At 43.0% G+C, this 144,179-nt stretch overlaps 5 protein-coding genes across 15 annotated transcripts; 3 read left to right on the top strand and 2 right to left on the bottom strand.

The window, feature by feature from the left end:
- Positions 1–81,281: 81,281 nt before the first annotated feature.
- LOC139543857 (serine/arginine-rich splicing factor 9-like) lies at positions 81,282–84,929 on the top strand. 9 transcript variants are annotated; one of them, XM_071350347.1, is made up of 5 exons: positions 81,282–81,506; positions 82,757–82,936; positions 83,123–83,316; positions 83,884–84,056; positions 84,176–84,929. In XM_071350347.1, the coding sequence occupies exons 2-5, from the start codon at positions 82,779–82,781 to the stop codon at positions 84,407–84,409; spliced, it is 759 nt and encodes a 252-aa protein (XP_071206448.1). In that variant the 5' UTR covers positions 81,282–81,506; positions 82,757–82,778; the 3' UTR covers positions 84,410–84,929. The 9 variants fall into 9 exon arrangements, with proteins under 9 accessions (XP_071206448.1, XP_071206445.1, XP_071206442.1 ...); XM_071350344.1 differs by having other exon boundaries at positions 81,402–81,506; positions 82,460–82,936; XM_071350341.1 differs by having other exon boundaries at positions 81,434–81,722; positions 82,460–82,936.
- A 183-nt stretch (positions 84,930–85,112) lies between these two features.
- On the bottom strand, positions 85,113–86,209 carry LOC139543859 (TP53-regulated inhibitor of apoptosis 1-B-like). The gene is made up of 2 exons (XM_071350351.1): positions 86,063–86,209; positions 85,113–85,755 (listed from the first exon to the last, which is right to left on the bottom strand). The coding sequence occupies exons 1-2, from the start codon at positions 86,207–86,209 to the stop codon at positions 85,678–85,680; spliced, it is 225 nt and encodes a 74-aa protein (XP_071206452.1). The 3' UTR covers positions 85,113–85,677.
- Positions 86,210–86,496: 287 nt separating this feature from the next.
- On the bottom strand, positions 86,497–106,318 carry LOC139543856 (small G protein signaling modulator 1-like). 2 transcript variants are annotated; one of them, XM_071350340.1, is made up of 23 exons: positions 106,067–106,318; positions 105,919–105,962; positions 103,837–103,912; positions 101,282–101,444; positions 101,014–101,160; positions 96,798–96,865; positions 96,215–96,357; positions 95,983–96,114; positions 95,734–95,855; positions 95,539–95,606; positions 95,278–95,441; positions 94,174–94,303; positions 92,116–92,307; positions 91,862–92,007; positions 91,519–91,647; positions 91,228–91,395; positions 91,017–91,079; positions 89,404–90,870; positions 88,637–88,844; positions 88,433–88,542; positions 88,246–88,342; positions 87,795–87,962; positions 86,497–87,542 (listed from the first exon to the last, which is right to left on the bottom strand). In XM_071350340.1, the coding sequence occupies exons 1-23, from the start codon at positions 106,071–106,073 to the stop codon at positions 87,454–87,456; spliced, it is 4,101 nt and encodes a 1,366-aa protein (XP_071206441.1). In that variant the 5' UTR covers positions 106,074–106,318; the 3' UTR covers positions 86,497–87,453. The 2 variants fall into 2 exon arrangements, with proteins under 2 accessions (XP_071206441.1, XP_071206440.1); XM_071350339.1 differs by having other exon boundaries at positions 101,014–101,163; positions 106,067–106,317.
- A 448-nt stretch (positions 106,319–106,766) lies between these two features.
- Positions 106,767–129,141, top strand: LOC139543854 (ARF GTPase-activating protein GIT2-like). Of its 2 annotated transcripts, XM_071350336.1 has the most exons (20): positions 106,767–106,994; positions 108,419–108,552; positions 109,113–109,225; positions 109,428–109,533; positions 109,648–109,734; positions 109,865–109,995; positions 110,305–110,399; positions 110,488–110,533; positions 111,152–111,203; positions 111,286–111,358; positions 112,365–112,462; positions 112,598–112,709; positions 112,836–112,990; positions 116,808–116,960; positions 117,466–117,675; positions 117,892–117,981; positions 118,751–118,833; positions 118,990–119,163; positions 126,455–126,518; positions 126,802–129,141. In XM_071350336.1, the coding sequence occupies exons 1-20, from the start codon at positions 106,934–106,936 to the stop codon at positions 127,009–127,011; spliced, it is 2,247 nt and encodes a 748-aa protein (XP_071206437.1). In that variant the 5' UTR covers positions 106,767–106,933; the 3' UTR covers positions 127,012–129,141. The 2 variants fall into 2 exon arrangements, with proteins under 2 accessions (XP_071206437.1, XP_071206438.1); XM_071350337.1 differs by lacking the exon at positions 117,892–117,981.
- Positions 129,142–129,455: 314 nt separating this feature from the next.
- Positions 129,456–137,216, top strand: LOC139543855 (glycolipid transfer protein-like). The gene is made up of 4 exons (XM_071350338.1): positions 129,456–129,645; positions 131,221–131,354; positions 131,512–131,662; positions 134,773–137,216. The coding sequence occupies exons 1-4, from the start codon at positions 129,544–129,546 to the stop codon at positions 134,953–134,955; spliced, it is 570 nt and encodes a 189-aa protein (XP_071206439.1). The 5' UTR covers positions 129,456–129,543; the 3' UTR covers positions 134,956–137,216.
- Positions 137,217–144,179: the final 6,963 nt, after the last annotated feature.

The following is a 144,179-nucleotide window of genomic DNA, read 5'->3' as shown; positions in this document are numbered from 1 at the left end:
CTTCTACCGAACAGCAGCACTGTAGAAACTTACATTACAACGGAACGACTTGATTAGCGTAGTGTTAGCTAGTTGTCTTTACTGTCCTTGTATCCATGATAATTGTGTAGTTTAGAGAAATTTAGAGAAATTGTCGAGGTCACCTAGCCAGCTTCACTTTCAACAACGCAGCCACTGCTAGCCAGGCTACTTCACCAGCCAGCAGTACTATATCATTTTAGTCAATTAGATCTTTTATTTTATTTATTTATTTTTTTGCAACGTAAGCTTAACTTTCTGAACATTCGAGTCGTGTAGCCCACTTGTCATTCTAATCTCCTTTGCCTTAGCGTAGCCTCTTCTGTAGCCTGTCAACTATGTGTCTGTCTATCCCTGTTCTCTCCTCTCTGCACAGACCATACAAACGCTTCACACCGCGTGGCCGCGCCCACCCTAACCTGGTGGTCCCAGCCCGCACGACCCACGTGGAGTTCCAGGTCTCCGGTAGCCTCTGGAACTGCCGATCCGCGGCCAACAAGGCAGAGCTCATCTCAGCCTATGCGTCCCTCCAGTCCCTCGACTTCTTGGCACTGACGGAAACATGGCTCACCACAGATAACACTGCTACTCCTACTGCTCTCTCTTCGTCTGCCCACGTGTTCTCGCACACCCCGAGAGCTTCTGGTCAGCGGGGTGGTGGCACCGGGATCCTCATCTCTCCCAAGTGGTCATTCTCTCTTTCTCCCCTTACCCATCTGTCTATCGCCTCCTTTGAATTCCATGCTGTCACAGTTACCAGCCCTTTCAAGCTTAACATCCTTATCATTTATCGCCCTCCAGGTTCCCTTGGAGAGTTCATCAATGAGCTTGATGCCTTGATAAGCTCCTTTCCTGAGGACGGCTCACCTCTCACAGTTCTGGGTGACTTTAACCTCCCCATGTCTACCTTTGACTCATTCCTCTCTGCCTCCTTCTTTCCACTCCTCTCCTCTTTTGACCTCACCCTCTCACCTTCCCCCCCTACTCACAAGGCAGGCAATACGCTTGACCTCATCTTTACTAGATGCTGTTCTTCCACTAACCTCATTGCAACTCCCCTCCAAGTCTCCGACCACTACCTTGTATCCTTTTCCCTCTCGCTCTCATCCAACACTTCCCACACTGCCCCTACTCGGATGGTATCGCGCCGTCCCAACCTTCGCTCTCTCTCCCCCGCTACTCTCTCCTCTTCCATCCTATCATCTCTTCCCTCTGCCCAAACCTTCTCCAACCTATCTCCTGATTCTGCCTCCTCAACCCTCCTCTCCTCCCTTTCTGCATCCTTTGACTCTCTATGTCCCCTATCCTCCAGGCCGGCTCGGTCCTCCCCTCCCGCTCCGTGGCTCGACGACTCATTGCGAGCTCACAGAACAGGGCTCCGGGCAGCCGAGCGGAAATGGAGGAAAACTCGCCTCCCTGCGGACCTGGCATCCTTCCACTCCCTCCTCTCTACATTTTCCTCTTCTGTCTCTGCTGCTAAAGCCACTTTCTACCACTCTAAATTCCAAGCATCTGCCTCTAACCCTAGGAAGCTCTTTGCCACCTTCTCCTCCCTCCTGAATCCTCCTCCCCCTCCCCCCCCTCCTCCCTCTCTGCAGACGACTTCGTCAACCATTTTGAAAAGAAGGTCGACGACATCCGATCCTCGTTTGCTAAGTCAAACGACACCGCTGGTTCTGCTCACACTGCCCTACCCTGTGCTTTGACCTCTTTCTCCCCTCTCTCTCCAGATGAAATCTCGCGTCTTGTGACGGCCGGCCGCCCAACAACCTGCCCGCTTGACCCTATCCCCTCCTCTCTTCTCCAGACCATTTCCGGAGACCTTCTCCCTTACCTCACCTCGCTCATCAACTCATCCTTGACCGCTGGCTACGTCCCTTCCGTCTTCAAGAGAGCGAGAGTTGCACCCCTTCTGAAAAAACCTACACTCGATCCCTCCGATGTCAACAACTACAGACCAGTATCCCTTCTTTCTTTTCTCTCCAAAACTCTTGAACGTGCCGTCCTTGGCCAGCTCTCCTGCTATCTCTCTCAGAATGACCTTCTTGATCCAAATCAGTCAGGTTTCAAGACTAGTCACTCAACTGAGACTGCTCTTCTCTGTATCACGGAGGCGCTCCGCACTGCTAAAGCTAACTCTCTCTCCTCTGCTCTCATCCTTCTAGACCTATCGGCTGCCTTCGATACTGTGAACCATCAGATCCTCCTCTCCACCCTCTCCGAGTTGGGCATCTCCGGCGCGGCCCACGCTTGGATTGCGTCCTACCTGACAGGTCGCTCCTACCAGGTGGCGTGGCGAGAATCTGTCTCCTCACCACGCGCTCTCACCACTGGTGTCCCCCAGGGCTCTGTTCTAGGCCCTCTCCTATTCTCGCTATACACCAAGTCACTTGGCTCTGTCATAACCTCACATGGTCTCTCCTATCACTGCTATGCAGACGACACACAATTAATCTTCTCCTTTCCCCCTTCTGATGACCAGGTGGCGAATCGCATCTCTGCATGTCTGGCAGACATATCAGTGTGGATGACGGATCACCACCTCAAGCTGAACCTCGGCAAGACGGAGCTGCTCTTCCTGCCGGGGAAGGACTGCCCGTTCCATGATCTCGCCATCACGGTTGACAACTCCATTGTGTCCTCCTCCCTGAGCGCTAAGAACCTTGGCGTGATCCTGGACAACACCCTGTCGTTCTCAACTAACATCAAGGCGGTGGCCCGTTCCTGTAGGTTCATGCTCTACAACATCCGCAGAGTACGACCCTGCCTCACACAGGATGCGGCGCAGGTCCTAATCCAGGCACTTGTCATCTCCCGTCTGGATTACTGCAACTCGCTGTTGGCCGGGCTCCCTGCCTGTGCCATCAAACCCCTACAACTCATCCAGAACGCCGCAGCCCGTCTGGTGTTCAACCTTCCCAAGTTCTCTCACGTCACCCCGCTCCTCCGCTCTCTCCACTGGCTTCCAGTTGAAGCTCGCATCCGCTACAAGACCATGGTGCTTGCCTACGGAGCTGTGAGGGGAACGGCACCTCAGTACCTTCAGGCTCTGATCAGGCCCTACACCCAAACAAGGGCTCTGCGTTCATCCACCTCTGGCCTGCTCGCCTCCCTACCACTGAGGAAGTACAGTTCCCGCTCAGCCCAGTCAAAACTGTTCGCTGCTCTGGCACCCCAATGGTGGAACAAACTCCCTCACGACGCCAGGACAGCGGAGTCAATCACCACCTTCCGGAGACACCTGAAACCCCACCTCTTCAAGGAATACCTAGGATAAAGCAATCCTTCTGCCCCCCCCCCCCCCCCCCCCCCCCCCCCCCCTTAAAAGATTTAGATGCACTATTGTAAAGTGGCTGTTCCACTGGATGTCATTAGGTGAATGCACCAATTTGTAAGTCGCTCTGGATAAGAGCGTCTGCTAAATGACTTAAATGTAAATGTAAATGTATGGGACAGATGACAGACAGCATGTTTTGTGTTGTGTGAGCAAGCGGTTCGCTGATGTCAACGTTGTGAACAGAGTGCCCCATGGTTGCGGTGGGGTTATATTATGGGCAGGCATAAGCTACGGATAACGAACACAATTTAATTTTATCGATGGCAATTTGAATGCACAAAGCTACCGTGACGAGATCCTGAGGTCCATTGTCGTGCCATCCATCCGCCGCCATCACCTCATGTTTCAGCATGATAATGCACGGCCCAATGTCGCAAGGTTCTGTACACAATTCCTGGAAGCTGAAAATGTCCCAGTTCTTCCCTGGTCTGCATACTCAGAAATGTCACCCATTGAGCATGTTTGGGATGCTCTGGATCGACATGTACTACAGTGTGTTCCAGTTCCCACCAATATTCAGCAACTTCGCACAGCCATTGAAGATGAGTGGGACAACATTCCACAGGCCACAATCAACAGCCTGATCAACTCTATATGAAGGAGATGTGTCGAACAGCATGAGGCAAATGGTGGTCACACCAGATACTGACTGGTTTTCTGATCCACGCCCCTACCTTTTTTTTAAAGGTATCTGTGACAAAAAGATGCCTATCTGTATTGCCAGTCATGTGAAATCCATAGAGTCGGGCCTAATGAATTTATTAACATCGGCTGATTTCCTTTTTTGAACTGAAATTGTTGAAATTGTTGCGTTTCTATTTTTGTTCAGTGTATTATTACCACCTAAATACAGTATGTTACCTGTTAAAAAACAACAACATTTGAGCTCCATTCTTACCATCTGTACTGAAGCTATGTGCTACTATTTTTTTTTTTTCTGAATGTGCATGTTAATCATTCATACAAAGGAAAGGCTTTGTTTTTCACAGAGAGCAACAATGGAGTATAACAGCTCATTGGGAATGCCCAAGAGCACACAAGTCGTTATGATGCCGACAGTAAAAGGGAAGGGTAACCTTTCCATCCCATACAACTGACACTATCCTTGTGGGAGCTCCAAGTCATCCTGACTGGAATTCACAATGAGACACCATTCCAATCCAATGACCTCTGCAACTTTACAAAAAGGGGATTGATTTATGGAAAGGCCTTCCATGCACAGCCTCTCCTCCCACTGGGCCATCAGATCTACATAAAAACTGTGATTAGAGAGAGCAGGAGGAAGAAATAATCTAACTATGAGGAGGAGAGACTGGAACTGAAGCAAATTTAGTGAGTACATTTTGGTCTTGGTCAAAATAGGGGTGGTACGAATGTATTATTCTAGCAGTTCTGTGCCACGATACTAAGAGCAGGAAATATTTGATATGGATTAACTCTTTTGAAAAGGCAAATTGGTTAGTACTGAAATGGAAACCTGTTCCCCAAGAGAAGTATCTGGTTCCAGAATGATTGAACTGTTATTAATATATACTGAACAAAAATATTAACACAACATGTGAAGTGTTGATGTACCGTCTACCGAATAGCAGCACTGTAGAAACTATTACATTACAACGGAACGACTTGATTAGTGTAGTGTTAGCTAGCTACATAGTTGTCTTTGCTGTCTTTGTATCCAAGATAATTGTGTAGTTTAGAGTAATTGTCAAGGTTACCTAGCCAGTTATCGAGGCTACCTAGCCAGCTACACTTTCAAACTAAGTCAACAACGCAGCCACTGCTAGCTAGCCTACTTCACCAGCCAGCAGCACTGTATCATTTTAGTCAATAAGATTTTTTGCAACGTAAGCTTAACTCTCTGAACATTCGAGACGTGTAGTCCACTTGTCATTCCAATCTCCTTTGCATTAGCGTAGCCTCTTCTGTAGCCTGTCAACTATGTGTCTGTCTATCCCTCTTCTCTCCTCTCTGCACAGACCATACAAACGCTTCACACCGCGTGGCCGCTGCCACTCTAACCTGGTGGTCCCAGCGCGCACGACCCACGTGGAGTTCCAGGTCTCCGGCAGCCTCTGGAACTGCCGATCTGCGGCCAACAAGGCAGAGTTCATCTCAGCCTATGCTTCCCTCCAGTCCCTCGACTTCTTGGCACTGACGGAAACATGGATTACCACAGATAACACTGCTACTCCTACTGCTCTCTCCTCGTCTGCCCACGTGTTCTCGCACACCCCGAGAGCTTCTGGTCAGCGGGGTGGTGGCACTGGGATCCTCATCTCTCCCAAGTGGACATTCTCTCTTTCTCCCCTGACCCATCTGTCTATCGCCTCCTTTGAATTCCATGCTGTCACAGTTACCAGCCCTTTCAAGTTTAACATCCTTATCATTTATCGCCCCCCAGGTTCCCTTGGAGAGTTCATCAATGAGCTTGACGCCTTGATAAGTTCCTTTCCTGAGGATGGCTCACCTCTCACAGTTCTGGGTGACTTTAACCCCCCCACGTCTACTTTTGACTCATTCCTCTCTGCCTCCTTCTTTCCACTCCTCTCCTCTTTTGACCTCACCCTCTCACCTTCCCCCCCTACTCACAAGGCAGGCAATACGCTTGACCTCATCTTTACTAGATGCTGTTCTTCCACTAATCTCATTGCAACTCCCCTCCAAGTCTCCGACCACTACCTTGTATCCTTTTCCCTCTCGCTCTCATCCAACACTTCCCACACTGCCCCTACTCGGATGGTATCGCGCCGTCCCAACCTTCGCTCTCTCTCCCCCGCTACTCTCTCCTCTTCCATCCTATCATCTCTTCCCTCTGCTCAAACCTTCTCCAACCTATCTCCTGATTCTGCCTCCTCAACCCTCCTCTCCTCCCTTTCTGCATCCTTTAACTCTCTATGTCCCCTATCCTCCAGGCCGGCTCGGTCCTCCCCTCCTGCTCCGTGGCTCGACGACTCATTGCGAGCTCACAGAACAGGGCTCCGGGCAGCCGAGCGGAAATGGAGGAAAACTCGCCTCCCTGCGAACCTGGCATCCTTTCACTACCTCCTCTCTACATTCTCCTCTTCTGTCTCTGCTGCTAAAGCCACTTTCTACCACTCTAAATTCCAAGCATCTGCCTCTAACCCTAGGAAGCTCTTTGCCACCTTCTCCTCCCTCCTGAATCCTCCTCCCCCCCCCCTCCTCCCTCTCTGCGGATGACTTCGTCAACCATTTTGAAAAGAAGGTCGACGACATCCGATCCTCGTTTGCTAAGTCAAACAACACCGCTGGTTCTGCTCACACTGCCCTACCCTGTGCTTTGACCTCTTTCTCCCCTCTCTCTCCAGATGAAATCTCGCGTCTTGTGACGGCCGGCCGCCCAACAACCTGCCCGCTTGACCCTATCCCCTCCTCTCTTCTCCAGACCATTTCCGGAGACCTTCTCCCTTACCTCACCTCGCTCATCAACTCATCCTTGACCGCTGGCTACGTCCCTTCCGCCTTCAAGAGAGCGAGAGTTGCACCCCTTCTGAAAAAACCTACACTCGATCCCTCCGATGTCAACAACTACAGACCAGTATCCCTTCTTTCTTTTCTCTCCAAAACTCTTGAACGTGCCGTCCTTGGCCAGCTCTCCTGCTATCTCTCTCAGAATGACCTTCTTGATCCAAATCAGTCAGGTTTCAAGACTAGTCATTCAACTGAGACTGCTCTTCTCTGTGTCACGGAGGCGCTCCGCACTGCTAAAGCTAACTCTCTCTCCTCTGCTCTCATCCTTCTAGACCTATCGGCTGCCTTTGATACTGTGAACCATCAGATCCTCCTCTCCACCCTCTCCGAGTTCGGCATCTCCGGCGCGGCCCACGCTTGGATTGCGTCCTACCTGACAGGTCGCTCCTACCAGGTGGCGTGGCGAGAATCTGTCTCCGCACCACGTGCTCTCACCACTGGTGTCCCCCAGGGCTCTGTTCTAGGCCCTCTCCTATTCTCGCTATACACCAAGTCACTTGGCTCTGTCATATCCTCACATGGTCTCTCCTATCATTGCTATGCAGACGACACACAATTAATCTTCTCCTTTCCCCCTTCTGATAACCAGGTGGCGAATCGCATCTCTGCATGTCTGGCAGACATATCAGTGTGGATGACGGATCACCACCTCAAGCTGAACCTCGGCAAGACGGAGCTGCTCTTCCTCCCTGGGAAGGACTGCCCGTTCCATGATCTCGCCATCACGGTTGACAACTCCATTGTGTCCTCCTCCCAGAGTGCTAAGAACCTTGGCGTGATCCTGGACAACACCCTGTCGTTCTCAACTAACATCAAGGCGGTGACCCGTTCCTGTAGGTTCATGCTCTACAACATTCGCAGAGTACGACCCTGCCTCACACAGGAAGCGGCGCAGGTCCTAATCCAGGCACTTGTCATCTCCCGTCTGGATTACTGCAACTCGCTGTTGGCTGGGCTCCCTGCCTGTGCCATTAAACCCCTACAACTCATCCAGAACGCCGCAGCCCGTCTGGTGTTCAACCTTCCCAAGTTCTCTCACGTCACCCCGCTCCTCCGCTCTCTCCACTGGCTTCCAGTTGAAGCTCGCATCCGCTACAAGACCATGGTGCTTGCCTACGGAGCTATGAGGGGAACGGCACCTCCGTACCTTCAGGCTCTGATCAGGCCCTACACCCAAACAAGGGCACTGCGTTCATCCACCTCTGGCCTGCTCGCCTCCCTACCTCTGAGGAAGTACAACTCCCGCTCAGCCCAGTCAAAACTGTTCGCTGCTCTGGCACCCCAATGGTGGAACAAACTCCCCCACGACGCCAGGTCAGCGGTGTCAATCACCACCTTCCGGAAACACCTGAAACCCCACCTCTTTAAGGAATACCTAGGATAGGATAAAGTAATCCTTCTAACCCCCCCCCCCCTTAAAAGAGTTAGATGCACTATTGTAAAGTGGTTGTTCCACTGGATATCATAAGGTGAATGCACCAACTTGTAAGTCGCTCTGGATAAGAGCGTCTGCTAAATGACTTAAATGTAAATGTAAATGTTTCATGAGCTTAAATAAAAGATCCCATTTTTTTATCTCATTGTTTGCACAGATGTGTTTACATCTCTCTTAGTGAGCATTTCTCCCTAACCAAGATAATCCATCCACCTGATAGGTGTGGCATATCAACAAGCTGATTTAAACCGCATGATCACACAGGTGCACCTTGCGCTGGGGACAATAAAAGGCCACTCTAAAATGTGCAGTTTTGTCACACAACATAATGCCACAGATATCTCAAGTTTTGAGGGCGCATGCAATTGGCATGCTGACAGTAGGAATGTCCATCAGAGCTGTTGCCAGAGAATTTAATGATTATTTCTCTACCATAAGCCGCCTTTAAAGTCATTTTAGAGAATTTGGCAGTATGTCCAACCGGCATCACAACCGCAGACCACATGTAACCACGCCAGCCCAAGACATCCACATCTGGCTTCTTCACCTGTGGGACTGTCTGAGACCAGCCACCCGGACAGTTGATGAAACTGAGGAGTATTTCTGTCTGTAATATAGCCCTTTTGTGGTGAAAAACATATTCTGATTGGCTGGGCCTTGGCTCCCCAGTGGGTGAACCTATGCCCTCCCAGGGCCACCCATGGCTGCGCCCCTACCCAGTCATGTGAAATCCATAGATTAGGACCGAATGAATTTATTTCAATTGACTGATTTCCTTATATGAACTGTAACTCAGTAAAATTGTATACGATGATGTTGCTATACCGTTCTTGTTGCTGCTGTTGTTGATTATGATTATTTTATTTATCCTTTCTTTTTTTAGGATATCACATTGATATTACAGAATATATTTTTCAAATAAGACCATGATGATGATGACTATGATATTTACATCTGAATATGTATATTCCACCCTTGAATTCAAGGGTTAGAGGCATCTGGCTAATCAATAATAAGCAGGCACTTTAGCAACTCTGAGGAAGCAGGGCTCTCTCTCTCCCTCTGTCTGTCTGTCTGTGTGTGTGTGTGTGTGTGTGTGTGTGTGTGTGTGTGTGTGTGTGTGTGTGTGTGTGTGTGTGTGTGTGTGTGTGTGTGTGTGTGTGTGTGTGTGTGTGTGTGTGTGTGTGTGTGTGTGTGTGTGTGTGTGTGTGTATTTGTGTGACAGGCCATTACAGTCAACGTGTCACTGCAGACCAACACATGCTCAGTATTCTGGACAATGCTCAGGACCTCTTCAAAGCATCAGGAGCCAGAAGAAAACACAGAGGTAGGACTGAGATTCCCAAGCATCGACCGGCTGAAGAACAGAGAACTAGCAGCCAGCATTCTCAGACAGACAGAGACAGACACACTTCTGTTCCTCTGGACACAACACAACCAACCACCCCCTCTACACAGCACATCCTGCACACACTTTCACATGTATTCCCTTTACATATTATGTAAAGTTGACATCCAGTTTCACATATTGATATTCAGTATAAGCAGAAAACACATTATCCACATGCATAATTGAGACATTTTCTATTATGTAATTCACATTCACGGATGTGGTAGTTAAATATTCTCTTTTATTTCACCACATATTCTAACAGGCAGAACTTTATCATAAGGCAACTCCAACACATGATGGATCAGGGACCATCCTATGGGACAGAAATCTCTTAACCCCTCTTTTTCTCACGTGTGAATGCAAAAGTCAGCTAGCGCTAGTGAAAGCACTCCAGGACATGTATTATAGTCTTTTATGTGAGCTGGGCCAGTTCGGTGCCATTAAATGCACAGTGGGATTCTCCTTTTGTTCTCCTTACTTCCAGACACAGGCTATTCTATCCACAATTATGGGATTTCTCACAAATTCTCGAGAATGACCCTCCATTCAATAGCTGAGAGCAATATGCAGAATATGAACATTGAGACTATTGTATAAACATTGAGACCATTATATCTGTTCACTACTTAGTCTAGATTGTAGCACCATGTCAATATGTCAACAAAAGGATACTGCTGATAATGACTTCTGAGGAGCATTTTTACATTATTCGTTTTGTTTCCCTTAGCCATTAGCCCTGTTGAAGGTCCTCTATGGGTTTCCTTCATTTACTCTAGCAGCTCCTCCGAACCTTTTTACTCTTTCAAGGAAACATCAATGTTGATGGCAGCACACAGGGAGTAAGCTACATGTGATTCTTTATCAAAGAACCATCTCTGTGGAAAGCAATCGTGTTAAAATAGTTACAGAACTGAGAGGGTGAAAGCAGAGGGCTAAACCAACTATTCAAGTCGTAAAAGTGTAAGTATTGTTTTAGACAGGTCTGCACGTTCATTGATCTTTCAATACTAATCAAAGTCTCACTAGTACAACATAGAATACTAATATAACTCAGACATTGCAGACGTTCAAAGTTGGGATCTTTAATTCTTGCTTTTGTGTCTTTTCTGTACACACGATATGTACTGTACTCTGTTTATAGGTTCAGGGAGTGAAGGTCATTCCACAAAGTCAACTGGAGGCATACATTAAATTGCATGAACACTTGAATGGAAGTGTTTTGAACACAAAGTAAGAAATCACCCCACTGGGAACATACTGGTTGAATCAACGTTGTTTCAACGTAATTTGTCAATGTATTGTGTGACGTGGACCTACGTGGAAAATAAATAGGATTTGAATAAAGTCATCATAGCAAACTGTTGTTCTGAGGGTGGAATTTCAACAACAGGATTATGTCATCATGGTAACCAAATTTCAGCATAAGCAAACCAAAGGGCACAACTTCGGTTTAAAAAGTGGGGGGGGTGTCATTTTTATTATTTTTTATATCCTCTATGGGATTGTTGCTCAATATGCGATAATGTGACTAGAATGACATTGTAAACAACAGCCAATTCCAGGACATAGACATGTCTTATATGGGCAGAAACCTTCAATTCTTGTTAATCTAACTGCAGTGTCCAATTTACAGTAGCTATTACGTCAAAAAAATATCATGCTATTGTTTGAGGATAGTGCACAACAACAAAACACTTTTATCATGGCAACTGGTTCGATACATTCACCTCTGAAGGTAAATAATGTACTTACTTTCAGTAATCTTGCTCTGATTTGTCATCCTGAGGGTCCCCGAAATAAAATGTAGTGTAGTTTTGTTTGAAAAAAATGTAGGAACTGGGCTCTACAGTTTGAACCCACTGCTGTCCAACTCAAAGATAAAAGTTAAAGAATGTGATTAAGCCAGTGGCTCAGATGGAACTATCCAAGCAGTAAATATCAACATTTAAAGGAGATAGGCTATCTACTGCTTGGATACAAATCAGAGCAAGATTACTGAAAGTAAGTACATTTGATTGCGTTGTCAACTAAACACAACTCAATGTACTTTTCAATATTACTTTTGTAATACAGTAAATAGCCTAACACGGAACCCAAACCGGCTGTGTGCGTGCACCATCGTGCATAAATTTATTTTGTCCCCCTACACCAAACGCGATCACGACACGCAGGTTAAAATATCAAAACAAACTCTGAACCAATGACATTAATTTGGGTACAGGTCGAAAAGCATTAAATATTTATGGCAATTTAGCTAGTTAGCTTGCACTTGCTAGCTAATTTCTCCTATTTAGCTAGGTTGCTGTTGCTAGCTAATTTGTCCTGGGATATAAACATTAGGTTGTTATTTTACCTGAAATGCACAAGGTCCTCTACACCGACAATTAATACACACGTAAAAATGGTCAACCAAATAATTTCTAGTCATCTTTCTTCCATCCAGGCTTTTTCATTGTTTAACTTATATGGTGATTGGCATCTAAACTTTCATAGTATTACCACGACTACCGGCAAAACAGTTCGTCTTTTGATCACCCACGTGGGTATAACCAATGAGGAGATGGCACGTGGGTACCTGCTTCTATAAACCAATGAGGAGATGGGAGAGGCAGGACTTGCAGCGCGATCTGCGTCAGAAATAGGAATGAGTTCTATTTTAGCCCTTGGCAATGCAGATGCTCGTTGGCGTGCGCGAGCAGTGTGGGTGCAATAATTGAATAACAGATTCCTAAATGTATTTTGCGACGCGAGCGGTGTAGTCAGGGTATAAGGCTATCTCACAAACTGATGAAACATTCAACCTTAAAAGGAGTAACACATCCATGGCCACATTTTGATGTTACTGTAAATATAAATGTCTTCTTATGTAATCATATAAAGCGTACATGTTCAAGGTAGCATGTATAGGTCATCGCAGGTCTGTGGAGATCTTCACAATTGCTGTAATGATCTGCACAGAATCTCAAATGGCATTGATCCCTTGCACTATGTAATCTCAACTGCAATCCAGGTAATTTGGTTACACTAATAGATAAAGCATAGTAATAATACACATTCATCTGTTGAATAAATAAATAAAAAATCTGACATTTTATTCCCATTTGAACTTTGCTGTGCTTAAATCCCCTGCTTAAGGGACCTGTATGGTTCTGATACTGGTTCCGACCAACATTTTTGCTTATTAACGAAGTCACAAATTCAAAATTGGCTATATCGTTAAAAAAAAATGAAAACAAGAAATGTGCTTTTTGGTCTTCATTTAAGGTTAGGGTTAAGCATAATGTTAGCCGTGTGGTGAAGATTAGGGTTGACGTTATGGTTAGGTTTAAAATCAGAGAAATGGTGGAAATAGGTGGGGTTTATGACTTTGTGGCTGTGGTAACTGGTGATGACCCCCTAAATGGCTTGCATTGAGCGGTATCTTTTCCACCTGTGTGACGTTGGATGTAAAATCTGACACCACTTGAAGCTGGGCTGTCCCTCCTACCATTTTATTAGCTTTTCCGACTGTCCATGTCACGCCTTCCACCAAAGGTGGCTCCTCTCCCTGTTCGGGCAGTGCTCGGCGGTCGTCGTCGCCGGTCTACTAGCTACCACCGATCCTTTTTCCTTTTGGTTATGTCTGTTTTGTGTTTTCACCTGGTTTCATTTTGGTTAATTAGGGGGGGTAATTATCTCGACATTTCCTTTGGGTTTTTGTGCGGGATGTTTTCGTTTACTGTCAGTTTGGGTTGCGTTTTTCGCTAGTTCATGATTTACAGGTGTTTTTCCCTGGACTGTGTCTTAGTGGGTTTCATGGCTACTGCTGTAGTCAGGTGTCCTGTGATTTTTGAGCTGGTTGATTAAACGCCCTTTTCATCCTGAACTTGTTTCTCCTGCGCCTGACTCCACACCCACATCTCCTTGGGGAGTTCTGACAGTCCATCAACTCCTGGCTGATCCAAATGTCACAGCCCCTGACACATGGTGCTTTGAAGAGAACTGGGAACTCTAGGAAAAAGTCAAATCATGACGTCAGTGATCTTAAGGTTGGAAAGTTGGAGCTCTAGAAAGAGGCTCGAGTTCCCGACTTGGAATTTCGAGTTGGATGACCGTTCAAATTTTTTTTTCCCATTTAGAGCTTGTCTTTTTCACAGTTCCCAGTTGTCTTCGTTCCCCAGGGCGCCGATGACGTGGATGTCGATTAAAAACTTCTTATGGCTGCAGGGGCAGTATTGAGTAACTTGGAAAAAGGTGCCCATTTCAAACGGCCTCGTACTCAATTCTTGCTCGTACAATATGCATATTATTATTACTATTGGATAGAAAACACTCTCTAGTTTCTAAAACCGTTTGAATTATATCTGTGAGTAAAACAGAACTCATTTTGCAGCGAACTTCCTGACAGGAAGTGGAAAATCTGAAATCCATGCTCTGTTCTAGGGCCTGCCTATAAATGGCATTCATATATATCAGTATACATGCACTTCATACACCTTCCACTAGATGTCAACAGGGAGTGAGAGAAGAAATGGAGTGTATTACTTGATCTGGGGTCGAATAAAAGCTCTTGGCATGACGTGACCCCAATTTCCTGTTTCCTGGAACGCGCGAGAAGGGACCTGGTATTGCCTTCTGTAAAGCTGTCGTTATAGACGACTAATATCTCCGGCTTTGATTTTATTTGATACATGTGACAATATCATCGTAAAGTATGTTTTTTCAATATAGTTTTATTAGATTATTGAAATTTTTTCGGGACGTTTGGCGTGTTGCTTTGTCTGCGTATGTTCAGGAAGGAGAGCTTCGCGCCACTTTGCTAGCTTTCCGTGCTAATTGACTGGAGAAGAGGACATTCTAAATCCAAACAACGATTGTTCTGGACAAAGGACCCCTTGTACAACATTCTGATGGAAGATCATCAAAAGTAGGACCCATTTTATGATGCTATTTCATATATCTGTCGAACATGTTGTACTAGTAGTTTGCGCCCAGATTTTGGGCACTCTCTCGCTATAACTAAGCTGGATGTCATAATGAAGTTATTTTTAGAATTCTAACACGGCGATTGCATTAAGATCTAGTGTATCTATCATTTCCTATACAACATGTATTTTTTAGTAATGTTTATGAATAGTTATTTGGTCAGAATATGTGAGTGTCAGAAAAATATCCGGACGTTGTGGGAAAAAGATGCTACGTTAGCACAATGTATAACCACTGATTTCAGCTCTAAATATGCACATTTTCGAACAAAACATAAGTGTATGTATAACCTGATGTTATAGGACTGTCATCTGATGAAGCTTATCAAGGTTAGTCAAAAATTATATATATTTTGCTGGTTTGTTACGATCGCTAACTTTCGCTGCTGGTAAATGGCTTGTGTTTCTGGCTATTGTGGTAAGCTAATATAATGCTATATTGTGTTTTCGCTGTAAAACACTTAATAAATCGGAAATATTGGCTGGAATCACAAGATGCCTGTCTTTCATTTGCTGTACACCATGTATTTTTCAGAAATGTTTTATGATGAGTATTTAGTTATTTGACGTTGGTGTCTGTAATTACTCTGGCTGCTTCGGTGCTATTTCTGACGGTAGCTGTGATGGTAGCTGCAATGTAAAACTGATTTATAGCTCAAATATGCACATTTTTCGAACAAAACATAGATTTATTGAATAACATGTTATAAGACTGTCATTTGATGAAGTTGTTTCTTGGTTAGTTTGGTTGGTTCTTGGTTAGTTAGGTTGGTTTTGTGCATGCTACCTGTGCTGTGAAAAATGTCTGTCCTTTTTTTGTATTTGGTGGTGAGCTAACATAAATATACGTGGTGTTTTCGCTGTAAAACATTTTAAAAATCGGACATGTTGGCTGGATTCACAAGATGTTTATCTTTCATATGCTGTATTGGACTTGTTAATGTGTGAAAGTTAAATATTTCTAAAAAATATATTTTGAATTTCGCGCCCTGCACATGAAGTGGCTGTTCTCATATTGTGCCCGGCTTCGGGCTTGCAGCCCAAAGAAGTTTTAAGGCAGCCACCCGCACCTCTCTGATTCAGAGGAAGACACATTTCAGTTGAATACATTCAATTGTACAACTGACTAGGTATCCCGCTTTCCCTTTCTTGAACGCACTGAAGTCGGAAGTCAGAGATTTTGGAGTGATCAATTCAACTTGGTTCTGGCAAGGCTAATCTGGTGAATCATCAGGCAAGACAAGGCAGGAATGGGATTGGGGGACGATAAACCCAACAAGGACAACAACAAGAATTAGGATATACAGTTGAAGTCGGAAGTTTACATACACTTAGGTTGGCGTCATTAAAACCCATTTTTCAACCACTCCACAAATTTCTTGTTAACAAACTATAGTGTTGGCAAGTCGGTTAGGACATTTACTTTGTGCATGACACAAGTCATTTTTCCAACAATTGTTTACAGACAGATGATTTCACTTAAAATTCACTGTATCACAATTCCAGTGGGTCAGAAGTTTGCATACACTAAGTTGACTGTGCCTTTAAACAGCTTGGAAAATTCCAGAAAATTATGTCATGGCTTCAGAATCTTCTGATAGGCTAATTGACATAATTTGAGTCAATTGGAGGTGTACCTGTGGATGTATGTCAAGGCCTACCTTCAAACTCAGTGCCTCTTTGATTGACATCATGGGAAAATCAAAAGAAATCAGCCAAGACCTCAGAAAAAGAATTGTAGACCTCCACAAGTCTGGTTCATCTTTGGGAGCAGTTTCCAAACGCCTGAAGGTACCACGTTCATCTGTACAAACAATAGTACGCAAGTATAAACACCATGGGACCACGCAGCCGTCATACCGCTCAGAAAGGAGACGCATTCTGTCTCCTAGAGATACTTTGGGGCGAAAAGTGCAAATCAATCCCAGAGCAACAGCAAAGGACCTTGTGAAGATGCCGGAGGAAACAGGTAAAAAAGTATCTATATCCACAGTAAAACGAGTCCTATGTCGAAATAACCTGAAAGGCCGCTCAGCAAGGAAGAAGCCACTGCTCCAAAACCGCCATAAAAAAAGCCAGACTACGGTGTGGAAGAATTTCTGAGGGATTTCTGAAGAATTCAGGCCTTGATAGGGAAACAAGCATTCAGGGAAACAAGCATTCAGGGGAACAAGCATTCAGGGGAACAAACAAACAAGCAAATTACCACATGGAATGGAGGTGTGAACATTCAGAACGTTGACAGAGTATCTTTAAAAAAATGACTGCCTTTAAAAAGTAAAGAAATCCCTTTGAAAACAGCCTATGTGGCATATGAGTCAGAAATAGTTATTCTACTGTCAAAATTTACTACAAAGTGTAAGCAGGATTATTTTGGTAATTAAGTCAGTTTCATCTAAAATGGAGTTTGGAATATCCTTGTGTCACAATGGGTAAATATGAAGGTTGGGTTTTGATTTGACGATGTACTAACATACACTCCACTAACATGGAGAGAACAGCTGCGGTGATTGCTCTCAATCCAATAGCACAGATAGCGAAACAGACCTGCCCAGCAACTCCAACTGTTTACATAAGACAACACATAGTGCATGTTTTTATTTGAGAAATACTGCAACAAACACCACAGTTAGATGTAAAATTGTGCAACTAAAATATCCTCGGCAAAAACATAAAAATTAACTACAGATTTATTGAGTTATCTTAGATTCATTCAGGGGATTTTGAGGAAGTGACTTAGGCTTCCACGTAGGGTTGGCCAGTATCCAGATGTTCATATTGTCATACTGTTCTTCTCTCATCCCAGGATTTACAGTATTACCGGTTTAGTACACAAGTGGGCACTAAAAATGCAACAAAAAGCCCATTGCGTGTCTATTACCAGAATTCTAATAACATTTGCACAACTAATAGCGAATTGCCATGGTGGCTGCTAGCTAAATATGCTAACGAGCACAACAACAAAAAATACAAAATTGCAAAGACAGGCAGTCCAGCTCATAAAATTAAATATATCTATATATATTGGTAGTAGCTATTGAATGTCATTTTGGGTGAGTTCGGACATTTAAAAGTGAATGCGAACAAGAGACATTGTGCAAATGAACAGTACTGGCTCTGGAGCAGCATGTGTACACGTTGTGTCTGTGTGGGGTCTCGAGTCTCTAGGGCAATAGGCCTGCCTGCTCTGCTCCTAGAAGATAGGGGAGGAACAGAACTGGCGGATGAACTGAGACGAGAAAAAACGCAAGGAAATCAAGAGATAGCAGTGGCACCTGTACAGATAACTCATCCAAAGGGCTTTGACTTCTCAAACACAGCAGAAAGCCGTGATAATGCCCCATCACCTTGTAAATGCAGCCACGTGCTTAGATAACTGGCAAGTTAAACTTAGGGGTCGCATTAACACAGAATTATTTGTTTTTCACGCACACAAAAAATATAAAAGGCATTGGATGAGAATTCGGGAAAGGACATTCTATCAGCAGACAGCACTGATGTATAGCTACTTTTCTCTGGTACCTTTCTGAGTGTAGCCAGCCTACTTTTCTGCAATAAAATACAAGATTAACTTTAAGGAAACATTAGGAAATGTAGCTGGCTATATTCTTTCTATGAAAACAGAAATATGATGGCCATGCATAGTTTTTGCAAAAAATACCTTGCTTTTTCATGGTATATACGGTATACCACTTCCACATCTACAGTTTGTCATGGGGGACAAACATAATTAACTAAACGCGGAATCGGTCAGGATACAAACCTCTAAGACTGAAATCTTGTTTTTCGAATGAGTAACAGAAAAACACAAGTGCCAATCAGTGTGGTCAGTGGCTCTTTAAAAGTGTAACTGACAGCATTTTAACTACTTTGAAGATACGAAAGAGACAATCATAATATCAGTCAAAAATATGAAATTCCCAGTTTATGCTTCAAAACAAATTTTATAAGAGGTTTTAAAAGTAAGTTATGTACATTAAGGCATTGTTGGCAGAATAGATGGATGCAGTTCAATGCATGATTAATATAACTAATTCACCAATACATTTCTTTGTAGTCCAACAAATATTGCTAACAGGTTGTATATCACAGCTGGCCTGGTACATCGTTTGGTTTCTTGATTTAGTTGTGTGCTATGAATATGGGACCAAATACTTAACGTTTGACTACTTTAATACACATGTAAGTAAATTTGTCCCAATGTATTTTTTAAATAAGTGCTTTCATCAAGATGCACATGCACATCATTCTAGAGCAGAGTGCATTGTTTAAAGAGGTCACCATGGAGATGAAGATGGATGCATTCTCTAAGCATTGTTTCCACATGCCATCACTTATCCTGAGAATATGACAAGTGAGTCAGGAAAAAATCTACTCAAAATAAATTGCTAAGAGAAACCCCAGAGACTTATAGGGCAGACTTCATCCTAAAAGCAAACAAAGAAATAAAAGGAGACCTTTTGTTCTACACGGATGATCCTAATGCTGGGCACACAGCTTTCCACAAGCCCAACAATGAACTTAACATGTCAGAAAACAGAACAAATGAGGCAATTGTACATTGATTCCACCCAAAAATGTAAAATGAATATTTATAATAATGGCACTGTGATGGTTCAGGGTTTGGAGGCCAGTTTGGATACATTTGTCCAGTACTTTAATCCAATTAAACCTCTTGTTGCCAAATTCAAAACCTCTCCACCAGAATTGCCTACAACAGCCTCCATTTCCTTTGGAGGCTCCATTTCCTTTGTATCCCAGGATGTAGTCCCCAGTGCCCTTCTCCTTCCCCCGCCTGCAGCACATATAGTCCTCTGCATGCCACTCTCACATGTGACACCTGCAGTATCACAGCATCTCAGAGAGGAAGAGATCAGCCTGGTGAGTCAGCATAGGGATAAAATCCGGGAGTTGCCGTCTGCTATCAGGTGCTTTGAGGAGTACAACTAGTCCCTCAGGTTGTAAGTGCGCAGAGTACGAGAGTACAGTCAATATAAGCTATCTCCAGGATCTGCAGAAGCTAAGGCAGGAATTGGTCAGCCACCACCCGTAAAAACCCATCAACCAAGCCAACCAACCAATCCACCAACCCTGCTGACCCCCTCCACCCCAGTCTCACGCTCACTGCCTGTGATTTCTCCCACTCCAGCCATCCTCCACAGGCCTGATAAGACGCCTGACATTGTTTAGATGATGGACTCCAATGGAAAATATATTAATTAGTATGAACTTTAAAAAAAATAGAGTGGTGGCAAAGTTGTGGTGGCCCACATCTGAGAGAGCCTTACAGCTTCTGACCGTGGCCCAGCTTGGCTCACCGAGCCTTAGCATTGTACATAACTGGAACCAATGACTTGCATGTTCAACGGGAAAAGGTGGCCACATCACTTGGGAGGGTGATGGAGAGGACCTTCCCAGATGCTAAAATTGTATTTTCCACCCTGCTTCGGAGGAGGCCACCAGCGAGAGGCTAAATCAAATCAAATTTTATTTGTCACATGCGCTGAATACAACAAGTGTAGACCTTACCGTGAAATGCTTACTTACAAGCCCTTAGCCAACAGTGCAGTTCAACAAGATTTAAGAAAATATGTACCAAATAAACTAAAGTAAAAAATAATAACAAATAATAGGTCATTTGTACATGTAGGTAGGGGTGAAGTGACTATGCATAGATAATAAACAGTGAGTAGCAGCAGTGTACAAAACAAATGGAGGGGGGTCAATGTAACAGTCCAGTGGCCATTTGATTAATTGTTCAGCAGTCTTATGGCTTGGGGGTAGAAGCTGTTAAGAAGCATTTTGGTCCAAGACTTGGCGCTCCGGTACCGCTTGCTGTGCGGTAGCAGAGAAAACAGTCTATGACTTAGGTGACTGGAGTCCCTGAAAATTTTATGGGCTTTCCTCTGACACTGCCTATTATATAGGTCCTGGATGGCAGGAAGCTTGGCCCCAGTGATGTACTGGGCCGTACGCACTACCCTCTGTAGCGCCTTACGGTCAGATGCCGAGCAGTTGCCATACCAGGGGATGATGCAACTGGTCAGGATGCTCTTGATGGTGCAGCTGTATAACTTATTTTTTTACTTTTAATTTATTTGGTAGTAATATAAAACACATCAAAGACAGCAATACAGCAAAACAAAGAGTGAGACAGAAATATAACCAAAAAAAACAGACAAAAAAAAAGATATTTTGAAGGTGCTAAATGTATTGTTAATATAGAGATCTCTAAATATTTTAATACCAAGACTAGACCATGTTGAGAAAGCACCATTAACCATAGATGGGGAAAAGCTGGGTTTGAGGCTACCGGAGCGAAAGAAGAGGTTGTCTGAAACCCAAAGTGGCGTCTAAATTGATTCCAGATCTTCAATGTTGTTTTGACACATATATTTTTGGTGAAGGAGGAGTAAGGGCCTGTAACGGAGGAGTGAGCGAGGGAAGATAATGACGCCGTTATAGATGAGGCGGCCTCCTGGTTTGGGCCTCTGCAAAATCTGTTTTCGGATTCTAGGGGGCTTTTTGTCCCATATAAAAAAGGTAGAATTAGGCCGTCGATCATTTTGAAAACGTATTGGGAAGAAAATTCAGTAGGCACTGATAGAGAGAAGAATTTATGGAGAGTATTCATTTTAATAGAATTAATTATTGCGACTAAGGAGAGGTGTAGCAAAGACCAGCGTTCCAAATTGTCCTCAGTACGGGTTAAAAGAGGAGCAAAGTTGGTCTGTTTGTGACGTGTACCCAGAGATAAATAAAACTACTGTGAGCAATTTTAAATGTCAAGTTATGTAAAGGGAATTTTTTTGCGGCCACATTAAGTGGCATCAATTCGCTTTTACTGAGATTCAGTTTATACCCTGATAAGTGACCAAGGATGTGAAAGTGGCAAGGGCAGCAGGAACAGAAACAGAAAGGTTGGATGTGTAAAATAATAAATCATCTACATATAAAGACAGTTTGTGTTCGTGTCCGTATCTGACTATACCTTTGATGAGGGGTTGGAGCGGAGTACTATTGCAAGGAGGTCTATGGTGAGGGCAAACAGTAAGGGACTTAAAGGGCAACCCTGGCGTGTCGATCATTGCAAAGGGAAGCTATCTGATTGTCAGGACTAATAACACTCAGAGGCTTGAGGGGATGAGTACAGAAGTCTTATCCAAGTAATGAATTTGGAGCCAAAGCCACATTTATTTAGAGTGTAAAAAAGGTATTTCCATTCCATCCGGTCAAACGCTCTCTCCGCATCCAGGGATATAATGGCTTCAGGGGCATTGGTGACAGAGGGATTATAAATAATCAAAGATTGATGAATGGGTGTCTATTTTTTATAAATGCTATTTTGATCCGGTGAGATAATTGATGGGAGGATTGTTTCCAGACACGTTGCCAGAAGTTTGGCTAGTATTTTATAGTCAACATTTAGCAGGCTAATTGGATGGTATGATACAGTCAAGGGTCTTTGTTTTTTTTAAAGAATAAGACATATGGTTGCCTGAGTGAGAGTCTGTGGGATAGCACCATTTACAATGGTACACATTTTAGGAATCTGGTGTGGTGATAGTTGACGTAACTTGTGAGTGTCACACAGCCAGGAGTGGTGGGTGCGGAGTCAAGCGCAGAGAGCAGAGGATAAATGGGGGAAACCAAACTTTATTGCGGTATCCACAATTAACGCCAAAAAAAACAGGCGAAACAAAAGTGTCCAACCCAAAACTGGGCACAAACAGACAGGGAACACAACACGCAACCAACCTAGACTAACAGAAAACAAGCCCGCACAAAAGCAGGCGGGCCTAACCGGCTTAAATAGTTCTGAACCAAAACTCAAACAATAAACAGGTGCAACCAATAAGACATAACAAACAGAAAAGGAAAAGGGGATCGGTGGCAGCTAGTAGACTGGCGACTACGACCGCCGAGCGCCGCCCGAACAGGCAGGGGAGCCACCTTCGGTGGAAGTCGTGACAGTGAGCTAATAATTTACTGACTTTATCTCCTTGTTCATAGTAAGTGCTCCTAGACTTGACAAGCAATTCAGTAACCTGGTCTGTTAATAATGTGTCAAATTCTGCTTGCACAGTTAAATGTTCCTTATAAATATCTGGAGATGGTGAAACGGCATAAATGTAATCTAATTGGGCAATACAGAGTGTTAACATAAATAGTGTAGCAGGCTCAAGGGTGTGGGGTTTCCACATCGCCAAGTTCAATACCAAAACATGCACCAGTAGCACAAATAGAAAGCAAATGGCGGGTTTATTAGGGATTTCGGTACACAAGGAATGAAGCGGGAATTCACCATTCACCTTACAGTCCACAAGCCGTTCTCGTTGTACATTTCTTTTTCCAGGGATAATCCTCACAATTAGGTCCTCAGCCAATCCGGTCCAGTACACAAGGGGGTAGTCCGACAGTCCAGGTCACAACAGGTAATCACACAGATCTTGCTCTCGCTTCTCCCACTCTTCATGAAGCTCTTGTTTCTCTCCTACTCTGCCCCTTTGTGCAGGATGCTTCCTCCTTTATCCCCACTCCCTGGCTTAACGAAACACAGCCTTGGCTCTTTGGGGCAGGAAGTCGATATAAGCCCCGGAAGTGGAGCCAACAGGCTGCCAGATATCTCCCCTGAATAACCACTCCCCTCACCTCACCTCTCCCTGCCCCCCCCCCTGCAGTTCAGCTCCCTGGAGCATCCCTCCTGGAGAGAGCATCGGCATTTCCATGGGCTGCACCTGATCTGGGAATGACAGAGAAAGCAAAGGCTGCAAGGAAAGGAACCAGCAGGTGACCCGGGCGTTACTGTCCTTATTCCGTGACATCCAAACCAGTGGTGCATGGTCCGTTACGAGGGTGAAGTGCCATTCCAATAAGTATTACTTCAGCGTTTCTAGCACCCACTTGATCGCTAGACATTCTTTCTCCACCGTGGAACATCTTAGCTTCCAGCTAATGTACATGACTGGGTGTTCCTCACCTTCTTGGAGCTGTGATAGGACGGCACCCACCCCTGTTTCGGACGCATCGGTCTGAACCACCAGTGGTTTGGAGAAGTTCGGTGTCACCAGCACGGGTCCAGAACAAAGTGCTCCCTTTAGGGCCTGGAAGTCTTTCTCTGTCTCCTTGGTTCACTCCACCTGGCCTGGCAAACAGCTCCTGGTCAGATCTGTCAGGGGGCTGGCTAGGAAGGCAAAGTGGGGAATAAGTCTCCGGTAGTAACTAGTCAACCCCACAAACGTGCGTAGCTGCTTGGTTAGGGGGTGGGGACAGTCCCGAATCTCCTCCACTTTCTTCACCTGGGGTTTGACACATCCCCTCCCAATCATGTACCCCAGGTACTCAGCCTCCCAAGCTGACATTTCTTTGGGTTTGCTGTTAGCCCCGCCACCCATAAGGCCTGCACTATCGCGCTAACCTGGTTTAGATGGGTCTCCCACTCACTCCCATGGATCACAATATCATCGATGTATGGCGCTGCGTACTTCTAATGTGGTCGGAGAACCCGGTCCATCAACCTTTGGAAGGTGGCCGGGGCCCTGTGCAGCTTCTTGTAATGGAACAGACCATCCGGGGTGGCGAAAGCAGTTTTATCCTGTGCCTCGGGAGCTAAGGGCACCTGCCAATAACCCTTTGTCAGGTCGAGCGTGCTGATAAATCGGGCGGTCCCTAGCCGTTCGATTAATCCATCAATTCGGGGCATGGGATAGGTGTCGAACTTTGAGATTTAATTTACCTTCCTAAAATCATTACAGAATCGGATTGTGCCGTCTGGTTTCGACACCAACACTATGTTGCTGCACCACTTACTATTCGACTCTTCGATTATATCAGCTTCCAACATTGTTTTTACCTTGGTCCTGACAGCTTCTCTCCTTGCTTCCAGTATGCGGTAGGGTCTCAACTTCACCTTTTTCCCTGGTTCGGTGATGATGCGGTGCTGTACCAGATCGGTGTGTCCTGGTTCACTGGTGAACACATCCTGGTTTCGGCCTGCCAACTCCCTCAGCTCCTGCTTCTGGGCTTGGCTCATCTGCTCCCCCATTGGCACCTCCGCCGGCTCGGCCTCTATGGTACCTTTCTTCGGGCAAATAGAGTAGAGTACATCACGTGCATTCCATTTCTTTAGTAGATTCCCATGGTAAATATGGGTCAGATGCCTACGTCCCGGCTGTCTGACCCTATAGTTAACTTCACCCACCTTCTCAATGACTTCGTATGGCCCGTTCCATCGGGCCAAAAACGTACATTCTGAGGTGGGGACCAACACCAACACTTTGTCTCCGGGCTGAAAGTCCCTTCGTTGTGCCCCTCTGTTGTACACCCTCGCTTGTGCCTCGTGGGCCTCCAGCATGTGTTCCCATACCAGGGGCCACAGGTTGGGCGACGGTTGCTGTTCCCAGGCTTCTTTAGCCATGTCCAGCAGTCCTCGGGGTCATCTCCCGTACAGGAGTTCGAAGGGAGAGAACCCTGTTGAAACTTGGGGCACTTCTCAGATCGAGAACATCAGGTAGGGTAGCAGCTGGTCCCAATTCTTTCCGTCAGCTTCCATCACCTTCTTTAACATCTGCTACAGGGTTTGATTGAATCTTTCCACCAATTCATCAGTCTGAGGGTGATAGACTGAGGTGCTCAACTGGGTTATTTTCATTAGCTTGCATAAATCCTTCATGATTCGTGACATGAATGGGGTGCCCTGGTCGGTCAATATCTCGTCGGGAATGTCCACTTGGGAAAACAGCATAACCAACTCATGTGCGATTCCCTTGGTGGTCATGGTGTGCAGGGGAATGGCTTCTGGGTACCTGGTGGCATAATCCAGAATCACTAGAATGTATTGGTGCCCTCTGTTGCTCTTGGGTAGAGGGCCAACCAGGTCCATTGCAACCAGCTGAAAGGAACTGAAATAATGGGTAGGGGAATTAATGGACTGCGAAAATGGGGTCTTGGCGCCACCTGCTGGTACTCTGGGCAACTGCGGCAATATTCCTCCACTGCTTTTGTCACTCCTGGCCAGTAAAAACATGCCTTGATCCTGTCTAAGGTCTTCTCCACTCCTAGGTGAGCCCAAGAAGGATGAAGTGCGCCAGCTGCAGGACAGATGGAACAAAGGGACGGGGAACCAACAACAACTCCAGATATTCGTAATTCTTCTTCACGACCTGATATAGCAACTTGTTCTTTATAGCAAAATGAGGGTAGGTTATTTGTCTTACCCCCTCCATGGGCTTTCGGTCCACCACGGTCACCTGCTGGAGAGCGCTGGCCAAGTTGGGATCCTCCAGTTGGGCCGTGCCGAACCGGCCCACTAGAGAGGCGGGCTCTGGTGCCACCTCATGGTCTGTTGGGAACATGTCTTCCAGACTCACCACCTCGTCCTCAAGTCTGGCTTCAGAGTCCCCCTCCGAGAGGGGATCGATTGATGCCTGGGGGTCCACTTCCTGGAATCCACACATCCGGGCATCACTCCTTCTGGTGTCCCTCAAACTTCTCTGGCTTCCTCCTCCCTTCTGGTTCCCTCAGATCCCCACGTCTCCGGACATACTGGTCCCCAGTTGGCGGAACATTGGGAAATCCCTTCCGATAAAGGCAGGTACAGGCAGGTTTGGAACGACTCCCACTGGTCCTGTGTGTTGTCCCTTTGTGGCTGTAGGTGGAGGAGTGTGGTAGGGTAGTCCTTGGTCTCACCGTGTATGCATGTAATGGCCACGGTGTCAATCAGGTTCTGGGACTGGGCAAAGTGAGGTCGGATTGGGGTCACCATACTCCCGGAGTCCAAAAGTGCCGGGGTGTCCTTTCCGTTAGCTCTTACTGGGGTGACAGGGGAAGGACCACTCTCCTCAGCCCAGCATGCCATCAGTAAGCCGCAGGGATGCCCGGTGGCTAACTCACTGGCTGAGGCCGAAGGCATCGGGACATCGCGGTCTGGACAGTTCCATGCGATGTGTCCCGGCTCACCACACTAGTAGCACTTCCTGCTGTCCAAGTTCAGGAAGGGGTGTCATCTCGGGGAGCTGGCTGTTGGTTTCCCCCCATTTTTGGCTGGGGTCCCGGCGTGGTCCTCCTTCCTTTTTCGCTCCCTCGGGCGAGTGGAGGGTTCCGCCTTCCGTGGTTGTTCGCTGCGCAGGACCTCCAAAGCCACCTGTTGTCCTGCCAGAAGTTCCACCAGCTGATCTGCACCCTGTGGGTTACCTTGGCTGGCTAACTTTTTAGCTTTGAACGGGAGAGAGCGTATAAATGTATCTATAACCACATTCAGTAGTTAGCAAGCTCTTGGCCAGCCTAATTATATCATGCATTTGTGATCGGGGGGATTCTATAAGACCATACGCCCAATCATGGAATCTTTGTGCACTGTTAATCAGGGTGTAACCATACCGGCGCAGGATCTCCTTTTTCAGCACCTCGTAATGCGTCGCCTGGTCAACCGTCAGATCCTGATAGATCTTCTGTGCCACGCCTGATAGGAAGGGTGCTAGCAGGCTGGCCCATTGCTCATGGGGCCATTTCTCCCTAGCCGCCATCCTTTCCGAAGGCTTGTAGGTAAGCCTCGTTGTCGTCAGCCTTTGTCAGCTTCAATATAAACCTACTAGGTTTGGGACGAGAGACTGCTGCGCCTGCCGCTATGCCGGCCTGAGCGGATGTCAGCTGGCTGAGTTCTTCCAGCAGCTCCCGATGCCTAGCCTGCTGTGCTATATTCGCCTGAAATGAGGAATTGAACACCTGACCCAACCATCTGCACCTAAGACTTGAGTGTTGTGATACCTTCAGATGAGTTTCTTGGAGAAAGATGATGTGAGCTTTCAATTAATGAAGGTGGTGTAGCGCCTACTATGTTTAACTGGGTTATTGATGCCCCTGCAATTCCAAGTAAGAAAATTAAAACCATTCCCTCCAGCTGGATGGGCTACACTAGGCTAGTCACTAGTCATGTCTTAAGAGAGAGAGGACGTGTAACGGACAAGGTACAATGTAAACTAAAGATCTTAGTTGGCCCTTATAGCGCAAATTTAAAAAACATAGACAAGCGACGAAGCGCAAAAAACATATAAAAACTATATACAAATAAAGAGGGAAAACCCCTTCCCTCAAAACCTCCCTTGCCAAGCATCTCCCCAACTGAGATGCAAGCAAAACCCTAAATACAAAAAAGGTTTAGAGCAAAGCATTATAACTCTTACTCTGTGCTTGCTGAGATTTGTGACCATTTAACCAGAGTAAACCAAACATGCATAGATTGGTCCACAGTAGAGTCTAAGGAAAACTAACCTCGGTTAAGAGAGGTTTAAAAGCAATAAAAGTTGTAAAACTGCAACTAAACCATGAAAACAGCCAGATATTGGCATTAGAGGCGGCTTAGATCAAAACAGAATAGTAATGATACAAATAAAAAGCAATAATGCGAGTGGAATAAAGAATATATATATATGCATATCTGCATTGTATCACATTATAGTCGGGAGTCAACTGTATACTCACCAACATGGGTTGGAAATGAAATTTTTTAAAAGAACGACATTCAAGTGTCAATGAACCCAGCAAAGGTGGCTTTGCTAGCCAACCAGTCTGCCAGCAGGCCTGCTAACTAGCCTGCTAACAAGACCAGCTAGCCAACCATTTGTTCCACACCATGCGGTACAACAGCCGTTTTCACGTTCTTGTTGATGAAATCGGCTGCTAGAGCCGCGTCCTCGAATCTGTGCGTGGACCCGTCCGGTAAAGTCAGTCTCAGAACCGCAGGGTAGATGAGGCCGAACTTCACTCCCGGGCAGGCGCGTAGCTGCCGCTTCACAGCTCCGAAGCTAGCCCGCTTTATAGACACAGCCGTGGTGTAGTTCACAAATATCAAGACTCTTTTACCCTTGTAGAGGAGAGGAGATGTTTCTCCCAATCTCTTCAGTATGTCATTGCGGATGTGAAAGAAATGTACCCTGATGACAAATGGTCGCAGGGGTTCTCCATCCCGGGGTTGGCTACGCAGGGTGCGGGGGCCCAGTCAAGCAGGGGCTTCACCTCCAGGCCCAGCAGCTCCTGAAGCAGCTGGGCCATGAACTCCGTGGGTCTTGGGCCCTCCATTCCCTCCGGTATTCCCAGAAGACGAATGTTGCTCCTCCGCATTCTACTTTCCATATCTTCGCATCTATTGTCGAGGTATGCCACCCTAGTTGTTAATGAGCCAACGTTAGCCTCTAGCTCGCTAATGGAAGTGCTGTGGTCTATAGCATTGCGCTCCAGCTCCGATAAGGCCGCTCCGTGTGCATCGAGCTTAATTCTGTATAATCTCGATAGATGTTTTAAGCTTGTCTTTGACCATTGATATCTCTGACCTGAGATTGGTAGAGAGAGAGTCAATTTTATCAATCACGGATTGTAGCAGCTCCACAGTCAGTGTTCCCGTGGGGCCGACACTATCCGGTGGCAGGGGTGAATCAGGAGAGGGCGTGGGCTTGCTATGCCTGCTCTTGCAGACTTTTTCAGATGCCTGACCAAGGTTAAATATATACATTTGGTCACTAACTCAGGAGCGATAGGGAAATGCATTCTATATCCTTGGCTTCCAACAGCGCCCCCCAGCTGTATAACTTTTTGAGGATCTGGGGACCCATGCCAAATCTTTTCAGTCTCCTGAGATAGAAAAGGTTTTGTCGTGCCCTCTTCACTACTGTCTAGGTGTGTTTGGGCCATGATAGTTTGTTGGTGATGTGGGCATCAAGGAACTTGAAACTCTCGACCCACTCCACTACAGCCCTGTTGATGATAATGGGGGCCTGTTCGGCCCACCTTTTCCTGTAGTCCATGATCAGCTCCTTTGTCTTGCTCACATTGAGGGAGAGGTTGTTGTTCTGGCACCACACTGCCAGTTCTCTGACATCCTCCCTATAGGCTGCCTCATCGTTGTTGGTGATCAGGCCTACCACTGTTGTGTCGCTAGGAAAAAATGCCGGCCTCTCCCGGTACTGTGCTAAATGGCCAAATGTAAAATTGGCCCACCATCCCACCTTTAGACTGGACTGTCTGTATGATAATGTACATTTGACCAAACGGCTTTTCCCACCTTTGCCAGGACGTTGCTCTGGGTGGCCAGTCGTCCTCACCCCACAGGAGCAGCAGACCAGCCACCAACTCCCTTAGACAAATCAGATGCTCATTTAGACCTACATCCGGTCGCACCTCACAGAGACTGGAGAACAGACAGAAACACTGCCCCCCACACCATGCTCCACCACTTCTCTCCCAGGAACTGCATGCAGATACACTGAGCTTAGCCCAAGCCATACGCAGTCACAGAGGCCCCACTCAGAGTTTGTAGCGTCGCTGGCAACACTGCCCTCCACACCACCCACTTAAATTCCCCCACAACCTCCCTCCCATGTTACCAGACTAGGCCCAACTCAGCACAGCACAACCAAACCCAGCCCATCACAGCACAGCTCTACTAGATCCGGCCCATCACAGCACATCTCTATCAGACCAGACCCACCTCAACTCAGCCCAGCTCTACACAGCACCAACTACTACCCTAGGGTCCCACAACCTCCCTCCCAGGCTAGTTTTGGTTGCCCTCTCTACTCCAGTCCCTAAGACAGGCCTGTGACCCTCCTGCCCCTCATGGTAGCCCCAACCCTGCAACAGGAGCTACACCAAGTAGTTGGTTATTTTAGGGGATTTAAATATGGATTAGCTATCCCCGGTCTCAGATCAGTTTAAGAGTATATGCATTGATTTTAATCTGACTCAATTGATCTCAAAACCCACATGGATAAATGTGAAAAACCCTGTTAATTCCTTGTTGATTGATTTAATTCTTACTAATGACCCCCATAAATACTTGTCTAGTGGAATATTTGCACATGATCTCAGTGATCATTGTTCCATATTTTGTATTAGAGATTCCAAGCAGCAAAATACTAATTGTTGTTTAACAAGAAAAGCTTTTTTAAAGGCTTTCTCCTCAAGGGTTTTTACATGACCTGTTCTACTCTGATTTAGCCACTGTCTCCTGTATTACTGACTCTGAGTTGGCTCTAGAAAATGTGTCCCCCATACAGTATAATAACTCTGATTTAAACATATGTACTTTGGATGATGTCCATATTGATCGTGTCCCTGATTACACATATCCGGGCATCTGGATAGATGAAAAGCTGTCTTTTAAAAAGCATATTGATGAGTTAGTTAAGAAGCTGAGAATAAAAATGGGCTTCTTCTATAGGTCATGCCTCTCGCTAAATAATAGAAAGCAGATTATTAAGTTGATGTTCCCATCAGTCCTAGACTATGTGTCACGCCCTGACCATAGAGAGACTTTTTATTCTCTATGTTGGTTAGGTCGGGGTGTGACTAGGGTGGATAATCTAGGTTGTTTTTTTCTATGTTGGCCTGGTATGGTTCCCAATCAGAATCAGCTGTTTATCGTTGTCTCTGATTGGGGATCATATTTAGGCAGCCATTTCCCCACTGTGTTTTGTGGGATGTTGTTTTTGTGTTGTTGCCTGTGAGCATTCCAGAACGTCACGTTTCGTTTGTTCGTTATTGTTTTGTGCGTTTCACTACAATAAATATGTGTAACCCAGATCACGCTGCGCTTTGGTACGAGTATGCTTCCAACGACGATCGTGACACTATGACGTCATCATCTACACTGAACAAAAATATAAACACAACATGTAATGTGTTGGTCCCATTTTTCATGAGTTGAAATAAAATATACCAGACATTTTCCATTGTACAAAAAGCTTATTTCTCTAAAATGTTGTGCACAAATTTGTTTACATCCCTGTTAGTGAGCATTTATCCTTTGCCAAGATAATCCATCCACCTGACAGGTGTGACATATCAAGAAGCTAATTAAACAGCATGATCATTACACAGATGCACCTTGTGCTGGGGACAATAAAAGAACACTCTAAAATGTGCAGTTCACACAGCAAAATGTCACAGATGTTTTGAGGGAGTGTGCAATTGGCATGCTGACTGTAGGAATGTCCACCAGACCTGTTGCCAGATAATTTAATGTTAATTTCTCTACCATAAGCCGCCTCCAACATTGTTTTAGAGAATTTGTCCAACTGGCCTCACAACCGCAGACCATGTGTATGGCGTTGTGTTGGCAAGCGGTTTGCTGATGTCAACGTTGTGAACAGAGTGCCCCATGGTGGCGGTTATATTATGGACAGGCATAAGCTGCAGACAACACAATTGCATTTTTTTCATGGCAATTTTAATGCACAGAGTTAACGTGACGAGATCCTGAAGCCCATGGTCGTGACATTCATCTGCCGCTATCACCTCATGTTCCAGCATGATAATGCACGGTACCATGTCGCAAGGAGCTGAAAATGTCTTCCATCGCCTGCATAGTCACCAGACATGTCATTGAGCACGTTTGGGATGCTCTCAACATCTACGACAGCGTGTTCCAGTTCCCGCCAATATCCAGTAACTTCGTACATCCATTGAAGAGAAGTGGGACAACATTCCACAGGCCACAATCAACAGCCTGATCAACTCTATGCGAAGGAGATGTGTCGCGCTGAATGAGGCAAATGGTGGTCACACCAGATACTGACTGGTTTTCTAATCTACGACCCTACCTTTTTTTTAAGGTATCTGTGACCTATAGATGCATATCTGTATTCCCAGTCATGTGAAATCCATAGAGCAGGGCCTAATGAATTTATCAATTTGACAGATTTCCTTATATCGACTGTAACTCAGTAAAATCTTTGAAATTGTTGCATGTTGCATTTATAATTTTGTTCAGTAAATATGAAAGCAGCTGCCACTTCCTTAAAGCTGTTAGATGTAGTTAATCATAGCGCACTGCGCTTTAAGTACTGCATTCTCAACCAGAAAGTTGGTTGACCCTCTTTGATGTCATGTAGGTTGATACATTGTGTCAATAGTCTAGGTGATGTGGGTAAGGCGGAGTCAGGCGCAGGACACAGAAATTAGTAATAATCGTAACTTTACTCAATAAACAAGACAACTTAGCACATAAACGAGACAACTTGACAACAATAAACACGCACAAAACCATGATGGAACCAGAGGGTTAAATAGGGAATAAATTATAACGTAATGGAAACCAGGTGTGTACAATCAAGACCAAACAAAAGGAAAAAGAAATGTAGATCGGTGGAGACTAGAAAGCCGGTGACGTTGACCGCCGAACGCCGCCAGAACAAGTAGAGGCACCAACTTCGGCGGAAGTCGTGACACATTGCTATGTTTCATGTATAAAGCCCTTTTACAAAGACTTCCACTGTACTTAACATCATTACTAAACTTTAGACTTATGAGTTACCACACCCGGTCTCAGGGATGGTTAACTCTGGAAATGCCTTTGGTCTCTACTGAGTTAACTTAAAGCTGAATTACCTTGCACCTTATTTGTTGAACAATCTTTAAAATATTATGGTGCCTCTGGGGCAAGCTGATTGAGGACCTTATTGTGTAACCTTTATTTAACTAGGCAAGTCAGTTAACACATTCTTATTTACAATACACCGGCCAAACCCAAACGACGCTGGGCCAATTGTGCACTACCCTATGGGACTCCCAATCACTGGCAGTTGTGATACAGCCTGGATTCGAACCAGGGTGTCTGTAGTGACGCCTCTAGCACTGAGATGCAGTGCCTCAGACAGCTGTGCCACTCGGGATCCCTATAGATATTGCTGAAGAATGTGTTTGTTTTTTATGACAGTGTTTTTCTTTGCTTACATTTTGTATTCATAATTTCTGTACCACATCTGTAAAATAGACCTTGGTCTCAGTATGACTTCCCGATAAAGTAAAGGTTAAATAAAAATACAATGAGATGAAAGGTTAAAGCTCTGTGTGACGTTCACAGCGGTGGGGGCAGATGTTTTGATTAAGAGAGACCTTTAGAAAATATGCAAATGTTCTCTAACACTAAACATATAAATATTTATTTTACAGTTATAAGGAATGTGAAATTTTATAGTTAGTAGTTTTATAATTGGATTATACTATATTTAGAAAGCAGTGGCATCAGTGGCATCAAAGCCTCTCATTGGCCAAGAGAGAAAGAGGTCGAGGCAGGCCCAACTCAACTGAAAATCTGTCTCCCTCCAGCAGGTAGCGTTTTTATTCTTCGTTTTCTCACCCACCAAGCAATGAGTTTTTGAATGGTGGTCAATGAGAGTGTCGAATTTGGTCAACAACAAAAAAATGTATGGCTTATTTGCTACGTGAGGTTTATTTCATCTACGTAACATTGCAAAAATCAGAAACTTTCCGTCTAAAAATTATGCAGAAAAATTCATGCATGCTTTTTTAACTTCTAGGTTAGACTACTGCAATGCTCTACTTTCCGGCTACCCGGATAAAGCACTAAATAAACTTCAGTTAGTGCTAAATACGGCTGCTAAAATCCTGACTAGAACCAAAAAAAAATATCATATTACTCCAGTGCTAGCCGGCTGGCTTCCTGGCTTCCTGTTAAGGCAAGGGCTGATTTCAAGGTTTTACTGCTAACCTACAAAGCATCACATGGGCTTGCTCCTACCTATCTTTCCGATTTGGTCCTGCCGTACATACCTACACGTACGCTACGGTCACAAGACGCAGGCCTCCTAATTGTCCCTAGAATTTCTAAGCAAACAGCTGGAGGCAGGGCTTTCTCCTATAGAGCTCCATTTTTATGGAATGGTCTGCCTACCCATGTGAGAGACGCAGACTCGGTCTCAACCTTTAAGTCTTTACTGAAGACTCATCTCTTCAGTGGGTCATATGATTAAGTGTAGTCTGGCCCAGGAGTGTGAAGGTGAACGGCAAGGCTCTGGAGCAACGAACCGCCCTTGCTGTCTCTGCCTGGCCGGTTCCCCTCTCTCCACTGGGATTCTCTGACTCTAACCCTATTACAGGGGTTGAGTCACTGGCTTACTGGTGCTCTTCCATGCCATCCCTAGGAGGGGTGCGTCACTTGAGTTGGTTGAGTCACTGACCTGATCTTCCTGTCTTGGTTGGCGCCCCCACTTGGGTTGTGCCGTGGCGGAGATCTTTGTGGGCTATACTCGGCCTTGTCTCAGGATGGTAAGTTGGTGGTTGAAGATATCCCTCTAGTGGTGTGGGGGCTGTGCTTCGGCAAAGTGGGTGGGGTTATATCCTTCCTGTTTGGCCCTGTCTGGGGTATCATCGGATGGGGCCACAGTGTCTCCTGACCCCTCCTGTCTCAGCCTCCAGTATTTATGCTGCAGTAGTTTGTGTGTCGGGGGGCTAGGGTCAGTTTGTTATATCTGGAGTACTTCTCCTGTCTTATCCGGTGTCCTGTGTGAATTTAAGTATGCTCTCTCTAATTCTCTCTTTCTCTCTTTCTTTCTCTCTCTCGGAGGACCTGAGCCCTAGGACCATGCCTCAGGACTACCTGGCATGATGACTCCTTGCTGTCCCCAGTCCACCTGGCCGTGCTGCTGCTCCAGTTTCAACTGTTCTGCCTGCAGCTATGGAACCCTGACCTGTTCACCGGACGTGCTACCTGTCCCAGACCTGCTGTTTTCAACTCTCTAGAGACAGCAGGAGCGGTAGAGATACTCTTAATGATCGGCTATGAAAAGCCAACTGACATTTACTCCTGAGGTGCTGACTTGCTGCACCTTCGACAACTACTGTGATTATTATTATTTGACCATGCTGGTCATTTATGAACATCTGAACATCTTGGCCAAGTTCTGTTATAATCTCCACCCGGCACAGCCAGAAGAGGACTGGCCACCCTTCATAGCCTGGTTCCTCTCTAGGTTTCTTCCTAGGTTTTGGCCTTTCTAGGGAGTTTTTCCTAGCCACCGTGCTTCTACACCTGCATTGCTTGCTGTTTGGGGTTTTAGGCTGGGTTTCTGTACAGCACTTTGAGATATCAGCTGATGTAAGAAGGGCTATATAAATAAATTTGATTTGAATTTGATTGAATAGAAGTTTCGTAATGCTTAGGTTGTTACGAGTGTACTGATATAAGTAGGGCACATGACATCCACACAACTCTGAGAAAAAACACTTTATATCGGAGTTGTCCTGTGATGACTATGCATATTCATGGTTGGAGGCTAGTAGAATAGCATCTCTCTATTGAGTACATGTGGTTGACGTCAACAATCCTCATCGAATATTCAAATAATTAAATGTATCCACCAATCCAAAGAAAGGATAGGCGGGAGCTGGACAGCCCGTCGTGCTCCATTGTGGACAACGACTCCGATTGTTAGGGTGGAGAGACAAGTATCTTGTCAGTAAATCCATAATCTTTGCCAAAACATAGCATCAGCAATCCAGGGTTTATATACATCATTGGTCGTAAGGGGGTCATAACTCAACATCCGACGAAAATGCGTTCTACGCTGGACCTAAAAATGATACCTGTTGCATTATACCTAGTAGAGAGCAGGCGTAGGGATTCAAATTGGGACTATATTCATCATGATACACACAGAAAATAATATCAATCTATATATATATATGTACGTCTTGTGTTCATATTTCACAACCTCCAGACTTTTTGAGTTGCCTATGCACGAGTCAATAGCAAAATTATACACTTGATTTATGATACGTTATAAACTGGGTGGTTCGAGCCCTGAATGCTGATTGGCTGACAGCTGTGGTATATGAGACTGTATACCACGGGTATGTCAAAACATTTATTTTTACTGCTCTAGTTACGTTGGTAACCAGTTTATAATAGCCGTAAATTACCTCAAGGGTTTGTGGTATATGGCCAATACACCACGGCTAAGGGCTGTATCCAGGCACTCCGTGTCACGTCATGCATAAGAACAGCCCTTAGCTGTGGCCATATTTTTTGTCCGCGATCTACACAAAATAGTATGTAATGTCAAAGTGAAAAAAAAATTGAACATTTATAAAACATTTATGAAAAATAAAACACAAATATATCTTGATTAGAATAGTATTCAAACTCCTGAGTCAATACATGTTAGAATCACCTTTGTCAGCGATTACAGCTGTGAGTCTTTCTGGGTAAGTCTCTAAGAGCTTTGCACACCTGGATTGTACAATATTTGCACATAATTATTTTTGAAATTCTTCACGCTCTGTCACGTTGGTTGTTGATCATTGCTAGACAGCCATTTCCAAGTCTTGCCATAGATTTTCAGGAACATTCAATGTTGTCTTTGTAAGCAACCCCAGTGTATATTTGAACTTGTGTTTTAGGTTATTGGCCTGCTGAAAGGTGAATTTGTCTCCCAGTGTTTGTGGGAAAGCAGACTGAACCAGGTTTTCCTCCTGGATTTTGCCTGTGATGAGCTCTATTCCATTTCTTTTTATCCTAAAAATCTCCTTTGCCAATGACAAGCATACCCATATCATGATGCAGCCACCACCATACTTGAAAATATTTGTATTTGTATTGTATTCAGCTTTGTATTCAGGACAAAGTTAATTTCTTTGCCACTGTCACACCCTGATCTGTTTCACCTGTCTTGTGCTTGTCTCCACCCCCTCCAGGTGTCACTTATTATCCCTGGTGTATTTATCTCGGTGTTTCCTGTCTCTCTGTGCCAGTTCGTCTTGTATGTTTTTCAAGTCAACCAGTGTTTTTTCCCGTAATCCTGCTTCTATTCTCTTTTGCTAGTCCTCCCGGTTTTGATCCTTGCGTGTTTTCTGGACTCTGTACCCGCCTGCCTGCCCATTCTACCTGCCCTGACCTCGAGCCTGCCTGCCACTCTGTACCTCCTGGACTCTGAACTGGTTTTGAGCTTTTGCCTGTCCACGACCATTCTCTTGCCTACCCCTTTTGGATTGTTTAAAAAATATCAAGACTCAAATCATCTGCCTCCCGTGTCTGCATCTGGGTCTCGCCTTCTTTACAGTTTTAATTTAGTGCCTTATTGCAAACAGGATGCAGGTACTGGAATATTTTTATTCTGTACAGACTTCCTTCTTTTCACTCTATCAATTGGGTTAGTATTGTGGAGTAACTACACTGTTGTTAAAATATCCTCCGTTTTCTCCTATTGCAGCCATTAAACCATTGAACTCTGTGAATGTTTTAAGTCACCATTGGCCTCATGATGAAATCCCTGAGCAGTTTCCTTCCTCTTGGCAACTGAGTTAGGAAGGACGCCTGTATCTTTGTTATGATTGGGTGTGTCGATATACTATCCAAAGTGTAATTAATAACTTCACCACGCTCAAATGCATATTAAATGCCAGATGTGTTTTATTTTACCAATAGGTGCCCTTTTTTGCAAGGCATTGTAAAACCTGCCTGTTCGTTGTGGTTGAATCTGTGTTTGAAATTCACTGCTTGAGTGAGGGACCTTACAGATCATTAAGGGGTAATGCATGTAGTAATGGGTTCCTGCTTGGAGAATGGTAAGGAGGATGAGATGGCCATGGTAGTCCTACCACATTTCATCCTGAATGCCTTCCAAGGGCGCAGCAGGACACACCTTCAGGAATGTGAGATTCTGTCCGCCCTTCTCTCTGTTTCTCACAACCAGCAGGAGTCCCTGACTGTGCTGTCATATCCAAACATTGATGCATGGTAAAAAAAACAAAAAACACTGAGAATACATTACATAGGATGAAGATAAAGAAACAAGTAGTATGGCCGCAGCTCAAAACTACTTGTCAGACATAGAGAATTAATACTATAATCTGGTTGTTGGGGTGAGTTTGGCGTGGGGGGGGTCCGTGGGTGGCTTTTGACTATTTCTTTGGATTCCTCATTGTTGGAAAGAAAGTTTGGTTCAATCTGATGTTAGGTAGGCCTACGATATTTACTGAATATTATATGAATCCTATAAATTAAAATGGCCAAATGGAGTGCAATCAACAAGTAGCTTAATTTCTCAGAGATCAAACTATATACGGAACAAATTGAACGCAACATGCAACAATTTCTAAGATTTTACTAGTTACAGTTCATATTAGTAAATTTAAATAAAATCATTAGGCCTAATCTATGGATTTCAGATGACTGGGGATACAGATATGCATCTGTTGGTCACAGATACCTTGAAAAAAAAGGTTGGGGTATGGATCAGAAAACCAGTCAGTATCTGGTGTGACCACCATTTGCCTCATGCAGCGCGTCACATCTCCTTTGCATAGAGCTGATGAGCCTATTGATTGTGGCCTGTGGAATGTTGTCCCACTCCACTTCAATGGCTGTGCGAAGTGGCTTGATATTAGCGGGAACTAAAACACGCTGTCGTACACGTCAATCCAGAACATCCCAAACAATCTTAATGGGTGACATGCCTTGTGAGTACGCAGGTCATTGAAGAACTGGGACATTTTCAGCTTCCAGGAATTGTGTACAGATCCTTGCGATATGGGGCCGTACATTATCCTGCTAAAACATGAGGCGATGGCAGCAGATGAATGGCACGACAATTTGCCTTAGGATCTCCTCACGGTATCTCTGTGCATTCAAATTGCCATCAATAAAATGCAATTGTATTTGTTGTCCATAGATTATGCCTGCCCATACCATAACCTCACCACCATCATGTGGCACTCTGTTCACAACATTGACATCAGCAAACTGCTCGCCCACATGTCACCATACACGTGGTCTGAGGCCGGTTGGATTCTTTAAAACAACGTTGGAGGCGGTTTATTGTTGAGAAATTAACATTCAATTCTCTGGCAACAGCTCTGGTGGACATTCCTGCAGTCAGCATGCCAATTGCACGCTCCCTCAAAACTTGAGACATCTGTGGCATTGTGTTGTGTGACAAAACTGCACATTTTAAAGTGGCCTTTTATTGTCCTCAGCACAAAGTGCACCTGTGTAATGATCATGCTGTTTAATCAGCTTCTTTATATGCCACACCTGTCAGGTGGATGGATTATCTTGGCAAAGGAGAAATGCTCACTAGCAGGGATGTAAACAAATTTGTGCACAACATTTGAGAGAAATAAAAATTTTGTGAATATAGAACGTTTCTTTTAGCTCATGAAACATTGGACCAACACTTTACATGTTGCATTTATATTTTTTTCAAGTGTATTTCAACAAAATAATGTTGCAGGAATACTACTCTTATCTCTTTCTAACGACAAACAATTTGAGAACAATCTGATGGTGGGTGTTTAAATCCTCTTTCTTCTGCTTTTTGAGGTGAAACGACCCTGTCATGAGTTAACATCATGCCATAAGCTTGCTGGGTGTCGTAGGGTGTTGTTGGACTTGCTCTCTTGCATTCATATCAGATTTTCATTAATCAATTGTAGTTCATAGTTCAATTAATTGAAGGAAGGTAACAGAAAGGTCAAAATTTAATTAATGATTGTATTGTAATTTTTAGTTCCTGATTTAAGAATAATTTTGGTCTCATATCTTGGGCACGTATGTGGACTCTGTGTTGTTTGATTGGCTGATAAGCATGTGTAGATGGTTGCATAAGCTCATTATTTGTTTGTGAGGTAGGAACAATGAATCTCTTGAAAATCACTTAAGAATAATGGCCTGATGTAGATCAAATTGTTTTCATTACCAGCATCATGTCTATTTAACAGCCCCTTTGTGCTGGCTTTTATATCTTAATGTTCAAATAACTCAATTAGTCATATCGATCTTCAGATTGCACAGTAAATCCTTATGCATTGCAACATGATTTACATGGTTAAATTTGTCTCCATCTGTGCCCAGTGCTTAACCATTAGCCTACATGAGTATCTGAGTAGAACGGGTCCTGTTTTGCCTCTCTGAGGAGATTAGGTGATATAACAGAGTCAATATTTCCAAAGGTTACACCACATTCCTTAGCTCACTCAGTCCTTGGATGTGGACAAGGATTCTGTCCAAATATAAAGGATTTGTTGTCAGTAACAAATGCTCTGCCTAACGACTGCCATTTCAAACTAATTAAATGGCTACCAGAAAGACAAGACCAGCTTGTCAAAGACATATTCATTGTTGCAACAAATAAACCGCTGGTCAGGGTAAGGGAAGAAAGAATATATTTTCCCCACTATTAGATTTTTCTTTAGTGTAGATAAGCAGTTGTAACGGCGTTCCTCCTCCTCTTCATCCGAAGAGGAAGAGCAGGGATTGAACCAAGGCGCAGCGTTGTGATAATACATTATTTATTTAAACAAGGAACGAAAACACAAAGAACACTTGATAACTAACAAAATAACAAAACGGAGTAGACAGACCTGGACATGCGAACTTACATACAACGAAGAACTCACGAACAGGAAAATGACTACACAAAACGACGAACGAACGAAACAGTCCCGTATGGTGCAAACAAACACAGACACAGGAGACAATCACCCACCAACAAACAATGTGACCCCACCTACCTTAATATGATTCTCAATCAGAGGAGATGAAAACCACCTGCCTCTAATTGAGAACCATATTAGGTACCCAAACCAACATAGAAACAGAAAACATAGACTGCCCACCCACACTCACGTCCTGACCAACTAACACATACAAAAACTAACAGAAAACAGGTCAGGAACGTGACATAACCCCCCCCTTAAGGTGCAAACTCCGTGCGCACAAGCACAAAGTCTAGGGGAGGGTCTGGGTGGGCATCTGACCACGGTGGTGGCTCAGGCTCTGGGCGAGGTCCCCACCCCACCATAGTCAATCCCAGCTTACGTTTCCCCCTTAGAATGACCACCCTCCTATTACACCCACTTACTTTAACGAGTAACCTCAAGATAAGGGGCAGCACCGGGATAAGGTAGCTCATGACAGAGAGGTAGCTCAGGACAGAGAGGTAAGTCAGGACAGAGAGGTAGGTCAGGACAGAGAGGTAGGTCAGGACAGAGAGGTAGGTCAGGACAGAGAGGCAACTCCGGACTGAAGGGCAGCTCCGGACAGAGAGACAGCTCTGGACTGAGGGGCAGTTCTGGATAAATAGCAGCTCTGGGCTGAGGGGCAGCTCATGGCTGGCTGACGGCTCTGGACGCTCATGGCTGGCTGACGGCTCTGGACGCTCATGGCTGGCTGACGGCTCTGGACGCTCATGGCTGGCTGACGGCTCTGGACGCTCATGGCTGGCTGACGGCTCTGGACGCTCATGGCTCGCTGACGGCTCTGGACGCTCATGGCTCGCTGACGGCTCTAGCTGCTCATGGCTCTCTGGCGGCTCTGGCAGATCCTGTCTGGTTGGTGGCTCTGGCAGATCCTGTCTGGTTGGCGGCTCTGGCAGATCCTGTCTGGTTGGCGGCTCTGGCAGATCCTGTCTGGTTGGCGGCTCTGGCAGATCCTGTCTGGTTGGCGGCTCTGGCAGATCCTGTCTGGTTGGCGGCTCTGGCAGATCCTGACTGACGAATGGCTCTAGCGGCTCCTGACTGACGAACGGCTCTGACGGCTCGGGACAGACGGGCGGCTCTAATGGCTCGGGACAGACGGATGGCTCAGACGGCACTGGGCAGACGGATGGCTCAGATGGCGCTGGGGAGACAGATGGCTCAGATGGCGCTGGGGAGACGGATGGCTCAGACGGCGTTGGGCAGACTACAGACTCTAGCCGACTGAGGCGCACTGTAGGCCTGGTGCGTGGTGCCGGAACTGGAGGCACCGGACTGGAGACACGCACTTCAAGGCTAGTGCGGGGAGCAGGGACAGGGCACACTGACCTCTCGAAGCGCACTATAGGCCTGGTGCGTGGTACCGGCACTGGTGGCACCGGGCTGAGGGCACGCACATCAGGAAGAGTACGGGGAGAAGGAACAGTGCATACAGGGCTCTGGAGACGCACAGGAGGCTTAGTGCGTGTTGCCGGAACTGGAGGCACCGAACTGGATACACGCACCATAGGAAGAGTGCGTGGAGGAAGAACAGGGCTCTGGAAACGCACTGGAAGCCTGGTGCGTGGTGTAGGCACTGGTGGTACTGGGCTGGGGCGGGAAGGTGGCGCCGGAAATACCGGACCGTGCAGGCGTACTGGCTCCCTTGAGCATTGAGCCTGCCCAACCTTACCTGGTTGAATGCTCCCCGTGGCCCGACCAGTGCGGGGAGGTGGAATAACCCGCACCGGGCTATGTAGGCGAACCGGGGACACCATGCGTAAGGCTGGTGCCATGAATGCCGGCCCGAGAAGACGCACTGGAGACCAGACGCGTTGAGCCGGCCTCATGACACCTGGCTCAATGCCCAATCTAGCCCTACCAGTACGGGGAGGTGGAATAACCCGCACCGGGCTATGCACACGTACAGGAGACACCGTGCGCTCTACTGCGTAACACGGTGTCTGCCCGTACTCCCGCTCTCCACGGTTAGCCTGGGAAGTAGGCGCAGGTCTCCTACCTGCCCTTGGCCCACTACCTCTTAGCCTCCCCCCCAATCAATTTTTGGGGTTTCTTCTCGGGCTTCCTTGCTAGCCGCGTACCTTCATAGCTTCGGTTCCTTTCTCCGGTAGCCTCTGCTCTCCTCAATGCCTCCAGCTGTTCCCATGGGAGGCGATCCCTTCCAGCCCGGATCTCCTCCCATGTGTAGCAACCCTTTCCGTTTAATACGTCCTCCCAATTCCACGAGTCCTGATTACTCGGCCGCTGCTCGAACTTACGCTGCTTGGTTCTGTTGGGGTGGGTGATTCTGTAATGGCGTTCCTCCTCCTCTTCATCCGAAGAGGAAGAGCAGGGATTGAACCAAGGCGCAGCGTTGTGATAATACATTATTTATTTAAACAAGGAACGAAAACACGAAGAACACTTGATAACTAACAAAATAACAAAACGGAGTAGACAGACCTGGACATGCGAACTTTCATACAACGAAGAACTCACGAACAGGAAAATGACTACACAAAATGACGAACGAACGAAACAGTCCCGTATGGTGAAAACAAACACAGACACAGGAGACAATCACCCACCAACAAACAATGTGACCCCACCTACCTTAATATGATTCTCAATCAGAGGAGATGAAAACCACCTGCCTCTAATTGAGAACCATATTAGGTACCCAAACCAACATAGAAACAGAAAACATAGACTGCCCACCCACACTCACGTCCTGACCAACTAACACATACAAAAACTAACAGAAAACAGGTCAGGAACGTGACAGCAGTTAACGTATTCCTGGCATAACTTGAGTAATGAGTGATAGATTGGCGCCGGAGGGAATGGCATCCGTTTTCCTGACCAAGTGTGATATTTTGTGTATTTATTTGCACTAATCTTAACTTTTTTTGTACATAATGTTTTAGTCATTGTTTCCAATGACCCAAAACAAATTCTGGACATCAGAACAGCTATCACTAACCTCGATTTGGACGAGGACTTCTACTTCATTGAGGAGGCGAAAGACATATTGATTATGCTGGATAAGGCCCTAATCCACGACACTCATAGAAGGCGAAGATGGCGCTATAGAGGTGAGTGCCTCTATATTAATAACAGTGGTGCGCAATCTCTAATGTTATGAAGTCTCGGGGTTCTGCTCGCCCGAGTTAGACTATCTCATGATAAGCTGTACACTATACTATTTACCAAGAGAGTTTTCATCTGTATTTTCCGCAGGTATCTATTTATCACCACAAACAAATGCTGGCACTAGGACCGCACTCAACGAGCTGTATAGGACCATAAGCAAACAAGAAAATGCTCATCCAGAGGCGGCGCTCCTAGTGGTCGGTGATTTTAATGTAGGAAAACTGAAATCCATTTCTACCAGCATGTCAACTGTGCAACTAGAGGGATAAAGAATCTAGATCACTCCACACACAGAGACGCATACAAAGCTTTCCCCCGCCCTCCGTGTGGCAAATTGGACCATAACTATCTTCAGGATTCATGCTTACAAGCAAAAACTCAAACAGGAAATACCATTGACGCGCTCAATACGGAAGTGATCCAATGAAGCAGATGCTAAGCTTCAGGACTGTTTAGTTAGCACAGACTGGAATATGTCCCTGGATTCATCCAATAACATTGAGGAGTTTACCACATCAATCAAATGTATTTATAAAGCCCTTCTTACATCAGCTGATGTCACAAAATGCTGTACAGAAACCCAGCCTAAAACTCCAAACAGCAAGCAATGCAGGTGTAGAAGCACGGTGGCTAGGAAAAACTCTCTAGAAAGGCCAGAACCTAGGAAGAAACCTAGAGAAGAACCAGGCTATGAGGGGTGGCAAGTCCTCTTCTGGCTGTGCCGAGTGGAGATTATAACAGAACATGGCCAAGATGTTCAAATGTTCATAGATGACCAGCAGGGTCAAATAATAATAATCACAGTAGTTGTCGAGGTCTGCACCTCAGGAGTAAATGTCTGTTGGCTTTTCATAGCCGATCATTCAGAGTATCTCTACCGCTCCTGCTGTCTCTAGAGAGTTGAAAACAGCGGGTCTGAGACAGGTAGCACGTCCGGTGAACAGGTCAGGGTTCCATAGCCGCAGGCAGAACAGTTGAAACTGGAGCAGCAGCATGGCCAGGTGGACTGGGGACAACAAGGAGTCATCAGGCCAGGTAGTCCTGGGGCATGGTCCTAGGGCTCAGGTCCTCCGAGAGAGAGAAAGAGAGAAAGAAAGAGAGAAAAAGAGAGAGAGAGAATTAGAGAGAGCATACTTAAATTCACACAGGACACCGGATAAGACAGGAGAAGTACTCCAGATATAACAGGCTGACCCTAGCCCCCCGACACATAAACTACTGCAGCATAAATACTGGAGGCTGTGACAGGAGGGGTCGGGAGACACTGTGGCCCCATCAGACGATACCCCCGGACAGGGCCAAACAGGCAGGATATAACCCCACCCACTTTGCCAAAGCACAGCCCCCACACCACTAGAGGGATATCTTCAACCACCAACTTACCATCCTGAGACAAGGCCGAGTATAGCCCACAAAGATCTCCGCCACGGCACAACCCAAGGGGGGCGCCAACCCGGACAGGAAGATCACGTCATTGACTCAACCCACTCAAGTGACGCACCCCTCCTAGGGACGGCATGGAAGAGCACCAGTAAGCCAGTGACTCAGCCCCTGTAATAGGGTTAGAGGCCGAGAATCCCAGTGGAGAGAGGGGAACCGGCCAGGCAGCGACAGCAAGGGTGGTTCGTTGCTCCAGTGCCTTTCCATTCACCTTCACACTACTGGGCCAGACTACACTTAATCATAGGACCTACTGAAGAGATGAGTCTTCAATAAAGACTTATAGGTTGAGACAGAGTCTGCGTCTCTCACATGGGTAGGCAGACCATTCCATCAAAATGGAGCTCTATGGGACAAAAGCCCTGCCTCCAGCTGTTTGTTTAGTAATTCTAGGAACAGTAAGGAAGCCTGCGTCTTGTGACCGTAGCGTACGTGTAGGTATGTACGGCAGGACCAAATTGGAAAGATTGGTAGGAGCAAGCCCATGTAATGCTTTGTAGGTTAGCAGTAAAACCTTGAAATCAGCCCTTGCCTTAACAGGAAGCCAGTGTAGAGAGGCTAGCACTGGAGTAATATGATCAAATATTTTGGTTCTAGTCAAGATTCTAGCAGCCATGTTTAGCACTAACTGAAGTTTATTTAGTGCTTTATCCGGGTAGCCGGAAAGTAGAGCATTGCAGTAACCTAGAAGTGACAAAAGCATGGATTAATTTTTCTGCATAATTTTTGGACAGAAAGTTTCTGATTTTTGCAATGTTACGTAGATGAATAAAAGCTGTCCTTGAAACAGTCTTGATATGTCCGTCAAAAGAGAGATCAGGGTCCAGAGTAACGCTGAGGTCCTTCACAATTTTATTTGAGACGACTGTACAACCATCAAGATTAACTGTCAGATTCAACAGAAGATATCTTTGTTTCTTGGGACCTAGAACAACCATCTCTGTTTTGTCCGAGTTTAAAAGTAGAACATTTGCAGCTATCCACTTCCTTATGTCTGAAACACAGGCTTCCGGGGAGGGCAATTTTGGGGCTTCACCATGTTTCATCGAAATGTACAGCTGTGTGTCATCCGCATAGCAGTGAAAGTTAACATTATGGTTCCAAATTACATATATATATATAGTGAAGACAAAAGTGGTCCTAAAACGGAACCTTGAGAGACACCGAAATTTACAGTTGATTTGTCAGAGGACAAACCATCCACAGAGACAAACTGATATCTTTCCGACAGATAAGACCTAAACCAGGCCAGAATTGTCCATGTAGACCAATTTTTCCAATCTCTCCAAAAGAATGTGGTGATCGATGGTATCAAAAGAAGCACTAAGGTCTAGGAGCATGTGGACAGATGCAGAGCCTCGGTCTGACGCCACTAAAAGGTAATTTACCACCTTCACAAGTGCACTCTCAGTGCTATGACAGGGTCTAAAACCAGACTGAAGCGTTTCGTATACATTGTTTGTCTTCAGGAAGGCAGTGAGTTGCTGCGCAACAGCTTTTTCTAACATGTTTGAGAGGAATGGGAGATTCGATATAGGCCGATATTATTTTATTTTTTTCGGGGTCAAGGTTTGGCTTTTTCAAGAGAGGCTTTATTACTGCCACTTTTAGTGAGTTTGCTACACATCCGGTGGATATAGAGACGTTTATTATGTTCAACATAGGAAGGCCAAGCACAGGAAGCAGCTCTTTCAGGAGTTTAGTTGGAATAGGGTCCAGTATGCAGCTTGAAGTTTTAGAGGCTATGATTATTTTCATCAATGTGTCAAGACTGTCACATTAGTCACAAGCTTCATTAATACAGTAATCAATCAACAACTTTGTCACCACAGTGACCGTAAGTACATATCCCAACCAGAAGCCATGGATTACAGGCAACATCCGCCAAAAGCTGCACAACGACGCGAGCCTACCAGATAAATGAAATGCCTTCTATGTTCGCTTCAAGGCAAGCAACACGGAACCATGCATGTGAGCAACAGCTGTTCGGGAGGACTGTGTGATCACGCTCTCCTTAGCCGATGTGAGTAAGATCTTTAAACAGGTTAACATTCACAAGTCCGCAGGGCCAGACGGATTACCAGGACGCGTACTCAAAGCATGCGCTGACCAGCCAGCAAGTGTCTTTACTGACATTTTCAACCTCTCCCTGACCCAGTCTGTAATACCTACATGTTTCAAGCAAACCACCATAGTCCCTGTGCCAAGGTAACATGTCTAAATGACTACCGCCCCGTAGCGCTCACATCTGTAGCAATGAAATGCTTTGAAAGGTTGGTCTTGGCTCACATCAACACCATCATCCCAGAAACCCTGGACCATTGTCTGTGATTTGATTTGATTTGATTTGACCCACTCCAATTCGTATACTACCCCAACACATCCACAGATGACACAATCTCTATTGCACTCCACACTGCCATTTCCCACTTTGACAAAAGGAACACCTACGTGAGAATGCTGTTCATTGACTACAACTCAGCGTTCAACACCATAGTGCCCTCCAAGCTCCATCTGCAACTGGATGCTGGACTTCCTGACGGGCTGCCCCCAGGTGGTGAGGGTAGGCAATAACACATCCGCCACGCTGACCCTCAACACAGGGGCCCCTCAAGGTTGCATGCTCAGTCCTCTCCTGTACTCCCTGTTCACCCTTGATCACCGATAATGGTGAGACAGCCTACAGTTGAAGTGTACCTATGATAAAAATTACAGACCTCTACATGCTTTGTAAGTAGGAAAACCTGCAAAATCGGCAGTGTATCAAATACTTGTTCTCCCCACTGTATAGGGAGGAGGTCAGAGACCTGGCAGTGTGGTGCCAGGACAACAACCTCTTCCTCAACGTGGAAAAGACAAAGGAGCTTTTCGCGGAAAATGCCCCCATTCACATCGACGGATCTGTAGAAGAGAGGGTCGAGAGCTTCAAGTTCCCCGGTGTCCACATCACTAAGGAACTGTCATAGTCCAAAAACACCACCACAGTTGTGAAGAGGACATGACAACGCCTCTTCCCCCTCAGGAGGCTGAAAAGATTTGTCCTCAAAAAGTTCTACAGCTGCACCATTGAGAGCATCTTGACTGGCTGCATCACCGTTTGGTATGGCAAATGCTCGGGGTCCGACCGCAAGGCGCTACAGAGGGTAATGCGTATGGCCCAGTACATCACTGGGGCCGAACTCCCTGTCATCCAGGACTTCTATACCAGGTGGTGACAGAGTAAGGCCCTAAAATTGTAAAAGACTCCAGCCACCCAAGTCATAAACATTTCTCTCTGCTACCACACGGCACCTGAACAGCTTCTACCCCCAAGCCATAGGACTGCTGAACAGTTAATCAAATGGCCACCCGCCAATTTACATATGACCCCCTTTATTATTTATTTCTTCATCTTAATTGTTTTGCACTGACTCCCTTGCACTGGATCTATGCACACTCACTAGACTCTACCCACACACTCACACATACTCCAACTCACACGCAGACACACACAAACACACACACTACATATGCTCACACACACATATGCTCACACACATGCATATTGACGCCACACACACACACTCGCACATAGACACACTTTACATACGCTACTGCTACTCTGTTTATTATCTATCCTGATTGCCTATTCACTTTTACCCCTACCTACATGTACTACCTCTATTACCTCAACTACATTGTACCTCTGCACATTGACTCGGTACTGTTACTCCTTGTAGTTGAGGTAATACAGTATGTACATGTAGGTATGGGTAAAATATTCATGTTTTTATGCAAATATTTGTCTTACTTTTTAACTCTGCACTGTTGGGAATGGGCTCGTAAATTAGCATTTCACTCTAAAGCCTATACCTGTTGTATTCAGCACATGTGACCAATACAATTTGATTTGATTTTAATAACTTGCCAAACAACTGCATTGTGTATAGAAACCATTGGGAAAATATTAAGTTAGTCTCAGTTTTTCATAGCACTGTGCACTGTTCCATAACTACAACGTTATTGGAAAATACTCAACATTGCAATTGTTCAGCTCTTAAGTTCTCCATTATGAGAATGTTTCCCATACCTGTTGTTTTGTGGGATATCATGGACTGAAGTTCCTGCGTGAGAAAACATATAGTAATTACTAATGTGTCTTACTGTATCAACAATCCTGCTTTGATGCTTCTATCCCCTCCGGTGTCCCCCATGATTGATACTATATATGCTCCATTCATCAAACAAGGCATTTGCACATGTTGCAGTTCACAAGGAGGACAACTGGGACTCCTTCCTCTGAACAGAACCCTGGAAGAAGAAGCACTGCAGTGATTGGTACATCGTTCCATAGGAGAGCTCTACTCCCACTCATAATAAAACCTTTCTTAGCTGCCTGCAATACCTACAAGGGCATCTGCAGGTTGTTATAAATACCTGCCCAAATTATTCTCCAGTCCATAGCAACACAACCCCAAGCAGCTTAGGACTCCGAGTATAGGGGACCCAAGTCCCCACCCCATCACTTTTAAATATCGAATGGGGATTCTTGAATCCCTATAAATCACGCCGCAGATAATATAACCGGAAGGCTGCTGCATCTAAGATGCTTTGAAACACGGCCAAGAATAGACTGCCTACTCTGCCCACAGTTTTCAAGATGCTGGATCGACACCTAGAACATGCAGTAAGGTGTCAGGGGAATCAGATTAGACCAACATTGATAGGCAGTGATTATGAAAGATACTACATAGATTGAATGGATATGCAGATCTTATAATATGTGACTGTCACAAGACACGCTTCCACATGCAGTATACAGTATCTCATCTTCATGCGATTGTTTTCAGCATGTTGAGTTCTGAATGCATACTACATAGTTTTTTTTTTATTCAGCTATAATGTTTCTGACTCGCACGATTCAGTAGGTAAGACTTCATTTAGAATACGAGGTATTCTACTCAATAGACAAACAAGCCGTCTCACAGGCAAGATGTTAGCACTGAGTCTCAGTGGAACTGAGCCAGTCCTGCACGTCTCACCTCAACCGTACAGACTGTATATATTTACTCTGTCTGCTCAGATGCAGTAAATAGCCACTAAACTGTCTGGCTGGGTAGAGTTTAGAAAATAAATAGTGTTCTTGGTTCAGAAGTATTTCTTGTTGTAGTCAGTAACACCCACACAGTCTGATATGTTATGGTTATCTAACCCATCGTTACAACTTGCACTTTGCCACCTTGGAAAAAAACAACAACAAAACACCATTGAAATAAAGGCAGAGATAAATTGAAGGCACTATATCTGTACATTTCCACTGAATCTTGTGCAGCACCTAGAGGTCAATGAGGCGTTACATCACCTGCCTTCAACCAGACATGTGAATTACATGTGGTGTGTGTTAGTAATGAGGATTTGTCTTTGACTATGCGAGAGGTCAAACACCCTTTATAATTGGCCTCTAGCAAACTGGAAGAGCGAGAAAGCGTTTCCTTGTAATGGGTGGACAGGAAATGGTACATTTCTATTCTGTAGGCTACCAACCTCTCTCACAAACTCACTGCAAAACTGTGTGTGTGCAGTGTGCCTGGTTGCACCTCTACAACCTCTGCCTGGCTGCCCACCTCCATCTAAACCGATGGGGAACCCATTTGCCTTTTAGCTTCCATTACTCCTCCCTCCGTTCTATCTCCTGAATCTTTCACAATCCCTGAATAGTTTTATATGCTGCCAGTGTTTTTCTGGTCACTATTATTATACTATTTTTGAATGGGTACTACTGTTGTCCGCTGATTCAGTGGGCATTATTGATCGTGAGGGAGAACACAAAATACTGTGCATTTGTGCCGCTGTCATCCTCAATCAAATCAAATCAAATGGTATTTGTCACATGTAACGAATACAACAGGTGTGGACCTTACAGTGAAATTCTTACTAACAAGCCCTTAACCAACAATGCACTTTTACGAAAAAGTGTTTAGTAAAAAATAGACAAGATAAAAATTAAATGGTTAAAGAGCAGCAGTAAAATAAAAGTAGCGAGGCTATATACACTATACAGGGGGTACCGGTACAGAACAATGCAAATAGTCTGGGTAGCTATTTGATTGGCTGTTCAGGAGTTTTATGGCTTTATTTTTATTTATTTTTTTTATTTCACCTTTATTTAACCAGGTAGGCAAATTGAGAACACGTTCTCATTTACAATTGCGACCTGGCCAAGATAAAGCAAAGCAGTTCGACACATACAACAACACATAGTTACACATGGAGTAAAACAAACATACAGTCAATAATACAGTGAAAAATAAGTCTATATACAATATGAGCAAGTGTGGTGAGATAAGGGAGGTGAAGGCAAACAAAATATATATATAAATAAATAAAAATATAAAAAGGCCATGGTGGCGAAGTAAATACAATATAGCAAGTAAAAAAAAAAAAGTAGAGTAGAGATAGTAGAGATAGAAAAAGTAGAGATAGAAATAATGGGGTGCAAAGGAGCAAAATAAATAAATAAATACAGTAGGTAAAGAGGTAGTTGTTTGGGCTAAATTATAGATGGGCTATGTACAGGTGCAGTAATCTATGAGCTGCTCTGACAGCTGGTGCTTAAAGCTAGTGAGGGAGATAAGTGTTTCCAGTTTCAGAGATTTTTGTAGTTCGTTCCAGTCATTGGCAGCAGAGAACTGGAAGGAGAGGCGGCCAAAGGAAGAATTGGTTTTGGGGGTGACCAGAGAGATATACCTGCTGGAGCGCGTGCTACAGGTAGGTGCTGCTATGGTGACCAGCGAGCTGAGATAAGGGGGGACTTTACCTAGCAGGGTCTTGTAGATGACCTGGAGCCAGTGGGTTTGGCGACGAGTATGAAGCGAGGGCCAGCCAACGAGAGTGTACAGGTCGCAGTGGTGGGTAGTATATGGGGCTTTGGTGACAAAACGGATGGCACTGTGATAGACTGCATCCAATTTATTGAGTAGGGTTTTGGAGGCTATTTTGTAAATGACATCACCGAAGTCGAGGATTGGTAGGATGGTCAGTTTTACAAGGGTATGGCTGTTAAGAAGCCTTTTGGACCTCGACTTGGCGCTCTGGTACCACTTGCTGTGCGGTAGAAGAGTGAACAGTCTATGACTAGGGTGACTGGAGTCTTTGACAATTTTTAGGGCCTTCCTCTGACACCGCCTGGTATAGAGGCCCTGGACGGCAGGAAGCTTGGCCCCAGTGATGTACTGGGCCGTACACACTACCCTCTATAGTGCCTCACGGTCGGAGGCCGAGCAGTTTCCATACCAGGCTGTGATGCAACCAGTCAGGATGCTCTCGATGGTACAGCTGTAGAACTTTTTGAGGATCTGAGGACCCATGCCAAATCTTTTCAGTCTCCTGGGGGAGAATAGGCTTTGACGTGCCCTCTTCACGACTGTCTTGGTGTGTTTGGAGGAACTTGAAGCTCTCAATCTGCTCCACTCCAAACCCATCGATGTGAATGGGGGTGTGCTCGGTCCTCCTTTTCCTGTAGTCCAAAATCATCTCCTTTGTCTTGATCACGTTGATGGAGAGGTTGTTATCCTGGCACCACACTGCCTGGTCTCTGACCTCCTCCCTATAGGCTGTCTCATCATTGTCGGTGATCAGACCTACCACTGTTGTGTCATCGGCCAACTTAATGATGGTGTTGGAGTCGTGCCTGGCCATACAGTCATGGGTGAACAGAGAGTACAGGAGGGGACTGAGCACGCACCTCTGAGGGGCCCCCGTGTTGAGGATCAGCGTGGCGAATGTGTTGTTACCTACCCTCACCACCTTGGAGGGTAGGTAACAACACATCCGGCCCGTCAGGAAGTCCAGGATCCAGGTGCAGAGGTGTTCAGTCCCAGGGTCCTTAGCTTAGTGATGAGCTTTGAGGGCACTATGGTGTTGAACGCTGAGCTGTAGTCAATGAATAGCATTCTCACGTAGGTGTTCCTTTTGTCCAGGTGGTAAAGGGCAGTGTGGAGTGCAAAGCACTTCATGGCTACAGTCGTGAGTGCTACGGTTCGGTAGTCATTTAGGCAGGTTACCTTAGTGTTCTTGGGCACAGGGACTATGGTGGTCTGCTTGAAACATGTAGGTATTAAAGACTGGGTCAGGGAGAGGTTTAAAATGTCAGTGAAGACATTTGCCAGTTGGTCAGCGCATGCTGGGAGTACACGTCCTGGTAATCTGTCTGGTAATCTGTCTGGCCCCGCGGCCTTGTGAATGTTGACCTGCTTAAAGGTCTTACTCACATCGGCTACGGAGAGCGTGATCACACAGTCGTTCAGAACAGCTGATGCTCTCATGCATGCTTCAGTGTTGCTTGCCTCGAAGTGAGCATATTAGTAATTTAGCTCATCTGGTAAGCTCGTGTCACTGGGCAGCTTGTGGCTGTGCTTCTATTTGTAATCTGTAATAGTTTGCAAGCCCTGCTACATCCGACGAGCGTCGGAGCCGGTGTAGTACGATTCAATCTTAGTCCTGTATTGATGCTTTGCCTGTTTGATGGTTCGTCGGAGAGCATAGATTTCTTATAAGGTTCCGGGTTAGAGTCCCGCTCCTTGAAAGCGGCAGCTCTACCCTTTAGCTCAGTGTGGATGTTGCCTGTAATCCATGGCTTCTGGTTGGGATATGTACGTACAGTCACTGTGGGGGCGACGTCATCGATGCACTTGTTGATTAAGGCAGTGATGTGGTGTATTTCTCAATGCCATCGGAGGAATCCCGAACATATTCCAGTCTGTGCTAGCTTAGCATCTGCGTCATCTGACCACTTCTTTATTGACCGAGTCACTGTTGCGTCCTGCATTAGTTTTTGCTTATAAGCAGGAAGCTGAAGAATACAATTATGGTCAGATTTGCCAAATGGACGGCGAGGGAGAGCTTTGTATGAGTCTCTGTGTGTGGAGTAAAGCTGGTCTAGAGTTTTTTTTCTGGTTGCACATTTAACATGCTGGTAGAAGTTAGGTAAAACGGATTTAAGTTTCCCTGCATTAAAGTCCCCGGCCACTAGGAGCGGCGCTTCTAGATGAGCGTTTTCCTGTTTGCTTATGGCCTTATACAGTTCATTGAGTACGGACTTAGTACCAGCATTGGTTTGTGGTAGTAAATAGACAGCTACGAAAAATATAGATGAAAACTCTCTTGGTAAATAACAGCTTATCATGAGATACTCTGCCTCAGGCGAGCAAAACCTTGAGAATTCCTTAATATTAGATTTCGTTCACCAGCTGTTGTTTACAAATATACACAAACCGCCACCCCTTGTCTTACCTGAGGCAGCTGTTCTATCTTGCCAATGCAGCGTAAAGCCCGCCAGCTGTATTTGATCAATGTCGTTGTTCAGCCACGACTCGGTGAAACATAAGATATTACAGTTTTTAATGTCCCGTTGGTAGACTATTCATGATCGTAGCTCAACTATTTTGTTATCCAATGATTGTACGTTGGCTAATAGGACTGATGGTAGAGGCAGATTACCCACTCGCCGTCGGATTCTTACAAGGCACCACGACCTACGTCCTCGATATCTCCTTCTCTTTCTCCTGCGAATGACGGGGATGAGGGCCTTGTCGGGTATCTGAAGTAAATCCTTTGCGTCCGCCTCGTTAAATAAAAAATCTTTGTCCAGTACTAGGTGAGTATTCACTGTTCTGATATTCAGAAGCTCTTTTCGGTCATAAGAGGCAGTGGCAGAAACATTATGCACAAAATAAGTTACAAATAATGAGAAAAAAACACACACAATAGCACAAATGGTTAAGAGGCCGTAAAACGGCAGCCATCTCCTCCGGCGCCATTCAAAGGTAATTTTAATCCTGGAATGTAGTTTATTCATCATCATCAAGTATCATGGCATACATTATTAAATTACTGTACTTAGATTAACCTTCTCTGCAGTAACTACAACATAAGAGACATTCTCAATGTTTGCTCTTTATTCTAGTTAGATCAGGGTATTTTGACTTAACTGTTTCATCGTCATTCCTTGCAATCATCTTCATTTAACCAGGTGAATGGAATATCAAAACTTGCTGATATTGTATTAAGACCAAACTTCAGTAACACTGAAATTGATATAAACTGGAACATTACTGCTAGAAGTAGGCCTACTGTACATCGACTGAAAGAAACCAACCTTGGTTCTAAACTGGCACCCTGACTGGACCACTGAGGCCATGAGACAACACAACAAGGTCACACACCAACATTATTCCCTCACTGAAACCTATAGTAATGTAATGACATGTCCACTAAGCCATATGCAATATGACAGGCCAATTGAAATACTGCTGTAAAACCACAGTCTGATAATCCATGAGAATTAGATATGGCACCAGGGCATTCTCTCCTCTCTCCGTTTTTCACTCCAGCTCTCCTCAGTGCAGTCAGCCAAATATAGAATGTAAAGGGTGAAGAACAAAGGGGATTGCATTCCCCAAGGTCCATGAGAGTTGAGAGTTTGCCTGTATTTTGGTCTGGCTCTTGATTTGTGGACAATCCCTTGGTAATGGTGTCATCCTCTAATAGCCCAAAGCAGCAGCGATTTGCATTGGCCTACTGGTACATTTCCAAAAAACAAAAACTGTGGAAAATCTAAGATTATTGTCAAATATAACTTCTGAGATTTGATCTCCTCGGCCTATCTACACACAGGGCACAGACGTAATTTCAGTCGTAATTTACGTTTGGTTAAGTTGTCAACTAACTTGAATTCAACTTGAAATCAATAAAAAATGTGTGCTAATGTATGTTCATGTTACTATTTCAAGCTGATATTCCTACTGCTACACGTTATACACAATATCATATGCGAGTTCAAAGTTTAACAAAGTTTTTTGTTGTTGTTATAATTGACATTGTATCATATCGCCGACCTATAGGCAAGGCCTACACTCACCACTGCTGTTTTGTGGACTCTGGACTCGATTGGAAAGCACACATACAGGTCACGATAGTATAGCAGGTGCGTGTGCTCACTAATTAGAATGTTCTATGTTGAGGGATATTTAATTTCGTCAGGCTATTCTTTGAATCTCTGTCATATTATGTCCTCAGATGTTGAAATATATTATCTATTGTCCATTGAAATGACAACTAGCTTATTGACTATAACGTGATTGACTAAATACCTAAATAATTGCATGTTGGATTATCCCATTGGTAGGGTTTGGGCGTTCAACCGGTTGCTCGTTTTAGGCAAGACACTATATATGCTCGAAATCAGTCAATTTAAATGAATTCATTAGGCCCTAATCTATGGATTTCACATGACTGGGAATACAGATATGCATGTTAGTTACAGAAAAAAGGTAGGAGTGAGAATCAGAAAACCAGTCAGTATCTGGTGTGACCCCCATTTGCCTCATGCAGTGCGACACATCTACTTCGCATAGAGTTGATCAGGCTGTTGATTGTGGCTTGTGGAATGTTGTCCCACTCTTCTTCAATGGCTGTGCCATTGGCGGGAACTGGAACATGCTGTCGTACACGTCAATCCAGAGCATCCCAAACAATCTCAATGGATGATATGTCTTGTGAGTATGCAGGCCATGGAAGAACATTTTCAGCTTCCAGGAATTGTGTACAGATGCTTACGACATGGGGCTGTGCATTATCATGCTGAAACATGAGGTGACGGCTGCGAATGAATTGTACGACAATGGGCCTCAGGATCTCGGCACGTTATCTCTGTGCATTCAAATTGACATGGATAAAATACCATTGTGTTCACTGTCCGTAGCTTATGCCTGCCCATACCATAACCCCACCGCCACCATGAGGCACTCTGTTCACAACGTTGACATAAGCAAACCGCTTGCCCACACGACGCCATACACGTGGTCTGCGGTTATAAGGCTTATAGTAGAGAAATTAACATTAAACTCTCTGGCAACAGATATGGTGGACATTCCTGCAGTCAGCATGCCAATTGCACGCTCTCTCAAAACTAGATACGTCTTTGGCATTGTGTTGTGTAACAAAACTGTACATTTTAGTGTGGCCTTTTATTGTCCCCAGCACAAGGTGCACCTGTGTGATGATCATGCAGTTTAATCAGCGTCTTGATATGCCACACATGTCAGGTGGATGGATTATCTTAGCAAAGTAGAAATGCTCACTAACAGGGATGTAAACAAATTTGTGCACAAAATGTGAGAGAAATAAGATGGAAAATTACTGTGATCTTTTATTTAATCTCATGAAACATGGGACCAACACTTTACATGTTGCGTTTATATTTTTCTTCAGTTACAAATCAATTCAAATTGTATTTGTCACATGCGCCAAATACAACAGTGAAATGCTTACTTACAAGCCCTTAACCAAGAGCGCAGTTCAAGAAATAGAGTTAGGAAATATTTACTAAATCAGCTAAAGTGAGAAAAAATATCAAAAATATCAAAAAGTAACACAAGAAAATGACATAACAATAACGAGGCTATATACAGGGGGTACCGGTAGCAGCTAATAACATGAGTTTGTCTTTGGCCAAATTGTCATGCAAAAAGGACCTAGACGGGGTAATAAAAAATGTTGCTGAAAAGGTTTTAGTTCTTGTGTGGGTGTACAGGTAAGTCGAGGCCATTTGTAAAGTGACTATCCATAGATAATACACAGTGAGTAGCAGCAGTGTAAAAACAAAGGGGGGAGGGGGTCAATATAAATAGTCCAGATAGCCATTTGATTAATTGTTCAGCAGTCATGCCTTGGGGGTAGAAGCTGTTAAGGTGCCTTTTGATCCTAGACTTGGTGCTCCGGTACCATTTGCCGTGCGGTAGCAGAGAGAACAGTCTATGACTTGAGTGACTAGAGTCTTTGACCATTTTTTAGGCCACCTTCTGACACCACCTAGTATACAGGTCCTGGATGTCAGGAAGCTTGATCACAGTGGTGTACTGGGCCGTACGCACTACCCTCTGTAGTGCATTATGTTCAGATGCTGAATTGGGGGTCTCTGCTTTAAGGTCCCTCAATAGGTTACATTTCTGTGTACATTTTCCAATGTTAATCACTTGACATGTTTCTTGGGTGTTGCATGTTTTACATCCATTCTGGCCTGATGAAAATTGTATCCTGCAGTATGTCATTCATTTATACTTCGTGTGCTCAGGAGAGCAGTTTCACTGCCTGGTTGTGCCAAGATAGTCTTTGCACTGCCAAACACCTAGGCAGGTGAGGAAATGCCTTGGTAACATCTGCTTAAATGCTAGAGCATCTCAACTTCTTGGTGTTTCTATTGTAACCTTTGACAATCTCACTGAATTTCGGGTTTTTCACTTGCTCTCAAGCAAATCAAATCAAATCAAATCAATAATTTATGGCCAAACAATATGACAATTAAGCAAGTTGCATAAGCACACCCATTGCTGCTATACAGTATAACATTCTGATACTTTTTTACAAATGATGCACTTCAGACAATAAAATGGACGTACATCAGTAAATCAGTACATCAGTAAATGTAGTACATCAGTAAATGTAGTAACATGCTCATTAAGGAAATATAAATCAAAGACAGTATTAGGAGGTCTAAAACACTGTCCACTTCCCCCCAGACATCCTCTGGATCTTCCTTCAGATAGAGATTTCATGGCCAGCATCACAGAACCTGCGGCTCTGCTGCCTAGAAACAACAGAAGCCATTCCTCTATTCTCTCATCTTAACTAGCCTTGGGGGACTGGGGAAAACAAAGGCTCAGTGGAAAAGCGAGGTGACAAATATGAAAACCCTTAAATCTCACTCTTATGTTTATCAGGCTGTAAAAGTCCACTGGATAGGTTGCTGTTGGCTGGAACTGTCACAAGATTGAGAGCAAAGAAAATATTTAAAGCCAGAGAGAATAGGGGGGAGAGAGAGAGAGCACGCGAGAGAGAGAATGATTGGAACTTTTGTGAATGTAATGTTTACTGTTCATTTTTAATTTTTGTTTATTATCTATTTCACTTGCTTTGGCAATGTAAACATATGTTTCACATGCCAATAAAGCCCCTTGAATTGAAATTGAGAGAGAGAGAGGAAGGGAAGGAAGATAAAGAGGGGAGAGCGCGTGAATGAGTGTCACGCCCTGATCTGTTTCACCTGTCCCTGTGATTGTCTCCATCCCCTCCAGGTGTCGCTTATTTTCCCCAGTGTATTTATCCCTGTTTCCTGTCTCTCTGTGCCAGTTTGTCTTGTATGTTTAGTCAAGTCAACCAGTGTGTTTTTCCCTGTACTCCTTTTCTATTCTCTTTTGCTAGTCTTCCCGGTTTTGACCACTGCCTGACTCTGGACTACTTTCCCGCCTGCCTGATCATCCTACCTGCCCTGACTGGTTTTGACCTTTTCCCTGTACACGACCATTCTCTTGCCTACCCCTTTTTGGATTAATAAACATTGTAAAACTCCAACCATCTGCATCTGGGTCTCGCCTTGTGCCTTGGAGAGAGAAAGAGGAGGGAGAGGCAGAAGTTAACTGAAGAGCATCGACAGCAGTGAATTATAGAATGAGATGGGCGCTGGGGGTTTGTTTATCTAGAGTGAAAGTCAGAATATGTGTTTGTGAGTGGAATAGCAAGCAGCGTGAGGTGGTGTGTCCTAATCACTGATGCAAAGGGGGGTGGGGTGGGATGTAGGGCAGAGCGTGGGTAAGAGACACAAATATTTAATTACCCCTCCTAACCATTAGCAAGACATGAATCAAATAGATCAAGCTTTAATAGGTCAGGTATAGAAATCAAGCCTTCATTCACTCAATAATCCTTATAACGCGAGTTGTGCACCACAGGTTGGTGGCACCTTCATTGGGGAGGACAGGCTCATGGTAATGGCTGGAGTGGAATGAGTGGCATGGTATCAAATACATCAAACTCATGATTTCCAGCTGTTTAATGCCATTCCATTCGCTCCGTTCGAGCCATTATTATGAGCCGTCCTCCCCTCAGCAGCCTCCTGTGATGTGCACAGTAGGTTGATGACGTTGCTCGTTCGTGACATGAAGCAGGTTCTGGGTATTGATTGTCTGGGTGTTGTTTTTCATGTTATCAGATGTGCTAGGCTCTCTTTGATCCGTCATTCAGAGCACTACAGCACATATGTGTAATGTGGTGCGTGCTGGTGGCAGGGAAGTTAGACGCAGGAGAATGAACTTGGTAAAAACTGAGCTGTTTAATAAACATCAAAACCTCCGAAAACCAAAGTATACAAAATAACAAACAGAGGGTGCAAAACCCGTCGCACACCAGAATAACAATAAACACCTACATACAACAGACAATCTCCGACAAGGACATGAGGGGAAACAGAGGGTTAAATAAACAACATTTAATTGATGGGATTGGAACCAGGTGTGTAGGAAGACAAGACAAAACCAATGGAAAATGAAAAATGGATCAATGATGGCTAGAAGGTTGGTGACATCGACCGCCGAACACCGCCCGAACAAGAAGAGGGACAGACTTCGGCGGAAGTCGTGACAATCTGTCCCAACCACACAGACCCATTGCGTCGCAAGAAAACTCTTTATTATGAGGGGAGCTGCAGAAACATGATCTATAGACAATGGAAATTCACAGCCAACTTGTCAGTTATGTGCCCAAAATATTACTAGACTACAGAAAAAGTTAATATTCATGGGCAAAATAAACAAATGCTGAATTGGTTTGTTTCACTTATTGCCTGCACACAAATAATTGCTCATCTCCTTCAGAGGTGTGAAGAGGAGCCTCTGCTTAGGTAATGTGTGGGAACTGCAAGAGAAATGTGTGAGAGCAGGTTTTCCATGGTAACAACACTCAATGACCCCCCCAAACCAAGTCAGCACAGATTTCCATCTAATAACCTTTGATAAGAGGTTGAGACTGCCCTGGAAGTTCTCAGAAATCTGGTCCACTGTAGCTTTTATAGAAATTCATCCTGGTGGCCTATAGAATGGCAAACAGCAGTGGTCCTGCCATTTCATGGAGTTTAATTAGACAGCAAGTGATGTTAAAAGACTGCGGCAATGGTGCTCCCACAGGGATAAAAAGGCATAGGCAGAGTTTTCCATTCTATCTCAATGGGGATCGTTGTAAGATTTTCTATTCATCTACATTCTGAATTCTTTTTTTTGTTCAATGATTATGTGACAAAATACAGTATGTTTCACAGAGCTGGGCGAGAAAATCTGGCATAAGGAGATGTTCCGTTCTACAAGATAGTAACAAACAGTATTTTGTCCACCCGGGATTCAAACTGGCAACAAATGTCATCTTCTCCATGGCAGACCGGATGGCTGTGTTGGCAAACATGAGAAAGTTAATAATTGCAAAGCACTTAAACTGCAGTGCCACCAACCAACAAAGACAATGCTTATTGGAGCCCTAGCATGATTTCTTTATTACCACCAATAAAATAATCCTGCAGAAATACAATATAGCACTAATAGTGTTCGATTTAATTATGCGAACACCTCATCAACACATCCCTGTTGATCTTTGGCCAAAGAGTGTCTATCTCTACAGTGAACACCTAGCATCAGCATACATTTCACTATGGCTTGGCATATACATTTTTTCCCCAGGTTTTATTTAGACTTGTAAGGGACTCTGTCAGGGAATCTTCTTGTCTGTGTCACTCAACCTGCATGCGTTCCCTGTCTCTCTTCTCTGAGCGAAGGATCACAGCCACCCATCAACAACTCTGTTTTACCTGCATGTTCCAACTGAAGGTCAGGAGTGGAATATGCTTCTCCTGATGTGATAAGATTCATATTTACCTAACTGCCATAACAAAATGGGATTTGCTTATAGTGTTTGACATCTGTTGGGAGGCAGAAGAACTTCCACTCTTCAAACAGAAAGAGGTGTATGAATATCAAGCTCCATGGATGCAGGATACACACAATAACACAGAGATAGATATTGACAGAGATTTTATAATTAGATATGAATGCAGGGGAATAGATATGAGCACTAGAGACTAGAGGGAAAGGGTATGAATACAGGAATGAGGTGGGATATGAGTGCAAACGGAATTGATATGAGTTCCAGGGTTCTGTAATAGATCTGAACCCAGAGATGCAGGAGTGATATCTGACACTAGAATGCCATGCTGAATATTACACAGAGTAAACATTGTGGGCTCTCGCTCTCTCACCCCCTCAACAGCCTCACCCTGACAACCTCACTGAATGCATCAAATTATGTTTTATCCACCTCCCCAGCTTGATCCACTAAGTTCAGCTTCACAGCTCTTTAAGGAGCATCTATTAACCAAAAGAAAATGAATCCGTGAGTCATGTCATCCAGGGAAAACATGGGAATAGTAATTTGTTGCAAAGCCGAGAATCCAGATGATTTCCTGCAGGAAAAAAAAATCTGATGCACAACGAATGCAGGCAGAAAAGGAAGCTACAGAGACATATTTGAAACAAATAACTCTTAATAAATTTAAAATGAGTGCAATTATTTGAGTGTCCCCTTTTAGATTTGATTATTTGCAGCAAATTGTGCACTGTGCGTAACTGATCGATGTGGGCAATTAGGAAGGTCTTTCCAGGGCTGTCTGTTGATCCATGTCCTCCATTAGTTTTCTTCCTGATATAATCCAACAACAAAGGAAGTTGGCCGGAGGTCAGCCTTTGTTCAGGTAACATGTTAAGAGTGGAAGCAGGTAACATGTTAAGAGTGGAAGCAGGTAACATGTTAAGAGTGGAAGCAGGTAACATGTTAAGAGTGGAAGCAGGTAGAATGTTAAGAGTGGAAGAAGGTAACATGTTAAGAGTGGAAGCAGGTAACATGTTAAGAGTAGAAGCAGGTAACATGTTAAGAGTGGAAGCAGGTAGCATGTTAAGAGTGGAAGCAGGTAGCATGTTAAGAGTGGAAGCAGGTAACATGTTAAGAGTGGAAGCAGATAGCATGTTAAGAGTGGAAGCAGGTAACATGTTAAGAGTGGAAGCAGGTAACATGTTAAGAGTGGAAGCATGTAACATGTTAAGAGTGGAAGCAGGTAACATGTTAAGAGTGGAAGCAGGTAGCATGTTAAGAGTGGAAGCAGGTAGCATGTTAAGAGTGGAAGCAGGTAGCATGTTAAGAGTGGAGGCACTGCCTGACAGTGACAGATGTAGTCAAATTCATGCATAATCCACATTTTAAAGTGTATTAACTATTAAGATGTTATGGTCACAAATTATATGTCAAACAAAATAAAAGCATTATCAGACCATGTTGGTTTCAAATGTACTGTATATCCTAATCCATTATCCATGGTCATTCATTTGTTTTAAATTCTTTCAGATATTTAACGCCCCTTTTGAAGAGGTCTTTAGGGACCTCTTTTGTGTTGGCTATGTAGAAGCACATTACTAACACTCAATGCCCACCATGGTAATTTAGACACAGCTGCTTCATGGCTTAAGGCGTTAATGCACACCCATGCAGTCATGATTATTACCTTGTCTGTGTTTTGAGCATGTATGAATCCCAGTTAACAAGCAATATACATTTTGATCATAAAATAACTATGCTAGGCTGGCCACTGTGCAAGTTTCCATGGTAACCAGCTCACAAAAAAGGTTATCTTCTCCCAACTTCCTTGTGGCAGTACCATAGACTCCAGGAGATTTTATTTTTTTTATTTACAGTTGATGTCGGAAGTTTACATACACCTAAGTTGGAGTCATTAAAACTCGTGTTTCAACCACTCCACAAATTCGGTTAGGACATCTACTTTGTCGGTTAGGACATCTACTTTGTGCATGACACAAGTAATTTTTCCAACAATTGTTTACAGACAGATTATTTCACTTATAATTCACTCTATCACAATTCCAGTGGGTCAGAAGTTTACATACACTAAGTTGACTGTGCATTTAACAGCTTGGAAAATTCCAGAAAATTATGTCATGGCTTTAGAAGCTTCTGATATGCTAATTGACATAATTTGAGTCAATTTGAGGTGTACCTGTGGATGTATGTCAAGGCCTACCTTCAAACTCAGTGCCTCTTTGCTTGACATCATGGGAAAATCAAAAGAAATCAGCCAAGACCTCAGAAAAAAAATTGTAGACCTCCACAAGTCTGGTTCATCCTTGGGAGCAATTTCCAAACCCCTGAAGGTACCACGTTCAGCTGTACAAACAATAGTACGCAAGTATAAACACCATGTGACCACGCAGACGTCATCCAACATCTCAAGACATCAGTCAGGAAGTTAAAGCTTGGTCGCAAATGGGTCTTCCAAATGAACAATGACCCCAAACATACTTCCAAAGTTGTGGCAAAATGGCTTAAGGACAACAAAGTCAAGGTATTGGAGTGGCCATCACAAAGCCCTGACCTCAATCCCATAGAAAATGTGTGGGCAGAACTGAAAAAGCGTGTGCGAGCAAGGACTCCTAAAAATTGACTCAGTTGCACCAGCTCTGTCAGGAGGAATGGGCCAAAATTCACCCAACTTATTGTGGGAAGCTTGTGGAAGGCTACCCATAACATTTGACCCAAGTTAAACAATTTAAAGGCAATGATATCAAATACTAATTGAGTATATGTAAACTTCTGACCAACTGGGAATGTGATGAAAGAAATAAAAGCTGAAATAAATAATTCTCTCTACTATTATTCTGACATTTCCCATTCTTAAAATAAAGTGGTGATCCTAACTGGCCTAAGACAGGAAATTTCTACTAGGATTAAATGTCAGGAATTGTGAATTGCCGGGTGGCGCAGTGGTCTAGGGCACTGCATCGCAGTGCTAGCTGCGCCACCAGAGTCTCTGGGTTTGCGCCCAGGCTGGGCTGGGTTCGCGCCCAGGCTCTGTCGCAGCCGGCCGCAACCGGGAGATCCGTGGGGCGACGCACAATTGGCATAGCGTGGTTAGGGAGGGTTTGGCCGGTAGGGAGGGTTTGGCCGGTAGGGATATCCTTGTCTCAGTATGTAAAAATGTATGCACTCTACTGTAAGTCGCTCTGGATAAGAGCGTCTGCTAAATGACTAAAATGTAAATGTAATTTGGCTAAGGTGTATGTAAACTACCGACTTCAACTGGGCAAGTCAGTTAAGAACAAATTCTTATTTACAATGACAGCCTACCGAGGAACAGTGGGTTAACTGCCTTGTTCAGGGGCAGAATGACAGATTTTCTTTTACCTTGTCAACTCAGGGATTCGATCCAGCAACCTTTCGGTTACTGGCCTAACACTAACCACTAGGGTACCTGGAGTCTCACTACAGAAGTCACTACAGAGGCCAGGGTCTACTGCCCTTCACAACATTCCATAGAATTTTATCAGACTATTCACTTAGGATTATCAGACTGCACCCGTGGGTTTGTTGTACAGATAAGTGCAACCTAGTGTCAGAGCATTTCGTATTATTCTGTACGTAAATCAGTTCAATTTAGTAGGATATGTTACATTTTGTATGGTATGTATTATTTGGTATGATATGTTATGAATTACAATTGCCAGCTATCTAGAATTCGTAACATATCATAAATTTTGCAAATTTAACATATAGTACATTTTGCAAATTTGTAACATATAATAGCAATTGTAATTCATAACATATCATACAAAATAATACATACCATACAAAATATAACATATCCTACTAAATTGAACTGATTTACGTACAGAATAATACGAAATGCTCTGACACTAGGAGCTAGCTGGTTAATGTTAGCTAGGCTAGGGGTTAGGGTTAAGTTTAGGAGTTAGGTTAAAGGGTTAAGTTTAGGCTTAGGGGAAGGGTTAGCTAACATGCTAAATAGTTGCAAAGTAGCTAATTATCTATAATGCTAAAGTTGTCCATGATGAGATTTGAATTCGCAAACTTTGGGTTGCTAGACGTTCATGTTATGAGCATACCCATCCACCCTAACCAACCACCCTACTTTTGTAACCATCTGTCTTATGTAACCATACCTAACGGAACATATCATACTAATTTGAGTGTCCCGGATTTACATTTGTGTATGAGACAAGGCTGATAAGTGGGATAAGAGACCCTCTTTTAGTGGAGATTCACCATGCATGTCATGGTTGCACATTTTCCCCACCCGCTAATATGAACTTAAATTTTACAATTTGTGTGTATTGTTTTATTATGCAATAAAACAGTTGGAACTTGTTTTACTGATACAGATTCTGTATGGTGTTTAAGAAGCTTCATTGTGAAGGTGCTATACTGCCCCCTAGCAGCCAACAAATACACTGCTCCTTTATACAGCATCTGATATCATGATGACAACCAAACCACTAACGGAATTGTCCCATAATTTGATTTTATACCTAATTTCCAGCCACAGCTCTCTATCAGTATGAACAGCTGCAGTGAGATTGGAAATTTGTCAGACAAAGTGACTTTCAATTACTCTAGTTCAGCATGACACTGCAATATGTGCAGAACTTCTGTCTGTCATTGCTCATTAGACAGTTCTGTGGGCTTTGTGTCCTTTCTCTCATTAGTGGGATAAAATAGTGTATTGCAAAAGCACTGAATCTCTACATCATTAACTACAGCACTCTAGCTACTATGCTGGCTGGCTCAGTGGCTCGGGGAAGCGTGACTCGTTTTGAAAATAATGCTGATCAATGTCTAACTGTCATGGAGAGAAAAGTGGATTATCAGACCAAAGCACTTGAACCATGCCCTGTTTTAATGAACATCGACCTTCATTTGGACTGTGAATGACGATTTGCACACTCATTCATATGCCTTAATCTACTGAATAACACACATTTGGCATCTTCACTATGAGAGGAGGGGATAAAGGATGTCATGCAGGCTTCAAGAGTCAAACTCAGAGTAGTTTTCAGATTTTGAAAAAATATAAAAAATTCTGAGAATAAATTAAACATCTTAGATGTCTGTAATCAGCTCATGGCTGTTATACATACATCGATGCAATAAGACAACATTGCATTAGGAGTAAGTCATATATGTTTATGTGCTCAGCCAAGTTGTTTAATCCAAGCTGTTCCATGAATCAGTTTGTAGCTAGGATATAGTATGCTTTAAGCAACCCCATAATCGTGTGAGCCACAGATTGACCCCTAGCTCTGACAGGCACTGTATTTCAGGTGTGAGCATTTTCCGACAGAGCTCCCTGTATTTGGAGCCAATATTTTTCCTCAAGTTGTAACCCAGGATGGAGTTCTCTCAGACTGGTTGCCAGGGAAGCAGATCGCTGTCCCGAATCATCCCAGCCTCCACAGCTCTGACTACCACCCTCATTCCTCATCCTCAGCTCTCTCACATCCTGCTCCATCCGTATCTGCCCGTACGCCTCCACCTTGGCTCAGAATGTAGAGTTAAAGTGCTGGCAGAGCCTCCTGTCAGCCTCGTTCCACTCCAGGGCCTTGGCCCTCAGCTCAAATCCAAAGTCAAAGAAGAGCAGGTTCTTGAGGTAGAATTATTTGTAGCTCCCTAGGGTGTAGCTCCCTGGGCTCCCGAGTGGCACAGCGGTCTAAGGCACTGCATCTCAGTGCTAGAGGCATCACTACAGACCCTGGTTCGATTCCAGGCTGTATCACAACCGGACGTGATTGGGAGTCCCATAGGGTGGTGCACAATTGGCCCAGTGTCGTCCGGGTTAGGGTTTGGCCGGGGTAGGCTGTGATTGTAAATAAGAATTGGTTCTTAACTGACTTGCCTAGTTAAATAGGAAGGATGACTCAAACAGCTCTGATGGGTCTTGTAGGATGGTGACATTGGCAGTGTCTACTAAGAGAAGCTTTGCCACCTCATGCCCATCAAAGCGCATGTGGTTACATATGATATTGAAACATGCCCCAGGCTGGTAGTCTTTGACCTGGGAGCAAAGGAAAGGGGATGGGTAGAAGAAGTAATTGTGTCCATCAGGAAAGGCACTTTCTAATCTGTAGTTCTCACCGAAGCGGAAGAGGATGTGAGGATGTTGAGAAATGTATTGCTGGCAGTCTTGTGGGGCTTCATGAACATGATGTTCATCGTGGGCACTGTGGTGGATGAATCAGAATTAGTTGAGTAACATAGATAAGTTAAGATGTTGTATCTGCATAATATGTTTATGTAATATACTTGTTATTAGAATGTATCCCTTTGGATAATGGTGTTGGCAGTTGCACTTTTCCCTCAGCTGGGGCTCAGTCACTTGGGGCCCAGAGAGGTCAGGCTTGTCTTTTACATGTCTCTGGTGCTATATGCAGAATATAAGAAAGGGAAGAGGACAGGATGGAACATTGTCTTCATATGTGAATGTGTCTTTACCTATTCTTAAACCATGTGAAGGGATGGCGTGATTAATGGGGAACCAATTACTTGTCTCCACAATGTCTGTGCGCAAGTCACTCCCTCCTTTCTCATTGGGAGGAGGTGTATGGCAGTGTCTGGAACCATTGTATGTCCTCTTTGATGTTGCACTTATCCTGGGATAGTGTATGACCTAGAGGCTCACTCCCCTCAGTGAGCTTGTCCAGGAGAGGGGTCAAGAAGGGGTTCTACTTGAGATGGGCGTATCTAGAGTTGACAATTGATTTATGCCATTGGATGAGTTTGTGTTTTTGTGCTATGAAGTACCAGGAACGAGATTAGAACCTCGTCTCAGGGACCAAACTGAACGATAATTTATAGCGAATGCTATCTGGCTAAGGGATACTCCTTTCTCATTATAAAGTCTTCCTTTGTGGACTGTTCCTAAGATCTGTGGTTCGTCATGTAGGTTGAGAGGGGTGTATCTTGGCTATAAAAGATCTTTGTACTTTTGTGTTGTCACTTTCAATGGTTCATTAGAAATGACGCATCATTGAGAGTCAAGTGCTATTGCAAAGCTCTTATTATTAAAGATGTAGTTTAAGTATAACTCTGACTGGTGTGTGAAGTTTGTAACTCTCCTCATTTGGTAATGCAGAAATTAGCCACCACAGCAGCCACTCCCCTGACAGACTTGTTCAGATGTCAATTCAATATCTATTCCACATTAAAATGATGTGGAAACAACATTGATTCAACCAATGTGTGACCAGTGGGATGTTTGCGACAGTTGTTGCCTTCTCACCAAGCTGCTTGCCTATTGTCCTGTAGCCCATCCCAGCCTTGTGCAGGTCTACAATTTTATCCCTGATGTCCTTACACAGCTCTCTGGTCTTGGCCATTGTGGAGAGGTTGGAGTCTGTTTGATTGAGTGTGTGGACAGGTGTCTTTTACACAGGTAACGAGTTCAAACAGGTGCAGTTAATACAGGTAATGAGTGGAGAACAGGAGGGCTTCTTAAAGAAAAACTAACAGGTCTGTGAGAGCCGGAATTCTTACTGGTTGGTAGGTGATCAAATACTTATGTCATGCAATAAAATGCAAATTAATTACTTAAAAATCATTCAATGTGATTTTCTGGATTTTTGTTTTAGATTCCGTCTCTCACAGTTGAAGTGTACCTATGATAAAAATTACAGACCTCTACATGCTTTGTAAGTAGGAAAACCTGCAAAATCGGCAGTGTATCAAATACTTGTTCTCCCCACTGTATATATATATATATATATATATAAAATATGACTTTTTAGGTATATGAATATGAACATGCTATAGGGCTCCCAAGTGGCGCAGTGGTCTAAGACACATACATCTCAGTCCAAGAGGTGTCACTCCAGTACCTGGTTTAAATCCAGGCTGCATCACATCCGGCTGTGATTGGGAGTCCCATAGGGCGGCGCACAATTGCCCCAGCATTGTCTGGGTTTGGCCGGGGTAGGCTATCATTGTAAATAAGAATTTGTTCTTAACTGACTTGCCTAGTTAGACCTTCGGAACGTCTACATTTTAAAAAGTCTAATAAATCCATGTAATATAGCCTACACCATCACAATAAATCCATTGTCCATGTTTATTTTAGACAGGTCTAAAGAAACATGATATGAAGCAAATGTATTCTATTTCAGAAGAACAAAATAGCATACTTTGAGTTGTCCTTTTGTTAGGCCCTGAATTCCATGGTATTATTTTATAGTATGAAGAATACAATTGAACATAGCTGAATAAAATAGAAAGGACATTTTCGCAACGATTTGAGGGAGTGTGCACATGCGGCTATTATGTGTTGAGCGGTTAACAAAGAAACAGGTACTCCTATATGCTTAATTTAGAGTTATTTATGTAACTTTAGTTGTGATACAAATGTTGGGCTATATGTTTTGATTTTTAATACATTCCAGGATGCATGATGGGACTAACGATATGAAAAAAGTCACATGAAAAGCATGAGTTCTGTTTAGTTTTTTTTGCGCAGGCTGTACACACCATCAGTCTCTCACTCACAATTTTACAAGCACTTGATAATGCCTCAAATTTCTCGGCTGCATCCCCTTTGTGTGGCCGTAATGCCCCTAAACAATGTATGCCTTTTGCGGCCAGTGGCCGTTGTGCCCTTAGGCTGAATGTAATAATTATAATTCCCTTCTCCCGGCTGCATGCCGAAACACCTCTCACTCACATGGCTCGGCTCTCTGTCAAGTGATCGGGTCTTTCCCACAGGCTACAAGTGAAGACAGACACATCCGTCCGAGGCGCATATGGAAGATATTGGAAGAACCGTCCACATTTACTTTTCGTCAGCCAACAAGATGAGTAGGCCTAACGAACAGCAAAAGCACTAGCCTATGTCAATCTACTATCCCCCATAGTAAAAAAGTGGACCTACTCTATTCTGTGCGAGAAATAAATATTCCAATTATAGTTTGGGACAGTTGTGGGATGCGAAAGATCCCAAATGAATACAACCACTAGTATCACGTTTTAAGGTATGACCCAAGTGCAGACAGTGTTGAAGAAACAAAAGTTTATTCCTCAAACAGGGGTCGGCAAACGACAGGTCAAGGCAGACAGGGGTCAATAATCCAGAGAGGGTGTACGGTACAAGACAGTAGGCGGACTCAGGGTCAGGTCAGGCAGAGGTCGGTAATCCAGAGTAGTGGGGCAAAGGTACAGGACCACAGGCAGGCAGAACGGTCAGAACCGGGAAACTAGAAAACAGGAGCAAGGAAACAGGCAAGAGCAGGGAAACAAAATGCTGGTCGGTTCTACGAACAAAACGAACTGGCAACAGACAAACAGAGAACACAGGAATAAATACACAGGGGATAATGGGGAAGATGTGCAACACCTGGAGAGGGGTGGAGACAGCACAAAGACAGGTGAAACAGATCAGGGCATGACACACTAGCATAAAAAAACTGTTTTAAGCAATGAGCCTGAGGCAACAGATGAGAACGCTTAGCTTAAAATGTTGATAAAATATTATGCTATTTCTTCACATTATAAGCACAGCAATGCGGACACGGCAGTAGGCTATAAGTGCGCATGTTCCATTAGCAGGAAAACACCATTCTCAAAAGTGACAACAATTGCGATTATGCATGTATTGCTTTTATAAAAAATTTGCATTGTTATGGTGAAAATTATCTTCCCCAAAATTGAAACTCACACGCTGCATATACGTATATGCCACTTAGGCTCTACACCCGTTGTAAAGTGGATTCATGTCTTTAATTTAAAAAAACTTTAGTTATGATAAAAACCTTATCAAAACATATAGGCCTATGGGCTAGGCTACATGAGGTGTGCGACTATGATATTAAAAAGTCGCCAAAAGAGATCAGGCACTGTTTGCCTTAAGCTGGGCATCATTCACAAGTGACAGGCTAATATTGTTACCCATCAATAATTTATGTGTGAAATTTGTTTTGATTTAGAATGGACCATTATCATACACCTGTCTAGAAACAGAGGCAGTTTAAAAAATGTATGTCACCTATGCACTTAAATAGCTAATGGAGGACGGTTTTCACGTGGTTCATTTTCATGCCAGCCAGGTAGGCTATACTCCTGTTGTAAAGAGAAGCCATGTGCTACTATTAGGAAAGTTGAGAAATAAATATAGTAGGCCTAGCCAATAGAAAGCTCATGGGATACTCTTTTTAATAGAGAGTATCCCATCACTCTGTTTTCACACAATTGCATAGCCTATAGAAATGTTGACCAACATGAGCTCATGGGCTCTCGTGAAGTGTTTTATTAGATTTTCGAATACATTTGCATTGATGTCAGAGTGATTAGAGGGACAATAGAGTGCAGAGTACCAGGCAGTTAGCAGGTTTGGTAGACTACGAATGACCATCAGCAGCATCAGAGCTTGGAGAAGCCTAATTACTGTGACTAAATGGTCACGTGGAATTTGACTGTCATCATGACTCGTGACCACCCACCGTAACAGCCCTAGTGTAGGATCTCATCTTCACTTTGCATATTTATGAGTCCCATTTCTGTATGTCACCATTTAACCCAGATTAACAGAATTCTTAAAACCTGTTGCACAGATGGGTCATTTCACCAATAGAGTGCCTTTTGCGTCCCAGTGATATTTTAAATAGAAATTGTGCACCAATATAGAATTTTAAAAGCCTGTTATATTAAATTAAGTGCCTTATAATATAAAACACATGGAACTTGCTAAAGTGCCAAAAATCTGGATTTTGACATGTCCTACATCATGTTTTTCTGACTTCTAGGAAGATTGTAAACCACTTAACCCCAACATTTCCCCAAGTTTTCACCATAATTGGAAAGCCCTAGGTATTTTGTTGCTTTGACAAAGTAATTTTCTGATGATTAGTATTTATTTGTGATTAGCGATTAATAAATTGGTGTCCCTCATTTTAAGGTGAACCCTGTTACGTGAACTGAACTCTCGTTTTAATATGGTGAAACTATTCCTTTTTAAATTTTTGTTTCAAAAGAAACATTGAACATCTAATAGTCAAATCATAGCGTAAAATAAGGAGAGCTGGTTTTACTCTTTTGGACATTTTCTGGTGTTTTGTGGTAGATAACTGAGAGCGCCGCAAATAACGTATCAACCCTGTTACCCATAGATAGATGGAATACAAATAACAAGTTAGACAAATGTGTTAAGCTTGCATCATTTGAATGCCCCTCCCTGTTGCACACATGTTTCCATTCCCCCTGTCTTGGGTGATTTAGGATGAAAATGTCAACCCTGGTACGTTAATTCTTTTTTTTCTTAATTTGACCTCTTGAGATGGGAAAACATATATATTTTTAAGTGGAACATGTGCTCTTTATTACATTATATTAACATTTGGTGAATTAAGTGGAATTTTGACAGAATTACACTTCCCACAGCATTTTGGGTCCCCTAAGTGAGATTTGGTTGGGGAGCACCATACCGTCTTGACGGCGGAGAATGTATAACATTTTTTAAAGGTCATTCCCTGCAATTCTACACATTTTGCCTGGGGATGGAGAGAAAATTTGGCCATTTTAAAACAAATTTCATTAAATTCTACACATTTTGCCATGACTTATAACATGTTAATATGATATTTGAATGAGAATGACTAACAAAATCAAATGGGGGCCCCCTGAAGGTCAGGGTCCCTGGGCACGTGCCCGGTCCGGTCCGTATTTGGCCAGGATTACTAAGTTTAGATAGCAAATTTTCTCTCCGTCCCCAGTCAAAATGTGTAGAATTGCAGGAAATGAACTTTAAAGGTTTGACTTGGAAAGGTTTTTTCGCCTGGTCCCATACAAAACTTACCAATCCAAAAATTGTTAGCTGACATGGCTAATTGAGTGACTGTCCATAACTGACATAACAAAATAAATTGCACCTGGTGTATTCTACTACTCTTACTCTCAATAGTAAAGTGAGACCCCGACTGAGTTGATCTGAGCCCGCTAGCGGTTGGGTGCCCTAAGTGGCCCTGGGGCCTGACAACCCAAAATACACTCTTTTCGTGGAATGACCTGGTAAGTAATGTTTTGACACCTGTAGAGTGTACAAATATTTCTATTTACTGTAGGCTGGACATGAATGGAAGGTTCAGTAGTTCAATTACTGAGTAACCAGTGGAGGCTACTCAGAGGAGGAAGGGGAGGAACATCCTCCTCAGTGAAATTCATTTAAAAAATGTAACTGTAAAACATTGTTAAAAGTGATCCTTTTTCGATAAAACTATATTAAATATAATCACGTCACTAAATCACTGATTAAAAGAAGGTCTACTTCAATACGAAACCTTTTTTATTTCTATTTAACCAAGCAAGTCAGTTAAGAACACATTCTTATTTTACAATGACGGCCTACCCTGGCCAAACCCTAACTTGGACGACACTGGGCCAATTTTGAAACACCCTACGGGCCTCCCAATCACAGCCGGTTTTGACACAGCCTGGAATCGAACCAGGGTCTGTAGTGACGCCTCTAGCACTGAGATGCAGTGCGCCACTTGGGAGCCAAAAAAAACAATCTAGGAGCGTCATGGTTTTCACCCCCTTCCATAGACTTACAACTCCCGGAGGCCGTCCTCCAGCCTATCAGAGCTCTTGCAGCATGAACTGACATGTTGTCCACCCAATCAAAGGATCAGAGAATTAATCTAGTACTGAAAGCATAAACTACAGCTAGCTAGCACTGCAGTGTATAAAATGTGGTGAGTAGTTGACTCAAAGAGAGAGAAAGACAATAGTTTAACAGTTTTGAACAAATTAATTTCTTCCAAAATGAAGGAGAAGCAAGAGAAAGTGTCATTCTTTTCACTTACTTAAATAGCAAATGTCTGAATCCTGGCTTAGGAAAACCACCTGAAAAAACCCTGAAATCTCCATCGCTAACTATAACATTTTCCAACAAGATAGAACTGCCAAAGGGGGCGGTGTTGCAATCTACTGCAAAGATAGCCTGCAGAGTTCTGTATTACTATCCAAGTCTGTACCCAAACAATTCGAGCTTCTACTTAATGATCGGCTATGAAAAGCCAACTGACATTTACTCCTAAGGTGCTGACTTGCTGCACCCTCGACAACTACTGTGATTGTTATTATTTGACCATGCTGGTCAGTTATGAACATTTGAACATCTTGGCCATGTTCTGTTATAATCTCCACCCGGCACAGCCAGAAGAGGACTGGCCACCCCTCATAGCCTGGTTCCTCTCTAGGTTTCTTCCTAGGTTTTGGCCTTTCTAGGGAGTGTTTCCCAGCCACCGTGCTTCTACACCTGCATTGCTTGCTGTTTGGGGTTTTAGGCTGGGTTTCTGTACAGCACTTTGAGATATCAGCTGATGTACGAAGGGCTATATAAATAAATTTGATTAGCAAAATTGTTTTTTGATTTGATTTGATTTACTTCTAAAAATTCACCTTTCCAGAAACAAGTCTCTCACTGTTGCCGCTTGCTATAGACCTCCCTCTGCCCCCAGCTGTGCCCTCGATACCATATGTGAATTGATTGCCCATCTATCTTCTGAGCTCGTGCTACTAGGTGACCTAAACTGTGACATGCTTAACACCCCGGCCATCCTACAATCTAAACTTGATGCCCTCAATCTCACACAAATTATCAATGAACCTACCAGGTACAACTCCAAATCCGTAAACATGGGCACCCTCATAGATGTCATCCTAACTAACTCGCTCTCAAAATACCCCTCGGCTGTTTTCAATAAAGATCTCAGCGATCACTGCCTCATTGCCTGCATCCGTAATGGGTCTGCGACCAAACGATCACCTCTCATCACTGTCAAACGCTCCCTAAAACACTTCTGCGAGCAGGCCTTTCTAATCGACATGGCCGGGGTATCCTGGAATGACATTGACCTCATCCCGTCAGTAGATGATGCCTGGCTATTCTTTAAAAGTGCCTTCCTCACCATCTTAAATAAGCATGCCCCATTCAAAAAATGTTGAACTAGGAATAGATATAGTCCTTGGTTCACTCCAGACCTGTCTGCCCTTGACCAGCACAAAACAAAACATCCTATGGCGTTCTGCATTAGCATCGAATAGCCCCCGTGATATGCAACTTTTCAGGGAAGTTAGGAACAAATATACACAGGCAGTTTGGAAAGCTAAGGCTAGCTTTTTCAAACAGAAATTTGCATCCTGTAGTACTAACTCAAAAAAGTTCTGGGACACTGTAAAGTCCATGGAGAATAAGAGCACCTCCTCCCAGCTGCCCACTGCTCTGAGGCTAGGAAACACTGTCACCACCGATAAATCCACTATAATTGAGAATTTCAATAAGCATTTCTCTACGGCTGGCCATGCTTTCCACCTGGCTACCCCTACCCCGGTCAACTGCCCGGCACCCGCCACAGCAACCCGCCAAAGCCCCCACCATTTCTCCTTCACCCAAATCTAGATAGCTGATGTTCTGAAAGAGCTGCAAAATCTGGACCCCTACAAATCAGCCAGGCTAGACAATCTAGACCCTCTCTTTATAAAATTATCTGCCGAAATTGTTGCAACCCCTATTACTAGCCTGTTCAACCTCTCTTTCGCATCGTCTGAGATTCCCAAAGATTGGAAAGCTGCCACGGTCATCCCCCTCTTCAAAGGGGGTGACACTCTAGACCCAAACTGCTACAGACCTATATCTATCCTACCCTGTCTTTCTAAGGTCTTCGAAAGCCAAGTTAACAAACAGATTACCGACCATTTCGAATCCCACCGTACCTTCTCCGCTATGCAATCTGATTTCAGAGCTGGTCATGGGTGCACCTCAGCCACGCTCAAGGTCCTAAACGACATCATAACCGCCATCGATAAGAGACATTACTGTGCAGCCGTATTCATCGACCTGGCCAAGGCTTTCGACTCTGTCAATCACCACATTCTTATTGGCAGACTCGACAGCCTTGGTTTCTCAAATGATTGCCTGGCCTGGTTTATCAACTCCTTCTCTGATAGAGTTCAGTGTGTCAAATCGGAGGGCCTGTTGTCCGGACCTCTGGCAGTCTCTATGGGGGTGCCACAGGGTTCAAACCTCGGGCCGACTCTCTTCTCTGTATACATCAACAATGTTGCTCTTGCTGCTGGTGATTCTCTGATACACCTCTACGCAGACGACACCATTCTGTATATTTCTGGCCCCTCTTTGGACACTGTTAACTAACCTCCAGTCGAGCTTCAATGCCATACAACTCTCCTTCCGTGGCCTCCAACTGCTCTTAAACACAAGTAAAACTTAATGCATGCAATTCAACCGATCACTGCCCGCACGTCCAGCATCACTACTCTGGACGGCTCTGACTTAGAATACGTGTGGAACTATATATATCTAGGTGTCTGGTTAGACTGTAAACTCTCCTTCCAGACTCACATTAAGCATCTCCAATCAAAATTAAATCTAGTATCGGCTTCCTATATCGCAACAAAGCATCCTTCACTCATGCTGACAAACATACCCTCGTAAAACTGACCATCCTACCGATCCTCGACTTCGGTGATGTCATCTATAAAATAGCCTCCAACACTCTACTCAACAAACTGGATGCAGTCTATCACAGTGCCATCCGTTTGGTCACCAAAGCCCCATACACTACCCACCATTGCGACCTGTACGCTCTCGTTGGTTGGCCCTCGCTTCATACTCATCGCCAAACCCGCTGGCTACAGGTTATCTACAAGTCTCTGCTCGGTAAAGCCCCGCCTTATCTCAGCTCACTGGTCACCATAGCAGCACCCACTCGTAGCACTCGCTCCAGCAGGTATATCTCACTGGTCACCCCCAAAGCCAATTCCTCCTTTGGTCGTCTTTCCTTCCAGTTCTCTGCTGCCAATGACTGGAACGAACTGCAAAAATCTCTGAAGCTGGAAACACTTATCTCCCTCACTAGCTTTAAGCACCAGCTGTCAGAGCAGCTCACAGATTACTGCACCTGTACATAGCCCATCTATAATTTAGCCCAAACAACTACCTCTTCCCCTACTGTATATATTTATTTTGCTCCTTTGCACCCCATTATTTCTATTTCAACTTTGCACATTATTCCACTGCAAATCTACCATTCCAGTGTTTTACTTGCTATATTGTATTTACCTCACCACCATGGCCTTTTTTTGCCTTTACCTCCCTTATCTCACCTCATTTGCTCACATTGTATATAGACTTATTTTTCTACTGTATTATTGACTGTATGTTTTGTTTATTCCATGTGTAACTCTGTGTTGTTGTATGTGTCAAATTTCTATGCTTTATCTTGGTCAGGTCGCAGTTGCAAATGAGAACTTGTTCTCAACTAGCCTACCTGGTTAAATAAAGGTGAAATAAATCAAATAAAAAAATGCAGCTAGCTAGTTTAGCCTACAGAAACACCCTCCTCAAATAGAGGGATGCTATGTTAGCTAGCTGGCTATGGCTTTCCAACACAACACTGGAACTCATTCAAGTCAAGGTAAGCTTTTGGTATTACTGCCACCGGGGCCGCCGGTGTAACTGCGTACTGACTGTACACTAACATTACTGCACGATTGTAGCGTTAATTATATTAGCTATGCTGACTATGACATTAGTTTAGCTAATATGATGACAACGATGTAGGCTGTTTGTGGAGGTTTGACTTGGAAAGGTTTTTTCGCCTGGTCACATACAGCTGATTTGTTGTGCATTGAAGTCCACAACGGAAAATAACGTGGCTGTTATGAGAGTTGACTCTGTTTACGAATGCTACCCACAGTTGGCTGGATGTCCTTCAGGTGGTGGACTATTCTTGATACACACAGGAAACTGTTCAGCATGAAAAACACAGCAGCGTTGCAGTTCTTAACAAAAATCGGTGTGCCTGGCACCTACTACCATACCCCGTTCAAAGGCCCTTAAATCTTTTGTCTTTCCCATTCACCCTCTGAATGGCACACATACACAATCCATGCCTCAAGGCTTAAAAATCATTCTCCCCTTCATTTACAAGGACATCAATAAGGGATCATAGCTTTCACCTGAATTCACTTGGAAAGTCTGCGTCATGGAAAGAGCAGGTGTGGATAATTGCATAAGAAATAAAAATTAAGTATATATATTGCTACAAATCTCGATCTTCAGGGGCATGTATAAAAATGCTGAGCAGGCCATTATTTTGGCTACCATGGCTATGCCCCCATATGATGACAATGCCCCATCCACAGGGCACGAGTGGTTACTGAATGGTTTGATGAGCATGAAAACTATGTAAACCATATGCCGTGGCCACCTCAATCACCAGATTTCAACCCAATTGAACACTTATGGGGGATTCTGGAGCGGTGCTTGAGACAGCGTTTTCCACCACCATCAAAGTATGGAATTTCTCGTGGAAGAATTGCATCACATCCCTCCAATAGAGTTCCAGACACTTTTAGAATCTATGCCAAGGTGCATTGAAGCTGTTGTAGCTCGTGGTGGCCCAACGCTCTATTAAGACACTTTATGTTGGTGTTACCTTTATCTAGTGAATACCAGGCCTGCAAGACTGTTATACATCAAGGCTCATGGGGTTATATCCTGCCTGTTTGGCCCTGTCCGGGTGTATCATCGGATGGGGCCACAGTGTCTCCTGACCCCTCCTGTCTCAGCCTCCAGTATTTATGTTGCAGTAGTTTATGTGTCGGGGGGCTATGGTCAGTCTGTTATATCTGGAGTATTTCTCCTATCTTATCCGGTGTCCTGTGTGAATTTAAGTATGCTCTCTCTAATTCTCTCTTTCTCTCTCTCGGAGGACCTGAGCCCAAAGACTGATGCCTCAGGACTACCTGGCATGATGACTCCTTGATGTCCGCAGTCCACCTGGCCATGCTGCTGCTCCAGTTTCAACTGTTCTGCCTGCGGCTATTAAACCCGAACCTGTTCACCGGACGTGCTACCTGTCCCAGACCTGCTGTTTTCAACTCTCTAGAGACAGCAGGAGCGGTAGAGATACTCTCAATGATCGGCTATGAAAAGCCAACTGACATTAGTCCTGAGGTGCTGACCTGTTGCACCCTCGAGAACTACTGTGATTGTTATTATTTGACCATGCTGGTCATTTATGAACATTTGAACATCTTGGCCATGTTCTGTTATAATCTCCATCCGGCACAGCCAGAAGAGGACTGGCCACCCCTCATAGCCTGGTTCCTCTAGGTTTCTTCCTAGGTTTTGGCCTTTCTAGGGAATTTTTCCTTGCCACCGTGCTTCTACACCTGCATTGCTTGCTGTTTGGGGTTTTAGGCTGGGTTTCTGTACAGCACTTTAAGATATCAGCTAATGTAAGAAGGGCTATATAAATATATTTGATTTGATTTCATATTATACATCATATTCACCCTCTATAACAACTGTGTGATAACAAAAAGGCTGCAATGTTATTTTAAAAATCCTTTATCAAGGGAGACAAATCACATAAACCTTATTGATACAAATGAAATTTTACCTGATAGGGCTGTAATAATCACCCTCTACAGATGTTTAAATGCTCGGTTCTGAGAGTTGCCCCTCTGCTTGTTCCTGAAAAATCAGACCTCCCATCCACATGCACACATCTCTGTCATGGAAGCATTTAGATGTCAGATTAGATGTGTCCCACAGCATGACAGAGACAGTGGTGACACAGAAGTGTTTTGGAACCTTCTTCTGTTGGCCTCCCTCCTCATCTCTATGGTTCAATGTTCCACAATGCAGCAGAACCTCAACTAGCTCTTAAGCTCACTCTGGTGGTGGCTACAGTATTAAAGGAAGGAAGCCATATCAGAAAAATGGACAGAACATAGAAAAAGTAATTGAGTAACATACAAAAAGTATTGAGTAAACCAGTCAGTGAGATTAACATGACATTGGGTAAATTATCTGACATTTTTGACAATCTTGTTGACTGTCCTTGCATCCATAACTTTTACTAACTGTAAATTAATTTGAGAGTGATTTATTCGCCAGCCCCATCCAACCCTCAAGTTACCAAACAAAGTAACAGGGTCAGACTGTTGAAATTAGATTGTGCCTTGCCTCCAAAGGGAAGATTATATTGATAAGCCTATGCAAATCATTTTCTGTCTCAAAAGTGGGCGCGTATTTCTGACGTTGAGAACCAGCGACAGCTCAATTATTATTACATTCATAACCGATCAAAGTAGCTCTTGCTATTTACGCTTTAACGTTGAAGAGGAGACTAGACTTTAGCTTAAGCATTTCTGACGTGAAGATCCAGCGACTGCTCGAGCTGACATGCTGCATTGAGGAAGCGACTGCTAGATAGCGTTCCCATATTTTTCATAAATTACACTGAGGTATGTCTGAAAATAATATTTTTTTTATAGCAAGTAATTCGCTACTCATAAACGACCAAAATACCTGTTGCTATTTACACTTTAAAATTGAAGAGGAGAGTAGACTTCAGCGTTAGTATTTCTGACGTAGAGATCCAGCGACAGCTCGAGCTGACTTCCTGCATTGTAGAAGCACTGCTTGATAGCGTTCCAGTATTTTACATACATTACACTGAGGTATGTCAATTTTTTTATAGCAAATAATTCGCTACTCAAACGATCAAAGTGCCTGTTGCTATTTACACTTTAAATTTGAAGAGAAGAGTAGACTAGCGTAGTATTTCTGACGTAGAGATCCAAACGACCGCTCGAGCTGACTTCCTGCATTGAGGAAGAGACTGCTAGATAGCGATCCCGTATTTTACATAAATTACACTGAGGTATGTCTGAATTTTTATAGCAAATATTTTGCTACTCATAAACATTCATAACCGATCGATGTACCTGTTGCTATTTACACTTTAAAACGGAAGAGCAGAGTAGACGATAGCGTTAACTAGCTAACGTTAGCCTAGCTAACAAAGATGGAATCAGAGGGCTAACGTTTGCTATCTAACGTTAGCTAACTACTGTATCGAACGTTACCTAGTCAATCACTTCGTCACAGGAGGCTAGTGGCACATTTGAGGAGGACGGGCTCATGGTAATGCATGGAGCGGCATCGGTGTGAAATGGTATTAAATACATGAAACACACCTTGAAGTGCCAGCCCTCTTTGCTGTCTGTTTAGCTAACTGTAGCACGCCTCTTTGCTACGAAGCGGTTTGTAAATTATAGGCTACGTCACTTTGAGGGAAGGTCAGTAGTACCAGAGTAGTACTAGCTAGCTAGCCACTAATTAGTGTATGTTCAAACGACTTCTGATGGCTATATGGTTTGAGCTAAGGCATTCATCATTATCCTGTGTTTTAAAGCTTTCAGACTGGTCCAAGGTGCTGTGCAGATTGTCTTGAACTCAACATGTAACGTTACTACTACTACTCCTCCTGCTCCACAAAGATTCTAGATTTTTCCTAATTAAAGCATTAGAAGAGAATGGACAAATGTGGATTGGGACTAAGATTAGGATACGGATTCTAGATTTGAGGGTAAATTTAAAGCATTAGAAGAGGATGGATATGGATTGGGATTAGGATACGGCTCACCTCCACCTTTGTTCTTGGAATGGATCAGTGAGTTTGAAGCCTGCAGGTGCCTTCGGTTTATTTTAGCAGGGCCTATCCAATACCAACAATGACTGATGGAAGGATCTACGTGGGAAATCTTCCAATGGATGTCCAGGAGAGGGACATAGAGGATCTCTTCTTCAAATATGGAAAAATTCGGGATATCGAACTAAAGAATAACAGGGGAACCATCCCTTTTGCTTTTGTTCGCTTCGAAGATCCACGGTGAGTTCCTGGAATGATCTAGTGTATGTACACGTCCAATCACAATACCTGGCTGTTTGGCAAGGTGTTCTTCTCTGATTTAGTAACATCGCCTGGGACTGACCTCAGTGACTGGATGGAGAAGGCGTTGACAAGTGTATATCCCTTAGGCAAGTAAGTAAGGAGTTCTGTGCTCTCTTCTCTTAGGGATGCAGAAGATGCTGTCTATGGAAGGAATGGATATGGATTCGGAGACTCCAAGCTGCGTGTAGAATACCCTCGCTCCTCTGGCGCCAAATTTAGTGGCCCTATGGGAGGCGGAGAAAGAGGAGAAGGAGGGGGTCCTAAGGGGAGGTTTGGGCCTCCAACTCGGAGATCTGAGTTCCGGGTGATAGTGACTGGTAGGTGGACGTTCTGAGTCGTAGGCAGTGTTGTTTTTGTCTCTCTCTCTTGGCGGACTGGAGGTCAAAGGGACTAAATGGAGGTCAAGTCAGCTGCCCAAAACAAACAGGAACAAAACAGTAAAAGCTCTAACTGATCATGTTGACTGCATATACCCAAACACCGGCCATAGTGACTGGTAGGTGTATGTTTTATCATTCATTTTTGTTTTACCCATTGGTATTTCTCAATTGTATCTGTGTTGTATGTCGCCTAATATAGCTAGACATTCCTACGTCTTAGATTTCAATCTGGCAGTCAGATCATACGTCACTTTTCTTTTAAATCAAGGGAAAATATTAGTTGAGAAACTGACAGTATGTGCATACTTATAGTATCCCTCAAAGTTTTGCATGAAAATGTAGACGCAAATGTGAATTGGAGATATGCCACTTGAAACAGGTCTATAAGAATCTGTAGTTGAAAAGGCATAGTTGATAGTATCAAAATAATCACTTTTCCACTCCAATAAGCATTATGCAGACTTGGCACCTTCTTGTATGACAATGTGCTGTCTCCCCTCCCAGGCTTGCCCCCATCAGGGAGCTGGCAGGATCTTAAAGACCACATGCGTGAGGCAGGGGATGTGTGTTTCGCCGATGTGCAGCGGGATGGTGAAGGGGTGGTGGAGTTTGTCCGTCGGGAGGACATGGAGTATGCCCTGCGCAGACTGGACAGGACTGAGTTCCGTTCCCATCAGGTGAGTACATCTCTCCACAGCAAAACATGTCAAATAGGAGTGCATTTGCGAGTTACAAGCTTATTCAAGCTCATGACGGAAGATGGTCTCCTCAGTCAGTTGCTCTGTATGTCCTTCAGGGGGAGATGGCAAACATTCGTGTCCACGGAGAACATGGTGCCAGTTATGGTCGCTCGCAGTCCCGCTCCAGATCCCCCCGGGGGCGTGGCTACTCACCACCTCCTTACAAAAGCAGAGGGTCCCCTCCACAGCGCTACCAGTCACCTCCACGGCGCCATGTGTCCCGCCATAGCCCCCCAGCGAGGCGACACCCAGTAACACACCACAGCCCACCCCCACGCCACTACCGGTAGACCAGCCAGCCATTCACAAGAGGGCACTGATGATTAGGGGCAGTTTAATTTTGTTTCGTTTATACCAGATCTCCTCCCTGACACACACAAATAATTGTCCCCCTTTTGCTTGCTATGTGCATTCCATGGTCAGTCACTCCTGCCTTCTTGTTGGCCTTAATATGGTTGATTTATTTTCCTGTTGATTGATGTAAACTTCAGTTCCCTGTGTCAGCGCACTGTAGTGAGCTGAGTTCTGATGTCTGGTGAGACCATTTGTTAACTTGTCAATTTACTGGTCTTGCTGCTCTAGGTCATGTATGAAGATGATCCATTTGTGATGAACACTGCCCTGAGTGTGACACTCAACAAAAACTAAATGTGAACATCTGCCTGCAATGTATATTTTTAAATGAATTGTAAGTGTGGACCTCCAAGTGTCTGAATACCTTTTGGAAATTGTTTGATTGTAATCTGCTGGTAAACCTGAAATCCTTAAATTTGTTTTATTTTAAATAAATGTCAAACTTTTTAATCAGTTCATTCCTTCCCCTCTCAATGTTTTGGCCACCTGTGGTGGCTGAATTCAAGATCATTTTGTTTTTCAAACCAAACACCTGCACTCAACGGGTTGTCACGTTGCAGATTGGGTTTCATGCTATACCTTTTGATGTCATTTCTGGTCCATCCGCAGAGCTGAAAATATGAATTGGTAGTAATGAAACATGATTATTCTATTTATTGCTTTGTCAATGTATATGTTAATCACATTGCATCACTGAACTAAACTCATTCCAGTAAAAAAAAATAACTTGGAGCAAAGAGACCCACACAATTTATAATCTTGCACAGTGTAAACCAAGTCCAATGCATCCACATTGATGCACTCTTCAGTTGTCTTGAGGGACATTATGCCAGGACACTAATAGACATTGACAATTCCAGAATTTAAAAAGTTCAATGAAACTCCCTTTGCAAAGCATCATAGTCCTTTACAATGATAAACTGATGTTACCACCACATTACGATGTTTATTGGGCTGACCCAAAATGTCTGGATTCATATGTTCCTTTTCTTATCAATGCCCAACATCCAAAGTCCAATCCCAATTGTCATTCAGCACTTTGGATCCTTCATATGAATGCTCTTTAGTCTCCACACTAGAAGGACTGCGACCTCAAACAAAACCCAATTCAAGCTAAATTGGTGGACACCCTGTTCATGTTCCATTGCATGCCCAGTAAGCAATGGCAGTGAGTCACAAGGCAACGTTGTTGGGGAGATCCATCTCATCTGTCACCTTTCTCTTTATTTGGGCCCATGAATTCTACGCCATCAATGGGAATGTCCTTTTCTTTTATGGCCTTCTGCAAATACAAGCACAACATATGTAGCTGTAACATTAGATTAGACACTTGCATTTGATGTTTAAAAAGACATTGGATCGAGAGGACAATAGGCTATCAGGAAGTGAGTATATTTATTTACAATATATGAATATAGATGCCCTGTGTTTCAGTCATGTGAAGAATAGACTTGTGGCCTGACAGCTGACACATTGGTGTTGCATCATTTTGGTTAGCTAATAGTACGCGGTACAGCAGTTATCAATGCGTGGTGATGATGAGCAGGCAGATGGCTAACATACGTCCGTTTTTGATATCATGTATTTACCTGGACACAATGCTGATATTTCTTGAACATTTCGGTACAGGGATCACCGCTTCGATCTCCCTTCAAGAATTTCTCAGCAAACCAACGGTTAAAGCACTGGTCATATTCCCGTTTTAGGTCAGTGCAGCCCTCTCCAACACTATTCATCTTCAATGCAGAATAAACATAGACCGTATGAGAATAACAAATACTGAAAGAATAAGGATAACGATTAATTATTGAATTTATTGCAAGCAAAATTCTCTTCCGCACAGTTCTCTTGACTTCCCTTGAACTATATGATCTGTTTGGCCAGACACCATTGCGTATTTTGATGACGTAATATACAAGCGACACATTGTTAAAGCAACAGCACACTTTGGCTACAGGCAAACAATTTTACACCAAAGACTGCACAGAGAGTGAAATGAATTAAACCAAACTTTGCACAATGCTGAATCCAAAATATACTGATTGTTTAATACACAGCAAAGTAATAACAACAATAAACAATTCAAGAATACGTTGAAAAAATAAGAGTATTTTTCTCATGTTTGTCGGTATATTTATCTATTGTCGTCAAGCAACAAATCACATGTACAGTGGCCTACGTGTGTGTGTACATATCTGATATTAAACAGTATAGCTACATTGTTATACTCACAGATACTTTTGAATATTAGCCTGTGTGTTTCAAATAATTGTACAGTTACCATTACAGTACAACAGCAATACACGCAGACATTTAGCCGATAAGGAGAAGATAAGAGACAGATTTAAGCACTTAATACAAAAACACTGGAATACATGGGGGACAATATGTTTGAGATACAGCCAGGGGTTTCAGCAAGTGTTCCTGCGATGTTGGAGAGGTGCAAGCTTTTTGGCTGCACCTTTACTCTGTGAATGGTTCTAACTGATGGGAAGTATATGACGGAAATGTACAAACAAGATCTCATTTGGTTATCATATTGAGAATATCCCTGCACAAGATAGCTACATTTAAGGCAAAACAAATACAAAAACATTCTGAAGCAATATGCAAAGAGTTTTTGTTTTCAAAAGGGTACATTCACTAAGTGAACAATTGCATTTTTTCATAAACTTATTGATTATAATGTTAATTACCTGAACATAGGAAAGTGCTTTTAGGGACTGAGACAGAAATACTGCATTGTGCAATTATTGTAGTGTGACAACAGCTTCAGTATGGTTCACCTGACGATTTCAGGGTTAAAAATAATGATTGAGAAGCGTGATTTTAAAATACTGACCACTATGTCTGCTTTTGTCAATTGTTGGTTTAGCTTTCATACAAATACAAGTTACGATTTTCAGAATACATTAATTTTATGTGACTTTCTCACAATTTTGCACACTGAGTGAAAGGGGAGGAAAATACACATGCTGGATCACTTGTTTTCTATGAGAGTCTGCACTTTGAGGACCAAGTCTCGAGCCATCGTTAGGACCTGCGGGATGTTGTGATGCTCAGCCATTTCTGAAGAGGGAAATCAAATCAAAAACACACTGTGTCACTCGAGCCTAGCTGCTTGTGCTGATTTACATATGAGTGTAGTCTATGGAGGTAGCTAGACTTTATGCCTTTGTCAGCAAGCACAGTAAAAGCAGTTGGTACCTTCAGATCATACATTTAGCAAATAAACACTCAGTGGCAATGAAATGAATGAAATAACTGAATGATCAAATATTCCATTCCATAACAACATCTAATGTCATCGTTTAGCCTCACCGTTAAAGAACTTGATGATGTCAGTGAAGTCCATGTTGTTCTCCAGGATGATGTCTCGGTATATCTCCACCAGTGCCAGAGCAATGAAGAGGACAAAATGAGTGGAGGAGGTATACGTGGCCGCCCAGATGGTCTCCCACACGGAGAACACATCATCATACAACATCTCTGGAGGAAGAATGACACATCAGGTTATATACTGAGTAGGACTGTCAGATGTGACCTGCCTGCAGAAGAGTCATGTTACTGAAATAAAAACATTGACAATGACATTTTCCTAAATCTATACAGGTCCTTCATATTGTATACCTTGAACACAATTAACTTAAGTTTTAACATCATCAGCATGAACTATTTCCTCTGGTTCCAATGTGAAATCCCCCTTTCTGTTTGATTCCGTCACCATACAGATAGTGTATGCGGTCGAACACGCCCATGCAGATGCCAGTACCTCTTTTGAAGTCTAGCAGGAACCAGCGGTAGCAGAAGTAGAAGTGAGTGTAGTCTCCATTCATCTGCATCAGTTCAAAGAGCTCTGAATCAAGGATCTAGTGGAAAAAAATGGCAAGTGCCTATCTTTTACTACAATGTAATATCACTGTACTTATAATAATGTGCATGTGTGATTATGTATGTACCTGGATGAGGGAGCGCATGTTGGCAAAGTGTGAGTCCATGGCCCCTCCATGGGGGAAGTTCTGATTCATCCTCTTCATCAACTCAGAGAAGCAGCTAAAAGCCATGACCTCTGAGAAACACATCAACAGCAAATTATTCATCTGATCTTACTCATGTCTGTGAATAATGCAGTTCTAGGAGAGCTATTCTTCATGCAGACTGACCGTCATCCAGAATGACCAGTAAAGGAGCCAGCAGATCACACATGCCCTGGACATAGCCAATCTCCAGATGCTGCCACACATAACTGCACATTATGTTGCGTAGTTTCTCCAGGTTAGCAGGAGTGAAGTACCAGTAGGATCTGTCACAGCGTCTCACATCCTTATCAATGCGATGCAGGTTGAGCAAGTACAAGTCCAGCTGCTCTTGCTGCACAGAGTGATAAAAGGGACTAAGGTTAGTTAAAGCGGTTCATGTTCAAATGGCTACTGATTCATTCCAGCATTGTGACAGCTCTGTTTGTAGTTGGGTATTTTATTAGGATCCCCATTAGCTGTTGCAAAAGCAGCAGCTACACTTCCTGGGGTTCACACAAAACATGAAACATAATACAGAATGACATAATACAGAAAGACCATCAATAGACAAGAACAGCTCAAGGACAGAACTACATACATACACACAAACTATCTAGGTCAAATAGGGGGAGCGGCGTTGTGCCGTGAGATGTTGCTTTATCTGTTTTTTGAAACCAGGTTTGCTGTTTATTTGTGCAATAGGAGATGGAAGGAAGTTCCATGCAATAAGGGCTCTATATAATACTGTACGCTTTCTTGAATTTATTCAGGATTTGGGGACTGAAAAGACCCCTGGTGGCATGTCTGGTGGGATAAGTGTATTGTATGTTGAACCAACTCTTAGCCAATCAACCCCTAAAATCTGCAACATGCATTACAGTGCACACAGGTAACTCATTTGGAGTACTTACAGAGTAGGTAGTCCCTGCTGGGGACACTACCACTGGTGAAACCTCAGGTTTGAGTTCCTCTGTCACAACCAAAAAGTCAGCCTGGGGGTAGAGACTCTCCATCTCAGGCTCCTCCTCAGACAGGGTTGGCTCAGTTCCATCAAGACTGGTGTTGGAGCTTGCATGCAGGACATGTTCCCCTGAAACAACTCTCCCCAGGGCCAAGAAGGGGGCAGCAGGGGGAGCCATCAGGCCGGACAAGGGTCTTGCCCAGGCCGTGGGAATGTCCTCCATCTCTAAGGCAGAGGGCGAGTCATCAGAATCTAGTGTATCAGGAGAACGCATAGAGGGGGCTGTCACTGTAACACTGGCTTTGGCCTCTAGCTGAGGTGGCTTCAGTACGGGCATGCAAGGTGCATGTTTCTCTGAATCTATGGCAACTGTCATTTCTGCAGCTTTGGTATTGCTTTTCTCAGGGACACTGGCCTCCACAGTGTCTAATGTTTTGGTTTCGGCTATTTCTGAAACCTTTTCTTCGGTACTATCCATGTCTTTCTCACAAACACAAGCGTCGCTGGTTTGAGGGGTTTTAATGTTTTGTAATTCAGATTCTGTGATTTCTTCAATGTCAGAGAAGTTTGGGTCCTCTTTTTCAGCAATACCAGCCTCCACTGCTATTGTTGAAGCTTTGTTTCCTTCTGTTAAAGATGGCTCTGTGGCACAGGATGGTTCTGACACTGGGGCTTTTCTCTCTTGTGTTTTATTAACTGTGTCCTCGCCTAGTGGTGGAGCTGGAATATATACATTAGAAACCTCCGTTTCTAGTTTGAGAATATCAGTATTCTCAGTTGCGTACGCAGCTCTCACAGGCAGCTTTGGGTCTTTTGTGGTGGAAACTTCAGACAACCCATTTCCCGCAACTTTGTTTTCTGTTTCAGTATTTCCTAAGAACTTCACGTCTTCTTTGTCAGAACCCCTTTCTTTAACCCTCTCTGGGATTTGTATGATTTCTACCGATTCAGAGCATTCAACCTCTTTACTCTCTGGGGCTTTGGACTCTTGTGTTGGAGCCTTAGGACGCTCCTCCCCTGCCTTGTCATCAACTGTTATCGTGACCTTTGGTTCCTCTGTTGATCTTGAGACAGGGAGATCCTCTGTTAGCTTTGACCCAGCCTGGGCCTCTGCCACTGGCCTAGATGCAGCTCCCTGGGGCTCTGATGGCTCTGGTGATGGCTGAGTGGCAACTGTTTTGACAGTTAAATCAGTTGCAGGAAGTTTTGTTGCAGGGCTGTTGTTGTTTGTGCTTTGGGGCTGTTCTGGAAGACCTGAGCCAACAGATATTTTTGGGGGTGGGTTTCCAGATTCTGAGGTAACATTTGGGTTGGCCACATCTGGGCAGTCTTTCAATGGAATTTTGGACACCTCTTTGCCTTCCTCTGGCTTCATCTCGGATTCTATCTGATCCACCTCCTCCACAGACCCAAATGCCTGCAACACCGGACAACAGACAGTGAATACCCAGCATTCTAAAGTCTCCCTACTATTGTAATGCACAACTTTAAGTATTCAGTATTAAGGAAAACTATAATGTTATGTGGTGATGTGTTATGCCCCAGAAAGAAAGCCTCCTGTACCTGTGTGCTACTGCTGGAGTCGCTCTGGGCAATCCGTTTCTCTGAACTTGTGCTCTGTGAGGACTGGTGTAGGATATGGGGTCAAATGCCATCCAGGAAGAGAACACCATGAAGAATCATATGTTAGTACAGTATGTTAACCATATGCCAATGAGTCACTAACTCTATCATGTATGGCCCTCATCAAATGGGACAGGTAGGACCCCCTTACATCAGTGCTGATGGTGGAGTCTCGCTGCACTGGTCCTGGTCTTTCCACAGAATTGCACTTGGCTATGGCTTCAGCATGCTTCTCCCCCTCCCTCTGCTTGACGATGGCCTCACAGCCCAGCCACTCCTTCATAGTCTGCTCATAGTAGGCCCGCACCTGCTCATCCACCTACACACACACACAGATGAACACACAGGGTCACTAGTATGTAATAGTATTACACATAACCCACCTCCCTACTTGGATTCCAGAGTTAGTAGTTTTACCTCATGACAATATAACAGTACTCACCTCCAGCCTACGTTTCTGGGTCATATCGAAGTGGTAGTGTCCAAGCAGGAATGGCCAGACCTCCTTGCGTATTTTCGGGGCCACACCACCATAGTACACCATCCGCAGAAGCTCATGCTCATCATACGCCTAAGAAAAGGTTGTGAACGTGATTACATATTGACTCAATACAGAAACATACAAGTTTAGTACGGTCATCGGTTGCAGTGGAATGTTGATGTTGGTGAATGCAGATGCATTCAAGCTGTGACCTGTTAGCTAAGTCATAAGGAACATGCACAGTCACTGCAGGTTGTGGTTGTGTGTACAGTATGTTTAGAGCAGATGGTACAGTAGATCTTACAGAGCAGTCCTGGAGGAAGCTGCTCCAGACATCCACAGTCAGCCCTCCCCGGGCATCATGAGGCACGTTAGGGTCAACGATGGTAGGGTTGACCAGGGCAGAGAGGTGGATACGAACGGTGGACAGGTGACGGCAGTAGGCAAGCCCTTCAATGAAGAAGTGAAGAAACACGCATGGTTATCAGTCCAGCCATAACATGAAGACTATAGCATTTGAATCAGTTTCCTAAAGGAATTCATGATGCATGTACTCACAGCCATAGAAAGCACGGGAAATGATCTGGTACTTCATGGTGTCACAGAGGAGTTTCAGGGGAGCCCTGTCCTGGTTGCAGCCGTTGGGTAGTGAGCCAACAGGGGATCCGTTCTGAGAGCAGGAGAAACAGGAGGACTTCCTGGGGGTGGGGTGCCACATGTTCACCGCCTGGTCCATCAGCTCTGGAGCCACTGGACACCAAACAGGATCAATGGTATCATCAGCAGGAACATCGTCATCATTGTCATTAGCAACATGATCATCTAGAACTGATGGATGATTTGGGTGACTTTCTTTAATAAAATACACTACAAGTCAAAGGTTTCACAACACCTACTCATTCAAGGGTTTTTCTTTATTTTTTTACTATTTTCTACATTGTAGAATAATAGTGAAGATATCGAAACTATGAAATAACACATATGGAATCATGTAGTAACCAAAAAAAGTGTTATATCAAAATATATTTATATTTGAGATTATTCAAATAGCCACCCTTTGCCTTGATGACAGCTTTACACACTATTGGCATTATCTCAACCAGCTTCACCCCTGAATGCTTTTCCAATAGTCTTGAAGGAGTTTCCACATATGCTGAGCACTTGTTGGCTACTTTTCCTTCATTCTGCGGTCTGACTCATCCCAAACCATCTCAATTTGGTTGAGGTCAGGGGATTGTGGAGGCCAGGTCATCTGATGCAGCACTCCATCACTCTCCTTCTTGGCCAAATAGCCCTTACGCAGCCTGGAGGTGTGTTGGGTCATTGTCCTGTTTAAAAACAAATTATAGACCCACTAAGAGCAAACAAGATGGGATGGTGTATCGCTGCAGAATGCTGTGGTAGCCATGCTGGTTAAGTGTGCCTTGAATTCTAAATAAATCACAGACAGTGTCACCAGCACACCATCGCACCACCTCCTCCATGCTTCACGGTGGGAACCACATATGCGGACATCATCTGATCACCTACTCTGCGTCTCACAAAGACACTGTGGTTGGAACCAAAACCTCAAATTTTGACTCATCAGACCAAAGGACAGATTTCCACCAGTCTAATGTCTATTGCTCGTGTTTCTTGGCCCAAGCAATTCTCTTCTTATTATTGGTGTCCTTTAGTAGTGGTTTCTTTGCAGAAATTCGACCATGAAGGCCTGATTCACGCTCTGAACACTTGATGTTGAGATGTGTCTGTTACTTGAACTCTGTGAAGCATTTATTTGGCCTGCAATTTCTGAGGCTGGTAACTCTAATGAACTTATCCTCTGCGGCAGAGTTAACTTTGGGTCTTCCTTTCCTGTGGCGGTCCTCATGAGAGCCAGTTTCATCATAGCGCTTGATGGTTTTTGCGACTGCACGTTCAAAGTTCTTGAAATGTTCCGGATTGACTGACTTTCATGTCTTAAAGTAATGATGGACTGTTGTTTCTCTTTGCTTATTTGAGCTGTTCTTGCCATAATATGGACTTAGCTTATTTGGTAAAATACCATCTTCTGTAAACCCCCCTACCTTGTCACAACACAACTGATTGGCTCAAACGCATTAAGAAGGAAAGAAATTCCACAAATGTACTTTTAAGAAGACACCTGTTAATTGAAATTCAATGAAGCTGATTGAGAGAATGCCAAGAGTGTGCAAAGCTGTCATCAAGGCAAAAGGTGGCTATTTGAATAATCTCAAATATAAAATATACTTTTTTGGTTACTACATGATTCCATATGTGTTATTTCATAGTTTTGATGTCTTTTGACACAGAATAAACAAACATTTGACCGGTAGTGTATATGTCTTTTTTTAAACATGGAAACATTGACAAACCAAGCCAGAAGATGGAGGTGTGACAAAGACAACTTCATGCCCATGCATGGTCTGAAATCCAGGGTAACCAATGTAAGGTGTTCACAGGGCTACAGGTACAGGGGCTGGACAGAGAGGTGCTGAGGGAAGGGCAATGGTCAACAAAACGAACGGTGAGAGAAAAATAAATAATGAAAAAGTATATTATGTACAAATTTCAACAGAAAATTGACACAGAATAAGGAGATCACAAGTGACATACCAAAGTCTGACGGTGTACCAGGGAGCAGGATCCGGAAGACATAGTCAGTGGCCTCGTCCTCCTCTTTATCCGACACAGACTCCACAGACCCCTGCGGACTCCTCTTACGCAACTTAGGGAAAACCTTTCCCTGTAGTCAAAGGAAGGTAGTGCACTCAGTATAAGACATTAACATGTTGTTATTATGACGATTCGCGAGAGTGATTAAAGTTGATTTGATCTTACCCTAAAACTCAGATCCCTATCATTGAATTGTGATGCAAGACTAGGCTAGATGTAATTAATGATCCAGCCAATCTCAAGTCAGTCATCTTTTCCTTTTCTGTTTTAAAAAACAACAACATTTTTTAGTAATTTAGCAGTCTTATCCAGAATGACTTACATTTAGTGCACTCATCTTAAGATAGCTAGATGAGACAACAACACGTCACAATCGTAACAAGTACATTTTCCCTCAAAGTAGTTAACAGCAAAGTCAGTGGTACAGTAGTAGGAAAATTCAATTTGTAAAATTTTTGGGGGTCCTTGTCTTTGGTCTGCAACTTTCCTTCATGTTGGTTTGAGGACGTATTAAGACCCCACTCACTCTCTCTGCCACCCCGAGGTTGTATAGTCTTTCACTGCTCCGCCGGGTAATATACCACAACCTTAACAAAGTTATATTCTACAGCAGCCTGTAAATTATAGTGTCATCTCTACTACGATTACCACTTTTATCATCACAACCCCTCTAAAAACTTCCTCATGGGTTTCCCTTTGCTTTGGCAGGTCAGGGTTAATATTATCTAATTGGAGGCTAAATTGGTAATAAGATCAATGAAATTACAGTGTCAGTGTAAAAGTAACCCTCTGGCAGCAGTGTATAGTACTAACACAGAGATCAGAGTTACCCTCAGTCCAACAACATCCACTCTGCTATAGATTAGCCTGTTTCTAATGCTACAAGAAACAACTAGCTAAATCATACCATCTCGTTTCAATTGGTTTAGTGGATGTGGACATAATAGCTACAGTAAACATTTGCGATCTGAATCATTGTCATGAATTCCAAATGTGAGGGTTATATCTGGTGCATGTTAGGACATTTCTATGTTCCATGCTGACCTTTCCCCTCTGGGACCACAGGGGGGGGTCGAGTTGTCCGTGTGGCAGCAGGCCTGTCTCCAGGCAGGTCAGGAACTGGAGCAGGTGTCCTCCCCGGGGGAACCGCAGCGGAGGCCTCTGGATCCCATCCTGACTCACCAGAACCACTGTTCCACCACTGTCCACTGGGAAAAACCGTGATCACAAGATCAAGAAGACACACACAAACACATGGATACAAAGATATATGCCTACATAATTAAAAAGAGGTTCCTTCTGTACCTTGCTGATGGCAGTGCAGATAAACAATCTCCTCCAGGCGAATAGTCATGGCAAAGTCCCAGTAAACACTGGGAAAATCAATATGAGAAATTGCTGAGATTTAAACAATATCCAATTATATAAATTGCCATGTCCTTTGTAGACACCTATAAGTGTCAGAATAGGTTTCTTTACTGTGATTTGATATTACATTACCTTTTTTCAGTGTCATCTGCCACAGTGCCATTCATGAGCTGGTTGGGGGTCCATTTCAGGGTCATGAGATCTGCAGTCTGGTGGAGAGACAGGTACCCTGGGATAGACTCCATGTCATCCCTCTGTTGACCAAGACAGGAGATTTGTACAAAGCGTTCCTTGCTGTTTAAACAGTGATGAAAAGCAATGCCAAGTCCTTTAACACGCAGAGAGAAAGAGAGAGAGAGAGACACACACACACACACACACCGGCTGCACCAGGACGTTGTTCTTGCCAAACAGCAGTGTAGCCCTGTTGTTCTGATGGAGGGACTCAACATAGTCCCGAGCCCACAGGATGGGCCGATCTTCCATACTGCCACTCGACTGCCTCTTCTGGATCTATTAGAAAATATCAATGTATTCCAGACCATTGGACCATTTTTTATGCATCATATATTATACACACACATTCGTTTAAACACATAATCCACACACTAACCAGGGCAGGTCGCCTAGAGGGGGAGTCCTGGCGACAGTGGCCACTGTGGATACGGTGTCTCTGGACTAGCTCATCAGCAGAGGGGTCTGTCCAGAAGTGGTCGGCTGTCTTCACCTTAGTGTACTCCAGAGCACAGGGGCCGACTGCAAGGCATAAGGGCAAGAAAACACTGAGATCCACAACAGTTTTCATGTAGAAAGGTGTAGTCACTATTTCTAACTTCTAAAGCACTGTACTGAACCATCATCATCCAGAGTGAAAGTTAGAGGTACCAGCAATGTCAATGTTACCCTCACAGTAGAAGGTAAATGCACTTGTCCATTATAAGTATGAGTACAAATTCAATTTGGAGTTATTTTCCAGTATATTTAACTTCTAAGCCACAGAATTATGGCATTATCTGAAATAAGGCAATTTCCACTGTAAAGCACTAGTCTCTAATGTCATGTTTTATCTACAGATTATCTCAGAGGGAGTCACATTCACTGTAATGTGCCATTCAGTGTGCTATTTCTTATCTTATTAGAGATCTGTCCGGCCACATCCTGGCAAGAGAGGCCATAAGAAGAGGTTCCATCAATACCTAACAGAGAGGCAAGGATTGGTCCATCCACAGGATCCATTAGAATGGCCTCACTGTCATAGAACGTACTGGAAGAGAGAAAATCATGTTTCCTCAAAATGGTGCAAGAAGAACCATTGCTGCATGTTCACTGAAAAGCGACTATAAGTACAGATGTCAGATCTTAATTTGACCCGTTTAATTGCAGCAGGAAAATAATCTTGCAGCAGGAGGATTTGAATATCTGAAGAAATATTTAGAATGGCGCCAGTGGGCAGCTGGAATACAATGCAGTACCGTACCTACATTGTACCTTAGACTGGAGGTCCACTGTGCCCCAGTTCAAGTAGTCTATGTAGGCTATGTGCAGGCTACAGCGCATCTCGTGTGAATTCTTATGTGGATTATAATAAATTGACATTTGTAGGGGTAGATATTTTTTGTTAGGTAAAATCTTTTTTTTTTTATCAACTGTTTTATTATATGTTCAAGGCAAGTCATAATGCAGCCCTACAGTAGGCTACACCTAAACCACAGCCTACTGTAGCCTATCAAAACTAATTGCACACATAGGCTTATAATATCAGATGTAAAGACGAGATGAAATTGAGAATAGTGAGGTATCCTACAGAATGGAGTGCAATGGTGGATGAAAGAGTGACTCAGATTTTAAAACCCCCAAGAATTTGGGAACCCAGAGAATTCATATATGTATGTATGTGTGTGTGACACATACATATGTATATGTATCTATTCTCATACATACATCCATATATATTATACACACTACCGCTCAAAAGTTTGAGGTCACTTAGAAATGTCCTTGTATTTGATAGAAAAGCAAAATTTTGGTCCATTAAAATAACATAAAATTGATCAGAAATACAGTATAGACATTGTTAGTGTTGTAAATGACTATTGTAGCTGGAAACGGCAGATTTTTTATGGAATATCTACATAGGCGTACAGAGGCCCATTATCAGCAACCATCACTTCTGTGTTCCAATGGCAGGTTGTATTAGCTAATCAAAGTTTATAATTTTAAAAAGGCTAATTGATCATTTGAAAACCCTTTTGCAATTATGTTAGCACAGATGAAAACTGTTGTCCTGATTAAAGAAGCAATATAACTGGCCTTCTGTAGACTAGTTGGGTATCTGGAGCATCAGCATTTGTGGGTTTGATTACAGGCTCAAAATGGCCAGAAACAAAGACCTTTCTTCTGAAACTCGTCAGTCTATTTTTGTTCTGAGAAATTAAGGCTATTCCATGCGAGAAATTGCCAAGAAACTGAAGATCTCGTACAATGCTGTGTACTACTCCCTTCACAGAACAGCGCAAACTGGCTCTAACCAGAATAGAAAGAGGAGTGGGAGGCCCCGGTGCACAAGTGAGCAAGAGGAGTTCTTGACGCCATCTGTCAAGCATGGTGGAGGCAACGTGATGGTCTGGGGGTGCTTTGGTGGTGGTAAAGTGGGAGATTTGTACAGGGTAAAAGGGATCTTGAAGAAGGATGGCTATCACTCCATTTAGCTACGCAATGCCATGCTCCGGGACGGCGCTTAATTTGCTCCAATTTCCTCCTACAACAGGACAATGACCCAAAACACAGCTCCAAACTATGCAATAACTATTTAGGGAAGAAGTAGTCAGCTGGTATTCTATCTATAATGTGGTGGCCAGCACAGTTACCGGATCTCAACCCTATTGAGCTGTTGTGGGAGCAGCTTGACCGTATGATACGTAAGAAGTGCCCATCAAGCCATCCAATTTGTGGGAGGTGCTTCAGGAAGAATGGGGTGAAATCTCTTCAGATTACCTCAACAAATTGACAACAAGAATGCCAAAGGTCTGCAAGGGTGTAATTGCTGCAAATGGAGGATTCTTTGACGAAAGCAAAGTTTGAAGAACACAATTATTATTTCAATTAAAAATCATTATTTATAACCTTGTCAACGTCTTGACTATATTTCCTATTCCTTTTGCAACTCATTTCATGTATGTTTTCATGGAAAACAAGGACATTTCTAAGTGACCCCAAACTTTTGAAGGGTAGTGTATATTTTCTATTCTCATACACACATACATACATACATACATACATATATACATACATATATGAACGCTATGATCTTCTCACATCTGAGATATTGCCTCACATGCTGGTCAAAAGCAGGAGCTACTATTCTGAAACCAATTGAGTCACTTCTCAAACAAACACTTAAGATTTTATATAACAAACCAAACAGTTACCACCATTGTCATATCATTTACAAACATAATTTATTTAGTCTGGATAGCTTTAAAATTTCTTCGGGATCGGTGTCCCGTCCACGGGACGGTTGAGCTAACGTAGGCTAATGTGATTAGCATGAGGTTGTAAGTAACAAAAACATTTATTGTCTTTAAGATCCTGTATGATCTTGGCCCCTCCACCCCTATGCCGGCATATCATGCTCAAGGAAATAACCTCCAGGATAACAAGGAAAGTAACTAGAGGGGATTGCGTTGTCCCTTTTCAACACAGTAAAATCAGCCTTCTCTGTTAGAGCTACAATATACTGGAATGCAACGCACATGGACTTGAGAAGCTGCACTGATTATTGTACTTTTACATTTGAATTGAAAACATGGCTAAAATCTATCCAAACCTGTACACATGAGTTATCTGTGGTTCCTCATATGTAAGACGACAGTTGATGATAGTGTTGTTGTTGTTGTTAGAATGATATACTATTGGATGTAATGTATTTGTATTGTTTTAGTGAGTATGTGTATTGTTGCTGTGCAATTGTCCTTAGCTGCCCTGGAACTACGGGTGCAAATTATCTTTTGGCTAACCCCGGCACATTTACATGGATGTTGCATTATTGAAGTTGATTAATGTGCATTGTCCCCTATAAATAAATAAATAAATAAATACAGTATATACAGTATGTATGAATATGTGTGTATGAGAATAGAGAATATATATATTATATACATACTGTTGATCTGGGGGGTGTTGGGGTTTTAAAATCTGAGTCACTCTTTCATGCACCATTGCACTCCATTATAGGATACCTCACTATTCTCAATTTCATCTCGTCTTTACATCTGATATTATAAGCCTATGTGTGCAATTAGTTTTGATAGGCTACAGTAGGCTATAGTTTAGGTGTATTAGTTTTGATAGGCTACAGTAGGCTATAGTTTAGGTGTATTAGTTTTGATAGGCTACAGTAGGCTATAATTTAGGTGTAGCCTACTGTAGGGCTGCATTTCAGATACACTTGACACCGTGTCATAGTGGAGACCAATATCTATCTTGTGTTAAGGTATATAAAACGAAGGTTGTTGATGTGTATGGCTGCATTTCACATACATTTATGTACATTTGAATGTTGCAGTAATAGGACCTATAGGCCTACAGTAACAATAGGACATTATTATTAATATTCTGTCTGGTGCTTTTATTTATTTTATTTTATTTTTTACCCCCAATTTCGTGGTATCCAGTTGGTAGTAGTTACAGTCTTGTCTCATCGCTGCAACTCCTGTACGGACTCGGGAGAGGCGAAGGTCGAGAGCCATGCGTCCTCCGAAACACAACCCAACCAAGCCGCACTGCTTCTTGACACAATGCCCATCCAACCCGGAAGCCAGCCGCACCAATATGTCGGAGGAAACACCGTACACCTGGCAACCTGGTCAGCGTGCACTGCGCCCGGCCCGCCACAAGAGTCGCTAGTGCGCGATGAGACAAGGATATCCCTGCCGGCCAAACCCTCCCTAACTCGGACGACGCTGGGCCAATTGTGCGCCGCCCCATGGGCCTCCCGGTCACGGCCGGCTGCGACAGAGCCTGGGCTCGAACCCAGAATCTCTGGTGGCACAGCTAGCACTGCGATGCAGTGCCTTAGACCACTGCGCCACCCGGGAGGCGTGTCTGGTGCTTTTAGAGTTTGAGCGAGCGAGAGAGGGAGGATGATTTTGATGGCTGGCACTGCTCCGAAATGACTGGACTGTTCCCACATGGAGATAAAGAGAACTGAGGGTTTTCAGTGAATGTATGTAAATCACAAGGTTCATTTGAAATTTCCTGATGCGCAGGGGGAAAAATGTGACAAAAGAGTGATCAAATTAAGATCGGACATCTTTAGTATACATATTGAGCAGCTACGATTGTTGGTATTTGTAATATCAGACACAATGTCAGACTTTCAGCTGGAATCTGATCTGTTGATTGATTGCTAACCTGCTGTTCTCCACTAGGTACATGACAATCTTGTCCAGAAGCTTCTCCATGAGAGCAGTGCGGATCCATAGGTTCCTCAAGCCCTGAGGGGGGAGGTTGGTCACTCCGGGTTGCTTCTGAACACTGCCATTATTTAGTTGAGCCTGTCTGCTGGGGAATACAGAGAGGAGTGTTTGATACACATTTTGTATTAATTTATGGCATATTGGTGTGGGGGGGGGGGGGGGGGGGGCTTCGGAGTAATGACTAGCCAAGATCAATGTCTTACTTGGTCTCGATGAGCTGCTCTAGTTCCTGGACCTTCTGACAGAGTTCCTCCGCCGGGGTGAAGCTCTTCCCTACCTTCATGAAGAGTGCTGCTACCTTATTACTGCAAAGGAGGCCCGCTGCTCGCCTCTTCAGCCCATGGAGCACACATGCCTCCACTACAGCTGTAGACACACGGACACACATAGTATTGAATATACAGACACCAACAGTACACAGAGTTTGGGTTCAAAACCAACTTTCCCCAAAGCGATATTCATTAAGCTATGATTGCATACACTGTAAACAACAAATAAACCACATGCAGAGTTTGCTAATTAGATTTTCAGGCGCACCCAGTGAAAACCCTTGGACAGTCTGAGTGCTACTGCAGGGAAGCAGAGACGGGTTAGAGGGCAGGTGCAGGTGGCTCTCAGCAGGACCAGAAATAGACTAAAAACTGACAAACGCTGTTTACTGTTGCTAGGATATCCGTGGATGTGTGGAGGTGTAGTATCAACACCTTTGCAGAGTGTCTGCTGTCAGTTAAATTTAACACAGATGGACCTACACATCTCTTATTCTTTACTATGGCTGTGGCCGGTGCCAACCTAAAATCAAGCTGTGTTCGGTTGAGAACGTGACCGTACACAGATTTGGGTGGTAGGAGGTGACAGGGCTTGACATTTCAACTCCACAGGATGATGCCCAATGTCACTTGCTCTGTAAATGTCAATGTAGTCATGAGACATATTAATTTAAAAAAAACATGTTCTGACTGGCATTTACCTCCGTTCAATTCAACCAGCAATAATCCACCTACTTTTGACTCCATAATCTTACTGCTGTGCTCTTAATGTAACAATAATCCTATGTGTCACATCACAAGTGTGAAATGTGAGGCTGTGACACCAGAGTGATGGGGTGGAGGACAATTGTGAAGAGATTACAAAGCACTAGTTCAAACCAACTGTGATTCTTTAGTTGACGGAGAATAGCAGCACTGCTTGAGTCTGCGATGAGAGAGAAAGGTGCTCTTTGTTTTTCATTAACTTATATTTGTACTATATTTTCAAGCATAGCAATTCCTAATAGAAGTAGTGTAAACATAATTGTCAGTGTCATCATTATTATTGTCTAGCTCCCCTGCCCATTCCTCAAACTACCTTGAGTCAGTATATGTTATCTCCAATCAGCAGCGTGGTCTGGGTTGCTGCGTGTCCAGCCCCCGTACCCTTTCCCAACTACTGAGGAGATTCCCACTTGCACTTTGCAGAGTATTGCTCTATGTCGTGACAGCAATAGATTGGTATAGTTTTGTAATTTGTTAACTACCAGTTGCCCTTTTCTGAGTATTGATAAATGTTTTTCTATGAGAGAGGGCTCACCTTTCATTTTTACCCATTTGTGGTGTTTCAGTAAATAGTCTCTTAGCTGTAAATAGCTAAAGAAATCTGACTTTGGCAGATGGCAGTCTGAACTTAGTTCACCGAATGATTTAATTTGGTTGTTCTTCAAGACTTGGTGTACATATTGCAAATGAAGTAATGACCACCTTTGGAAACCTGAATCGAGTGATAATGTGGGAAAATCTGTAAGATCTGCAGTACCAGTTAGGGATGATATGCCCATAGGCAGATGGAGACTACATTGAACTTTCCTCCAAAACTGGAGCGTATGCTTTGACCACGGGTTCTTACTATCACAGTCTGTCCTCTTATCCAAGTAATCATTGGTTGCAATTGGGTGGCCCAGAAGTACCACCTACATTTTGGTAGGTGCTCTTTGGAGATAAGGTTACTTTCATCTCACAAAAAAATATTATGTATTTCTTGCCACGATCTCTTACTTCTTTCTATCCACTCTTCTCTGGCTCTTATTACAATAGTAATGGTCTTCGGTCAAAGATGAGAAACCAAGCAGGTAAGTATCTGTTACACATACTGTAAGCCAAGCAGTCATTAATTTAAATCAACACTTCGACCCACCCAGACCAGCTATGCAGCTAGGCCTGCCCATCAACCATGGCATGCACCCTCCCTCCCATCCAGTCACTAGAGCACAGCACTGCCATGTGGCACTAAAGTCCTTCAGTGGGCTTGTAATAATTAAGTACCTCACTGTGATTGTTTTCAATTTAAATGGTCAAAAATAAACAAAAATAGCTTCTTAGCAAAGAGTCATTTCTCAAGCAAGAATTTTGCTAGGAGGGGAAAACTGAAAACTAGCTGTTATTGGCAGAGGTTTGGAACTCTCTTTCTTATTGGTCTATTAACTAATTTACCGTCTGGTGACGTCACCAGGCAGGCCAAAACTCCATCCCACAAAAACAGGGTGAAATTTCAGGTCACCTTTTTAAACAGCTAGAAGGGAAATATCATAATTTTCACAATATTATTCCAACCTCATTATGTGGAAATATATATAAAACACAAGACTATCACAGTTTTGACTGCACTGGGCCTTTAATAGGGGGTTAACAAACCATAAAAACTCAAAATAAGCAAGTCAAAACTCCAATGAGCCATATGAACTGTAAATTCAATAAGTAATATATTACTACATGAACACACTCACCACAGAAGGATATGATATGGCTGCTGTCTGCATGCACAAACTTCCGAGTCACTGACTCCTCCATGATCTGTTTCACCTGAGAAAAAAAAGAGAGAGACATAAAGTTGAGGTGGGATTTGATATGACAGGCACTTAACAGAGACAGGGTCTGACAAGAGGAGGCACAGAAAGAAAATAAATCAAAGTGCAGAAGGAGGCAAGGATGGGGAGCGATTTTGCAACAATAGATAATCACGGGTAAGCGGAGGGAGGGTGGGGAGGGAATGCAGATCCTGAGTGTGCAGATCCTGAGTGACAGACAGGGTGGGAGATGTTTATCACTTCAGACAAGACAGAGCTTGACCAGGTTAAAAAAAGAGCGACTAAAGTGTATATTTTCAATGATTTTCCAGTTAAATAACTCTTCATCAAACAACCTAAAAGCTATGTTATTTTAGCATTTCTCATACAACCACATAATAAAACACGACAAACACACAATAGTGAAATATGGTGTGACCAATTCCCAGATTATGAAATTATACAGTGCAGAGAAATTGTGAACATTGCGAGGAAATGGATAGAAATTGAATCAAATCTACTAAAAACGGAAGAAAAAAAGTCTGGGTTTGAGATACAGTATATATTTACTATCACCAACTAGGACCCTCTTCCTTGCTGCATGACCTGGTGCTAGTCATGTCCCTTGTGTGATGTGGCCTCCACATGCAACCCTCACACTACTGAGAAAAACATCCTGTTTACCCTCCCAGGGGGCATGTGACCAATGATTGCCTTCATAAGATGAGAAAAATTGTTATTGGCAGAATAAGAGTGTTTCTCTTGCATGTGCCTGTGTGCATGTGTGTGACTGCCTGTTTGCTTGTGTGTTCAAGCATGCATGCATGTGTGTGGCACAAAGATGGACAGGGCTATCCATACAAATTAAAACACAATACAATCTGCTGCTAATAATGCCTTTTTACTTTTAGTTTTCTATCAGGGCAAAATAAAATAACATCTCATAAATGGAGCTAGAACAGAGGACACACCAGCGTGCAGCTACAGGGAAAATAAGCCAGACAGGGAGTTGGTTTCTTCTCTCCCTTTCAGGTTCCTGTAGTGCTGCAGCCCAACTATACCATAAGCCAGACAATTTTCCTTTGAAGAATGGTCTGGCTGTAGCTAACAGATAACTGCGAGGAGTCCCCAAATAATAAACTGTGACGTTATGTCACAAGAGCAACATCCTTATCACTTTATTTGGATAGTTTGTAGAGCATCTACCGATGGACTATCTGCAGACTATCAGTAACATTTCAATTTACTATCTACTAATCCTAACCCCAGCCATAACTCTAACCCTAAACTTAACCCTTACCCTAACCCTTATTCTAAACCTAACCCTTTGTTGATATTATGACCATCTGTAGAGCATCTGGACTATCCAAATAAAGTGTGACCACTATCTGGACTATCCAAATAAAGTGTGACCACATCCTTTAGGCCTAATTTCTAGGCACAGGATGAACCAAGATATCATCTGATCAATTGATTACGTGTTTTTTCATATAAAAGAGAGAGGGGTAATAGGCTATCCGAGATATGAGCATGCCCAGTGAATTGAGTTGCCCTCCATTACAGCATTAGCATTCAGATAAAAGAAAAACACAAGAAAGAGCTGTTATCAATAATCCTAATGATGCTGCTCTTGGCTCTGCACTGTGACATGCACACGTATTCACGTCATGCAGAGATAACATATCCATTACTGCTACATTGATCTTGGCGTTATTGCCTAGGCCTGCCTACTGATACCAAATAATTGCTGTCTCTGTATATATACACGTATTTCAATCCAAGTCGGCCCTGAACGCATCCTTTATGATAAAATCACGATCCAAAGAATATAATATCCTATTAGACTACATGTATCCTTATGATCAATTTATTCAAGCATATACATCAGACTTCCCGGTGTCTCCATTTTACAATCTTATGTTGGGCATCCAACTACAACAACACGGCTGCCAGAGATCCATCACCAACGGTTGCTTCTAATAATTAGTCGTTAAAAACATTGCAAATACTGAAGGCACTCACCTCTTTCTTCACATTGCGCAGCAATTTCTGACGCGTCTCGGCCTCTGGAATAAAAAAACATAACGGTATCATTGAAAGTTGGTGAGGCATTCAAGCCAATTTTGATATTTTATAACATAGCCTATTCAAATCGAAAAACCTAATTTACCTCCCATTGCGCCCCGCTGTTGATTCAATCGCACAAGGACAGCTATTTGCTTCAAATGAGTCCCTCTCTTCAATTTACACTCTGGCAGATTGGGAATATGCGACCGAACGCCCCCTTTAAAGCGACACGGTGCAATACACAGCCAATTCTTGATGATAGGGCTTGTATTTGCGGTCTATGGTTGATAAAGAATGCACGGACGCACGCAGGTAGACTACACACACAGGCAGGTACACGGGCACGCTCTCTCACTCTCTTTGTCACTCACTCACCCATTCACACAACATAAGGGGTTAAATGTGTGGGTTGAAAGATATTCCACTGTTCCAAGGTATTCTAACTGTCCACTGTTTTATTTTGCAGTGTAATCTGTGATTATCTCAAACTAATATATTATGAGAGTATACCTAATCTGCATTAGGTTTACCAATATTGTCAAAATTACAGCTAATGAAAATTAAGATATAGCCAGGCCTACAATTAGCTTCAATGTACCACCATCTCCATTGTAGTCAATGTGAACATTTGACAAATATAATAGGCTATAATCACGCGGTGTATCAAAATAAATTAGTAGTACCACAATTTGAGGTAAACATATATAGAATTTTGGTGTTTGCGTTTTCAATGACAACCCAGATGCCTCTCGCTTTCTGTTGTTGACGTCAGATAACGGGAGGGATCTTGGAGAGGGGATCTTGATGATAATGAGATAGCTAGACAGTTAGCATTTTCCCTTATCAAATTCTCTGACCTCGTCGTTGTAGCTACAGTAGATACTAGCATAGTGTGTCTCATGAGTTTCGGTTGAATCGGATAGTTTAAAGGGCTTTCTCTATACAACCAGCTAGTTTGCGCGCTAAAGGGATGTCAAAGCGTCTGCGCAACAACCGAGACTTTCAGGTCTGCGCTGATTGTAGCGCCCCGGGTAAGTTAAACGATGGCTGGCTAGCCTTATGAATTTAGCAAGCAAGTTAGCTATCTTATGCTAGCAATTGTATTTCATGGAATGATAACCCAAGCCCTTTTACTCTTTGTTTGCTTGATTTTCACTTTCAATGGGATTCACATTCTTGAAACGTTAGTTCCAGCAATGCATAGCGTTGCTTGCAACTAGCTACATACTTGCTGCTATGACAATGATATCTACGTTAACAAAGAAGAATGGGGAAGTCAGCTACAGTAACCTTAGCTGTTTGTTGCTAGCTGGCAGCTCGTAGCTCTCAACTTTGTTATTGTTCCTAACTAGCTGGTTAGCTTATGGCTAGCTAGACTTTACAAGAGTCTTTCTTTTTTGTTTTAGCTTGCAAGCTAACGTTAGTTGGGGAATATCTCTTTTGTATTGTGTAAAAGTAAAGTAGTTAACTATGACATTTGTAGCTAGGGAGTTGCTGTCTGGCTGAAATCATTTAAAAAAGTATGCATGAAGAATGATTTGTACACTCAACTTGGTTTCAGAGCATTTCGTTTTATTATGTACGTAAATCCGTTTTTGGTATGATATGTTAAGTTTCGTATGGTATGTATTCATTTGTGAATGTCTTTCAGTTTCAACTATTTTGTATGATATGTTATATATTACAATCCGTATTATATGTTATGCCTTTTCAAACATAATATGTTGGGCTCCCGAGTAGCGCAGCGGTCTAAGGCACTGCATCTCAGTGCAAGACGCGTCACTACAGTCCCTGGTTCTAATACCGGCTGTAACACATCCGGCCGTGATTGGGCGGCACACAATTTGCCCAGCGGCAGCCAGGGTATGGCCGTCAATGTAAATAAGATTTTGTTCTTAACTGACTTTCCTAATTAAAAAAAAATATATATGAAATTGCCAAAGTTTTATGTAACAGATTTGCAAACATAAAATATGTTACGAATTTGCAAAACGTATGATATGTTAGAAATTTGCTAAACATATATGCTATGAATTCTAGCTAGGTTGCTAACGTTAGCGAGCTAGGGGTTAGGGTTAAGTTTAGGAGTTAGATTAATGGGTTAGGTAACATGCTAAATAGTTGAAAGTAGCTAATTAGCTAAAGTTGTCCCAGATGAGATTCGAACTTGCAACCTTTGGGTTGCTAGATGTTCGTGTTATACATCCACCCTGACCAACCAACATACTTTGATTTTTGCCTTAAGTAACCATCTGTTTTATGTAACTATGCCAAACTTAACATATCATACTAAATGGAATGTCTCGGATTTACGTGCAGAATAATATGAAATGCTCTGAGAACAGGCTGGTGCACTGGATGCATGACTCTTTTAGTAGTATGGTGTTTGTGTGTGGACTTGGAGCCTTTGTGGTAATATTGAGTCTAATCTTGTGTGTGTGTGTGTGTTTTCCAGGCCCATGTTGGGGCTCAGTGAACAGGGGTGTGCTGGTCTGTGATGAGTGCTGCAGCATCCACCGGGGTCTGGGCCGACACAGTTCCCAAGTCCGACACCTGACCCAAACACCATGGCCCCCCTCCCAGCTACAGGTGAGCACCTCACACAAATTCACACAGCAGTACTGACACAAGAACAGTCAGTGGTGTAAAGTAATTTGGTAGTACTTTAAAGTAATTTTACTTAAGTTGTTCTTTTGGGTATGTGTACTTTACTATATTATATTTTTGACACATTTTAATTCACTACATTCCTTAAGAAGATAATGCACATTTTAATCCAAACATTTTCCTTAATACCCTAAAGTACTTGTTACATTTTGAATGCTTAGCAGGACAGAAAATGGTCCAATTCACTCACTATCATGAGAACATCCCTGGTCATTGCTACTGCCTCTGATCTGGCAGACTCACTAAACACACATGCTTCGTTTGTAAATTATGTCTGAGTGTTGGGGTGTGCCCCTGGTTTGCCGTCTAGTTTGCTTCATAAAAGTTTATTTTACTCAAGTAGAATTTTACGGGGTGACTTTCACTTTTACTTGAGTCATTTTCTATTGTGGTATCTTTACTTTTACCATCGGAGAACAGTCGACTTCGTCAAATGTTGTTTTTCCTCTACAAATTGGTTTTATTGTTTGCTTCCTTTATAGATGGTTCAGACATTGTACAGCAATGGGTCCAACTCCATCTGGGAGCACTGCCTTCTGGATCCCTCATCTATCTCGAGTGGGAAACGCAAGGCCAACCCCCAGGACAGAGTCCAGTGAGTGGAACACATTTCAAACTTTTTGTTGAAGGTTAAACAATGGAACTTTCAACAATGTCACGACAAAGCATAAGCATCTAGTCTCGCCATGATCTATCACCATCAGTGTGGGACTCTCTGTTGTATTAAAGTGCCATTGGGGTGAGGTTTGTCTGGACAGTCTCAGAGGTTTCTAAGTGTGTGTCTGTTCCCTTTCCAGTCCCCATAAAACGGAGTTCATCAAGGCCAAATATCAGATGCTGGCTTATGTCCATCGGATGCCCTGTCGAGAGGATGACAGTGTCACTACGAAGGACCTCAGTAAGGTGAGAGATTGCCGCCAGAACATCCATTGAGCTCATTCATTTGCCAATTTATCAACAAAAAATAATAATATTTAACTGTTAGCTAACCAAACCTCTCTTTGGTGTTGCCTCTAGCAACTCCACTCCAGTGTTCGGACTGGGAACCTGGAGACGTGCCTGAGACTGTTGTCTTTGGGAGCCCAGGCCAACTTCTTCCACCCGGTATGTAAAAAATTGCCTGAAATGTATCAATGCATAATAGAATGATAATGAGCCTGCACATTATTACACCAGTGTCCACACAGTGTCCAGTGTCTTATTGTGTTGGGGTGGTGGCCTGTTTGTCCTTCAGGAAAAAGGAAACACTCCGCTGCATGTAGCAGCTAAGGCAGGCCAGGTGTCACAGGCAGAGTTGCTGGCTGTGTATGGGGCGGATCCCGATGCCCTAGACATGGGGGGTAAGACCCCTATTGACTACGCAAGGTAAAGCAGTCTTCATACTCTTTTATACTGCACGGGAGCAATCCATTACCCCTGATGGTTGTACAACTCTTTCACAGAGAACGGTTTATGAGGCTGCCTAGTACTAAAGTTTATTAGAAGAATCTACATGATTACAGATGTGTCAACTCACTGAATAAATTACAACTTTACCACCCTTGGCTTTATTGTAGAGCGGTCTTAAAAATAAATAGTGCTATGGTTGGCATTTACAGTAAACAGAAATTGACCTCACCGCCACTAATATTGATGTGGAGAAGACTCATGACCTTTTATTCCTGTTCCGCTCAGACAAGCAGGGCATCAGGAGCTGGCAGACAGACTGGTAGAGATCCAGTATGAACTCACTGACTGCCTGGCATTTTACCTCTGTGGGAGAAGGCCAGGTAAGAGTGCAGGGTTATAGTGAGATGGTGATTCATTGATGAATTGAACAATGATGTTTGTTCTAATCTGACTGTGTTTGCCTACTAGATCATAGAAACGGACAGCACTTCATAATTCCACAAATGGCTGACAGGTAAGAACTGAACCCAACACCATTGCTTGCTTATGGAGTTATAGAATGCTGTTCAGGCATCTTTGTGACATTTTACAAAAACCTCTTCTCAATGTCTGATAAGCCAAAATGAAATGCATCTGTGTGTATCCATCCAATGGATTAGTAACTGAGGTTAAAACATAATTCCTTTATCACACCATTGTTTATCTCCCTTTGCTTTCTTATATTGATGGAAAAGAAATGTGTAAGTATGTCAACTGTTGGCTATAATTTATTGTCTTGCATTTGCTATATAAACTGATGAGATATATATATGTTATATATATATATATATATATAACAGCACCAGTCAAAAGTTGGTTGGTTGAGAGAATGCCAAGAGTGTGCAAAGCTGTCATCAAGGCAAAGGGTGGCTACTTTGAAGAATCTCAAATATATTTTGATTTGTTTAACACTTCTTTGGTTACTACATACGATTCCATGTGTGTTATTTCATAGTTTTGATATCTTCACTATTATTCTACAATGTATAAAATACAAAAAAGAAAGAAAAACACTTGAATGAGTAGGTGTGTCCAAACTGTACACTGGTAGTGTGTGTGTAATTTATATATTATTTTTTATTTTTGTCCACAGCAGTCTGGATTTGTCAGAATTTGCAAAAGCTGCAAAGAAAAAACTCCAGTCTGTAAGTGAAATTAACTTTTTGTTTTATTATGGTCCTTTTAGACATACCAGTGATGTGATTTTACTGTGGCTTGTGATTTCAGCTCACTAACCATCAATTTGAAGAGCTTGCCATGGACGTTTATGATGAAGTGGACAGAAGAGAAACTGATGCAGGTGAACAGATACCGTGACATTTGACTGTTTGTAGTAGGATCGTTCTTGAATAGCGGTGGCATTTGGTGGCCCTTGCCTATGCAACCATAAAAAAAAACACTTCATAATGACAAATAGTTACACATCACATGTTTGTTTATTTTGAACTGTTTATCAAGGATAAAACATAATGCAAGTATTTTGTTACTGCGAAATTTTATTTAAAGTACTTAGGGTAAGCAAATTGGTTGTCACAGTAGTGACGTGGAGTTATAATGACATGTTTTGGGGATTTAGAGATCTATTATTTTGAATGCTAAAAGGTGAACAGAAGTAGTTAATATATTGTATATTTCAATAAAAAAATGGGTAATGTCTATCCCTCAGTTTTATGTCATTGGTGTTACTGTCTTGAAAATCACTCATTAAAGATCTACAAGGACCTTGAGCATTCCCTCCAGCGGCAAACTGCTATCGGGGGAGGGGTCTATATTAAAGAAAATTATTAGCTAATCACACTATCTTTTATTATGTTGTACATTTGAGGATTCCGTTGATACTTTGGTGTGTCTGAGTCCAAAGTGTCACTTGGTGTTACTCAGTTTGAATGAAGAGAAATAACAATGTGAGCAAAATTATTAATGGTATCATTTAGTGAAGGGACCTTCAATTTGGGCATCTGTGGCCTCCATTTTAAGAAAACGTTCAATAACCTAAAATGTCTCATTGGCATTATCATCGTTAGTGTTACTAGCTCCTACTGGTGGCACAATGTTATTTAAAGTAATTAAGCTGCCATATCAGTTGATTTTGAATGGAAAGACATACCCAAATACATTTAAATTATTTTTTCTTTTTTTAAATGCCATGCCCAAATGCCACTGCAATTCAAGACTGACCCAGTAGGTTTAGCAGAAATTTTGATTGCTTATAAGTGTTTGATAAAGGTATCACTAGATGTGTTTAATAGATTATTATTAACATGAAACAAATTATGTATATTTATGGTTCGTCTTTGCTGTATCAGTGTGGCTGGTGACTCAGAACCACGGCACTCTGGTAACAGACACAACTGTGGTGCCTTTTCTCCCTGTCAACCCTGAGTACTCATCCACCAGAAACCAGGCAAGTCAACTAAAAATGTAATTCAATGTTATGTCAAATTGGTGGGTCTCTTTCCCAAGCCTTTAGGTGAGTTTTATGCATTGAAGAGTCTAAACTTCCAAAACAGCTGCTTCATAATGTTGTCTTGTTTTGCAGGGCCGGCAGAAGCTAGCGAGGTTCAACGCACGTGAATTTGCAACACTCGTCATTGATATATTAACTGACGCCAAACGTCGGCAACGGGGGAACTCCTGTAAAAGTCCCAGAGGTATAGTACAGTAATCTGAAGCTACTTTACTTACATTTGGCACTTTAGAACAAAGCTCATTACTGTACCCACCATGGCATGGTTGTTGCGTGGTCCACTCCCCTGACCGTTGCTCTCTCTCCTCAGAGGACATAGAGCTCATCCTGAAGGGAATCAACAGCCGTCATGGGAGTGATAACCAGGATAATGAAGACCAGCCAGATTATGACAGTGTGGCGTCTGATGAAGATTCAGAGCGGGAACCAGCCTCTGGGAAGAATGGGAAAGATGGCAGGACCAAGGTAACACCATATTTGTCATTTTTTTAGTTTAGGTTTTCATTACCATTAACATAGTTTTGGCATAGCCATTATGTGAAACTGACACCATTTTAACTACCTTACAGATATGAAACAAAGAGATATTATCATTCAAAAAATATCAAATTCAGTTTGTTACAAAACCAACATTTTGTAAGATGTTTTAAAAATGGGTTCTATTTGCATAATTCATATAATTCACCAATACATTGCTTGGTAGTCTAATAAATATTTATAATAGTTGTAAATCACAGCTTGTACGTTGTTTGCTGTCTTCAGCCGTTCGGATGAAAGTAAACTAGCCAGGGCAATTATCACAAGTCATAACGTGGCTAGCTTATCTATTTAGCAGTGTATTTATTTGGCAAGCTAAAAACACAGAGCCTCGTAGCTAGCAAGTTGGAGGGATGGGATGTCATGTTATACAAGTGGGTGAGTGGCAGCTTCGGTGGCTAGCTACAAGTTGCAGGCGTCATTTGGTTAGCTTGCATGTGACTCGCTTTGCTGAACTTGAATGACTGTTATCCACAGTTAGTGCATATCCCTTAGTTGTGTTATGAATTTTATGTATAATAACTAAATGATGTATACATTTTAAAGTAATGATAGGACTATATCTAACAGAATGCTACCCTGTCTCTGTATAATGATGAAGAATGTTTGTCCATAAGAAAAGAGGAACTGTGGCAGACAACTTGTAACCTCTGTGAAACGGATAACAGGGAAGGAAGTCTCCCCACCCAGGGAGGGGAGAAACCTTGGGCTTGTAGTAGATTGTGTAACGGGTGGCAGGCAATGTATGAGTAGGAGAAGACTTGTGAACTATATTGTCATTGTCTGAGAGGAGGAGGGACATTTATGATGAAATGAGAGGTATATAAACCAATGTACAGGAAATGATAAGCAGAGCTCTCGTAAATAAACCTTCTGACTATTGTAGACTGGCCTCTGTCTGGTTCATTTCAACAAGAACCCTACAAATTCTTAGTAACAGACCGGGTATTATAATTGAAGTTCAGTTTATGAACATTGAGAACATAATTCTCTTAACAAGTTGTCAATCAAATGTATTGGGAATGTTTGTTTTTTTGATAGTGGGTGCGGGACCTATGTGTGCACGTCTTTTTATATTTTTTGGGCATAATACTAAAGATGTAATTTAACTGTAAAAAAGTAGGCTATAATACCTTTTAATGTGACATGAACACCACCCGGCATGATGTTTTCATCAAATCACTTCAAAAAGTAGGCTACCTGCGCATGTTCGATCCACTCCATAAGGATTCCAGCATCTAAAACAATGCACTATGCACCCGCCATTCACCTTAAAACACCAAAAGTCTAATGATGTTTGTCAATTGTCACTAGGTACACTTGTAGCCTATAATGATTGATTGATTGCGTACACTACTGTCCGAACACGTCATGGTTCCAGCTAGTCATCTCTGCCTACTCAGGCTACTTTCACCCCATATCATTTCTGACATTTGGTAGGCTATTTGTTAGCCAACTTTTCTATAATTAGACAAGCCTATATGCAGCTTCTCTTCTGTTTTTACTTGTTGCTCTAGAAGACAAAAAAAACTGAATTATAGAATGCATCAATAAGAATAATAATTAGCCTAATCTAGTTGACATCAGTAAAGTTCTCTTCCATTTCTGCTCTGAGCGAGGATGTGTAGGGACCGGGGAGAAAATACATTAGCCTAACTAAATCAGCGAAAAGATTTTCCCTGCAAAACTTTCAAATTACATGAGTTGGACCAGTTTCAAGGATATGAAAAGCTGTGAAAATGATCCAACATGGATCTGATACATTTAAGTTAGACTTGGATGCATATTTTATGTGGTTGAAATAGGCTATTGTCTCCTTTTATTTCGCTGACAAAGACTGCATGTTTGCACGGTCCCTAACTGCGCATTTTCAGTATCTCAAGATGCTGAATGAAAACATATTCCTCCACTTCTATTCCTGAGACAATTTTAAATTTGGTGTATAGTTTCACTGCAAGAAATACTATGCTGAACAAAAATATAAACGCAACATGCAACAATTTCAAAGATTTTACTGAGTTACAGTTCATATAAGGAAATCTGTCGATTTAAAAAATAAAATAAAAACTTTTAATAAAATGCCTTTAAAAAAAAAAGTAGGGGCGTGGATCAGAAAACCAGTCAATATCTGGTGTGACCACCCTTTGCCTCATGCAGCGCAACATCTCCTTCTCATAAAGTTGATTGTGGCCTGTGGAATGTTGTCCCACTCCTCTTCAATGGCTGTGTGAAGTTGCTGAATATTGGCAAGAACTGGAACATGCTGTCATACACATTGACCCAGAGCATCCCAAACATGCTCAATGGGTGACATGTCTGGTGAGAACGCAGGCCATGGAACAACTGGAACATTTTCAGCTTCCAGGAGTTGTGTACAGATCCTTGCGGCATGGGGGCGTTCATTATCATGCTGAAACATGAGGAGATTGCAGCGGATAAATTACACGACAATGGGCCTCAGGATCTCGTAACGTTATCTCTGCATTCAAATTTCCATCGATAAAATGCAATTATGTTCGTTGTCGGTAGCTTATACCTGCCCATACCATAACCCCACTGCCACCATTGGGTACTCTGTTCACAACGTTGACATCAGCAAACCCGCATGCCCACACGACGCCATTCACTTGGTCTGCAGTTGTGAGGCCGGTTGAACGTACTGCCAATTTCTCTAAAATGACGGAAGCGGTTTATATCAGAGAAATTAACATTAAATTCTCTGGCAACAGCTCTGGTGGACATTCCGGCAGTTGGCATTCCAATTGCACGCTCCCTCAACTTGAGACACTTGTGGCATTGTGTTGTGTGACAAAACTGCACATTTTAAAGTGGCCTTTTATTGTCCCCAGCACAAAGTGGTGTAATGATCATGCTGTTTAATCAGCTTCTTTATATGCCACACTTTTCAGGTGGATGGATTAGGAGAAATGCTCACTAACAGGGATGTAAATAAATGTGTGCACACAAGTTGAGAGAACTAAGCTTTTTGTGCATCTGGGAATTTCTAGGATCTTTTATTTCAGCTCGTGAAACATTGGACCAACGCTTTACATGTTGCGTGTTCAGTATATTGTTTATATTTTTGTTCAGTATATATTACACTACAGTTAGTGTCCATATTTTCAGTAACTACAGTAGGGGGAATACATTTGTATTTTTAGTTCAAGTTTTACTTCCTTCGTCAGCCAGGGCGAGTAGGCTACTATTCCTAATCGTATCAGTGCAATTTGGACTGCCAGGACCACATGCTGAAAAAGTTTGAGACGGTTTATCCCTCACTAGATTTTAGCTAATTCGTTGTTGATGTGCATACAGTAGCCGACTGAGGGAGAGAGAGCCTACCTTTTTTTGGTTGTTTGTTCAGTAGAACTGTAAAGTTCTCCAAAGTAAGATGACTCCCATGGTATTTACATACTGTATTTAAAGAAACCCATTAAGGTGTATTTTGTGGCTTTTGCAATTGCTTTTTAATGATCTAAAGTCGAGCTGTTGCTGCTCCCTGTAGTGTAAACACACAGTCCAGTTCAAAGTGAATAGCACACCTTTTGTTCAGGCCTACTGAACTCCAAACATTGGATGAATGTACGAAAACATGAAAGGCAGCATATCTATGTGATCACTTGTCTCAAAATGAGAAAAATCTGTCGTAGTCTTCCTCAAGGTGTGTATGAACAGATTGTAATGTAATGGTGCTAAATCTGCGTTTTTTAAAATCTCCATCCCACCATGCTTCCCCATCCTTCAGAGCTCAGAGTCGTCGGACTTGTCTGATGGCCCAATCACGTTACATGAGTTCATGGAGGTGAAGAGCGCCCTCACGGCCTCCGAGACCAAGATACAGCAGCTGCTCAAGGTCAACTGTCACCTGAGTGAGGAGCTCCAGTTGATGCAGAGCAAGGTACGTTTCTGACTTTGGCATTATAACAACCCACCGATCCCACAGTAAGTCTAGTAGCTTTGTGCTGATTCAGATGTTTGCAGACCCACAAGAACTGCTCCCTTGTTGTGTTGGTCTTTCTCATGTTTCTTATGTTGTCAGTGCAAATAGGTATTTGGGTATTTGGTTGAACACATTCAGATTGTAATCCAAACATGACAGGAACGTTTAGCTCATTCAAGGAAGCAGCTGGTTTGTTGTTTTCTCATGATAAGTTGAGAACAATAGTCTGGGAGTGTCCTTCGTGACCAGACCAGGGCTATTTACAGAAAAGGAAGTGAAAACACAGTGGAAGTGCAGCTGCCTGGTCATGGAGAGTCTGGATAGAGAGATTTTTCTCCATCCAAACCTTCACTGATATACTCACATCCTCCATGGTATAATCACCCTAGGTTTCACACACAGGCCTTTTTTTTAGGCTATTACACAGAAATAAAGCTGTTGTTCTGAACTCTGTCCCCTCTAGCTGAACTCCCTGCAGACTGAGAAGTCCTCCCTGAGATGGCAGACACCCGGTGGCCAGCAGCACCCCCAGGACCTCTCCGGCCGCCCCCCTCTCCCCGGAGGCCGCCCCATGTCCATGTATGAGACGGGCTCGGCCATGAGGCAGTATCCCCACAGGGGCGAGCCTCCCCGCCGTGACGACAGCCTCACCGTCCAGCCCCTCCCTACAAACGTAAGTTCAGAGGTCACACCGCTCCCTCCTGGACTGTTTTATGCCGTTCACTGTGGACAGTTGCCTTCAGAGTTTTTGGTTTGTGGTAATTATTTTTAAGCATATTTGGTTTGGTTTGTGGCAATTCAGTTTTTGTTTGTGCATTTATCCCCGCCCCCTCCTCCTGTAGGATACAGTCAACTCCCTTTATGTAAACTTGGTTTGAACCCTTTCTAGATTGGGAGGGGTCCTTTGGGGAACGCCTCGTCCTCCCTCCCTACCTTCCCCTCCTCCCTGTCCTGGTCGCGGGACGAGCGAGCTCGAAGGGTTAAGTACCGAATCTTCCCTCTGAGAGGATGGGGGCAGCTGCCCCAGGGAAGGGGTGCTATCCCCTCTGCCTTTCCACTTCCTCTCCTCCTGTACCATCTCCTCATACTCTATCCTTCAACTGCTGCTGTACCTCACTGCCTCTCCTCTCCGCATGGTATGGCTGGCTGCATGCACCACTTTGCTGCTGCTGTTCTTCACTAACCCTTATTCCCCCAGCCAGCACTGCCGTGTCGAATACCTGAAGAAACTCTCTGGTTTTCGAAATGCCAGAGCTATACATGGGTGTCTGTGTGTTTTCAAAGGCCCCGAAACACGACATGTACACTGTGGTGTTTCCATACATCCTGTCAGAAGGCTACAGGGTTGTTGATGCAGACAAGGAATACAGAATGTCATGGTTCATTGTAGTGTGAACAGTGTTTACCAGCCATAGGGGGTGGACAGCCATCTGTACTGAAGCCCTTACCCATACCACAGGAATCTTGATCTCATTGACTGCTTAATGCCACACAGAGCTGGTCCCTGGTTCAAACGTACTACCTCGTTTTCCTCTCTGCTTTGAAACCAGTCGAGGTCTGGTTTAATATGAAATGGCTTTTTATAGGTTCAGAGAGCATGATTCTGATCCGTCTGCTTCATCAAGCACGTTCAGACTGTGGTAACGTTTGTGCGGCTGTTCAAATGCTCTCTCACCAGATTCAAAGGTTGTCTGCAAACTAAACTAAGAGACAAGCATCATCTTACTTGATCATTCATCCCATTGTAGGGTTGTAGCCTGGAGGGACAGAGCCACATGCTGGAGAGTGACTATGACAACACACCAAACCACACAGGACTGGAGGAGTCCGGGTAGGACTTTTGATTTAAAACGTTATAGTAGAAAAATATTGTATATTTCTGACTTCTGTATGTAAAATGTGGAAACATTTTAGCAGTCGCTCATATACAAAGTGATCCACAAGTGAGGGAGTGCCTAACCGTAGAACCTCTCCTCTCCCCATGCAGTATGGGCAGGAACAGCAGTTGGCTCGGGGATAGCAGTACAGCAGAGCAGGGGGAGGATGAGACTGAGGCTGACTCCACCCTGCCCTGCACAGAGGACGTCATCTGTAAGACGGAGCAGATCACCAAGAATATTCAGGAGCTGCTGAGGGCCGCGCAGGAGAACAAACGTGAGAGGTAAGGTCAGGGGAACACAGAAAACTCCAATCAGCAGTTAGAGAAAAGGTCTCTTGACTTAAAGGTTTGTGTGAAACTTGCCCTATCGGTTCTAAATACGGGAAATGGTGCTGCTCATATATTGTTCCTTCACCTATCCATCTTTCAACCTTCAGTAATTGTGATATTCAGAGGATGTATCCTGTTTTTCTTTCTGTTCTTCTCCTGAGTTCGGTTTTAACTGTCCTGTATTCCCACTCTGTCCTTGTGTCTTCCTGTCTGACTTTCTTCCTCACGGTGTGGGCTAGCTCCAGGCCAGGAAGTCTAGGCCGCTTCTCTGGCTTGCTGCCCTGCTGTGAGGGGGCCGGCCGCGGACGGACTTGTCTCTACAGCCTGCTCTGACAGGGCTGCCCAGGGCTGTCTATCTACCCTGCTGCCCTGTTCTGAGAGTGCTGAGGGGGCCCCTGCTTCCTCTCTCCAGGCCCCCCCTGGCTCCTGGTACTCTGGCCTCGGTCCCTGTCTCCCAGGCACTATCACCGTCTCCTCTGTCTGTGTGCTGAGGGGCGGGGGTGTGTGTCAAACGCAGCTGGCAGGAAACAAAGAGGACGATGTCTCAGATTCCCCTTTGGAATGCCAGATACAGTGCATTCGGAAAGTATTCAGACCCCTTCCCTTTTTCCACATTTTGATACGTTGCAGCCTTATTCTAAATGTGTCAAATAAAGCATTTTCCTCATCAATGTACACACAATATCCCATAATGACAAAGTGAAAATATTGAAAAAAAATATTTTTGCACATTTATTACAAATAAAAAACAGATACCTTATTTACATACGTATTCAGACCCTTTGCTATGAGACTCGAAATTGGGCTCAGGGTCATCCTGTTTCCATTGATCATCCTTGAGATGTTTCTACAAATCATTGGAGTCCACCTGAGGTAAATTCAATTGATTGTAGAATTTAAAAAAAATGAGCTGGCGCACACCAAGAAAAATCATTTTATGTGAATGTGCTGACTAACGGCGAATAAAAATAGTCGCACACTCCATATATCAACTCCGTCATTTATTGGGTAAATCACAAACGTTTCGGCATCACTGTGCCTTCTTCATGGTCTTTATTTTTATAGTTTAAAATTCAATTGATTGGACATGATTTGGAAAGGCACTCAACTGTCTATATAAGGTCCCACAGTTGACAGCGCATGTCAGAGCAAAAACCAAGCCATGAGGTCGAAGGAATTGTCCGTAGAGCTCCGAGACAGGATTGTGTCGAGACACAGATCTGGGGAAGGGTACCAAAACAGCATTGAAGGTCCCCAAGAGTACAGTGGCCTCCATCATTCTTAAATGGAAGAAGTTTGGAACCACCAAGACTCTTCCTAGAGCTGGCCGTACGGCCAAACTGAGCAATCAAGGGAGAAGGGCCTTGGTCAGGGAGGTGACCAAGAACCCGATGGTCACTGTGACAGAACTCCAAAGTTCCTCTTTGGAGATGGGAGAACCTTCCAGAAGGACACCCATCTCTGCAGCACTCCACCAATCAGGTATTTATGGTAGTCCCCGGACGGAAGCCACTCTTCAGTAAAAGGCATACGACAGGCTGCTTTAATTTTGCCAAAAGGTACCTAAAAGACTATCAGACTATGAGAAACATTCTCTGGTCTGATTAAACTAAGATTGAACTCTTTGGCCTGATTGCCAAGCGTCACGTCTGGTGGAAACCTGGCACCATCCCTATCGTGAAGCATGGTGGAGGCAGCATTATGCTGTGGAGATGTTTTTCAGCTGCAGGGACTGGGAGACTAGTCAGGATCCAGGGAAAGATGAACAGAGCAAAGTACAGAGATCCTTGATGAAAACCTGCTCTAGAGTGCTCAGGACCTCAGACTGGGGGCGAAGGTTCACCTTCCAACAGGACAACAACCCTGAGCTCACAGCCAAGACAATGTAAGAGTGGCTTCGGGACAAGTCTCTGAATGACCTTGTGGCCCAGCCAGAGCCCGGACTTGAACCCTATCGGACATCTCTGGAGAGACCTGAAAATGGCTGTGCAGTGACGCTCCCCATCCAACCTGACAGAGCTTGAGAGGATCTGCAGAGAAGAATGGGAAAACTCCCCAGATACAGTTGTGCCAAGCTTGTATCGTCATACCCAGGAAGACTTGAGGCTGTAATCGCTGCCAAATGTGCTTCAACAAAGTACTGAGTAAAGGGTCTGAATAATTACAGTACCCGTCAAAAGTTTGGACACACCTACTCATTCAAGGGTTTTTCTTTTCTTTTTTACTATTTTCTACATTGTAGAATAATAATGAAGACATCAACTATGAAATAACAGTTATGGAACCATGTAGTAACCAAAAAAGTGTTAAGCAAATCAAAATATATTTTGTAATTTAGATTCTTAGTAGCCACTCTTTGCCTTGATGACAGGTTTGCACACTCTCTTGGCATTCTTTCAACCAGCTTTACCTGGAATGCTTAACCAACAGTCTTGAAGGAGTTCCCACATGCTAAGCACTTGTTGGCTGAGCACTTTTCCTTCACTCTGCAGGCCAACTCATCCCAAACCATCTCAATTGGATTGAGGTCGGGTGATTGTGGAGGCCAGGTCATCCAATGCAGCACCCCATCACTCTCCTTCTTGGCCAAATAGCCCTTACACAGCCTGGAGGTGTGTTGGGTCATTGTCCTGTTGAAAAACAAATGATAGTCCCACAAGGCGCAAACCAGATGGGATGGTGTATCGCTGCAGAATGCTGTGGTAGCCATGCTGGTTAAGTATGCCTTGAATTCTAAATAAATCAGTGTCACCAGCAACGCACCATCACACCACCTCCTCCATGCGTCACGGTGGGAACCACACATGTGGAGATCATCCATTCACCTACTCTGCGTCTTACAAAGACGAGGTGGTTGGAACCAAAAATCTCACATTTGGATTCATCAGACCAAAGGACAGATTTCCACCGGTCTAATGTCCATTGCTCGTGTTTCTTGGCCTAAGCAAGTCTCTTCTTCTTATTGGTGTCCTTTTAGTAGTGGTTTCTTTGCAGCAATTCGACCATGAAGGCCTGATTCACGCAGTCTCCTCTGAACAGTTGATGTTGAGATGTGTCTGTTACTTGAACTCTGTAGCATTTATTTGGCCTGAAATTTCTGAGTCTGGTAACTCTAATGAACTTATGCTACGCAGCAGAGGTAACTTTGGGTCTTCCTTTTCTGTGGCGGTCCTCATGAGAGCCAGTTTCATCATAGCGCTTGATGTTTTTTGCGACTGCGTTTCAAACGTTCAAAGTTCTTGAAATGTTCTGGATTGACTAACCTTCATGTCTTAAATGACAGTCCATCATTACTTTATCTTTGCTTATTTGAGCCGTTCTAGGCATAATCTGCACTTGGTCTTTTAGCCCTTTTTGGTATCTTCTGTATACCACCCCTACCTTGTCACAACACAGCTGATTTGGCTCAAACCCATTAAGAATGAAAGACATTTTCGTCTCTCCCGAGCCCGTACGGAAGTTGTAGCGATGAGACAAGATAGTAATTACTAGCGATTGGATACCACGAAAATTGGGGAGAAAATGGGATAAAAAAAATAAAATAATAATAATTATTTAAAAAAAAAGAATGAAAGAAATTCCTCAAATTAGCTTTTAACAAGCCACACCTGTTAATTGAAATGCATTCCAGGTTACTACCTCATCAAGCTGGTTGAGAGAATGCCAAGAGTGTTCAAAGCTTTCATCAAGGCAAAGGGTGGCTACTTTGAAGAATATAAAATATAATTTGATTTAACACTTTCTTGGTAGTACATGATTCCATTTGTTATTTCATAGTTTTGATGTCTTCAGTATTATTCTACAGTGTATAAAATAGTAAAAATAAAGAAAAACCCTGGAATGATTTGATGTGTCCAAACTTTTGACTGGTATATAAATGTGATATTTCATTTATTTTTATTTTTAATACATTTGCTAAAATTAGTAAAAACCTGTTTTTGCTTTGTCATTATGGGGTATTGTGTGTGTGGATTGAGGGGGGGACACATTTAATGAATTATGGAATAAGGCTGTAACACAATGTGGAAAAAGTCAAGGGGTCTGAATACTTTCTGAATGCACTGTACAGGCCTATGGGGCTTTTACATGTCAACACACATGCAATTCTTGATTCTTATATTTTAGTCACATATTTAGTGTTTGGGGTGGGGGTTCTGTTTTTATTAAATACAGATTCACACTGGCTATTCATTCAGTGTTTATACAATCCACTTGAATTCAAACTGTTGTCTTTAACACAAACCCTCACTATTGGCCCCCGTTTGACTAAAGCTGTGTCGTATTTGCTTAGCTTTTTCGCTTGTGTGCCAAATCCAGATGGTGACCACAGAACACTGGTGAAGAATTTCACCCTGCCAATTTGTATGCGTCCTCAGTCTACTGGGTTATAACGGAGACATTGTTATTGATTGAAATGGTGGAAAGTTATGATGCATTCCATTATCTGATTTCTAAGCCATGTGTTGGTTTCAAACAATGATTCATTGTTGATGATATTTTCAGGGCGTAACGGACTCTACTACATTATATAGTCTACGGGGGGAAATATTTGGGTACATCTTCCCATTCTAAATGAACCTATAGGGTAACTTAATTACTTTAAATCATTTTTACCATTATGATAACATTGTGCCACCAGTAGGAGTAGGAACATCATTGATGGTAACACCAATGAGAAGTTTTTTGTAAATAATTTTTAAAGGTTTGATGACCTTCCATTTCAGAAAATCCCAATTTACCAAAGTGATATTATTAATCAATTTGCTCACAATGTTATTTCCCTTCCTTTAAATTGACTAACACTAATGGACATTTTGGGTTTAGACACACCAAACGATCATTGGAATCCTCAAATTTAGACCAACTAAAAGGGTGTGTTTAGCTAATCATTTTCATTAATATAGATCCCTCCCTCTAACAGTTTGCCGCTGGAGAGAGAATGCTCAAGGTCCTTGTATAACTTTGTAATCTGTGATTTAAGGCAATAACACCAATGACAGTAAACTGAAAGACACATTGTATTAGTAAAGAAAATCTGTATTTTAATAGCCTTTGATTTTTATTGATCTATACAATATATGAAATACTTTTGTTCACTAGCATCCAATACTTTTGTTGTCTAGCATCCAAAATAGATCTCTAAATACACCAAAACATGTCATAATTAGGTTTGGGCGGTATCCAGATATAATTTCATATACCGTCCTCTCATCCCGTTATTTACGGTATTACTGGCTTAGTACACAAGGGGGTGGCAAAAAAAAACTTTGGGCGTCTTACCAGAATGCCAACAGATATAGCACAGGTAATAGTGATTTTCCATGGATGCTGCTAGCTAAATATGCTAACAAACCCAAATGGAAATAAACAAATTGCAAAGACAGGCAATCCAGGTCATAAAGTTATACATACAGTACCAGTCAAAAGTTTGGACACATCTACTCATTCAAGTGTTTTTTTTTGTTTGTTTTTTACTAGATTGTAGAATAATAGTGAAGACATCAAAACGATGAAATATCACATATGGAATCATGTAGTAACCAAAAAAGTGTTAAACAAATCAAAATATATTTTATATTTGAGATTCTTCTTCTGCCTTGATGACAGCTTTGTATACTCTTGGCATCCTCTCAACCAGCTTCATGAGGAATGCTTTTCGAACAGTCTTGAAGGAGTTCCCACGTGCTGAGCACTTGTTGGCTGCTTTTCCTTCACGCTGCAGTCCAACTCAACCCAAGCCATCTCAATTGGGTTAAGGTTGGGTGATTGAAGGCCAGGTCATCTGATGCAGCACTCCATCACTCTCCTTGGCCAAATAGCCCTTACACAGCCTGGAGGTGTGTTTTGGGTCATTGTCCTGTTGAAAAACAAATGATAGTCCCACTAAGCGCAAACCAGATGGGATGGCATGTTGCTGCAGAATGCTGTGGTAGCCATGCTGGTTAAGTGTGCCTTGAATTCTAAATAAATCACTTAGTTTCACCAACAAAGCACCTCCTCCATGCTTCATGGTGGGAACCACACATGCGGAGATCATCTGTCAAATCATACAAATTAGAAACATGATGTCCATGCATCATCTTTGCAAAAAAAATACAATTTTTTTCATTATAAGCTCATATACTTGCCGAATAGCGTTGCACTTCTGTTGTCATCTGAAAATGAAGCTATCGTCCTGCAAATGTTTTGCACTAATCTATTTTCTGAGAAGTAAAACTATACTTTCATGTCCTTGATCATTCTATTGACGCAAAAAAATCACTTGACTTTCAATATAAAACGCTACCCATGTCATTACACATCTGGACTCACCTGCTCCCTCTTTCTCCCGTTGTGCCATTTTACAAACAAACACGTGACTCGCTCAACTGTTCTGGGGAACTACGGTAAGCTTCATAATATGTGACGGGTGAAATGAAGAACGCAATCTGCTGAATCTCCTAACTTAGTGCACACGTTGACTGCAGGTATTTACTTAAAAGTAGCTACAAATATTACAATTTATAGAAAAACTTTAAATAGTTTCACCGGTATTTACATGATTGAATAATCATCTCGTGGCCACTTCCAAATACCCCGGTGTATACGGTATACCGCCCAAGCCTAGTCACTATACTTCCACACATCAGCAACCTGCTAGCCCCTATTACTTTCTACAATACTGGGGGCTGACACCGCCTGGGATCGAACCCGGGTCTGTAGTGACGCCTCAAACATTGTGATGCAGTGCCTCAGACCGCTGTGCCAGTCGGGTGACCTCTTTATTAAATAAGTTAAATAAAACAGAAAACATATTAGTCATGTTTTTGTCATTTTAAAAGTGTTTTTACAGGGTGCCAAAGTCAAGGGACAGCATTTACCACCACAATTCAAGAATTACCCATACAGTACCGGTGTTCAATTTCCTCAAATGGAGCACGTGGTTGCTATTAATGAAGACACTTCAGTATATTCTATTTTGTCTGCTCCACAGTGGACATAACCAGGGCTGCTCATTCTCTCACTTGTCCACTAACAAACCTCCACCAGGACATGGCTTGCTGATTTTGTTCTTTAAGAAGTGTCTTTATGTAGTAGGGGGATCAATGGCTTTGCAAGCTTCTGGAAACATTCCTAAGTATTCAACATATTTGTTTAACAGTCTTATTGAGAGAGAAAAACTGGGCCAGAGTTTTCTACTAACACCTATGTTGGAAAAAGGATCACTCGATTATTTGATGTTTTCTTCCTCCTCCCCCCTCAGCTTTGTACCATGCTCAGAAAGGATCCATGTGGCTGTGAGAGAGATGGCCATCCTGTTTCCAAAGGTAAGCTGGGATGACCTCTAACTGAGACACTCCTCCTTTGTATGCAAGAGCCAGAGGGTTGTTTGTTTGGTAAACATGGATGGGAAATGAATGTCCTGCATCTTAGCTCAGCTGGTGTTCTGTTGTTAGATGTTGCACTCTTTTCTTCAGGGTGGTGAGAAATGTTTATGCAATCACACACACAATGCCAGTAAATCCACTCCTTACACTGCAGTGTTAATAGGACCGTTAATGGCCTATGTTTTGCCAACAGTACCTCCTGCCTCCTCTCTCCTTTACTCAGAGGCCATGCTCAGACACAGTGCGAGGGTCTCTGCGGCTGCTCACCTCTAGTGCCAGCCGGCTCCATGGGGAGTGCCAGAAGGCCACGCCCCACAACCCTTGCCCCTCCGACATGCAGCTGGTCACGCAGCAGGTCATCCAGTGTGCCTATGACATTGCCAAGGCTGCCAAGCAACTCGTCACTGTGACAACCAAAGAAAACAGCAACTGATTGTTTTTTTTAACCCAAGGACTAACATCCCTCTTAGATATTTGATCATATATAGTATCAGTACTAATTTCAAGTTAGTGTTTATCAGTGTTACCATTGTTATTTGTATGCCACCATTTTTATTTAAAGTACTCAATTCGTCTTAGTAAATTTTCTAGTGAAGAACGTTTACAGAAAGTGTACCTTGCAAAATGTGGGTCACCCATGGGATTTGTCCATCAGTTTGTCTGTTAGGCAGGTCATCATACTCTAGCAGTATGAGTACATCTATCTGGGATTACCTCAAAAGGAAACATTCAAGTTACTAAACAGTTTTGCAACATTACACATTTTAAACAGCCTTGGATCAATTTCAGGTGACTGAACATTTGTGGTTGCTGGGAGTGCTTGTTCTTGGTGCTCTCTGCTATGCAACAAGGACAGTTGGCTGTCGAAAGCTTTCAAACAGTTCGCTTTTAACTTCTTATTCAAGGCTAAACACATTGGGATCTTGAACATAGTCAGATCCATAATTATTGGCACCCTTGATAATGAGGAACAAAAAAATACTAAAATAAATACATCTGACCATAGCACTGCCTGGAGTTTGATAAACGGCCTTGGCACTTGGATTGGATCTAGTGCCATTGTCAGATGACATACAAATAGAGCTCTTTGGCCACCAGTGGTGGGTTTGGTGTTGAAAAGTACCTCATACCTATGGTAAAATATGGTGGTGGATCTTTGATGTTATGGAACTATTTTGCTTCCACTGGTCCTGGGGCCCGTGTTAAGGTCAACAGCATCATGAACTTTACCAAGTACCAGGACATTTTAACCAAAAACCTGGTTGCCAATGCCAGGAGGCTGACACTTGGCTGCAAGTGGATCTTCCAGCAAGACAATAACCCCAAGCACTAATGAAAATCCATGAAGAAATTGTTAATTGACCACAAAATCAACATTTTCCAATGGCCATCTCATTCTCCAGACTTGAACACCAGTGGTTTAAATTGAAGAGGGCACTCCATAAGAGCACGAGGAATGGTCTAAGATCCCTCCCAACGTGTTCTCCAATCTCATAATACAGTTTAGCAAAAGGCTCAGTGTCTATCCTCACAAGGGGAGGGCGATAGACTATTGAAAACAGGGGTGCCAATAATTTTGACCTATTTTATTATTTTTGAGCCACCAATATAGCTCAGTATTTGTATTTATTTGATACAGTATTTTTTTGCTGATCTTTATCAAGGGCGCCAATAATTATGGGCCTGATTGAAACTTAGTGGAATACTGAGCCATGATGCTTCCATTACAATGTTTTCCTCAAGGTATTTTCCATGAATGCCATTTTTATGTTTCATGCCAAAGCCATAAAGGTGAGGACAACGGCCAAGTCAGTTTTCCATTGTTTAGTTTCTTTTCGTAGTTGTTTGAGTTCAAAAGGTATAGCCATACCTCCAATGTAGCCATACCTCACACGCATGCCCAGTATCAATTTTGTTTTAGTGTAGTGTGTATTTTAAGACGTTTATCCCAAAGGGATACTCAAAACAGCCAACCCAAAATCTATCATTTGTTTTGTAAAAAAGATAAAAGTATAAAAATGTACAAACCATCTATTCTTAATTCATACAACCCTTCTCTATATTCTATGTATGAATACAATCTCACACTTGACAAATTGTCAACATTTTATTTTCTTAAAATGTTTAACAGTTAAAGTTCCCTCCTATATATTCTGTGCTGTTTTAAGGCATGCAAGTTTTCATATTGGTGATGTCTTTTATACAGCATTTGGATTTCAATATATCCACAGGCAATCAGATGTGCTTGTGATCTCTCTCACTCTGTGTGTGTGTGCTAAACCCAGCCTATGTGTGTGTGTCCCATGATTTACATTGTCTTTATTGTGCTGCTAGTGGTAAAACATGTGCATCTAATAGGGTTTTAAGATGTGTTAAAAGCATTTGTCCTTTTTATATGTATTATGGGCCATACAGTCATGTGGGGGTCATGTGTTGTCCAGGGATGTGGGAGTGAGGATCAATTGTGTGCCATTGCATGTTATGAGCCAGACAACAGTAATACAGTTACTTACATTGTAAAGAACTGCCTTTTTAAAGTAATAAACTTGAATTTATAACTCGACTATTAGTTTGTTTTATATTACTCAATCTATAAATAATGAATAGGCCTACCTCAACTATTAGGCTACAGTTCTGTTCTGTCATATATCCTTCCGATTTTCATGTTCCATTTTTTTTTTCTTTATTGATAATTTTATCAAAGAGTAATGTTTTGTACAGTAGCGTTGCCCACTGAATAAATCACAGGTGTGTTCCGTGTCTAAACGTGACATGCCATTCGCGTATTTCATTCAAACATGTTATTATTATTATTTTTTAAACTCTTGAATGAACGTAAAGTGAGAAGCACTCCCACGCCAACTTGGTGCGCCTTGCCAAAGTATACAGTTCAGTTCCCTTGCACAGTGAACACGGAAGAAAGCAATTGATATCATTCAGGTTAGTCGTATTATTTCAGAAAACGATGGCACTATTAATGGATAACCAATTCGGAAATCTTCCAGCCGACAACGCAGTGAATACAAAGTTGTTTCTGGAGTCAGTGGCATATCTTCCACCTTTTTTGGTGAGTAGACCACCTGCCTATCCTAGGTCTTCATGAAATTGTAGTTGCTTAAGCTGTCTCGCCTTCAACGATACCTTTGTCTAGAAAATATCGTCGCTTCATTCTCTTTCTGTCTCACTATCCATGGTTGTCTTAACGACATTTTGAAATAAACTAAACTTACATTGTTATTTAGTCTTAACAAAACACAGGTTTGATATGCCATGTTCATGTCATGTCGGAATTTCTGACTTGTTAACCTACTCGGAAGAGTTAGATCGAGCTATGTATATAAACCTTGGATTGCTGATGCTATGTAATGGCCAATAAGAGGGTTTATTGGCACTCCTCAGAAAAGCAGTCTTCCATAGGAATGAATGGAGCTCTACAGTATTTCATTTAAATGTTTAATGTAGGCTATTAAAGTATTGTGTGGGGGCAGTAACATTAGAACTTTATAGAAGTTATACTTTAAGTAAAACACGTTTAGTTCACATATAAAAGTATGCATTAAGGTGTCTGTAGTAGAATAAATGTTGCAAAAACAAATGTAGACATGAATAAATGGATTTCTATAGCTTCCAAAATATTTTATACAATGGAAGGGGAGTCCCAAGATGGAGGTTTCAAAACAGTTCTAAGGCACTACATCTCAGTGCTAGAGGCGTCACGACAGACACCCTGGTTCGGGTCCAGGCTGTATCACAACTGGCCGTGATTCGGAGTCCCTGGTGGACATTCCTGCAGTCAGCATGCCAATTGCACACTCCCTCAAAACTTGAGACATCCGTGGCATTGTGTTGTGTGACAAAATTATAACGCTGTGAGTACAGCGTTATAATTACTTGGTCAATGTCAGACTTGCAAAGATTACCATCATCCATACTAATGAAGTACCATAATAACCGGTTATGGAATTTTGAATGAGCTGCAAATAAACAATCTTTGTGGATGGCTCAATCATAGGCTCATCTTGGGATTTAAATGGGCCTGTTGTAACAACCTTGCACAATGTTGTTTTGACATCTTGGAAATTTCAATGAATAGTCTAGCCATAAAGTTTACGAATCTGATTTTAAAACCAAGGAAGGTATTGTATTAAGGTAGTGAAACCAAAGGAGTGAAACCCCAGCGCAAGAGGAACCATGTGAATGTGGGTTTGTATGGAGCTGCTGTAGCCCCTCTCTTTCCTCCCACACTACACACTGCATTGACCTCCTCGTGACTTCAGATTATATGAATGGACCCTTTTCTCTATTGATTGCCCAACAAGAAACAATCATAGAATTCCCATAAGCATTGTGGGAGAAAAATTCAATTTCTATTCTTTCCTCCCCCCAAGAAGGTGTCCAGCTACGTCCAAGATGCTGATTCTGCATATACTCACAACTGCTTGGTTGCATTTCAATTCAATGTTTCATTCCTCTCCTTCTTTCCAAAACTATTTGCTCCTATCAAATCAGACATCAGTGGCAATATAACAGTAAGCATGTTTTCCACACACTGTAATTGTGCCTTGTGTGTAACCCTACTGCAACTTACGTCTATAACTAATGCCTAAGCCTTTACATTTGGATGATAATATTTTCCTTCCAGAAAATCCGAGGTGTGTTTGACAAGGACCCTGCCAAGTATGCAACTCTACAGCAGATAGTGGAGGCAGAGAAGGAGACACATGGCACAGAGTGGCCCAAAGTGGGAGCCACCTTGGCCCTAATGTGGCTGAAGAGGTGAGCTCAGAATCATCACATCTGAATGTGTTAATCAGAGGTTTGTACTGCCTAAAGGCCGTGAAATGGTGTGCTTATGTCTATATAGAGATCTACACTTCATGAATAATGGTGGGACTGAAATCAGGTGAGTTAAGCTGATTGTCCTCTCCCACAGAGTCCTCTGTTTCATCCAGGTCCTGCTGCAGAGCTTGGCAGACGGAGAGAAAGACGAGAACAACCCTAACCTCATCCGTGTTAACATCACCAAAGCCTACGACCAGGCCCTGAAGAAATACCACAGCTGGCTCGTGCAGAAGATCTTTAAGGTAAGACCATGTGACTAAAGTAATGTGGTAGCATAGTCTTGACCTCCTTTGACCCATAACCAGGTTTTCTACTTAACCCTGGTTCTCAAGCACCTCTGAGTGTATTGCTTTCATATTGAACTTCATTCACCCAAAGTAAAACATTTATAAATATAATAACTGAAAACTACATAATTGAATTTGAATGTGTATGAACTGCTCAGTGAAGGTGTACTAACTATGTAACATACCTGGGTTCAAATACTATTTAGGGTATTACTTTCAAAGACATTTGGAAGTAAGTATTTAGAAAAGTTTTATTTGAAAAGACAAGTAGTTGAATATGGGAATGTATTTGGAAATACACTTGGAATATATTTGACAATACTCAAATACACTGACTCAAATACACTCCCATGCATTAACCCAGGTATTTGAAAATATACAATCTTTCGAAAACATCTGAAACCTTATCTCTTCAAAGAAGAGTGTATCTTAAATAATACATCTGTCTTACCCCCCCCCCCCCCCCCCCCCACACACACACAAAAGGCACATATTTTCCTACTAGTAATGACTTTGCTGATAACTTCTTTATTGAGAAAAATGTACTTAATACAACTGCGATATGTTGTTGTCCCACCGAGCTATCTTAAGATGAATGCACTAACTGTAAGTCGCTCTAGATAAGAGCGTCTGCTAAATTACTCAACTGTAAACTAATATTTGAATGAAGTACTTGAAAATACTTTCAAATAGTAGGCTATTTATAGGAAATTATGGTAACCCTTTACTTGACACCCAGCGTCATAACACTTTCTGACACGGTCATAGCCATGTCATAATGTCATAACTGACATAACTTGTCATTACCTGTCATAATATGGTCATAACACTGTCATGACCCATATATTTACACCTGTTGTGACTTATATTGCATTATTTTGTGGCTGGTTATGACACCTACATAAGAGTGTGAAAACTCACAATTCTTTAAATGTATTTTTTCCCTACCAAGAAGTTTCCTTTCATTTGAAAGTTTGTTCCTTAAGTCCTTTGTTGTATTTTAAATAAGTTGACACTGTCATAAAGCATCATGACCATCCTGTGTCATTTGGACTAAGAAAATACACTTTATGACACTGTCAAGGATTATGACCATCATAGGCCTATCTGGCTTATACGGTTATCACGTACATGCCCTTATGTCAGTCGTCAGTCACCAAGAGGGTGCCTTGTCCTGCTCCTGAAATCATCCCTGTCATCCGGAACAGAGCATTTGGGTAGGTGCATGTCTGACATCATTGTGTGTGCAATTACAATGATAATTTAATACTGTCAATATCAGAAAATGTTTAAATAACATAAACATACTGTTGACAAGTAGGCTACGGTGTAATGAACTGTTTTGCCTTGTGTGGTAGGTTTTGTGGGTTTTGACATTCTTATGTAGGTGTCATAACCAGCCATAAAATAACGCAATATATGTCACAACAGTCCTAAATATATGACAGTGTTATGACCATATTATGACAAGTTATGTCAGCTGTTATGACATATTATGACATGGTTATGATCGTGTCATAACCAATGTTCCCTCCCAAAAAAATTAGGCACTGAGCAAATTTTAGGTCTGCTGAGCGCAAACTTGAACATTGAGAAAATTCTGTGCAACTTCCGGCACGCGTTTAGGGAAACGGAAAGGGGGATACCTCGTCAGTTGTACAACTGAATGCATTCAACTGAAATATGTCTTCCACATTTAACCCAACCCCTCTGAATCAGAGAGGTGCGGGGGGCTGCCATAATCGACATCCACGTCTTCGGCGCCCGGCGAACAGTGGGTTAACTGCCTTGCTCAGGGGCAGAACGACAGATTTTTACCTTGTCAGCTCGGGGTTTCGAACCAGCAACCTTTCGGTTACTGGCCCAACGCACAGTGGCCAAGTAGACTGCTGTGGCTATTTGATCATAATGTAGGCCTACCAGAGTGGCCTACCATCAAAAACAATGGAGACAAATGCATCCCATAACATTTTAACATGGAAATAGCTGTTCTACCATTCAGCCTAAAGTAGCAGCCAGTGTGTGGTGTTCAATGTAGGCCTACATTCCATGAGAAAATGCAGGGCTTGACATTAACCTGTTTATCCTTCAGACAAGGAGGTGACTGAAAATGTGATGTTTGATACAAGAAACCACTTTTAATTTAAAAAAATATATATTATTACTATACCATTATTAGAGAGAATCAGACAAATTATACTACCCTCTACCTATTGTCTATTTAGCTTATTCAAAATACAACACTACCCATTTACCTGACTAGTTTTTCAAAGATGGCTAGAAATGCACATATTTTGTGCTCTTGTAGGAAGCAATCACTCCCCCATTGTTGACTATAACTGGGCTAATAACTCACTAACTAACAAAGAATATGAACAAATGTGCGCATGCAGCTCTCGCTTTGATACCAAAACAAGCTCATCTACTCGTGGCGGCTTTTGCTATAAACACAATCCAGTTCAAAGTGAATGTCACAGATCCATATATGGAAATGGCTGTTTATAGGCCTACTGCAGCTCTGATTGGTTATGGTGCACCGTTCTGTGTAGAGTAGGGGCCTGAGTAGTGCCTGTCACTGCAATAGAATCCTACTCCAATGCACTCTGCCCACATGACCATCTCTTGCACAGTTAGTTTTTGCATACTAAAACTTGCATAGTTCGTCTTTGTTTTGGTATGTTACATTAAAAGTGGCTAATATTGCTTTGATTTGACCAAAATTCCCACAGTAGAGCAAAACATTGATAGTGTTAACTAAAGGGGAAAACAATACAAAATTAAGTGAAGTTCAATCTGGTGCTTCTCTGCGAGGGCTGATATTTTTTCTAAACCCGCAGCTTAGATGTAATATTGGTCATAATGTGTTATGACGTTGGATGTCAAGTAAAGTGTTTGCGAAATTATTTGATAATACTTTCAAATACTTCCAATATAAGTAGTTGATTCAGGTCCTATAATTAGAAAATATTCAAATACACAGAAAATAAGTATTTAAATAACATGTAGTCAAATACACACGTATTTGAGTACACACACACAACTGTATTTCCCCTTGTCCACTCCAGGCGGCGTTGCTTGCAGCACCCTACAAGTCAGACTTTATCAAGGCCCTGTCAAAAGGTCAAGAGGTCACAGAGGAGGACTGCATGGCTAGTGTACGCCAGTTCCTCATCAATTTCACGGCAACTGTGGATGCCATCTATGAGATGTACACAACGCTGAATGCAGAGCTGGACTATAGCGTTTGATGTTGTCCCCCAAACCGGACTGCAGCAGCATCCTGCTTGGTACTTTCTTTCAGTCTTCTGTTTTTCGTCCTTTCTCTCAGGTGATGGAACATTCCATCTTTTGAGGATTGAGGATTCTGTTTCAAAGAAGACGTTTTTATCCGTGGCACCATTTTTATTATTACTTTTCTGTCCCTCCTTTTAAATCCCTCCTTACTGAATGTTGATAGTTTGGCCCCTGATGAGTTGCTACTGGACAGAAAGTGGCATATTCCGTGTTGAGTGTTTTTTAATTCGTACAGGTCTAGCACAGCTCTTGGTGCGGTCTGATGCTGTTACACGTGATTCACCACAGGTAAGAGACATTCAGAAGTGATATCCTGAGATCTGGTCAGTGTTATTTTAAGACAGCATCTCTTTCTCTGTGGGAGGGGAGAATATTTCTGCTATTGATTCGCATTACACATGACTCATAAAATTCCTACTGTAACTCTGCCCTGAAATGTGAGATAGTGCCCTCACTGCCTGGTAGCTACTGGGAAGTCAACTATCCCATGCCTTTAGAGATTATAACCACCATTAGTGGTTTTAGTGACTTCAAATCACATTTTATTAGTCACATGCACCAAATACAACAGGTGTAGTCCTTACAGTGAAATGCTTACTTACGAGTCCCTAACCAACAATGCAGTTGAAAAAAAAATACGGATAAGAATAAGAAATAAAAGTAACAAGTAATTAAAGAGCAGCAGTAAAATAACAATAGCGAGACTATATACAGGGTACCGGTACAGAGTCAATGTGAATGTAGGTATGTGCTCATCGGTTAGTTGAGGTAATATGTACATGTAGGTAGAGTTATTAAAGTGACTATACATAGATGACAACAGAGAGTAGCAGCAGTGTAAAAGAGGGGGGGGGGGGGGGGGGGCAGGAAGCTTGGCCCCAGTGATGTACTGAGCCGTACACACTACCCTCTGTAGTGCCTTGTGGTCGGAGGCCGAGCAGTTGCCATACCAGGCAGTGATGCAACCAGTCAGGATGCTCTCGATGGTGCAACTGTAGAACCTTTTGACAATCTGAGGACCCATGACAAATCTTTTCAGTCTCCTGAGGGGGAATAGGTTTTGTCGTGCCCTCTTCACGACTGTCTTGGTGTGCTTGGACCATGTTAGTTTGTTGGTGATGTGGACAACGAGGAACTTGAAGCTCTCAACCTGCTCCACTGCAGCCCCGTCAATGAGAATGGGGGCGTGCTCGGTCCTCTTTTTCCTGTAGTCCACAATCATCTTCTTTGACTTGATCACGTTGAGGGAGAGGTGGTGTCCTGGCACCACACGGCCAGATCTCTGACCTCCCTATAGGCTGTCTCATCGTTGTCGCTGATCAGCAAACTCATCGGCAAACTTAATGATGGTGTTGGAGTCGTGCCTGGTCGTGCAGTCATGAGTGAACAGGGAGTACAGGAGGGGACCGAGCACGCACCACTGAGGGGCCCCTGTGTTGAGGATCAGCGTGGCGGATGTGTTGTTACCTACCCTTACCACCTGGAGGGTTGCCCATCAGGAAGTCCAGGATCCAGTTGCAGAGGGAGGTGTTTAGTCCCAGGGTCCTTAGCTTATTGATGAGCTTTGAGGGGCACTATTGGTGTTGAACGCTGAGCTGTAGTCAATGAAGAGCATTCTCACATAGGTGTTCTTAAGTTGTCTATCAAGTGATGTTTTGTTTGCGTGGCTTTTGCATGCTTGTTTGAACAACTGAACGTTTAGTTGTGTAGGGTTGCACTTCTTTCATGTCTTTTTGTGTTAACGATTTCAGTCTGTAAGAGTTTCTATTAGTGGAATCCATATTTTCAGTTCCTTAAATTTTGTTAACACAATGCCAAACAGTATTTGGCACATACATTTACATGTCAGTTTCATTCACTATCAGGTTGTCATACTTCATACTATTTTGAAAGCATTTTTTTCTTTTTCCAGAAAGGTTATTTCAGAAATTGTAATGTATTCGCTAATTGTTGGAAACTGAGGGGAGTCATTCTATAGTGCTGGTGATTGGTTTTGGGCCAATCAAAAGAACAAAGTCAATGCATATATTTATTCATTTGCAAGATACATGCTTGGGTTTGTACTGGAATATACCTGGAATATGGTTATGTGTATTGCTCACATCACAGTGATTTATTTTTTTATTTTTTAATCTCTGAACGCACTGTAGATTTCAAATGATCAACCTAATTTATATTGCATTTTAAACATTAAAATGTGAATTGAAGTATTGTGTATTGAGTCACGGTGTCCTTCATCACTTTATACCACAAGCCAATGGATAAAACCAGCTACTGCCTACCTGTCATAAGAAGCAATTCACTTGTCAACCTCATGGGAGGGACATTTACCAAATAAATGTTAATTCATTGACTGTGCCCTTCTCATGGGATGCAGTTGCAACTTTTATCCAACAGAGGTCACCTTCTGTTTATTTACACACAACATAAAAATTGTGTACATACTTTATGTGCTGTAAATTAAAGGGCATGTATTTGATAACATACTGGAACACTTTCACCCTCTACATTTACTTAGCATCTTTATTACCAATAGTGTTATGCAGTCAATGTAATGGGGTGACCGCTCTAATGAGAGAGCCTTCCCCTTTTCACCGACCCCCATTATCTCCCCTCTCTGTCCCTGAGGGACTGTGGTAGTGCTAAAGGACAGAGTGGCTCCTGTCCCTCTAATCCTTTGTGAGCGTGTGCTGTGCAGGTTGAACAGGCCTCTTAATCCTGCAGGTTTATCAGCACAGCTGCCTCAAAGCCCAGCCAGGAGCCAGGACACAGACAGCCAGGATAGACAGACAGCCTGGGAGGAACAGGAAGGGAAGCCTCCCGGCAGGTCAGACAAAAGACCAAGAACAGACAAAAAGACCAGAGACGGGGCCTCACCGACAGCTCCACCTTTACGACAGGTCTACTCAGCACCTAAACACTGAAGAAACAAAGCTAAATCAACAGCCCCTATTTACAGCAGTAGTGTCAAACATGCGGTCCCGATCTGATTTATTGCGGCCCCATTTGTGCGCCTAACATGAATGAGCTTTTTACATACAGTGCCTTCAGAAATTATTCGTACTCCTTGACTAATTCCACATTTTTTTGTGTTAGTCTGAATTCAAAATGAATTATATATATTTTTCTCACCCATCTACACACAATACCCCATAATGACAAAGTGAAAACATGTTTTTTGAGATTTGTGCAAATTTATTGAAAATGAAACACATATATATCTAATTTACATAAGTATTCACACCCCTTTGCTATTACACTCCAAATTGAGCTCAGGTGCATCCAATTTCCTTTGATCGTCCTTGAGCTGTCCATACAAGTTGATTGGACCACCTGTGGCCAATTCAATTGAATTGGACAGGATTAAGAAAGATACACACCTGCCTATATGAGGGTCCACAGTTGACAGTGCATGTCAGCGCAGAAGCTATACCATGAAGTCCATGGAACTGTCCATAGATTTCCAAGATTTACGTTCCAACAGGACAATGACCGCAAACATACAGCCAAAGCAACGCTGGAATGGCTTCAGAACAAGAATGTGAAAGTCCTTGAGTGGCCCAGCTAATTCCATTGAGAATCTGCTTACAATCTAACTTAACAATGCTTGAGAAAATCTGCAATGAAGAATGGGAGAAAATCCCCAAATCCAGATGTGCAAAGCTGATACATACCCAAGACGACTCAAAGCTGTAATCGCTGCCAAATGTGCGGCGATTACAAAGTATTGATTCAGGGGTGTGAATACTTATGTAAATGAGATTTCTGTATTTCATTTGTAGTACATTTGCAAATATAAAAAATAACATGTTTTCACTTTGTCATTATGTGGTATTGTGTGTAGATTGGTAAGAATATTTTTATTTTGAATTTGGGCTGTAACAACAAAATGTGGTATAAGTCATGGGGTGTGAATACAGTGGCAATTTTAGCATGTAAATCTTGGTGGGGCAAAAAAATGTGGGATGCATGCCAGCAAAGCCACTACACAACACAACACTAAACAATACATGAATTGCACTACACCACTGCTACACCTGGCTATCAGTGGAGCCTTGTCTGCCAGTGAAACAGTTCATTCAGCCTCATTTACTGCCTTTAAAAAAAACATAGCTGATATGGTTTACTTGCTTAAACAAATGTGGTTTCTACTGACAATTGAGATGTACAAACTATGGCATAAGGGGACGATAAGAGGCAATTGACTTGCTTAACCAAATGTGGTTTCTACTGACAATTGAGATGTACAAACTATGGCATAAGGGGACGACAAACGGATAAGAGGCAATCCATAATTTCGATAAGACATTTATGAGCGAGCTCGGACGGACGTAGTCAATATAACTATTTGTTCAGCACGTTTGAAATGTACAACGACAGAATTCAGAACATGGGCCATTCTTACAGTGTTCTCCCTGTACACCAAGTCAGAACCGTAGGATAAATAAAGGGGACATATACAGTGGGGAGAACAAGTATTTGATACACTGCCGATTTTGCAGATTTTCCTACTTAAAAAGCATGTAGAGGTCTGTAATTTTTATCATAGGTACACTTCAACTGTGAGAGATGGAATCTAAAACAAAAATCCAGAAAATCACATTGTATGATTTTTAAGTAATTAATTAGCATTTTATTGCATGACATAAGTATTTGATACATCAGAAAAGCAGAACTTAATATTTGGTACAGAATCCTTTGTTTGCAATTACAGAGATCATACGTTTCCTGTAGTTCTTGACCAGGTTTGCACACACTGCAGCAGGGATTTTGGCCCACTCCTCCATACAGACCTTCTCCAGATCCTTCCGGTTTCGGGGCTGTCGCTGGGCAATACGGACTTTCAGCTCCCTCCAAAGATTTTCTATTGGGTTTAGGTCTGGAGACTGGCTAGGCCACTCCAGGACCTTGAGATACTTCTTACGGAGCCACTCCTTAGTTGCCCTGGCTGTGTGTTTCGGGTCGTTGTCATGCTGGAAGACCCAGCCACGACCCATCATCAATGCTCTTACTGAGGGAAGGAGGTTGTTGGCTAAGATCTCGCAATACATGGCCCCATCCATCCTCCCCTCAATACGGTGCAGTCGTCCTGTCCCCTTTGCAGAAAAGCATCCCCAAAGAATGATGTTTCCACCTCCATGCTTCACGGTTGGGATGGTGTTCTTGGGGTTGTACTCATCCTTCTTCTTCCTCCAAACACGGCGAGTGGAGTTTAGACCAAAAAGCTCTATTTTTGAATCATCAGACCACATGACCTTCTCCCATTCCTCCTCTGGATCATCCAGATGGTCATTGGCAAACTTCAGACGGGCCTGGAAATGCGCCTGCTTGAGCAGGGGGACCTTGTGTGCGCTGCAGGATTTTAATCCATGACGGCGTAGTGTGTTACTAATGGTTTTCTTTGAGACTGTGGTCCCAGCTCTCTTCAGGTCATTGACCAGGTCCTGCCGTGTAGTTCTGGGCTGATCCCTCACCTTCCTCATGATCATTGATGCCCCACGAGGTGAGATCTTGCATGGAGCCCCAGACCGAGGGTGATTGACCATCATCTTGAACTTCTTCTATTTTCTTCTATTTTCTAATAATTGCGCCAACAGTTGTTGCCTTCTCACCAAGCTGCTTGCCTATTGTCCTGTAGCCCATCCCAGCCTTGTGCAGGTCTACAATTTTATCCCTGATGTCCTTACACAGCTCTCTGGTCTTGGCCATTGTGGAGAGGTTGGAGTCTGTTTGATTGAGTGTGTGGACAGGTGTCTTTTATACAGGTAACGAGTTCAAACAGGTGCAGTTAATACAGGTAATGAGTGGAGAACAGGAGGGCTTCTTAAAGAAAAACTAACAGGTCTGTGAGAGCTGGAATTCTTACTGGTTGGTAGGTGATCAAATACTTATGTCATGCAATAAAATGCAAATGAATTACTTAAAAATCATACAATGTGATTTTCTGGATTTTTGTTTTAGATTCCGTCTCTCACAGTTGAAGTGTACCTATGATAAAAATTACAGACCTCTACATGCTTTGTAAGTAGGAAAACCTGCAAAATCGGCAGTGTATCAAATACTTGTTCTCCCCACTGTAAGCAGACAATGAAAGCTCTTACATTTCTCAAAAACAGGTTATAGGATACATGTGCACCACCAAGTCAGAACAGTAGGCGAAATTAAGAGGTGAAACTTTGTCATTAAAGTCTGGCATTCTCTGGATTTATGGTGCTTTCAAGACAACTGGGAACTCAGGGGGAAAAAAGGTTGAATCATGATGACGTCAGTGATCTTCGGGTGTTAGCTCTAGAAATAGGCCAGAGTTCCCGATTTACAATTCAGAGTTGGATGAAAGTTCCAAACGTATTTTCCCAGTCGTAGCTCCTTTTTCCCGAGTTCCCAGTTGTCTTGAACTAACTAAAGTCAGATTTTACCGTTCCGAGTTAATAGTTGTTTTGAGCGCGGCACAAATCATGCTTCATTGACAGTATGACCAATGTTGAATGTTTATAATTTTAAACTACGAAAAGAGACCCTTAATCTTAGATTTGGGACCACACCCACTCCACTGAATAGCAGGCTAGTGATTGCTTTGTAATGCTTGCAGTTAGCCACTGATTCCTTCCAAACCACTCATTGTTGAATTTGCGATTTCCAACTTGTTGTGTAAGCCTTTATGTCCAATGGCTGATGAGCACCGATGCATTTTATCTAACATTTCTCTTCATTATTTCTCTTCATATGACAAGGATTAAAAATTATTTGCCAGTAGATTGTCGACTTGATTCATGATGACTGCTAGCTAAGATTTTGAAAGTATGATGTTGTATGATCAGTATGATCAAAGCTACTGTAGATATAACGTGATTTGACGTCCTTTTATCTGTGTCCAATGACCTTGAGCCTTCTTGGATGGACACTTCTAATGTAACTCTATGGCAGCACTCAAGGGAATTTCATTTTCGAGCTCTACCCTTAGACTTGGCAGTGACTTAGTGTCCTCATGAGTGACAGAACACTAAGCCAATCACAGTGCAACGCTCCGTATTTTCTGGCTTGCCCCACTGCCACAGAAAGCACTGAGCTAGGCTGGAACATCTGCATTTTGGAGCTGCCTTACTCAAGAAAACAAAAAAGAGACCATGTTTGTTATGCACCTTTATTAACTCAATGATATATATATATATTTACATTGTTTGCAAACAGATATGTATTAATGCCAAAATAACAAGCAAAACAGGCTCTGCCCCACCTGCACTGAATGACGGGTCACCACCGTGTAAGCAGAAGTGTTTCTCTTTCTATTTCAGTTTTTCTTCACACTGACGTTTAACCCTTCTCCTGATGTTTGCGTTAATAAAAATGGCCAAACTAACTGACATCCCTGATTTACAGGTATCATCAGATCTTTTGTGAGCTGACATTTTGGGAATGATGCATAACCAGTGCTGAAGACAAAGAACCTCCGGCACCAGGCTAAATATTCAACAGCTCAGAGTTGGCTAGCCCATTTCTGAAGAATGGGATAATATACATTATTAAAAGTAATATATTCTTGCGCATTTATCCCGAGGAGAGCGTGCATTTTTCACACACAAATGCAACACTGCAGTTAGAGGAGTGAGGGAAGGCCTATGGAATCATATTTCCATATACAGTACCAGTCAAAAGTTTGGACACACCTACTCATTCCAGGGTTTTTCTTTATTTGTACTATTTTCTACATTGTAGAATAATAGTGAATACATCAAAACTATGAAATAACACATATGGAATCATGTAGTAACCAAAACAGTGTTAAACAAATCGAAATATATTTTACATTTGAGATTCTTAAAAGTAGCCACCCTTTGCCTTGATGACAGCTTTGCACACTCTTGGCATTCTCTCAACCAGCTTCATGAGGTAGTCACCTGGAACACATTTCATTTAACAGGTGTGCCTTGTTAAAAGTTAACTTGTGGAATTTGAGCCAATCAGTTGTGTTGTGACAAGGTAGGGGGTTGTATAGAAGATAGCCCTATTTGGTAAAAGACCAAGTCCATATTATGGCAAGAACAGCTCAAATAAGAGAAACGACAGTCCATCATTACTTTAAGACATGAAGGTCAGTCAATCCGGAACATTTCAAGAACTGAAAGTTTCTTGAAGTGCAGTCACAAAAACCATCAAATGCTATGATGAAACTGAAAAAGGAAGACCTAGAGTTACCTCTGCTGCAGAGATTACGTTCATTAGAGTTAACTGCACCTCAGATTGCAACCCAAATAAATGCTTCACAGAGTTCAAGTAACAGACACATCTCAACATCAACTGTTCAGAGGAGACTGCGTGAATCAGGCCTTCGTGGTCGAATTGCTGCAAAGAAACCAATACTAAAGAACACCAATAAGAAGAGACTTGCTTGGGCCAAGAAACACAAGCAATGGACATTAGACCGGTGGAAATCTGTCTTTTGGTCTGGTCCAAATTAGAGATTTTAGGTTCTAAACGCTGTGTCTTTGTGAGACGCAGAGTAGGTGAATGGATGATCTCCGCATGTATGGTTCCCACCGTGAAGCATGGAGGTGGTGTGATGGTGCTTTGCTGGTGACACTGTGATTTATTTTGAATTCAAGAAACACTTAACCAGCATGACTACCACAGCTTTCTGCTGCGATACGCCATCCCATCTGGTTTGCACGTAGTGGGACTATCATTTGTTTTTTCACAGGACAATGACCCAAGACACCTCCAGGCTGTGTAAGGGCTATTTGACCAACAAAGAGAGTGATGGAGTGCTGCATCAGACGACCTGGCCTCCACAATCACCTGACCTCAACCCAATTGAGATGGTTCGGGATGAGTTGGACCACAGAGTGAAGGAAAAGCAGCCAACAAGTGCTCAGCATGTGGGAACTCCTTGAAGACGGTTGGAAAAGCATTCCAGGTGACTACCTCATGAAGCTGGTTGAGAGAATGCCAAGTGTGCAAAGCTGTCATCAAGTCAAAGGGTGGCTACTTGGAGGAATCTCAAATATTTTTTGGTTACTACATGATTCCATATGTGTTATTTCATAGTTTATGTCTTCACTATTATTCTACAATGTAGAAAATAGTAAAAAAATAAAAAAAATAAAAAACCCTTGAATGAGTAGGTATGTCCAAACTTTTGACTGGTACTGTATATGACTCTTTTAAGGTTGCACTAGCTCCA

This window comes from Salvelinus alpinus, chromosome 18, assembly GCF_045679555.1.
Source record: "Salvelinus alpinus chromosome 18, SLU_Salpinus.1, whole genome shotgun sequence".
Lineage (NCBI taxonomy): Eukaryota > Metazoa > Chordata > Actinopteri > Salmoniformes > Salmonidae > Salvelinus > Salvelinus alpinus.
This window is presented reverse-complemented; position numbering and strand designations above follow the sequence as displayed.

Bases quoted from the DNA above. Each gene is read 5' to 3' on its own strand.
- LOC139543856 (XM_071350339.1), bottom strand. The intron at 101,164-101,281 runs GTAAGACATTGA...TGTATTCCCCAG, and splicing joins GAGCAGCTCATCGAGACCAA to CAGACAGGCTCAACTAAATA. The intron at 95,607-95,733 runs GTAATGTAATAT...TGATTTTCCCAG, and splicing joins GCAGATGACACTGAAAAAAG to TGTTTACTGGGACTTTGCCA.
- LOC139543854 (XM_071350336.1), top strand. From the start codon at position 106,934: ATGTCAAAGCGTCTGCGCAACAACCGAGACTTTCAGGTCTGCGCTGAT. The intron at 108,553-109,112 runs GTGAGCACCTCA...CTTCCTTTATAG, and splicing joins GGCCCCCCTCCCAGCTACAG to ATGGTTCAGACATTGTACAG. The intron at 116,961-117,465 runs GTACGTTTCTGA...TGTCCCCTCTAG, and splicing joins TCCAGTTGATGCAGAGCAAG to CTGAACTCCCTGCAGACTGA.
- LOC139543855 (XM_071350338.1), top strand. From the start codon at position 129,544: ATGGCACTATTAATGGATAACCAATTCGGAAATCTTCCAGCCGACAAC. The intron at 129,646-131,220 runs GTGAGTAGACCA...TTTTCCTTCCAG, and splicing joins CATATCTTCCACCTTTTTTG to AAAATCCGAGGTGTGTTTGA. The intron at 131,355-131,511 runs GTGAGCTCAGAA...CCTCTCCCACAG, and splicing joins GCCCTAATGTGGCTGAAGAG to AGTCCTCTGTTTCATCCAGG.
- LOC139543857 (XM_071350347.1), top strand. From the start codon at position 82,779: ATGACTGATGGAAGGATCTACGTGGGAAATCTTCCAATGGATGTCCAG. The intron at 83,317-83,883 runs GTAGGTGGACGT...CTCCCCTCCCAG, and splicing joins GTTCCGGGTGATAGTGACTG to GCTTGCCCCCATCAGGGAGC. The intron at 84,057-84,175 runs GTGAGTACATCT...TATGTCCTTCAG, and splicing joins CTGAGTTCCGTTCCCATCAG to GGGGAGATGGCAAACATTCG.
- LOC139543859 (XM_071350351.1), bottom strand. From the start codon at position 86,209: ATGAATAGTGTTGGAGAGGGCTGCACTGACCTAAAACGGGAATATGAC. The intron at 85,756-86,062 runs GTAAATACATGA...TTGTATTTGCAG, and splicing joins AATATCAGCATTGTGTCCAG to AAGGCCATAAAAGAAAAGGA.